General features: G+C 43.6%; 5 protein-coding genes and 1 long non-coding RNA gene across 13 annotated transcripts in view; 4 read left to right on the top strand and 2 right to left on the bottom strand.

The window, feature by feature from the left end:
• Frmpd1 (FERM and PDZ domain containing 1) overlaps window positions 1–38,842 on the top strand; it is a 169,977-nt gene extending 131,135 nt beyond the window's left edge. For all 5 annotated transcript variants that reach the window (XM_021232300.2, XM_021232301.2, XM_005078749.3 and 2 more), the window contains exons 5-16: window positions 2,047–2,092; window positions 11,627–11,734; window positions 15,982–16,077; window positions 20,891–21,016; window positions 22,644–22,763; window positions 23,930–24,066; window positions 25,667–25,793; window positions 25,926–26,021; window positions 28,451–28,633; window positions 29,276–29,423; window positions 31,866–32,672; window positions 36,408–38,842. In XM_021232300.2, the coding sequence (XP_021087959.1) occupies window positions 2,047–2,092; window positions 11,627–11,734; window positions 15,982–16,077; window positions 20,891–21,016; window positions 22,644–22,763; window positions 23,930–24,066; window positions 25,667–25,793; window positions 25,926–26,021; window positions 28,451–28,633; window positions 29,276–29,423; window positions 31,866–32,672; window positions 36,408–38,713 (4,300 nt within the window). In that variant the 3' untranslated portion in view covers window positions 38,714–38,842. The remainder of the gene's footprint in view (window positions 1–2,046; window positions 2,093–11,626; window positions 11,735–15,981; window positions 16,078–20,890; window positions 21,017–22,643; window positions 22,764–23,929; window positions 24,067–25,666; window positions 25,794–25,925; window positions 26,022–28,450; window positions 28,634–29,275; window positions 29,424–31,865; window positions 32,673–36,407) is intronic.
• Window positions 38,843–44,133: 5,291 nt separating this feature from the next.
• Trmt10b (tRNA methyltransferase 10B) lies at window positions 44,134–61,508 on the top strand. 3 transcript variants are annotated; one of them, XM_013119697.3, is made up of 10 exons: window positions 44,179–44,206; window positions 45,385–45,454; window positions 48,009–48,219; window positions 48,836–48,944; window positions 51,565–51,689; window positions 53,290–53,442; window positions 55,129–55,207; window positions 55,768–55,835; window positions 58,544–58,667; window positions 59,208–61,508. In XM_013119697.3, the coding sequence occupies exons 3-10, from the start codon at window positions 48,037–48,039 to the stop codon at window positions 59,312–59,314; spliced, it is 948 nt and encodes a 315-aa protein (XP_012975151.1). In that variant the 5' UTR covers window positions 44,179–44,206; window positions 45,385–45,454; window positions 48,009–48,036; the 3' UTR covers window positions 59,315–61,508. The 3 variants fall into 3 exon arrangements, with proteins under 3 accessions (XP_005078944.1, XP_012975151.1, XP_012975153.1); XM_005078887.3 differs by lacking the exon at window positions 45,385–45,454 and having other exon boundaries at window positions 44,134–44,206; XM_013119699.2 differs by lacking the exons at window positions 44,179–44,206; window positions 45,385–45,454; window positions 48,836–48,944; window positions 51,565–51,689 and having other exon boundaries at window positions 48,122–48,219; window positions 53,301–53,442.
• Window positions 61,267–65,759, bottom strand: Exosc3 (exosome component 3). Its single transcript, XM_005078747.4, has 4 exons — window positions 65,409–65,759; window positions 64,738–64,887; window positions 62,374–62,525; window positions 61,267–61,607 (listed from the first exon to the last, which is right to left on the bottom strand). Exons 1-4 carry the CDS (start codon window positions 65,727–65,729, stop codon window positions 61,406–61,408), a joined length of 825 nt encoding a protein of 274 aa, XP_005078804.1. The 5' UTR covers window positions 65,730–65,759; the 3' UTR covers window positions 61,267–61,405.
• A 3,395-nt stretch (window positions 65,760–69,154) lies between these two features.
• On the top strand, window positions 69,155–96,552 carry LOC101832299. Its single transcript, XM_013119568.3, has 5 exons — window positions 69,155–69,223; window positions 89,101–89,277; window positions 90,574–90,673; window positions 93,050–93,180; window positions 95,674–96,552. The coding sequence occupies exons 1-5, from the start codon at window positions 69,185–69,187 to the stop codon at window positions 95,965–95,967; spliced, it is 741 nt and encodes a 246-aa protein (XP_012975022.2). The 5' UTR covers window positions 69,155–69,184; the 3' UTR covers window positions 95,968–96,552.
• Window positions 90,248–97,843, bottom strand: LOC121137102. Its single transcript, XR_005874328.1, has 3 exons — window positions 97,653–97,843; window positions 91,561–91,639; window positions 90,248–90,656 (listed from the first exon to the last, which is right to left on the bottom strand). It is a non-coding gene; the product is annotated as an uncharacterized LOC121137102 (long non-coding RNA).
• Window positions 97,844–98,064: 221 nt separating this feature from the next.
• Dcaf10 (DDB1 and CUL4 associated factor 10) lies at window positions 98,065–134,040 on the top strand. 2 transcript variants are annotated; one of them, XM_040738945.1, is made up of 7 exons: window positions 98,065–98,749; window positions 102,737–102,850; window positions 114,855–115,052; window positions 126,969–127,171; window positions 128,635–128,745; window positions 130,380–130,525; window positions 131,529–134,040. In XM_040738945.1, exons 1-7 carry the CDS (start codon window positions 98,202–98,204, stop codon window positions 131,895–131,897), a joined length of 1,689 nt encoding a protein of 562 aa, XP_040594879.1. In that variant the 5' UTR covers window positions 98,065–98,201; the 3' UTR covers window positions 131,898–134,040. The 2 variants fall into 2 exon arrangements, with proteins under 2 accessions (XP_040594879.1, XP_040594882.1); XM_040738948.1 differs by lacking the exon at window positions 114,855–115,052.
• The last annotated feature ends 8,229 nt before the right edge of the window (window positions 134,041–142,269 follow it).

The raw sequence follows: 142,269 nt of genomic DNA, 5'->3' as shown, positions 1-142,269 counted from the left end.
AGACAGACAGAGCTCGAGTTAAGATTCACAGCGAATCTATGAAGCCAAACCACAGTATTGCTTCAGGAATGCCAGGGGCTTAATTGAGTCTGTGAAGCAGACGGGAAAGGATTCGATAACTTTAAGTAAATATAGAAACTTCAGAGTTTGCTTTCTAAGTTATTGGGCTGTTTTCCCAAGGAGGACCGCTTCCAAAAGATTTTTCGGTGCCACTAGTACTTCTGTCAGTCTTAAAACTCCAAGGGATCAATAAATGTATTTATAACTTTAAGCCACGGTCTAGAAACTAGGTGTCTGAGTAACAGTTGGCCCCTATCTGCTCACTGAGCATCTAGTCCGGGCAGAGAACCCTGGGAGGCAGAGGCAGTCTGCTCCCCAGACACTTACAAGCCTTTGCGGGTCCCTGTGTGCATTACCACATCCAGTTTATGGGACGCTGAGGATCAAATCCGGGCTTTATGCATGCAAGCCCCGTGCCAGCCTCTGCTGCAGGACCTTTCTTCCTGGGTAGAACTTGGGTGATGGTCTGGGTAAAAAAATTCACTGGCAACAGCATGGGAAATGTTCTGGGAGGTAACACCCAGATTATGGAGGATCCTGAGTACCAACTCAGCAAGATCCAGTATCATTCTCCCTGAGAAGGGTCACCACAGTGACCTCCTGACTGAGGCGTACTGTAACTCTGCTCCCTGTGCCATGGATTGCTGTTGTAACGTGATGTCCTGTGTCTGAAAGCAGTGCACATGTTTTCACTCATTTTAATCATAAGGGTAAGCGAACAAAACTAAAGTAACCGGACAATAATAGCAACAAAATCTCTGTAATTTCCCAAAGACCTTTGAGGCCCAAATACCCTTTGTAGAGCACCAGGACCTTGGATTTCTGTGATTTGCCTCTGAAAAGCCCTGAGTTCACATGAACTGGAGCCGAGGCAACCCCAGACAGTGGGATCCTCAGGCTGAGCCTAACCAAGGGAGAGAATGATGTACCTACTCACCTCTCCACTGGCCTAAATGTCTGCATTGCAAAGAATCAAATGAAAGTTTGCAAACTGCTTCTTTTTGTGGGTTGGCATGGCAAGGCGGGGTGGAGATCTGCCTGTCTCCCTGGTTCTTTGTTAAAGAAAGTGGAGGTGTGACAATTACCTGTTGTTTGCTTTTGAAATCGCCAAGATAAATTTGAGATAAAAATGTCTATTCAGTATCCTGATTATATCTTTGGGCTCACTGCAGTAACTGTGTGTACCCAAATACCACAGAAGAGTTGGCTTTTAGCTGATAGATGTTATCGACAGAGAAATGTTTAGCCTGTGTGTTTTGAAATAGTTAAATTGCCTGTGTTGTCACCATTTAAAAAAATTATCTTTGGACATAAAACTGGCCGGTATCAACTGTGTGAGTTCTCTACCATGTGAGACTGAAGGAAGAGCCTTAAGGTAGTGGCCGTGAAGTGTCCTCATGGCAGAGGTGGGCGTCCAGGCAGCAGGAGCACTCTCAGATCCTCCTCAGCTTTGCTGAGCCCAAGAAGCCTTTTTAAAGAGGCAGCTTTATCACAGTATGACACACACACCACAGCACAAACGACCAACTCCAAGCACACCACACACGTAGCACACACATACCACACAAACACACCACACACACACCACATGCCACACACATACATACTCCACACACTCCACACATACCACACACACACCACACACACATACATACACACACCGCATGCTACACACACACACCATACACACATACACACCACACACACCACATACCACACACATACACACTCCACACATACCACACACACACACATACCACACAAACACACCACACACACGCCACATGCCACACACATACATACTCCACACACTCCACACACACCACACACACACAATACACACATACACACCACATACACATACCACATACCACACACACACACAATACACACACACTCACACACACACCACACACACGCTCACACACACACACTCACACACACACGTGAATGACTGATTGTCTTTTATCCTTTTCTGTTTTTCAGGGAAACTGAAGATGCTCTTTCAATTACAGTTGTTCGCTGCACATCGGTAAATCTCTTTTTTTGTCCTGTACGTTAGTTTTACTTTCCCTGACCCTAAGACTCTGCTGCTCCTTGAAGATATACCTTATAAAGGAGGGCAGAGGGCAGAGGGTGGCAGCTGCCAGGCAGTGGCTGGCTAGTCAGCCAACGTGACCTGAAGACCTCCTGGCCACAGGTGCCGTGGAGGGACCAGATGTGGCCCGGACCTTGGGTACCATAGTTTAGGGGAGGAGACCATGTGTAATACAGAGTGCGCTAATAGAGGGACAACAAACTGAGCTCCACGGCAAGCTTGGATGGGGCGATTTGGACAGGTTCCTCCTTCCAGTTTTCACTGGGTAAAATGGTGGGTGACAGTAACTGCCTTGTCTGTCTACTGGGTCACCCAAAGCACCAAACGAAGTACGGCCTGTGACAGTTTTATCAGCCGAGGCCCAACACAAGGTAGGCTCTGGTTGCAATGAGTCAGAAAATGGCAGCCCAGATCACAAAGGGGCCCTTGATACAGGTACTGGGGAACTCCTGGGATGAGGTCATAAGAGCAAACTGACCAGGGAGGAAACATTGACAAAAGTTCACCCTTTGAGAATTTAGCTACACTTAGATCAAAAAAGGAGGAGGGAATTTTAATAATGTATTTACTAACCTAGCCCAATTAATTATACATTAGATTAACCAAAAATGCAATAACACCCCCTGTTGTGGAATATTAGTTGAAGATGTGTTACATTTGTTTATGCTGTAGAACATTTGTTTAATGATGCAAAGATGTATTGAATGCATTCTTTGTTGCATTTGTCTAACTCTGTGAAGCTGTGTTACTTTGCCTGCCTAAAACACCTGACTGGTCTAACGAAGAGCTGGACAGCCAATAGCTAGGCAGGAGAAATGATACGCAGGGCTGACAGAAAGAGAGAATAAATAGGAGGAGAAATCTGGAAAGAGAAGATTGAAGAATGAGAAAAGAAGGAGAGAGTACACCAGGGGCCAGCCACCCAGCTACCCAGCCAGCCACCCAGCTACACAGCCAGCCACCCAGCTACACAGCCAGCCAGAATAAGAAGTAAAGAAAGGTATATAGAATATAGAAAGGTAAAAGTCCAGAGCCAAAAGGCATACAGGATAATTTAAGAAAAGCTGTCTAGAAATAAGCTAAGCTAAGACTAAATATTCATAAGAAAGAATAAGCCTTTGTGCTTTGCTTTGGAGCTCAGTGGTGGACTCACAAAGAGGCAAAGGAGTAAACAAACCAAAAACAAACAAACAAAAGACCACAGCCCTCCCCAATTAAAAAAAAAAAAGCATATATGTGTGGATGTGGAGGCTTACACTTACAAAACCAGCACTCAGGGGACTGAAGCAAGAGGACCAAATGCTTGAGGCCAACCTGGGCTCCAGAGCAAACTCCAGGCTCTCTTGGGTTATATATGAGACCCTATTGAAAATACACAAAACAAAATTTTAAAGCTATAAAGGTTCCTTTTCATGAATATAATCTAAAATAAAAACTAAGCTGGGTGTGGTGGCACAACATTTAATCCCAGTCCTCAGAAGGAGAGGAAGGGGGGTCTGTGAGTTCAAAGCCAGCCTGGTCTCCATAGTGAGTTCTAGGACAGCCAGGGTTTCATGGAAAAAAAATCAAGTCTCAAAACAACAATAATAAAATTACTATGTGTTGAAACTGTGATCAGAGTAAAATTCATAGTCTTAGCTGTTTTTACTACTTAAAAAGGAAAAACATCAACTAAGCATTTGGTGAAAAGAAGTTGGAGGAAAAAAATAAAACTAGTAAGACAACTAAGTGTGGTGGTGCACGAAAATGTCTCAGGTCATAAGTTCAAGGCTACATACTCAGATGAAGACCAAGCTGGGCTACGCGAGTTCCTGCCTCAATAAACCCACCAACTAAAATGATTAAGGAAAATAATAAAAATCGCTGGGCGTTGGTGGCACACTCCTTTAATCCCAACACTTGGGAGGCAGAGGCAGGTGGATCTCTGTGAGTTCGAGGCCAGCCTGGTCTACAGAGTGAGTGCCGGGATAGGCTCCAAAGCTACAGAGAAACCCTGTCTCAAACAAAAAAGAATAAAAATCAAAGTCTACATCTTGTAGTGAATCCTCCTGCCTCAGCCTCCTGAGTGCTGGTGTTATAAGTGTGTATGACCATGCTTAACATTTTTTAAATAGTTGGGATACAGGCAGCCTTATCACATACCATATAGTGTTATAGAATATATATTGTTGTCATGCCTGATGGCCTGAGTTCAGCGCCTGGGACCTAGATAGTGAAAGGAAAGAGCCATTGTGTGTGCAGACAATAAGTAAATGTAATTTTAAATAAATAAAAATTAGAGGTAAACAACATGGATGGGTTGATGGTCAGACCATGGACTGTTGAAGAATTTCCTGTGTATATGGGAGCAGGAAGAAGCATAGTGGAAGAAATGGCCCTTTAGTTATTTAACTTTTTGTGGTCCAAGCATTCCATAAATGAAGAACCAGTCTCCTCTCCTTGTTCAACAAGTGTTTTCTTATTTCTTGAGAACGGGGGGGGGGAATCACCCAATTAGGATTAAAATGTTTGCTATAAATATGACAAGCTGAATGTTCCATGCATACTAAATGGAGGCTTTTCTGTTCTGACCAGAGTCTGTCTGTGAAATAAGGTAAACCCAATACAAAAATGGAATGGCTAATCAGAGTAAATAACAGTGCAGGTGGTAAGCCATTCTTTTTATTTAGCTTATTATCATCTCAATGGGAAGCATCTTAATCTTAATTAGGTGGGGTTTCCCACAGCAATTCCATGAAATGGGCAAAGTAAAGTACTTGGTTCTATGAGGCAGAGAATGGCACGTGGCTATATTCCTTAAAACCGAAAAGTAGAGAAGGGAAAAAAAGTCTATGTCCTAGTGCCAGACTTTCCAGGTAGAATGTGAGTACCACACTCAGGAGAATCTAATTCTGGCCACCAGGACTCTTGAGAAATGCCCTGACCATACACTGACCTCCCGGGCCTCCATCAGAAGTGATCCAAAGCATTTCACAGACATGGCAACATAAGCAGACATGACTTGCTTCAACAAGGAGGGTTGATATTGCTGTGGACATGGTACATTATTGGGATCCTCAAGTAATTTAAACTAGGAATTATAAAATCCAAAGCTAGGACATTAATTTCTATTTCTCACAGCTAGGGCCCAGAACTTATGGGAAAATATAGTCTGGCTTAAAATTTGCATTTTAAAAAGTTATCATTGTTATTTTTCTTAAGTTGTGTGTCCAGGTATGTGCCTGTATGTGGGTTTGTGTACATGAGTGTGTGCCCAAGGGAGCTGGAAGAGAAGTAATGGTGGCAGTTATGAGCCACCTGATGTGGGTGCTAGGAATTGAACTCCGGCTCTCTGCAGAGTAGCACAAATTCTTTTGTTATTTCTGAGACAGGGTCTCACTATGTGGCTGTGACTGTCCTGGAACTCTATGTAGACCAGGCTGGTCTTTAAGTCAAAGAGATCTGCCTATCTCTCTTCCAATTGTTGGGATTAAAGGTGTGCAACACAGAGACTAATGGTGGCCCAGACTTTTAACCACTGAGCCATCTCCTCAACCCCAAGTCTGAATTCTTATATCAATTACATTAATTATTTTAGTATTAACATGTTACATAATTTTCACCAGAAGGAAATCCAACAAACAACAAAGCAGACTATACTCATTATCCACCACTTTGCCCATTGTGTAACACCCAGAGTTCAACGGGGTTGGGTTTATTTCTAGGAAGTCAGACTCCAGAACCCACACTTACTTACTAAGATGATTCTGTTTGGCCTTCATACACCCTGCTGTTTTCATAAGATAATATTGAGTACTGTTTTGTCACCCTTGGCAAGGGTGCTGCAAAGGTAGGAAATAACTTTTCAGCTAGTCATTTTTAAGATTCTTTTCATAAAGAAAAAGCAGGAGTTCCCTTTTGTAAAGAGAAGCCTTCCTGCCAGCCTGGTTCCAGAGCCGCATCAGTCCCAAATAAACACACAGGAGGCTGTATTAATTATGAAGCGGTTGGCCTTGCTTGTTTTTTTTTTTTTTTCGAGACAGGGTTTCTCTGTGGCTTTGGAGGCTGTCCTGGAACTCACGTTGTAGACTAGGCTGGCCTCAAACTCACAGAGATCCGCCTCCCTCTGCCTCCCAAGTGCTGGGATTACAGGCGTGCACTACCAACGCCCGGCGCCTTGCTAGCTCTGACTTAAGTATTTATCCCATAATTGTTAATCTAAGTATTTCTCTTACCGGAGAACTTTCCGGGCTTCTTACCCCTATGGCAGTTACATCTTGACTCCCTGTGTTTCTCCTACCCAGAATCCTCCTCAACTCCTAGTCCCACCTATCTTGCTTCCCTATTGGCCAACAGTGCTTTATTGACATATACACAGGACTTCCCCAACACCCTTTGGAGTTCTTAGTTTTATTTATAAAAGAATTTAACAATGGATTCTGATGGAAGCACAAGAACGATTTTGTTAGCATTGAAAAGTCCTGGGGCAAGCATGCTGCAAACTCAGCAGCACCTAGAGGAGGAGCATGGAGGAGGGAGGGGGGAAAGCCATACCACTGAAGCTGGCATGGCGTCAAACACAGGGCCGCCAGGCAGATAATGGCAGGGAGGGAGGCTTGGAGAAAGAGTAAGGGAACCTCAACATTGCAAAGTGTTAAAGAAAGCATGCCTAGAAAAGGAAAAGGAAGCAGTGCTCTTCCTGAGGGCAGACTACATCCCTCACAAGCTTGCCTCCAGTGGGCTGTGTCATTAGGGGCAGGGATTCTGGGAGGGAAAAAGAACAGTATCTCATTAAAGAGCTGATTATACTAGCTTGTTAGTGTGGCTTAAGGTGAGCATCCCTTTCCTAGGTGGTCCCTTAGCCAGAGTGATTAAACCAGCCCAACTGGAACTTAGGTCTACACAGCCCAGAGAGTCCATTCTCTTGACCAGCAATTTCTCTCTCTCTCTCTCTCTCTCTCTCTCTCTCTCTCTCTCTCTCTCTCTCTCTCTCTCTCTCTCTCTCTCTCTCTCTCTCTCTCTCTCTCTCTCTCTCTCTCTCTCTCTCTCCCCCTTCCTCCTCCCTCTTTCTTCTTTCTTTCTTTCATTCTGTTTTTTTTTGAGACAGGATTTCTCTGTGTAGCCTTGGCTCCTGAGTGCTGCATTAAAGGAGTGTACCATGCAGGGCAGAGGCAGAGGCAGGCAGATCTCTGTGAGTTCAAAGTCAGCCAGGTCTGCAGAGTGTGTTCCAGGAAAGGTTCCAAAGCTACAGAGAAACCCTGTCTCAAAAAAAAATACACCACCACCACAGTTTTTTTTCTCCTCTAACACTTTTAAACATTAACTCTGTAACAAAAACACACATTTTATCAGTGAACCTAGGAAGAGTTCAGAAGTCCTAGGAAAAATGGTAGTTCACATTCTTCAAATTGTTCCTTTAAAATATCAATGCACGTTATACAGGTGGTTTGCAGAGTATAACTGATGTCAGGTTTGCAGTGCTGACATGCAGATGTGAGAACACAGGAGCCGCCATGTGACCCATGTGGGCTTCTCCATGACAGATGATGGTGCAGTCTTTCTCAATGCAGCTCTGTTTCCTTGTTCCTCCCACTGACTAGTTCAAACAGTCTATTTTGTCTGAGATAACTCATCTGAGATTTGGAAGCATGGCTTTTGTGTCTTCAAGTGGAACCATTACTTCTCACAGGTGTGCTTTTATGACTTTTCACTCTGGCGATGGTTTTCTAGATGGATTACAATTTTGTAGTGATCTTTTCTGTGGTAGCTTGAATGTAATTGGCCCCAATAGGCTCATAGAGAGTAGCACTATTAGGAGATGTGGCTTTGTTGAAGTAGGTGTGGCCTTGATGGAGGAAGTGTGTCACAACGGGGACGAGCTTTGAGGTCTCCTTTGCTCAAGCTTCACTTAATGTGACACTCAGTTCACTTCCTGTTGCCTGCAGATCAAGATGTAGGGCTCTCAGCTCCTTCTCTATCACCACGTCACACCATGATGACACTGAACTAAACCTCTGAGAACAGAAGTCACCCCAATTAAACACTCTTCCTTTATAAGAGTTGCCGTGAGCCGGGCATTGGTGGTGCACGCCTTTAATCCTAGCACACGGGAGGCAGAGAAAGGCGGATCTCTGTGAGTTCGAGGCCAGCCTGGTCTACAGATCGAGTTCCAGGACAGCCTCCAAAACAATACAGAGAAACCCTGTCTCGAAAAACCAAAAAAAAAAAAAAAATGAGTTGCCGTGGCCATGGTGTCTCTCCACAGCAATAGAAGCCATCACTAAGACACTGCAAATGGTGTCACCCAGAAAAGTCCCTGGTTCCACCAACGGCCAAAGAGTGCTCCTGGGAATGAAGGGTCGCTTCTGATGTGCGCCAGGAATGCTACTGGAGCTCGGGAATGGATTAACACTTGGCCAATCACACTGTTGCCTTGGGTGAGGTTTGTGGTCAGCGAAAACACTGAGCTGGTTTTCAAATGAATAGCTTCTCAGCTAAGTCTACCATCCCGTGCTTGTCCAATTGATTTTCCCCCCTCGGAGTCACACTTCCTATTAATCCCTGTCAGGTCATGCTGCCTTCGCTGGTGTTTTGGCTGTGCTTTTACAGTCCTAAGACTAAAAGGCTTATTTGTACAGTTGCCAACTATAATCATCGTTCTTTCTTGTCAAGAAGCCTCCTCCACTTCTGGTTCTCAGGCAGCTAATTTTCTTTAACATATTCCAGCTCTGGGCCTAACTCTTAGGAGGTTGCCCACCCTTGTGTAAGGGACAGTGATTTCCTCATATAGATCCCTGCTCTCTCTCTCCCTCTCTTCTGCTCTGTCCCTGGTTGCGCCATCTTCTCGTCTTTAGTGGTGCCACTTCCCTGATGCTTTGAACACTCACTGTTGACAGCCCTGTCCCTCTATGCCCTGGCTCATGGATTTTCCTGGCCTTTGACTCATCGCTTCTCCTGGTTCTCATAGATCTCATTCAGTTTTTGTTGATGACGTCTTATGATGCTGCAACGATAAATGGCACACTTATTGAAAAGTATAAGTAAGTATTTATTGTAGAAATTACTCACAAGGGAAAAACACGCAACCCAGATGAGTATTTTTCCGCCGCCAAACTGGAAGCCAGAAAGAGGGCCAGAGGTTCTGCTGCTCAGTCTTTTATTCTTTCCTCCGTACACGCCCCTAGCCATGCCCAAAAGTGGGCCTACGTCTGTATACGTCTTTAGTCACGCCGAGTTGCTTAGATAGAAATCAGGACTTATAGCTAAGTTTTATATCCCTTGTCTAACAGGAACAAAGCCCTGGGTTTGATCCCCAACACAGAAAAGAATGGAAAGGAAAGAAAGAACTATTTAGAGTGCAAATAAACCATTGCTGAGTCCACCTAATGGCACTGTGCATCTGGCCTTTTCCTCAGTGGGGTTGTGGGAGTGATTAAATGCTTTGCAAGATGAAGGAATTCTGCCATATCCACAGGACCTTGGCCATCGATCTAGAATGCTCTCTTCTAAAGAGAAATAAACTCAGTTGGCTCTGACTCGTCCTTGGTAACTCCTTAGTTGTCAGTGATCAGTGTCCAAAACTTGTTGCACGTCTCAGATTTTTAGGAAGAATTAACAATAGGCTTTCCAGCATGTGCTTTTCTGAATCTTTGGTGTTTGTTGTAGAGAGCTTGACAATGGCCATCTGTAGTCTTTAAGTATGTCTTCTGTTCTCTGATCTTGAGCACTGCCAACTGTGGCATATTCTGGTTCCATGAGAGCACCTAGATTCACCTGGATATGAGTCTTAAACTTACTCAAGTAGTCTAATCATCTCATCACTAGTTTTGGATTTCAACTTTTTCTTTTCCTGTTTCATTTATTCTTTCAGATTGGAAAACCAAAAATTTCTCCATGCCTTTCCTCCTGGGAACAGAGCATCTTTCTTCTCATGCTAGAGTTCTTGTTACCGTTGTGGTTTGAAAGCAAGCTATGTCTCTGAGATGCCAAATCACAGTTTTATGTCCCGTCACACCAAGTAACATCACAATTGTCGGTTTCAGGGTCATTTGTTCATTTCATGTACTTCATGCATTGATGTGTTGGTATCTAAGGCCATGAACTTTCAGCAAGTTCACCATTGCTGTTACGTATCTCTTCCCTCAGCTACATAGAACATGGCCCAGAGTGCCATCTTGGGATCCTTTTTTTGTTTGTTTGTTTGTTTGTTTGGTTTTTTTTTTGGTTTTTTGAGACAGGGTTTCTCTGTGTAGCTTTGGAGCCTGTCCTGGCACTAGCTCTGTAAACCAGGCTGGCCTCGAACTCACAGAGATCTACCGGCCTCTGCCTCCCGAATGCTGGAATTAAAAGCATGTGCCACCACCGCCCGGCCATCTTGGGATTCTTATACACTACAGACACCCTAAAGGTTGGCCTGAAAGACCATCTACAATGGTGAAGGGAAGGTGGGGTGCTAACTGGGAAATACTCCATTGAGCAGGAATAGCATGTCCTGTTGGTCTGATTCATATAAGACACTGCTAAAGTCTCACAGTTTGACCTGATAAGATCTCTGTAAGGGTCTGTCATTGAATCATATCAACTAATGTGAGTCTTTCTACTTCTGGAGGAGGGGTGTGCCAGTCACATGCCACAGAGGCCAGAGCATCAGGGAACTCTGCGTAGCTCCCGTGTGTGCATGGAAAGAGTGAAATTCAGAGAAAGTTCAAGAAAGCCAAAGTCATCTGCTTAGCATGTGCATGTGTGCACATGGAGACCAAAGGGGCTTGGGTTCAGGCTTTGTTACCTAAGAGCTAGGACCTGAACTCCAGTCCTAATGATTTCATGATTGCACAGCAAGCACTTTTATCGTGGGACATCTACATACATGCGCACACACACACACACACACACACACACACACACACACACACACACGCACATACACGCACACACACCATACTCTTAGGAATTTGTGTTTGATGTGTTCACAACTCCTGAGGTAGCACTCGAGTTGGATTTCAGGTCTACCTGAGTCTTCTTTGTCTTCATTGTGTTACCACTAGTGTGCTGCCATTTGGAATTTCCAACTGTTCAAACACACAAGAACGCTGTCTAGGTTGGATTCCTTAGATTCTAGGAAAAGAAGTCGTTAAACAGGGTACCCTCCTTTTGTGTGGGCTTGAATGAATCTGTAGCAGCCATGAGGCTGTTTTACTTTGTTTTGTATTTTTTTAAGAAATAAGAAGATGAACCAGGCGTTGTTGGCGCACGCCTTTAATCCCAGCATTCGGGAGGCAGAGGCAGGCAGATCTCTGTGAGTTTGAGGCCAGCCTGGTCTACAGAGCCAGTGCCAGGACAGGCTCCAAAGCAATACAGAGAAACCCTGTCTCGAAAAACCAAAAAAAAAAAAAAAAAAAAAAAAAGGAGAAAGAAAGAAAAAGAAATGAGAAGATGAAAACAGTTTTATGAATGTGCTGTTCCAAAGTGTGTCATGTTAACATCTTCCAGGGTGTCCCCAAGTCATCCTTCTTGACTGAAGAGAAGCGGGCCCGGCTGAAGACCAACCCTGTGAAGGTGCACTTTGCTGAGGAAGTGCTGGTCAGTGGGCACAGCCAGGTGAGGTCACTGGTCAGAGATGGGAGTGCTTGCTCAAGTGGACAGCTGTCTTCTAGCATGTTCCTCTCCGAAACTCTGGAATCTTCCAAAAGAATGCAGTTGCTGGAGGCTTAGTGTGCTTCCTCCATGAGGTGCCTGCAGACCCTGAACCAGGAAAGCTGGTGTGGCCTGGGTTGTGGGTGGGATGAGGGACAAGCCCTGAGTGTGGCTGCCTGGTATTCACCAGCTCCGCTCTCCTGCTGTGAAATTCCTACTGATTGCAGTTCTCATTCTGTATGAGCTTATACTTGAATGGAAATATTGGTATATTGCTAATAATTATGATGGTAGCTAGGACTGCTGTTTTGATTTTTTAAGAGCTCAATGTCTGTTGATAAGAGCCCAATATCTTACTGAAACATCTGCTATGAACTGTAAATCTTTCTGTGTCTAATCCTAATCATCACCTTATCCTGCAAAGGAGGAACTGTAACAAAAGAAGAAACAGACTTAGATTAACAGAGTTAACTGTTAAATCACACAGTAAAAAAGACAGGAGCCTGGGTCTATGTGGCTTCACTTTTGCTTTTTCCTAGACATGTTCTCTAGTCCTTTTTGATATAGAAAGATCCAGGGTTGATAGGAAAAGGCTGGGAGTGTGGTGTCAGAAAACGTTTGTTAAGGGAAAGCTGGACCTTCAGACTGATTCAAGATTTATTTTATTCTTATGTATGTGTATGTATCTGTCTGTGTGCAGTGTGTGTGTGTGTCTGTGTCTGTGTGCAGTGTGTGTGTATGTGCATGTGTGCTCGTAGAAGTCAGAAGAGGGCATTGGATCTTCTGAAGCTGAAGTTTCAGTGGTGAGCAACCTGGGGTACTGAGAACTGAACTCAGGTCCTCTGCAAAGAGCAACAAATGTTCTTAACCACAGAACCATTTCCCAGCCTGAGGTTGATGTTTTTAATATGGATTTATTGATTAAAGACACATTTACTCATAATGTGTAAAATGCCTGATAACCTTTGCCATTCTGAATCTAGCAATCAGTATAAGATTTTAACAATGTCAAGTCTAAACTTTTGTCATCCAGAGAAATTGAAGGAATGGGGTCCATGGCCATTTAAACAAAAGATCCAGTTGCCCTGGTCTATGTGTATTCTCTTTATTTTCTCTCTGCCCTGCTATATCTTCAGTTAGACCTGAGAGAAAAGGGTACTCTTGTTCAGGAAGGGACCAATGGAGGCCTACAGCATCAAGCAGTAACCTGGGTAGCTGCCTGCAGGCAATGATTTGTGTCTCAGTGTGTCGACACTTGTGAAAATGGATTGAGCCACTCTGAAGATTAAATTTAGATTCAACATGTGCATTCACTTAATCTTAGCCAAAAGGCCAAAAAGCGACCAACTTGTGCATTGCAGAGTACACTATCTGATGAATAGTGGGCTTAAGAAACAGCCCAGAGCAGAGAGAATGAAGGCACCACAGGTGTGGACCAGGGAACCTAGACTGTCACTTTAAAATGGCCATCGTCCCTAATCCCCTGGTGTCTATCCTAAAAACACAAGAGGACAAGTTTTGAGACCTGGACTGGTTATTGAACTGGTTAAGGCTTTTGTTGGGGGTGAGCAGTTTAGAGGATCAGGGATCCCCTGAAGTGTCTCTGGGAAGCTTGTGGGTTGGGATCCAAGAGCCGTTTATAGCCATCTGCCCAGACGTCCATGGATGAGACCGTGAACCAGTGAGTGCTGTCCTTCCTCACAAGCACGTGTAGAAGCTGATGACACTGGTTCAGCTCCTTTGTAAAGTGAGGAGACAGCTGTAAGGGCACACATCATTCTAAATCAGTGGTTCTCAACCTTCCCAACACTGCAGCCCTTTAATACAGTTCCTCGCGGTGTGGTGACCCCAGCCATAAATTGCCTCGTTGCTCCTCCATAACTAATTTTGTACTGTTATGAATCATAATGTGAATATCTGATCTGCAGGATATCTGATATTTGACTCCTGTGAAAGGCCATTTGACTCCACAGGGGTTGCAACCCACAGGTTGAGAATCGTGTTCTAGATTGCTCTAGAGGAGTAAAACTAAGCCTTGGAGTTGGGTCTGGCTTGGCTCATAGTTAAAAAGATGCAAAGGAAACTGTTACAAAGCGATGGAGGTGGTAAGCTGCCAGCTCATTAGCAAACGAGCACAAATCAGAAAAAAATGTCAGCCTGGATGCTGAGAAAAGAACCACAATCGTACACCCACAGGGGCTTTGTGAAATAGTTCATAAACTTATGGGGGAGGTGGGACAAGACACAACTCAGTGTCTGCCGTGAAATGTGGCCAAGACATCTCACGTCTGTAAATTTAGAATGTAAGGAAATTCAAATGCAGGAAATGCATATACTAAAAGATAGCTGTAGTATCGGTATTTTAAATAGTCAAACCAGAAAGATGTTGTGTGTCTAGAAGAGAGAGATGGTTATTTCAATTCTGATATTTCAGTTCCGTAGAATATTTTAAATCCTTTACAATAATAAATAGAAAGCCTACATAAAATTATATATGAAATGTTGAATAAGAATAAAAGAATGTAGAATTGGGCACAGTCTGTTTTTTCAGCTCTCTAAACTATGTATAAATTTAGATAAAATGGGAGAAGAGCTTTAAAGCAGAACAAATGGCGGGAGCTACATGATGTCAGGGCTGTATTTTTTTTTTGTCAGCCTTGTAAATCTCACATTATAACATACCAAGGCGAAAGGCCCACAGGTGGGAAATCCAAAATGAGATTCCCATACCCAGAGCCAGAATGCAAAATGAGAGCAGAGGGGGCTGCGTGAAGTCCCACAGCTTGGCTGAATGTGATTCGGTGTTGGAGCGTGTCTTAGCTAGGGTTTCTGTTGCTGTGATTAAACACCATGACCAAAAGCAGCTTGGAGAGGCAAGGGTTTACTTCAGTCTACAGCTCTACCACTGAGGGAAGTCAAGGCAGAAACCCAGGGCCTGAACCTGGGGACCGGAGCTGAAGCAGAAGCTGCTTCCTGTCAAGTTCCTTCCCCCGCCCCCCGCCCCCCGCCCCCCACCCCCCACCCCTCACCCTCCACCCCCCACCCCCGCCTGCTGAGCCTGCTTTCTTACACGCCTCAGAACCTCCTGCCCACTGGAGGAATGGGCGGGGCCCTCTCATGTCAATCATTAATGAAGAAAGTGTACTAAGGTCTTGTCTACTGTCAATCTGATGGAGGCGTTTTCTCAGTCGGGGTTCCTCTTCCCAGATAACTCCAGCTTGTGTCAAGTTGACAAAAAAATCAACCGGGGCAGAATATGACGCTATTCCTTACCTCCATAAATAAAAACACTGCATCCAAAAAATAAATAAATAACTGAGCTATGATAGTTCATGCTAGAAGACTCTAGAGTCTCATGGGGGAAATGCTGTCAGGTGTTTTTTGGTTTTTGTTTGTTTGCTTTGTTTTTTGTTTTGTTTGTTTTGGCAGGGGTGGAGTTGAGAAACTTCGTTGCCCAGTTGGGATTTCTCTCCAGAGTCTCCATAGAGATACATAGATAGCCATGGTAGTCCTGGTTCAAATCCTGGGAACTAGAGACTTTCTCACTGGTTCTCACTTAGTTTTATCTCGATTCAGAGGTCATTTAGATTCCCCCCAAATGCTGCCCTGCTCCCCTACTCCCAGGAATCCTGACTGGCATGGAGTTACTAAAGACTAGTCCTAACCCTCCACTCCTAGAGCCCTGTTAGAGGGGCAGGGTCCCTTCGAGAGGTGGTGGTTGGGGTCAGTGGAGGTACAGGGTTTCTCTCTCTGCCCCTGCGGATGCTTCATTGCCCAGCTCCAGCAGTAAAGCGGGGAGGGAGACGCTAAGGAAGCACCCGCTTCTGCTGCCACCCTCATTGCTCACCAGCCTCACATGGAAGGGTCTGAGGATCTCACAAGGCCCTATGTGAAGAGCACAGATGACAAATGTCAGTCGTCACTTTTCACATTGTGCTCCCTAAGGGTGGCAGCCAATAGACACACATCAGTGAATGGTTGTGAACCACTGGCCGGCTCCTGCAGTGCTCTCACAGGGCAAGCCTCACCCCTGCTTCCCCGCTACCCATGAGTCCCTGGACAAAGCAAATCTATCCTCCGTGCAGAAATTCCCAAATGCTAACAAGCAGCAATGGGCTCTCCAAAACTGGCAGTGCCAGGCAACTGGGGATTGGTATGCCAGGAGCCAGAAGAGTGTGTCAGTGACATAACACCACTCTTGTGTTTTCCAGGGGAACTCTCTGCTGTGCATGCCCAATGTGCTCAAGGTGTACCTGGAGAATGGACAGACCAAAGCTTTCAAGTTCGAGGCAAACACAACTGTGAAGGTATTAGCAGTAACCCTGAACCTTTCCTCCTTAGAGAAGTTGCTAGTTTGATGGCCTGACTGCCGGGCGGCTTGCCCTCTGTCTGACTTGGTGGCGTGCCCGCTGCAGTCTGAGTGCCCAGGACAAGGTATGTCCTGTGCTGTCTCACCTGCTCCCGCAGTCACCCACAAAGGAGGTGCTTTTGTCACTTCCCGCAGGGGAGGCTCTCAGGGTTCCGAGAGGCAAAGTAGCTTGTCCAAGGTCATATTACACCTCCTATGACTTCGCCCTTAACCAACGGGCTTCCCTGCCTCTTGTCTCTACCTCCACCTGCTACCCCAATACCAAATTAGCTAAACACCCTGTGAGAACAATCCTAGGCCCTTGCATGCTCTTATACATGATGAACTCTCCACTTGAGATTCTCTGAGAGGGGTGATTGAGCCTGGTAAAGGGCGGCAGGAGCCTTCAGTCAGCTTTACAGAGGGTGGGCGTCCCAGAAACTCCAGTCATTCAGAGCAAGGTAAAGCGAGGCTACAAGAGATGGGACAGGTAAGTCATGCATGCACCACATAGCTTGCCTCTCTCTCCTGCCGGCACATCAGCCCAGGCAAGGAAAAGGAAGTGCAGCCGAGCAGCTCTGAAGGGCAACCAAGATTTCCACAAGGGCAGACGGAGGATGAGGCGCACACCAGGAAAATGGCATTGTCAAGCGGAGCACGCAGGAAGGGGGTGTAGCCACGGAAGCCTCCATTGCCAGACAGCACTGCCCAGAGATAGGAGAAACGGCTCTAGTCGTTCATGAGCACAGAAGGAAGAGGTGTCAGAGGCTGCAGAGAGGAAGCAAACTATTTGAGTTGTTTTTAAAGCATTAAAAGCCATAAGAGCTGAGTGTGGTGAAACCTGCCTTTAATTCCAGCACTCAGGAAACAGAGGCAGAAACATCTTTGTGAGTTCAAGACCAATCTGGTCTATATGCTAAGTTCCAGGACATCCAGGGTTACATAGACATCTTACACAAATAAAAGACCACAACACACACACACACACACACACACACACACACGCACACACACACACACTCACACTATCAAATAAGGGTCCTAGCTCTTCAGGGGCTGAAGAACAGGCAGAGGTAGAATGATATGGTTGTCGTTTATAGACAGCAGCCAAGACACACACACTTGGGCAGGTTCACACATTCACACACACACACACACACGCGCGTGTGCGCGTGCACGCACGCAGGCACTAACTTACCTAGGAACATACCTAATACTTGACTCTGGTACCTTCCTTTGCAATTTCCCAAGGTACTCCAAATTCCCACCTGTCTCTACCTCTGGGAGCCCTCTGGAGCCCACACGCTCTGAGCCATTGGAGGGACAGGAGGGAGAAATGGGTGTCTTCCGTTCATGCCAGCCACTCTGCTGAGAACCTCCTCATGTACTGTCTAGTTTAAGAACCCTGGGAGGTCACTGACTAGCGCCATCCCCACCTTGTAGGTAGGGAAAGAGGCCCCATAGGTTCCCACCTTGTCGTGATCCACTGGCTTATGACTGACATCCAGCCAGCCCTGTTGCTGAGCTCTGGGCTGGGCTGGCCTCTCCCCCATTATTCTGCTTCAGAAGGGAAGTTCTGTGAGGGAATTAGGCGGGGTTCCACTTCTGTCATCTTCAATCAACGCAGTGTGGATGACGGCAAGTAAATCTTCAGTGGCAGCCAGAAACACCTCAAGGGGATTTACAATAAGGTCCCTATCACAGAGGAATTAAGAATATAGAGTTATGACAGTGAACAAAGGCTTAGCCAGTATAACACTGGTTAATCTTATCTGCAGTAGCCAAATTTGATAAAGCAAGTCTTTTAGTGGTGGGCATAGACAAATTCTGCCAGTGGGAAAAAAACCCAGTGAACTCATCGGGGACTTCTGCCCACTCTCACCAAGTGACGAAAATTCTTAATCAAAAGACTTCCTTCTTGGGACCAGAGATACAGCTCAGTTGGTAGAGCTTTTGCCTAAGCCGACATGAATCCTAGCCCAGAGCTCAGCAGCAGAGCCAGCTGAATGTCAATCAAACGATGTCAGTTAGAGCAGCGGTTCCCAGCCTGTGAGCCACTACCCCTTTGGGGGTTGAATCACCCTTTCACAAATATCAGATATCCTGCATATCAGATGTTTATATTATGATTTTCCCCCAAGACAGGTTTCTCTGTAGCTTTGGAAACTATCCTGACACTCGCTCCATAGACCAGGATGGCCTCAAACTCACAGAGATCTGCCTGCCTCTGCCTCCTGAGTATTGGGATTAAAGGCGTGTGCCACCACTGCCCAGGTATATTATGATTTTTAATAATAGCAAAATTACAGTTATGAAGTAGCAATGAAAATATTTTTATGATTAGGACAACTTGAGGAATTGTATTAAAGGGTTGCAGCTTTAGGAGGGTTGAGAACCACTGCCCTAGATCTGCAAGATAAAAGACCAAACAATAAATGTTTTGAGGGCCATTGGGTCACTTACTCAACTTTCCTATCCATGCCATAGTGACTGGCATGGCTTCGTTCTCATGAACTTTACCGACAAAGTTAGCAGTGAGCCAGATTGGTTCGCTGTGGTCTGACACTCTCTGGATGGAAGACTAGGGTGGCAGGTGGGGCCGCTGGACAGCATGTTGTCCAAACAGGAAATATGCATGGGCTTTCAAGGCAAGGGAAAGATGGGAAAGGGGACTGACAGAGTCAAGGGTAAGGCTTGCCAACCAGTTAAAAAGCAATAATACGGACCAGCGAAATGCCTCAGCCAGTAAAAGCGTTTGCCACCAAAACTGACAAGCTGAGTTTGAACCCACAATGGAGGAAGGAGAGAACAGATACCTGTAAATTGTCCTCAGACCTCCACAGGTACACTGTGGCATGTGCAAAACCACAAACACGCACAGAAAATGAGTGAATAAAATGTAGCAAAATAATAAAATTTTCATAAATTGAGCAGTCAGTCTGCAATGCCAAAAGTATGCATGTCCGTATTTCATAACTATAGAATTAAGAAAGAGTGATGGGGCTTTCTGTCATGGTAAGCACAGTGCCTGGCACACAGTAGGTGCTCAATTAATGCTGTGGAATTGCAGATACCCTCCTCAGGACTTAGTCACTGGTTTGGTTGTGGAGGGTAATGGAACTGATAATGAGTGGGCTGGGAGTCAGGAGTCGGGGGGGGGGGAGGTTTGGGGCTTACTAAGTCTGAGGTTCTGGTGGGAGTTCTAGTGCATCCACGGTGGTCACTCAACAGGTGGCACTTTGGTGAGCATCTCCTAGGCCCCAAGCATTGGCATGGAACAGACCCCAACTGTGCTGGCTTTTTATGTCAGCTTGACACAAGCTAGAGTCATCCTAAAGGAGGGATCCTCAGTTGGGAAGATGCCTCCTTAAGAGACAACTGTAGGGCATTTTCTTAATTAGTGATTGGTGGGAAAGGGCCCAGCCCATTGTGAATAGGGCCATCCCTGGGCTGGTGGTCCTGGGTTCTGTAAGAGAGCAGCTGAGCCAGCCTTGAGGAGCAAGCCAGAAAGCAGCGCCCCTCCACGGCCTCTGCATCAGCTCCTGCCTCCGGGCTCCTGCCTGGTTGAGTTCCTGTCCTGACTCCCTTTGATTGTCATCTGTGATGTGGTAGTGTGAACCAAAGAAACCCTTTCCCTCCCAGCTTGCTTTTGGTCATGGTGTCTAATCACAGCAATAGAAACCCTGGCTAGGACTCCAGCATAGGTGAGGTTTACACTGTCAGTGAGCAGTTGTTTATTAGGATAAACGGTACCGAAAAAGAAAACAAATGCGAGAAGTGAGCGTGTGTGGAACCCTGCCCACCAGGGAGTGTCCCAAGTGCCTTCTGTGGGGAAATAGATGTGCGCAGCAGTCCGGTTGGTAGTGTTGTGTTCTACCAATGCTTCTCAGGGCCTTTCTCTAAGGTGCTGAGCCACGGAGAGAACAAGCAGCGTGTGTCTGGACACGGTGAAGTGAGGAAGAGCAGTCTCAATCTGGAGCTCTCTCGTGTACCTGCTATACCGTCTTTTGCAAAAAGAGCATAATTTGTTAAAGAAATGGACATTCAATAATTATGGGGGGTCTAAACATGCCCCAGGAGCTGGGGACCTAGCCCAGTGGGAGAGCTCTTGCCTCTTGTATGAGGACAGAGGTTCAATCCCCATAAAGGAAAGCAAACAAAGATGGCCCTGGAACTGAGAGTAATAGGCAGTGTCATTTAGACACAGTAGCCACACAGTCCCTCTCTGAAGAGGTGATGTGTGAGCTAAAATCTGAAGGGAGAGAAACAGCCCAGTGAACAGCGATGAAAACAGTGTGTAAGCCAGAGGCAACAGCATACGTGAGTGCCTGAGGCATTCGCCATGTTGCGCCCATTGGGGAGAAAGGGTGAGTGTAGGCGGCAGCCATCAAAGCTCAGCACAGCCTTATCTGTTGTTCCATCTGACAGCCTCCCTGGCAGTCTGTAGGCGTCATTTCCTCCCTCTCAGAAGAAACTGAAGCCAATTTCTCATAGTCACATGAGGGACTTGATAGGACCCTGTCCAGAAAGCTGTTGATCTGAGGCAAAGGCTGGTGCCTCCCCTTGGTGACTGCGTCCCCTGCAGAAAAGCAAGATAGATGGGTGCTGTGTGGTACAGGGCGGAAAGGTCCCACGTGGGAACTGGGCCCTGCCTGTGTTAGCGGGGGACACAGCAGCACCAGCTTCTCCCTCCTGGGCATTCTGGGGGAGCTATAAGAAGGCCCCAGAAGTCTTTCTGCTCATCAGGTGACCCTGTTCCCCTCTGCTGCCAGGACATCATCCTCACAGTCAAGGAGAAGCTGTCCATCCGAAGTATCGAGTACTTCGCACTGGCCCTGGAAGAGCAGTACAGCATCTCCCGCCTACACCTACTGCATGAGGAGGAGCTCATCCAGCAGGTAGGAGGACTCCCTGCTCTGGCCAGGCCAAGTAGGAGGACTTGCCCTGCTCTGGCCAGGCCAAGCTCCTCAGCCACATTAGGGTTGGGGCCTACTGCACTCACTTAGCCTGGGGATAGCAGGATAAGACTCAGGCATAGTTTGCATCGCCAGGTAGGAGGACTCGCCCTGCTCTGGCCAGGCCAGGTAGGAGGACTCGCCCTGCTCTGGCCAGGCCAAGTAGGAGGACTCGCCCTGCTCTGGCCAGGCCAGGTAGGAGGACTCGCCCTGCTCTGGCCAGGCCAGGTAGGAGGACTCGCCCTGCTCTGGCCAGGCCAGGTAGGAGGACTCGCCCTGTTCTGGCCAGGACAGGTAGGAGGACTCGCCCTGCTCTGGCCTGGCCAAGCTCCTCAGCCACATTAGGGTTGGGGCCTACTGCACTCACTCAGATAGCAGGGTAAGACTCAGGCATGGTTTGCATCAGCTTTTATGAGGGCATAGTCCAGGACACCCATCTTACAGATGTGGATACAGAGGCTTATATGGGTAAGGTGGCTTTCCCCAGTCACATATCTGACTCTGATGGCCTTTCCTGGCACCTGCTGTCTTGGAATTATTAGGGAACATTGTTTCCTATGTCTAAGACTGTTTGTGACACTTGCCCGTGATAGGACAAGCCAAACAGCCGTGCTACACAATCCTTTGTCCATGCAAAAAAGTCATTGTACTGACTCCTTAAAGTCAAACACAGGCCAGGTCAGCCAATCGTTGTAGGGTGTATACTATGAAAAGCTCAGTAGACACTCTCTGAAGGGCTTCTTCAGCAGGGGAATGGAATGGGAAGCCTTGACCTTGTAAAACACTCAGACTTCCTCATTGCTAGTGAGTTATGATCCAATCACCACACACCACTCACCTGCTGCTGCACAGTGTGTGTGTGTGTGTGTGTGTGTGTTTTCATTTGCATTAAAGAAGAAAATCAAACTAAATCCCAAGAATAGTTTAAGCGCTTGAAGGGAGAGTAAGGTGAGGAATGATAGAAACTGCATCTTTGCTTGTGGAAATTGGCACTCGTGCATTCGTTTTCTCCTGGCTGTGATAAATTCCCAGCAGAAGCAACTTAGGAGGAAAGAGAGGTGTATTGAACCTCGGAGTTTAGGGGTTGCAATACTTCATCCCTGGCAGCGGGAGCAGCGCTTGTCCATGGTGGGAGCTTGTGGCGGCTGGTCACATTGTGGTGACAGATAGGAAACAGAGAGACTGTAGACAGAGCAGACCCAAGATATAACCCTTGCACCCCTGCCTCAGAGACCCACTTTCTCCAACCAGGCCCCACCCCTAAAAGCTCCACAGTCTCCCAAAGGAACCCCTGCTAATGAAGACCAAGTATTTAAGCATGAGCTGGGGGGCGAGGGGCTAGACTGTCTGTAGGAGGGTACTGGAATGGACAGGGGTTCCTCTGACAGAAGAAGTGTCTCTCTTTTGAATCTTACACATTTTATACTATGGGAAAGAAATCATGCTAAGAGAGACGGCCGAGCTGTCTGGGGAAAGGCAAACAGACAGGAGCCTCCCTTCCTCTCCCTTCCCTTGTGAAGTGGGTTTCTTGAGAGCCCTGAGGTCACAGTGTCTCCTTTCCCCTGGGCAGGTGGTGGAAAGGGAGGAGTCGCTAGACTCGCGCTGCCTCTTCAGGGTGTGCTTTGTTCCCAAGGACCCCCTGGACCTGCTGAAAGAAGACCCCGTGGCTTTTGAGTATCTCTACCTGCAGGTGACTGGGCTGAGTGAGCTATGTGCCATGCCAGTGTCCTCAAAGATGCATGTTGGGTTATTCTGGGTTGGTGGCCGCTAAACAACTCTCCCAGAGGGATTGTCTTTTTCTGGAGGAAATTGGCACTCCTCCCAGTATTCCTGCTCCGAGTTGCTGTGATGGGAGATTTGCAGTAGAGTAATCAAATTTAGGTTTAGTCCCCAATGCAGATGATACATTTTTCTAATAGTATTAAGCATTGTTATCGTTTCCATTTTCATTGCGGAATGGGGCTTTAGTGCTTCAGAAACTCATGCTAGAGATGACGTAACTGGGTCTTAGAAGGAGCCTGTATGTGCGGTCCCCACATAGTAATCAAGCCATACCCAGTTTGTTTATTTGTTCCTTCTTTTTTTCTTCCTGCCTGCCTTCCTTCCTTTCTTTGTTTTTCAAGGTAGTGTTTCTTCTGTGTAGCCTTGGCTGTTCTAGAACTCACTCTGTAGACCAGGCTGGCCTCAAACTCATAGATCCACTTGCCTCTGACTCCTGAGTGCTGAGATTAAAGACATGAGCCACCATGCATGGCTAGGAACCTTGTTCCTTGACTCCCAGCCTGGACCTGCCCTCTGTTGCCTGGGGTGAGATTAATTTTATTTTTATTTGGATGGAAAGAGTCATCCAGGAGGTACCACCAGTTTACAGAAGAGGCGGTTCAATGTGGTGGGTTGACTGGCCCAAGTCTTACGGAAATGGTACCAGGAAATAACAGCAACAGCAGCCGTAGCACCGCCAATGTGTTGTTCCATTAGCATTTATATGACACTGTGTGCGCTATGCTTGCATTCCTGCACATTGTCTCTTCTGTCCAGTGTGTGTTGGTGTGAGGGCGTCGGATCTCCTGGAACTGGAGCTACGGACAGTTTGTGAGCTGCTGTGTGGGTGCTGGGAATTGAACCTGGGTCCCCAGGAAGAACACTGAGCCATTTCTCCAGCCCATATTGTCTTTTCTAGACCCCACAGAAATCCAGCAATGTCTATCAGATAGTTAGCATGCATTTAGCAATGGAAGGCACCGCTGAGAAATTCTTATCAGTGTAGCTAAGGTCACAGAGCCAGACCGCGAGGCTGACTGCTGGTCCTGAGAAAACGGTGCGCATTCTCCAGCTGCTCTGTGTACTCTCTTGCAGAGTTGCAGTGATGTACTCCAGGAGCGCTTTGCTGTGGAGATGAAGTGCAACTCTGCCCTCCGGCTTGCAGCCCTGCACATCCAGGAGCGGATTTATGCCTGTGCCCAGCCACAGAAGATCTCACTGAAGTACATAGAGTGAGTGGCGGGGGCGGCAGCTGTGTCACATTTGTGACTGCTGGCTCCTAGCCAGGATGGCCAGACTCCACAGAAAGCTGATACCCCATCTGCCATTGTCTTTCCATCCATTTCCCTTTGCCCAGCCTGGCTCCCCCATCTGGGTAGAAGCCACTTCCTCATGCAATGACACAGGGTCCCTTTGGTAATTGCCGTCAGTTGACAACTCCTAAGGGCAGGGGTGTCCTGGAAATAAATTCTTCCAACAGGTGTGAACCAGTTGCTATTGTATGGTGTCTCCTCCCCCAAATGGGGGAGGTTTTCAAGGATCCTTGTACCTCTTTATTCTTAGTTCTGAGAGCTAACACCCCATAATGCTCTAACTTGTCTAGGCATCAAAATACTATGGAGAAATCAGATTTTAAAAGCAAAACAGACTCCTGGTTCTATTCCTGGTGTACGAGTCGAGGAGCAACTTTAGGTAGAGCCTGAGGCTCCTAGGCTAAAGACACTCTAAAGCTTGACCTTGGGGACTGACAGGTGCACTCTGTTGCAAGTGGGTTTGGGCAAAGAGCTTGTCTAGCATATGAAAGACCCTGGGTTTGTTCCCTAGCAGAGGGTGGGAATGTTCTTATGTATGGATGATCACGCCACACATATTTTGTTATTAAAGGGATTGAGAACAGGCCTGTGGGATAGCTTAGCAGGTAGAGGCACCTGCTGCCAAGCCTGACAACCTGAGTTGGATCCCAGGACCCGTATAGAGGAAGGAGGGAAGCTATCCCCACAAGTTGTCCTCTGATCACTACACATGAACACACTTGCTAAAATAAAACATCTCAGATTCACCCTGGAAGTTTGACTCAGTATAGGCACACAATTAAAAAAATTAAAAAGATTGAGAACTAATGCTTTGATTCGTGAACTCTCTGTTATACAATACCAAGACCAGTCTATTTCCAGGTTGGTCAGAAGGTCCTAAATGTATAATATGTATAACATGTATCATGTGTAACTATGGGAGGGAAAGCCCACTCACACTCTGTTAAGAGAAGCTTTTTCCTTGCTAGCTACTTTGGTTTATCCCCCGCCAGTCACCTGGGCTCTGCCGCTTTGTAGTCCCCAAATAAACACACAAGATGCTGTATTAATTATGAAGCTGTTGGCCTTGCTTGTTTCTTACTGGCTAGCCCTGACTTAAGTAATTACCCCATAATTGTTAATCTAAGTATGTCTCTTACCGGAGAATAGTTCCGGGCTCCTACCCCATGGCGTTACATCTCGAACTCTTGTGTTTCTCCTTCCCAGAATCCTCCTGGACTCCTAGCCCCACCTATCTAAATTCCTATTGGCCAGCAGTAATTTATTGACATATACACAGGACTCCCCCAACAACACTCCTTTATAGATAAATATAGATATAGACAGAGCCCCTCTCTCGTACCTCTATGTCTCTGTATCTGTACCTCTGTCTCTCTGTCTGTCCGTATTCTCCCACTAGAGAGAGCTCATCACTGCTGTGTATTCGGAACTCTAGATCTGATTTACATGTCATTTGCTCTTTGTTAGAATCGAGTGCACTGTAAAAATGGGCCCCCTTGTCTCCAATGTCTCACGGCAGGAAAGACTGGGGAATAGAGAATTTTATATCTCCAACTTTACTCCGAAATATGAAAGGCAAAGACATCAAGAAAGCCATTAGTTTCCACATGAAGAGGAACCAGAATTTGCTAGAACCCCGACAGAAGGTAAGGCAGTCATAGCGTCTGCCAACCCACCCAGTTGTCTGTCATGAAGCCTTGGGGAAAATTCTCAATATTGCCTGGGTTTTAGGCAAGTGAATAACTCTGGTTTCAACACCTTTTTTTTGTCTATTAAAGCAACTTATTTCTGCTGCTCAGCTACGCTTAAATTATCTTCAGATCCTTGGGGAACTCAAGACATATGGCGGGAAAGTCTTCAATGCTACTCTGATGGTATGTATCAGACTGCCATGGACTCCTGCTTGCTAGGGACCTTGAATATTTGCAGATAGCTAGATATTTATCAGGCCCTGGCTTGGTGTTAGTCCCGTAGAAGATTCTAGGGGAGGCAGAGCTGAATTAGTTATGATTTCTTCCATCAAGGATGAAATATGCTACTCTACAAGATAAGACCATGAGACAGGCTATGACCACTGCTGTGGGTGGGAAGATCGATGCCGCCATTGCGAATCATCTGGGTCCAAGAAGGAGAAGGCCTTCAGATGGTTGGACGATGTCTGGCTGGAAAATGGGAGAAAAGCCCTGGGGTGATGTCTGCTGTAAGCAGAACCCTTGGGAGCTTTGATGCATAGAGGCAGCGGGAAAAACGTGGAGCAATAGATAGGAATATTGGACTGGCTGCCAGGTTGGGCCCTGATACGCATGAACTGCGATGTGGACCTGAGACAGCAGGGGGGTAAGAGCCCTCCCTCTCCCTGGGCCCATTCCTCCTGTTTCCTTTGTGGAACCCAGCCTAGCACATGAGCTTCACAGCCATTTGTGCTCATGGTGTGAGTCAAGGACTCTACTCTGTCATGCTACCAGCCCCAGAACCTTCCAGCTCAGAGGCAAGTTTTTTCAAGGATAGTAAGGAGAGAATTGAGAGGTTTTATGTGTTTTATGATTTTCAATGACGTCCCAATCCAGTGAGACTGCTGGCCTCGGCCCAGGCAGAAGGGAGGTGGGCAGTTAGAGGAATGAGGAAAATGGACAGAATATATGGATAAGGACAAGACCCCAAAGGGGAAAGATCCTAGATCTCAGAACAGAGGGATTTGAAGGGACTGGTGTTAGTACTCAGGCAACTGTACTGGCCTGCCCTTGGGGTCCTGATACAATATGTCCTCAGCTGTAGCCACCGAGAGCACTCCCTGGGCACCCTGTGCACAGTCATCTCTCTCTCTCTCTCTCTCTCTCTCTCTCTCTCTCTCTCTCTCTCTCTCTCTCTCTCTCTCTCTCTCTCTTCTCTCTCTCTCTCTCTGTCCTCTCTGTCTCCTACCACTCTTGTCCTCAGAGACCAGTCTCTGCCCCTTCTCTGTCCCGACCCCCTCTCTGTCCCCTCCTCTCTCCTCTTCCAGTAAACCTCCCATGTGAGCCCTGTTGTATGGTGTGACTTCTCTTTGCAGCGTTTTTTAAACTACAGCAACTGGGAGAGCTTCTAGTGTTCCCACAGGCTCTAGCCCCTCTATCCCAAGCCTGTCTCTTCTTTTCCTGTCTCAGGAAAGAATTGGTCCCAGGACTGGCTCAGGGCTTGAGTGCAAACATAGACTAATACAGACTCTGCTGACAGAGGGCTCAGCATGTAATATGAAGTCTGAGTATAAGTAATTGAAATAAATAAGTTACGCCCAGTGTTCTTGGAGGCATACAGAACTGGCATGGGGTCCGTGTGGAGGAAAGGGCTGTTCAGGCTGAGGAGACTGAGGCTTTCCCTAAGTGTATGACATTGTTTATTTTGTTTTGTTGAGACAGGGTCTCATGTAGCCCAAGCTGGCCACAAATTTGCTGTATACCGGAGGACAACCTGGAACACTTCCTCCTGTCTCTGTCTTCTAAGTGCTGGGATTCCACGTGGTGCTGCTAATGCAGGTGGCAGTGGGTTTTGGTGGGGGCATTTAAGGAAGGGTCAGGATTTCCATAAGTAACGGTGACAGGCACGCCTTTAATCCCAGCACTCAGGTGCCAGAGGCACATGGATCTCTGTGAGTTCGAGGCCAGCCTGGTCTACTGAGAGAGTTCCAGGACAGCCTCCAAAGCTACAGAGAAATCCTTGTCTTGAAAATAGGACTTGCAAAGCGGTCTGAAGAGATGGCTTAGGGGTTCAGAGCATGCATTGCTCTTGCAGACAGCCTTGGTTCAGTTCCCAGCACCGATGTCTGGCCACTCACAATTGCCTGTAACTCTAGTTCCAAGGAATTGAACACGGTCTTCTGGCCTCCACATGCACTGAACTCATGTGCACAGAGATACATATATACACATAATTTTAAAATAGTAAAAAATAAATAGAAGACTTTGTAGGAGATGGATTTATTTTTAATTCAGCTGTGGGTGGCCCCATGCTGAGGAGTCATCTCGGGGGATCATGGTGAGGGTCATGGTGAGGGTCATGGTGAGGGTCATGGTGAGGGTCATGGTGAGGGTCATGGTGAGGTGTTAAAGTAGGAAACAGGCTTGGCAGAGAGAGGAGCCAGGCATGGCACACACTGTAATCCCAGCACTCAGGAGACTGGAGCAGGAGGACCATACATTTGAGACCAGCCCTGGCTACACAGCAAAACCATATCCAAAAATAACAAAAAGAATTTGTAGGAAGGGAGACCATGTGCAATGTTTTCACAAGCTCACGAATGGAAACTAATTTGCCTTCTGCTCTTCTGCAGTTACAGGATAGAGAATCCTACATTGCCCTTCTGGTTGGAGCCAAGTATGGCATTAGTCAGATTATCAATAGCAAACTCAACATCATGTCCACACTGGCCGAGTTTGCCAACATCAGCCGCGTGGAGCTGACAGAAGAATCTGAGAAAGTGAGCGTGGTCAAGGTGTATCTTCAGGACGTTAAGGTAACATGGGAAGAGATTCAGAATTTGGTGTGAAATTACTCTAGGGTAGTTTATATGAGTTTGAGTAATAACAAAGTCCACTGTTTACCTGGCTAAAAGGAGCCACCTCAAATGGAGCATGGCAAACAGGCTACATTATCCCAAGAAGCTGCTTTGTTCCATTGGCTGGGCTGCATTTGGGTGGAAGTTAAATTGGATAAGTAGTTCAAGGTATCTCCTGCACCCTTCTGGGAAGTTCTGCATTCACTCTTCCTTTTGATTTCATCCAATGATCTCAAAAGTGGCCCTATGTTTTTCACACCTATTCTTCATTTTCTACTCATTCTTCCTCCTTCTCCTGCGATAGGCCAGCTCCATAAGGGACCAGGCGTATGAATGAGTAGGGCGGGTGGGGCATGGAGGATAGGAAGGAGACAATATTTAGATTAGGGATGAGGGACTCACGGTGTGTCAGGGTATGCATATATGCTTATGTGCACATACATGCTTGGTCATTTAGATTTAGCTCCTAAATAGAAATAGTGAAAATATGGGTCACTTGGGGCCAGTCTGTGCACCATGGTTGAGTATACTTAATATCTCTCTTTGGTCCCGTTGATTCTTGACCCTCTATAAACAGAAAAGTTCCTTTTGCCTTCACAGGTTCTGACTTTGTTGCTGGAATCCAGCAGTGCAAAAGACCTGGCATGCTTGATTGCCGGGTACTACCGGCTGTTTGTGGACCCGGCTAGCTCTGTTTTCCTCTGGTCTGGAAACAGACAGCAGATTCACCGAGTGTCTGCTGAAGAAGGTGAGGTCTTTCCCCAGTAAGGACAGGCCTGTTTATTGCCAACCAAGCAGTTGATCTTTCTTAAATATTAGAGGTGCTTTCTTTGTCTTTGGGATTATCCTAAATGCCCAGGAATGCTAGAAGCTCTCTGATTCCCAGCAGAGTTTCCCAAAATGGTCTGTAAGATTCATTGTATCTTATTTCTCAGCAGAAGGAGATGCCACTCTTTTTTTTTGTTTGTTTTTTTTTGTTTTTGTTTTTACGAGACAGGGTTTCTCTGTATTGTTTTGGAGGCTATCGGTCCAGCCCGGCCTCGAACTCACAGAGATCCGCCTGCCTCTGCCTCCCGAGTGCTGGGATTAAAGGCATGCGCCACCACCGCCCGGCAAGATGCCACTCTTTTAGAACGTGGATGACCTTTGCACTCTTTCTCATTCTCTTGGATTGCGATAGAAATCCACAGCCTTACATGTTTAGAAGGAAGGGGCACCTGGGGGCAAAAGAGACTTGAAATTATACCATGGAAAGAATTAAAAGGGGGTGGATTAAAGGGCAGGGGAGAAACACAGTTTCCCAGGCAGCTTCCCTTCAGATGTTCTATTGATGGGGCTTTTCCAGGGCCATCCTGGTAAATGTTTAATAACTGCCTCTGACCTGCAACAGTCGCCGCCCATTTTGAGCTGCCCCCACGACGTTAGGCAGAGGTAGACAGAAGCACTCAGTGTCAGTATATAATGCTTCCTCACAGGAATAGGTCATCCCAGGAGGACAGCTGGTTAGAAAGTGAGATGCAGCCATCCATATCATCTGCAGCAATCACAAGGATGGATTCCGCGACATGTGGTGCTTACTAAAATTCACACGTGTTCAGTCTTTCTATGAGCTGGCATGTAGTTTATAGATAACCTGCACACATCCTTGCATACACTTTAAATAAAACTCTAAATTACCTATCCTACTGTCAATGCCATGTATGTGTTTCATACAGGGAATGGACCATGGCAGCCATGCTTTCAGTTTTGAATGAGAGAGTTTATTAGTCTATCACAAGCCAAAGTAAAAGAACGAAAGAGCAAGCAACAAATATATAGTTGGACATCAGATTTGGTGCTTACATCATCCAGCAGGAATGACTGGAGACACCGTTCCTTCTGGGACTAGGCGTGGTGGCACACGCCTTCAATCCTTGCACACTAGAGGCAGAGGCAGAAACAGGCAGATCTGTGTGAGTTCGAGGACAACCAGGGCGGTCACACAGAGAAAGCCTGTCTTGAAAAAAATAAACAAAAAGTCAGATGGGGTCCCTGACAAATAAAGAGCGTGCCAGACAGTGTCTTCTTCATGGATAAGCTCCTGGCTTCCAGTTCCCACTGCCCAAGTTTTTTTATGCTGTGGGATAAATAGTAGTGATCTTGATTCGAAACAGTCTGCCTTCTCGATGTCCTCAAGGACACGGTTTTTCTAAGATCCTTGGTGGTTTGCTGTTCTCATTTCTCCCTGTGACTGAGCGTGGGGCCAGCCAGTTTGGTGGGAAATTAGAAATAAACATGTTTGAGTGGGACCATCTCTTGTTTCCTGAGTCAGCACTCAAACACGTGCAAATAAGCATATGACAGTTTCCTGATACAGTTTATAGTACAATCACATATTCTACCACTGAGCTATACCCCCATAATTTATATTTTAGTGTGTCATTATTATCCTGTGTTATTGAAGAAATCATAACAAGAAGAAAAGCTGATACATGTTCAACACAGATGCATTTTACTCTAGATATTATGAGACTATGGATGGATCCATGTATATGAAACCTACAGATTTGGAGGGGTAACTGTAGTTAGGAAGTGATGTGCTGTGTGTACTTTCTAGTAACGAGCCTGCCCACCAGCCAGCTCCCAAATAAGTGCACAGAGACTTCTTATTAATTATGAAAGCTTGGCTAATAGTTTAGACTTGTTCCTAAGTAGCTCTTAAAACTTAGATTAACCCATATTCTTATTAGTGTGTGTTCTACCATGTGGCTTTACCTCTGTCTGTTTTGTGTCTGATTTTTCCCTTGTTTGTTTGGCTTCTCCATCAGCACTCTCTCTGCCCTGAAGATCCTACCTCACTATATTGGCTGTTTGGCTTTTTACTAAACCAATCAAGGATCTATTTTGTGTTTTACATTTTATTCCCTGTATGATTTTGCTGTTCAGACAGAGCAAGGGAGATAATTGGAGAAAAGCTGAGCTCATAAGGGAAACCCAAGTGAATATCCACCACTTTGTCTCCTTAGAAGAAGAGGTAGACTCATCCTGTCTCCTTAGGTGGCTCATACAGATGGGGACAGGTAACCTGATGGTGTGGCATCCTTGGATCTTGTACCAGTCATCCAGTGTGATTTGGGTCACTCACTTTCTGTATTTTCCTCTGTCAGATCTGGATGTTGGTTTGTGACTTTCAGCGTCCCATTTATCCTAGGTTATGAGTCCAGGGCTTGCAGTGACTCAGAGGAGTCCTCTGAACTGGATTGCGTCCTGGAGCCCCTGTCTGACCGACGCCTGGTGAAACTGAGCCTCTGCAGACCATTTGTTAGAGAGGAGCAGCCCCCTGGAGACAGCCCCACACCTGAGGTGACCCGGAGAGGCCCAAGCATCTGCGGGGCCAGCAGCACGACGGACAGCGCTGAATCCGAGGCATCCGACTCAGCCAACACTGAGAGCCGCGGCTGCAGGACCAGCGGCTCCAGCGAGTCCATGGATGCCCTGGAAGAGGATGACTTAGATGCCTGCTCCTCCAGCGGCTCCAGCTTCTTCCACTTCGGCCCACCAGGCTTCTCAAAGGGTCTTGATACCAACAGCCAAGAGGAAAAAATCGGGATCGAGACCAATGGTTTCCTGTGTTTGCTGGACCTGGCCCAGAATGCCAACCCTCAGAAGATAGACTGCCCCCAAGGGCTAGCTTCGGGGGCCTGCAGCTGGGGACCAGAACTGAGCATGGGCAGGCTAGACCCCAGGTTGTATGAGGGCAGCCGGACGGACTACTACAGCTTGTGTTCCAGCGTCTCCCCAGGCAGCCACCTGAGTGATGGCTCAGAGAGTACGGTTTCCCAGCAGGGGGCTGCACCACCACCATGGTACCAGCAGGACTGGGTGGAGGCTCAGCCTGGCTCTGCGCTGGGGACCCTGTCCCTGCGCCCACTGCCACCGCTGGCCTTTGAGGAAGGCAGCTCAGATGAGGAGTACTATGACGCAGCTGACAAACTCACGCCCCCAGACCCTCTCTCAGGTGAGCCTCCATCCCAGGGCCGGCTTGACAGCGAGTACAGAAGGCTTCGTTTACTCTCGAGGAGGCCAGGCTAGACTCCAGGGACCTCTAGTCGTGGCTGCAAGGGAGGTTTGGAGAATTGCGGGCAAGAGGCCATGAGAGGAATTCATCCCTCTGTGGGAACCAGGGAAGGCTTCCCAGAAGAGGTGTCAAGGGCTGGGCCTTGTCAGGTAGCCACGCAAGAAGGGGATGAAGTGGCCAGTAGAGAGAGTAGCTGTGTCACTGTGGATCCTGGGGCCTCAAACAAGCCGTCAGTGGTGTTTGATGGCCTTTGGGAGTCTGAGGGTCCCTGACATCAGAAGGTTGGAGATCTGTTGGCTGGGTTCCTCATGTATCTCCCCAAAAAAGATTGTGAAATGTTTAACCTGTTAATCCATGATATACCATCTCAAACAAAACACCAAGGTAAAGTCTTTCCACACAGAAAGACTTGCCAAGCTAACCAGAAAATCTTGCAAGACACACATATGTACGCACATATGTACACACACTCACACACAGGCTCTTATACTCCCTCTCCCTGCTCTGAGGCTGAAAACCATGGCAGACACAGCAGTCCCAGCCCCAGGCCTCTCCTGTGCCTCTCTGATACTGCCCTCTTGTGGCTCCCATTGCTCGTGACAGAAAAGCCAGTTCAGCTCCTGAGGGCACCCTGTGAGGCTCTGTGTGGGAGCCTCGGCTTGCCCCCCCCCCTGTGTTCCTGCTACTGTCTGCCCAGATCCTCAGCCACTGGTACCCATCAATGGTCTAGTGTCAGGCGAGGGGTCCATTCTGCAGGGAACATTTTCCAGGTTTTGTAGGCATTTTGGACAGATCAGGTGGGACAGGTATTCTGGCACTTGGGAGTCACAGGATACTGAGTGTTACCCAGCTCAGATGGAAAGGTATCCTGGAGCTCGGGAACCAAGGACTAACCACAGGCCACAGTAAGCTTAGCAGCTTACAGCCTTGCCTCAGGGAGGCTTCCCCAGTGTATCGGCTCTGCTCCAGCAGGAGAGGGTCTTCCAGCTGGGGATGTTCACCTAGTGTAGCAGTTTTGCTCCGGCAGGAGGTTTTCTGGGCAAAGTTGCTACAGTTCAGCTCTGCTCCCAGGAGTGGAGAGCTGAATGCCAAAAGTGTTACAGCCCTGCCGGACCTTCTCTGCCCAGGGTCATCTCTGCTCCATCTTCTCCCAAAGCTCATCCAAGGGGTATATTGGGAGGGAAGAATCCAGGAGAGTGGCCAGGTAGCATGAACAGCACAAGCTGAACAGACACAAGGTTTATACGGCTTCCAGGGTGGGGATTGATCAGATTTCAATGCTGAGCTCACATTGGCTAGAGCTCCTGCTCAAGGACTGGTTAGTTTTCTGCACAGGGTTAGAATAGATTTGGCTTTGGTTTTAGGACAAAAGTGTGTTTCTTTCTCTGGTCCTTTTTAGCCTTTTGGCTCTAGTTTTAGGGCCAGGGTGTGTTTCTTTTACTGACTCTGATTCCAGGGACAAAGTGTGTCTCTTTGGCTCTGCTCAGGGTGTGTTTCTTTGGCTCTGCTCAGGTGTGTTTCTTTGGCTCTGCTCGGGGTGTGTTTATTTGACTCTGCTCAGGGTGTGTCTCTTTGGCTCTGCTCAGGAGTGTTTCTTTGGCTGGCCCTTCCCCTACAGGTTTCGCAGATCAGGGCATCTCAGTCGCAGGTTCTGCAGCAGTGGCGGCTTTGCGCCTATGCCTTGGTATTGCCTGCAGTTATGCATTCGCTTGTGCAGTTGTGTGAAGACTCCTTGAATGCACACAGCACCTGGGCGTCATCACCAAATGAATGAGTGAGCTCACCACCATATCTGTGCTGACTGATTTAAGTTTTGTGTTTGTTGGGGGCTAGTTTCTGTTTTCCCTGTTGTTGTCATCTCACTATGTAAACTTGGCTGTTCTGGAACTCACTGTGTAGACCATGGGAAGGGAAGAGCAATGGGTAAGCTGCAGTACAACCCACGAGAACCCGGCTAACATCCTCCTGGGCTCTCCCAACCCAGCTCTGCCCTGCTGAGCCAGCCTGTATACTAGGAACGGGATGAGGGGTGTGGCGCCTTTCCATAGGGAGGGGGTCAGTGTGCTAAGCACAGAGCCTAGAACTGACGCCCTGGTTTCTGTCCTGTTCCTGTCTCATTGTGAGCTCTATCTAGGGCAGCACCTCCCAGTCAGAATCACCCGAGGAACCTTGTTGGGTTTTGTTTGTTTGGTTGGTTTTTGGTTTTTCGAGACAGGGTTTCTTTGTATTGTTTTGGAGCTTGTCCTGGAACTCACTCTGTAGACCAGGCTGGCCTCAAACTCACAGAGATCTGCCTGCTTCTGCCTCCCGAGTGGTGGGATCAAAAGTGTGCACCACCAACGCCCCTGCTAAATCTGTCAGTTCCTCAGGGCTAACCTCAGCAGTTCTGACTTTGGAGGTTTGAGGCGTGGCCTAGAATTCAGTAGGATTTTCAGTACCACGAAAGCAGGTTAGGAATGTTTGGTGTGAGTGTCTAACATGCCTCTGAGTCCCTGCTAATGTGCAATCCCGATTTCCTTCTACCCAAATTCCAAGACCTTTTCACACACTGCTTCTCCTGAGAAAGGTCATCCCAGTGTGTGCAAACCGCTCATGACTGACTGAGGGTCAGAGTCCCTGTTTATCCAAAGAAAGTACCCTCACTCCCTTCACATGCAAAATACAAGTAACAACAGAAGCGGCAGCAGCTACGGAAATGAGTTAACAACATGCAGAAAAGCTTGAAGAGCTAAGAGCCTCGAGATTTCCAGCAAGCCCAAAGAACTGGGCTCAGACATGGCTGGCAGTCAGGCCAGGAGTCTTGGCAACAGAATTCCTCAGCTGTATTGTCAGGTTATTGTGGCTGCAAAAATGACTTCTCATTATTATTATTATTAACATTTATTGAGTTACAGTCTTGATATGTAGACCAGGCTGGCTAGAAGCTCAAATGTATAGCTCAGGCTGGCCTTAAACTTGTCTGGCCTCTTGAATGATGAGATTATAGACATGTACTGTCACACGTTGTTTTATTTTTTTTCTTAATTTTTAAATGAGGGGTGTGTGTGTGTGTGTGTGTGTGTGTGTATGTGTGTGTGTTCCCTGCACACATGTCTGTGCACTGCCCACAGGGGCTAGAAAAGAGTGTCAGATTCCCTGGAACTGGAGTTACAGATGGTTGTGAGTAGTCATGGGAATTCTGGGAATTAAACCTAGGTCCTCTGAAAGAGCAACCAATGCTCTTAACTGCTGAGCCATCTCTCTAACACCCCTTAAAGTGTGTGTGTGTGTGTGTGTGTGTGTGTGTGTTTGAAATTCTGGAGAATTTGTAGCTGACTGCCTGGGTTATGAATTGCATCACTTCAGTGTTGTAGATTAGCATTCTATGGTTTGAGAACATGAGTGTCACAGAACTTGCCCAGCATACATAGGGTCTCGGTTTGATTCCTAGCACCATCAGTCTCTACCAGAGGGCATGAGGAGATGTCATCTCCTGAAAAGAAGCTTGGGTTACAGTTACTAAAGGTAGTAAATAGGTCTTGGACAAGCATCGTAAAAACTGTTGTGTTTACTGCAGTCATTATTCCCATTCCAGACGAGGAGACAGAGTCCAGACAACTCTACATGCTTACCCAAGTGTAAACAACCTCTCTGCTTCTCTGTGCTTAATGTAACTTTCCTTGTCTTGACTTGCAGGGCCCAGAACTGTCGATCTTAGTGCCGAAAAATTGCAGAGTCAGTCTAGAACCCGTAGCTCTGAGGAAAGCCTGCATCTGGGACCAGAGGGAGGAGAGCCAAGCAGGCGGGGCGGGGCCAAGAAGTATGCCAAGAGCCTGCGGAAAAGAAGGTCCTTCCTACAGACAGACCACACCTCCCAGGTCTCCTTCCCCCTGGAGTCATCAGCCTCCCAGGAGAGCATGGAGGATCTGTGCTACTATGACAGAGAGCCCTACCTGACACTCACCGCCCCCTCCCCAACTGTGTCCTCCCTGCGGGACATGCAAGGTGAGCCAGGCCTCCTAGAGACCAAGGCCTTGGGGTTGCTGGCTTCCCTGGGGGAGACAAAGAGCAAAAACCCAGCCTCCAGGATCATGGAGATGGAGCCAGAGACCATGGAAACCAAGTCAGTCATTGACTCCCGAGTGTCTTCTATCTCTGCCGTTCGCCTCCGAGTTGACCCCAGCAATATAGAGAATCTCAAGGCTACCCCCGTGACTGTCACCATTGACAGCTCCTCAACAAGCATCCCTCACAACCCTCACTATTCGAACCCAGGTTCTTCTAGCCCACAGGCTGCTCAGATCAGGCCTTTCCAAATCTTATCTCCATTTGAAGATATAGATGATACTGCCCCCAAAGAGCTTGCCCCAGAGCCTGAGGACAGCACCTTCCCTCTCTCTAGTGCTAACCCTAATCCAGACAGCCCAGGGCCACAGTATGTCCCTCAGAGAGACGCATCAGAGCTGGAAGGGGTCCAGTCAGAAATGGAATCGGGATCTTTTTTAGTAAACCATATACAAGAAGTTACCCCCAGAATCCCAGGGTCTCCTGGAGATGACCCTACACATGGTACATGTGGAGTGAATTCAGAAGGGACTGCCATTGCTTCAGAAGAGAAGCAACCAGGACGGCAGCCTTTGGGAAATGGCAGTGAAGGAACACACAAAAATGGAGCCAACTTATTTCCGGAGGAATTCGGGAAGGGTTCAGATAATGTTCCACAGGCTCTTGATGTTAGGGCTCCAGCAGGTGAAATAACTAGCTGCCTCCCCTCAGAGGCTTCTGGAACATGGACTGGGTCCTACTCCCTCAAAGAATCCCAGGGGAAAGAGAGAGACACTTTAGGCCGGGTCTGCCAGGAACAGGAACTATTGGCAGAATTGGACTTAGGCCCTGATTTCTTACTCGGGGAGCAGACCATTCCATCGACCTTCCCACTGGGGAGGGTCAAGGCAGAGCAGCTTAACCACGTGACAGGGGAAGATACGGCCCCTGTGGACACTCCTCAGCAAGTCTGTGTCCAGACAGCTCCCTTCCTGCCAAAGCTTTCACCGTGTAAAGAGGAGCCCCGCTCAGCGGATTCCGGCCATGGCTCACCGGCAGAAAGCAAAGACGATAATCCTATCATTTGCCTTCCACCTGAGAGGTCTTTCCTGTGCTTTGCCCCAGAGAGCCATGCTGAAGACTCCACCAGTCTCAGCAAGGCCACCTCCTTCGGTTTTGCCGGCATGAACGAAGTGGTGCCTGCCGGGATTGGTATAGAGCATTGCAGATGTCAGCTCTCCTATGCCACATGCTTCCAAGGCCTGGAGCCTGAGACAGAGGAAGAAGACGGGGACCCACAGACACACCCTGCTGCCCCCCTTACCTCGCCACCATCTGTGGGAAGCCAGGTGACCCTGCCCTGGAGGCCAGCCCGTGCCTACAGTTGCACCACACCCCTGCCCAGGAAAAACCACATCTGGCCAGAGTACTGCTCCAGGGCTCTGAGACAGCTGAAAACTGCCCCCGCAAGTGCCCCGGAAGGCTTTGCTCAACTCACTGAGAGCCTGCTGGAGCTACAGGACATTCTAGAAGCTTCCTGGGGGGGTGGAAACAAACACCCCACTGAGAAGTGCACCTGGCATTTTTCAGAAAGCCGGAGCCGCCTATGCATGGGCTCCCAGAAGCTCCTGTCCAGCTGTCAACATGTGATCAGAATGGACCAGTCCCCCGAGGAAATGCAGGGTGCCGTGAGTGTCACCTTCCAGCACCTGGTGCAGCTGGCCGGCCTCTGCTTCCAGTTCACAGACTGCGGCCGCTGCTCCACCCGGCACAAGGAGGTGGCCGGGAACCTGAGGGACGTGGTGTACACCTATCAGCAGTTTGTGGAGGCCGCAAAACTGACCTGTGAGAGAGGCTACCATGACCTCAGTGTGAAGCTCCTGGCTCGCCAGTGCACAGCCCTCACTGCTGCCGTATTCTGTTTGACCCAGAAGTTCCGGGCATCTACTGCTCTGTGAACAGGTCGCCTGCCCAGGGCCCCTCTACCCTGCCTGAAAAGTTCTCCAAGAAGCCTCTTCTGGTTCTCCACCAACCCCCTTCAAATGTTTACTATGTAGAGTATTCAAATAAACTGCTGCTTAACCTTGGCCTGTCTTGTACTGAGTGGTGATAAATTTGAATGAAAAATGTTTACCCAAGACAGGCTGTGGTGGCGCCCGCCTTTAAGCCCAGCACTCAGGAGGCAGAGGCAGGTGGATCTCTGTGAGTTTGAGGCCAGGCTGGTCTGTAGAGTGAGTTCCAGGACAGCAAGGGCTACATAGACCCTGTCTTGAAAACAACATTTTTTTCACTCATTTTCAATCAACAGACATTCTGACCTGTACTAAGAAGTTGAGAAATAACAGGCTGTATGACCCAAGGCTTTTCTTCCCTGATCAGAACGTGCCGTGGTATAGATGAGTAGTTGTCCATCCAACCAGCAGGTATCAGGCAAAAACAAATGTCTCATATTTTGTCCCAAGAACACCGGAATTGCTGAAAAACAGTCTTGCTTCCCCTGTTATATTAATTTAGCTGAAAAACAGTCTTAATTCCCCTGTTATATTAATTTGGCACTAACCTCCACAAGCAGATGTATACACGTGTTACTACTGGTAGATTGGACCCTCCGAATCTGGGGTTTGCAGCACCTGGACCAGAAACCTGATCTTTGTTCTTGGCTGCTTCTTCTCTGCTGCAACACAGATTGCCACTAGGTGGCAGTATATTCCCTAGCTGCTTGGGTGACCCAGATGCAGGGGTAGTCTCTGCTTTATCTGAAACTGTAACCCTGACTCTTGCACCCTGTTTCTGTTTTCAATATAAGGCAAACATTAAGTCCAGGAGTCAAAGTTGCCATTGTTGGACTAATATTAGGGCAGAAGAAGAACAATAATCAGTATTTCTCTCACTGGCCTCTGCTGATCAAGTTAATCCTGCTTAGCCATCATGGACGTTCACAAGCTGCTAAACTCTTCTTGTTTTGGGTTTTCTCTCTTGTACATGAGGAGACTCATATGTCCACTTGATAGAGCAGAAATCTAGGAAACAATATAGTAATAATTTTTTTTTTTTTTGGTTTTTCGAGGCAGGGTTTCTCTGTGGCTTTGGAGGATGTCCTGGAACTAGCTTTTGTAGACCAGGCTGGTCTCAAACTCACAGAGACCCACCTGCCTCTGCCTCCCAAGTGCTGGGATTAAAGGCGTGAGCCACCACTGCCCGGCTACGATATAGTGAATTTTAAGCATTGGTAACAATGCTCTGTGTGTCTCCTAGTCTGAAAGTCCCCCCACATTCATTGTTTTCTCAAGCCAGACAAACCCACTTCAAGATTTGTTTTGAGACACCTTTTGTTCTGGCTTTTCTTGTCCAACGTAGTATGATGGCTCACTCTGGGCCGTCAGAGAACCTCAGAGAGGTCCTGTTTTCCTCCTGTTACTGACACGGGTGAAGCCAATGCTCTATCCTACTGGGCACCCTAATTCCTGGCTTTGCCCAGCAAAAGCAGGATCAGGGATGAGGCAGTCATAGCAAGCTCTCTCCAGGCAGAAGGGAAGTCACACTTGGGCAACGAGAGTCCCTTCCACGCCACTGCCAGCGAGTTGTTGCTCGTAAGTAATCGGTACATGTGTCGGGAGAGGATTCTGTTTCCTTAGAACAGTGTTCCTTATGAAGCTCCAAATATGCTTTAAGCTCCTGAATGCAACTCTGAAGTGATTTCCTGACTGAAAAGTAACAGAGCTAGAAACCAAGTTGCATGGTGTGAAACAGGACTTGGAACCTTTGCTAAGAAGACTAAAATAGCTTGTTTCCATGGACAGGATCCTCTCAATCACCTGTGAGACTTCACTCAGGGCTGGATCCTGACAGACCTGAACCATGCTTGTGTCCAATTAATGAGAACCTACAGTATTCCAGAAACCTTATGCAGATAGTTTGCATACTTTTCGGCATTTTACATTGGTAGACATTTAACAGTTTTGTGAGGAACAGTTACGGAAGGGAGGAAGAAGCTGAGGCCGTCAGTGCCAGGTCTCCGCCTGACTTCGGTTTGTAGTCTTCCCATGAGGAAGAGTAGGGTCCGGAAATGGAGGGAAGCTCTTGGCGCTCATTGAGAAGCTGAAGCTCAGGGAAGGCGTTCTATCTGGTACTTTCTGTGATACGCTCCATACGTGAGGCAGGTGAGGTGAGACTCCTGTGTTCAGGAGTTCTTGATGGAGGTTGGATGGCTCCTAGAGATGGAGGCAGACAAAGCTCTGGGTCACTGGAGAGAAGCAGCCTGAGGCACGTAAAGAGAAAGGAATCGCCGGACATGAGGTGTCATCAGGGAAGGCTTTCCGTAAGAGGCGGCACTGATTAGGATGGGGTGTCACCACATGTCAGGCCATGAGATTCTGTAGGGTTTAGATGTCAAAAGACAAAAAGTAATGGTTAACCAGAGTCTACTACGCAGGGTTAGTAGCTAGAGCACTCATGAGCACAGTGAGCATGGGCCCCTTTTTCTTTTTTCTATTATTACTATTATTATTATTATTATCGATTTTTATTGGCTTCACCATGTAGCTCTGGCTGTCCTAGAACTCACTAGGTAGATAATGTAGACCAGGCTGGTCTCAAATTTATAGAGATCTGCCTGCCTCTGCCTGCCCAAGTGCTGTGATTAAAGACATTTGCCACTACACTCAGCTCTCAAGGGACTTCTAATTAATAGGAAAGAGAAAAATTACTGACTTGGAGGTGACTTTTTAAAAAGATGCCAAGACAGATAAGATGAGCCAGGCTTACCTAATGTGGCCAGAAAAGTCTGTTCTGAACAGAGACTGTTTAAGCTGAAGTTTAAAGAATAAGAACCAGGGATTGGAGAGATTGCTCAGTGGTTAGGAGCACTTGCTGCTCTTGAAGAGGACCAGGGTTCTATTCCCAGCACCCACATCAGGCTCACAACAGCCTGAACTTTCAGTTTCTGGGGATTGGTCACCCTCTTTTAACCTCCATGAGTACTTATGTGCACACAGAATAACAGGCACACATAGTCACATAAATAAAAGCAAGAATTGCTAATGATCATCTTAAAAACCCGGCTGTGAAAAAAATGAGAGGAGAGGACATAGCGTTTGCAAACACCATTGGTGTGTTTAAAGCCTTGGGAGACCAGAGCAGTTAGAATTGATCAGCTATGGGACCAAGTGGTACAAGGCATTGGGTTAGGCTTGGGTTTTTTCTACACCCAGGCACCATTGGAAACTGTTGAGGCATCTTTGGCAAATATGGAAGAGAAAGCAGCAGGAAAAGCAGCAAGACCAGCTAGGAGGTCTTTTTTTATTATTTAAGTTAGAAACAAGCCTGCTTCATATGTCAGTCCCAGCTCCCTCTCCTCCCCCTCCTCCCCTGCCCCCCACCAGACCTCCATCCCATCTTCCCTTGGCTCCCCAGGGAGGGTGAAGCACTCCATGGGGGATCCTCAGAGTCTGTTATATCATCCTGGGCAGGGCCCAGGCCCTCCCCCATGTGTCCAGGCCAACAGTGCATCCCTCCACATAGAGTGGGCTTCCAAAGTCCATTCGTTCGCCAGGGATAAATACTGATCCACTACCAGGGCCCCATAGATTTCCGAGGCCTCCTTACTGACACCCATGTTCCAGGGGTCTGGATCAGTCCCATGCTGGCCTCTCAGCCATCCATCTGGGGTCCATGAGCTCCCCCTTGTTCAGTCAGCTGTCTCTGTGGGTCTCTCCAGCCCAGTCTTGATCCCTTTGCTCATTACTCCTCCCTCTCTGCAGCTGAGTTCCGGGAGTTCAGTATTTAGCTGTGGGTGTCTGCCTCTGTTTCTATAAGCTACTGTATAAAGGCTCGAGGATGACATGTAAGGTAGACATCAATCTCATTATCGGGGAACGGCATTTAAGGTAGCCTCTCCACTATTGCTTAGATTGCCAGTTGGTGCCATCCTTGTAGATCTCTGGAAATCTCACTAGTGCCAGATCTCTAGGAGGTCTCTTTTATTCATGGGAGAAGTGAAGTGACACCAGACCATAAGGAGGGAGAGGTGTTCAGTGTGGCTGACCACGAGGCAGAGGGACTGCTGGTTGTGAGATCTGCTCCAAAGGCACCACTGAAGGCCCTTTGACCCACTTTTCAAGCTGCACCAAAGCAGGCGCACAGGCAGTAGGGAGCCAGGGCCAGCAGTGAACAGAGAAGACTTGGTGGACTTGGGTCACATAGGAGAAAGGGATGTTTGTGTTAGCCTTTAAAGATCTTGGTGGGGCTGGAGAGATGGCTCAGAGGTTAACAGCACTGGCTGCTCTTACAGAGGACCTGAGTTCAATTCCCAGCAACCACATGGTGGTTCACAACCATCTGTAATGAAATTTGTTCTGGCCTGTAGGGATTCAAGCAGGCAGAAGACTGCATACATAATAAACAAACAAACCTTAAAAAAATAATCAAAGTGCTGGGCATGGTGGAACACAACTATATTCCAGCACTTGTAAGACTGAGGCAGGAGGATAGTGAATTTGAGGTCAACTTGGGTTGCATAATAAGACCCTGATTTTTTTGTTTGTGTTTTTGTTTTTAACCAGACTTTGGGTTCATGAGAGGGAGAAAAGTCAGATACACTTGTAGGGTCTCTCTAAAAATGCAACTCCTTAGGTGCCTGGTTAGCGAAGTAGGTAGTGCATCAGTGTCATAAAAAGGCAACTCCTCCGACTGCATGAGTTTGTCAGAAAGTAGCAGATGTCTATATAAACACAAGGCTGGGGTCAGGGCTGGAGAGCTGGCTCAGCAGTTAAGAGCATTGGCTGCTCCTTCAGTAGACCTGGACTTGGTTCCCAACACCCATACGGCTGCTCATAAATCTCTGTAACTCCAGTTCCCAGGGGAGCCAACACCCTCTTCTGGTTTCCCCGAGTAGCAGGCACGCAAGAGGTGAGCAAACCTAGTGAGGTAAAGCACCCATACACAGATACAAAAACAAATCTTAAAAAAGACAAGGCTAGGAAAGATAATTTCGTGTGTCTGAGCCTGTTTCTGGGTTTCTAGGTAAAAGGAGATACACGAAGAATATAGACAGCCGCTAGACTCTTGCCTGCTAAATCTTGCCTGGGTTTTGAACTTGACAGCCTGGCAGCCGAGCGAGTACTGTGTGCTCAGGAAAAGGCTGTGTTAGCTAACTGGTTCTTTTGATTGAAGCTTAGTTTACCTCAGTTTTGCAGTGTCCAGCTAGCCAGAAAGAGACTAGTTACCTGTTTGAGCTGTGTAAGGTCTGCGAGGAGCTGGAATTGCCACCCTCAACTAACTTAACGGGTAACGCAGAGTAGAGAAGCATCTCTAGCCTACTGGCGTCCTCTAGAGCGTTGCGGGTTAAAAACTATAACTCCCAGAATGCCACACGGAAGCTGATCAGGAACCGGAAGTGGTTCGGGGGCGGGGCCAACTGGTTGTGTCTCTTCTGAGCAAGGTGTGAGTGTCAGGTAAGCGGGGCGAAGTGGGGGGAAGGAGGGGAGACGTCGCTGGTTTTGAGGGTTGGCTGGAGACTACTGGGTCCCAACCCTGAGGCCGCGGCACCCACAGCCCTGGGTTTCCGGGTCTAGCCTCCCCTCGTTCTCAGCCCGCAGGCCCGCGGGACCCGCGTTCTCTGCGGCCTGGGGGCTAAGTAGGGCTAGGAAGTGCAGAAGGTGTTAGCTTTGGGCCCACTGCCCAGGATGAGAGCCTGTGGGAGCCCTGTGCAAGCAGAAGAGCGGACACTTAGTGACGGCGTTTGTGCTCCTCCGGTGGGACTTGGGGATGACGGAGTTAATGCAAAAAGTATTTCTTGAGATTCTGAATAAACAGAACATTTACTTGTAAGGGTATGGGGAAATCAGACAGAAAAACAAAGTAGGTAGTGCTGGATAGTGAAAATATTCGTGAGCTGAGGACGAAAGAGATTGAGGAAAGAGCATCGTGGAAAGAAAGAACAGTTTGTGACGAGACTTCGGGGTGTTTAGTGTGTTTGGGGAGTAGTTAGACCGGAGAGCTAAAGAAAATCAATGGAGGCGGGGCTAGCAGGAAAGCCTGCTCTTAAAGAGGACCGGAGTTTGGTTCTCAGCAACCACGTCTGGGTGACACATGACTGCCTGTAACTTCAACTCCAGGGGATCCGGTGCCTCTGACTTCCATGGGCGCCCCTGTACTAACATGCACATAGCCACATACATACATAATCTTTTAAAATAAAATAAAAATGTAGGTTTTTAACCCCAGCACTTGGAAGGGAAGGGCAAGGCGGATCTGTGAGTTGGAAGCCAGCCTGGTCTACATAGCAAGTTTTAGGACAGCCAAGGCTTCGTAGTGAGACCCTGTCAATCAACCAATCAACCAAATGAATAAATAAGTGGAATCGTTTAGAAAAAGGAAAATTGATGGAAGGCTGGACTGCTGTAAGTGAAATAGAAAACACTGCTGATCCTAGGCAGAAGGGTGGTATAATTTTTCAAACATTTAGATACTCTTATTTATATATCTGTTGCTATCTATTTATAAATATATATTTCCTGAATTTACTTATATATTTGAGGCAGGGTCTCAGGTAGTTCAGACTAGCCTCAAACTTTGGATGTGGCCAAGGATGGCCTTGAACCTCTGACCTCCCTGTTTTCTACCTTCCTAGTACTGGAGTTACCTGAGCTGTCACACTGGCTTATGCAACACCAAGGGTTGAGTCCAGGGCTTGGTGCATGGTAAGCAAGCACTCCACTGTGTTACTTGCCATCCTAGGATACTTTTTCCTTTTTGAGACGGTTTCTCTGTGTAGCCTTGGCTGTCCTGGAATTGACTTCTAGACCAGGCTAGCCTCGAACTCAGGGATTACAGGTTTATATCTCCTCCTTGAGAAAAGATTTTTTAGTTAAGAGGTGAAATGCCAAATCTTGGCATAGATAATGTCTTGTGCAGGTTCATCAGATCTGTATGTTTCTTAAGATTTATTTTAAGCGAGAGAGAGAGAGAGAGAGAGAGAGAGAGAGAGAGACAGAGACAGAGACAGAGAGAGACAGAGACAGAGAGAGACAGAGAGAGACTCATATATGCACACACAAGTCTGTGTGGGTGCAACTGCCATCAGAGTCTAGAAGAGAGTATCTGGTCTCCTAGAGAGCAGCTATAGGCAGTTGTGAACCTCCTGATAGGGATGCTGGTACTAGAACTGGGGTCCTCTTTAAAAGCAGCAAATGCTCTGAACCACTGAGCCACCTCTCCAGCTCCCAGATCTATGCGTCTTGATGCTCAGCAACACCTTTGCCTTGTGAGGGCTCTTAGATGATAACCTCTATCCAGCATGTACTGAATTTCCATGTGTGCCAGGATTCATGCTGGCTACCAGAGGTGCAAAGCTCAAGAAAGGTGCTCTCTGCCTTCAGGAGTGTGCAGGCAGATATGATATAGGTTGGTGTTGTCTTTATTTAACTTCTGGTATGAAAAGCATCTTCGGGGACTATAGAATTTAGGAACAAAACCAGAAAGACTTCCAAAGAGACATTATAACTTCAGTCCCCAACAGGGCCTGTCATGTAGAAGGCACTCAGTGCATGCTTATTGTCCAAATAAATAGTCATATACAGATAAGAACACAAAACGCCATGAAATGTGGCTGTTAAAATACACCTTTATTTATTTGGTATTTCTGGGGCTCAAACTCAGAGGTTTGTGAATAGTAGGCAAATGCCAGATGTTAGGCCTGAGAGGTTTTATTAGGAAGAGTTTTTTTTTTTTTTTTTTTTTTGAGGCAGGGTTTCTCCAAGGCTTTTGGAGGCTGTCCTGGAACTAGCTCTTGTAGACCAGGCTGGCCTCGAACTCACAGAGATCCGCCTGCCTCTGCCTCCCGAGTGCTGGGATTAAAGGCGTGCACCACCAACGCCCGGCTAGGAAGAGTATTTTTTATTTGTGTGTGTGTAAGATGTGTCGGTATGTGTGCCAGGACACATGTGTGGAGGTCAGAGGACAACTTTGTGGAGTTAGTTCCTTCCTTCCACATTTACACAAGTTCCAGGGGTTAAACTCAGGTCTCCTATCAAATCAGGTCATGTGACTCCGGTGGATAGAATTGTTCATTGAATTTTGGGTTGGGATTAGGACAGAATTTCCAACAATTCCTGAAATACACATCTCTGCCACTTTGTACCACACATTTATATGAAGTGGTATTCTCAGCTTTGTTAATTATAGAATCAAATTATCAGTCAACTCTAAAAAACACTGAAGCATTCCATCCTACAGTATCAGATATTCAGCCAAGATTCAGTGCTTTATATGAAGAAAATAAAGACATCCATCTCTTTGGGATGCAAACTTGCTCTCATCTTTAGTAAATGATAAAAATATTTGTACACCAAAGAATTGTTTTAGAATGAATTTGTGATTTATTATCAGTTGTTTGATTTTATATATATTATATGTTTTTATGTACTAGACTTGCATAAAAATTCCTTGGGTGAGAGACAGCAAGATGTCCCAGGACAAGCCTGATAACCTAATTCCATGTAAAGGGAAGAGAGAACCGACTCCACTCAGTTTTCCTTTGATATTCAGATACACTCTGTACATGGATACCCCACTACCAAATGCACACATGTCACGGACACACATACAATAATAAATATTTAAGATAATGTAAATGTGCTCTCGGGTAAAAGGGTTATTACAAGAAGACACAGTTTATTAAACCCTGGTCTAGCAGGGCGTGGTAGTGAACACTTCAGTCCCAGAACTCAGGCAGAGACAGGGGGATCTGTGAGTTTGAGGCCAGCTTGTACAAGCATCACTGACTTATGTTTTGGGAATTTGAACACCACAGTTATGATGCGTCTCCGTGTGTTTTCAGCCTCAGTCCCCCAAGGGACATTGCACATTCTCAGTGGTGACTGACTTTCTGCTGTGATGTTACTCAGATACAGGGTGACGTGAGGCTTGACAAAAGTAGTTCTGACCTGTCACCGAACCCCAGGAGTGTACCATACTTTTCTCCTGGCTCGGACCTTGTATGTGGTAGGTGCTTAAGAAGTATCTGCTAAAGGACTGATCTGAAAGTAAACTGAATCGTAATGATGCGGTGCCTTCCAAAGAACACAACAGAAAGTTGGCTCTCTGTGCGTATCCAGTCCTTGTCCTCCAAGAAGTGTGTTGGCTTCTTTACTGCTGGAATACTCTGCAGCAGGCCTCTCTTTGTCAGTCAGTCTGGGCCAGCACTGTCCCCTGCCCCTCACTAACACAGTGACACTCTCTGTCTTTTGGATGCAGGAGTTCCCTGTGTTAGTGACGTGAGTGCATGGACTGTACGTTGGAAGAGAGTGCTCAGAGTGCAGAGTCACTGGTGTTACAGGGACAAGGTTTCCCGGGGGATGGAGGTGAAGATGGACTCTCTGAGATCTTCCAGCTTCTGCAGATGGATGTGGTATATGAGCACCGAGAGGAAGAGGCCTGCCCTGCAAACAGTGCCACGTGGCGCTCGGTATGTACTGTGAGCTTGCCGTGACGAGTGGCCAGAGGCCCCTGCTTTGAGGGCCAATAGGGAGATGAAAGGAGTTGAGAATTAATTTTGTGTGCTCTAAGTTTTGAATCCATTTCTTGCTGGCTTGATTAAGGTTTCATTTGAGTCTTAAGAATGTAAACAAAAATTTAAAAGACAGTTTGATATGTGTCTAAAAAGATTAGGAACTCCATACTCTGTTCTTTACATTCTGTCTCAAATGAATTTTGGATAACCTGGAAAAGTCACTATTGTGATGGTGGGGTTGGGGTGATGTTCTCTCTAATTATGGCCTGGGTAGGGATATTATTCAGTTAGAACTGTTGCCTTGCAGACCCTGAGTCAGATACCAAGCAGTGCATACAATAGTAATACCTCAGCACTGGGTACAGTGTATATTCACCAATGAAAATAAAACAGCAAAGAAATCATAGGAGTAAGGTTAAAAATAAACACAAGCCAGTAGGTTTGATTTTAAGACAAAAATCCTTTTCCCCTCTAATTTTATATGTAAGTGAAGGAAGGTGACTCTGATGTCCATTTTCCTTTCTGACTCTTACGGTGCTCTCAAACAATTTTGTTTTCCGGATAATGTAAGAAAAATGTGCAGAGAAAACAGAGACACTGGGAAAGGATAGTCTCCTCGAAGAAAAGCAAAAGGAAGCAGGAAAAAGAAAGAAGCAAAGCCAAGCATACAGAACACCCAGGTACCATAACTGTGATTGCATAATTTATAATTTATACCATAGATATTGTATTACTATAAAATATAATAAGATAAAACAAACTCTATCCCATTGGAGATGGAGAAGACAAACAAGGAAAGGAGCCCAAGAGAAGGCACAGGAGTGTCACTCGGGAATCCCATAGAAACACTAAACCAGGCCCTGTGCACGCTGCCTCAGTGTCTGTGATTTCATAGGAGCCATGATCGTGCTGAGTTAGAGGACCTTGCTGTCTTTTTCTCTTTTTTTGGTTTTTCGAGACAGGGTTTCTCTGTATTGTTTTGGAGGCTGTCCTGGAACTCGCTCTTGTAGACCAGGCTGGCCTCAAACTCACAGAGATCCGCCTGCCTCCCGAGTGCTGGGATTAAAGGCATACGCCACCAATGCCCATCTGAGGACCTAGTTTTCTTAGTGTCCTCCATCCCCTCTGACTCTTTGCTTTCCCTGCCTTCTCTTCCCAAGGGGAAGAGGTTCCAAGGTCTCTTACTCTGCATTGTGTCTGGCTGTGGGTCTCTGTTCCCATCTGCTTCAGGAAGAAGCTTCTCTGCTGATCTATGAGTATAGCAGAATGTCACTAGGAGTTATTTTATTACTATGTATTCAGGGTTTTGGGGGGTGTTGTTATTGTTCTTTTTTGTTTGTTTTAGCCCAGTAGTACTTGGTTTTACCCTAGGTCCCTGGGATATCTAGTCTCTGTTCTTGGCCATCCAAGCAATGTTGACGTGGGCTCCGTCTCATGGAATGGGCCTTAAGTCAGATATTTGTTAGTCACTCCCGCAAGCTCTGTGCCACCATTGCCCTAGCATGGTGCAGTCAGGACACCGTTGTATATCAAAAGGCTTGTAGGTATTTATATTTATTACGTTTACAAGGTTGGCCATTAGCTTTGTCTTGTCTCAACTAGCTCTTATAACTTAAATTAACCCGTTTATATTTACGTTCTGTCACATGGCTTTACCTCTCTTTTTTTTTTTTTTTTTTTTGGTTTTTATGAGACAGGGTTTCTCTGTATTGTTTCGGAGGCTATCGGTCCAGCCCGGCCTCGAACTCACAGAGATCCGCCTGCCTCTGCCTCCCGAGTGCTGGGATTAAAGGCGTGCGCCACCAACGCCCGGCCAGCTTTACCTCTCTTCCATTTTACACCTTCTATTTTCTCTCCGTCTTGCTGATGACTCCGCCTTTCTTCTTCCCAGAGTCTTCTCTCTACCCAGAAGTCCTGCCTATATCTCCTGCCTAACTATTGGCCATTCAGCTTTTTATTATACCAATCACAGCAACATATCTTCACACAATGTACAAATATTTCACAACAGCCTACGTTGTTTGGGGATTCCTATGGGCCCCGTTAGCCAACATCTCAATTAGATGTAACCTAATCCCAGTACTGGAAGATTCATTTGGTAACAAGAGATAGCCAGTTGGGACTCTGTCTATGTATATATTATAGGAAGCGTCTGCTGTATTAGGTTTCCATACTACCCCTCAAATGGCCCTAATTTTAGCTGTATCTCCCTGTATTCCTCCTTTCATACCCCTTTCCTTCCCCTCCCCACTCGATCCTCCTGTAACAGCCTGTCTGTCCGTCCATCCATCCATCCATCCATCCATCCATCCATCTATCTATCCATCCATGCATAGCTCCCTATTCTATTTCCCTTTCCTAGGGAGATCTGTCTCCCTCTAGTCCCTTACTCTATACCCAATCTCTGTGGTTCTATGAATTGTAGCTTGGTTATCGTTGATTTAACAACTGATACCCACATATAAGTAAATACATAACATATTTGTCTTCCTGGGTCTAGGATACTTCACCCTGGATGACATTTTATAGTTCCATCCATTTACCTGCAAATCATAGATGTCATTTTTAACTGCTGAGTAGTACTCCATTGTGTAAATGTGCCACATGTTCTTTACCCATTCTTGTGTTGAGGGGCATCTAGGTTGTTTCCAGTTTCTAGCTATTATTGAATAAAGTATCAGTGAACATGGTTGAGCAAGTGTCTCTGTGGATGAAAGCATTCTTTGGGTATATGCTCAAGTGGTATAGCTAGATCTTGGGATATATCAATTTTCATATTCCTGAGGAACCACCACACTGATTCCCATAGCGGCAGTACAAGTTTGCACTCCCACCAGAAATGGGTGAGTGTTCCCTTTACTCCCCATCCTTGCTAGCCTGAGTTGTCACTTGTTTGTTTTATTCATGTTAGCCATTCTGATGGTGTAACGTGAAATCTCCAAGTAGTTTTGATTGCATTCCCCTGATGGCTAAGGATGTTAAACATTTCTTTGTTTCTCAGCCATTTGAGCTTCCTCTTTTGAGAATTCTCTGTTTAGATCTGTATCCCATTTTTTAATTGGGTTATTTAGTTTCTTGATACCTAGTTTTTTTAATTCTTTATATACTTTGAATATTAGCTCTCTATCAAATGTATAGTTTATAATAATCTTTTCCCATTCTGTCATTGCTGCTTTGTCCAAATGATGGTGTCCTTTGCCATGCAGAAGTTTCTCAGTTTTATGAGGTCCCATCTATTAATTGTTGATTGTAGCACCTGTGCTATCCCATTTTTAATCCTCTCTGGTATTTCTGTCACAGGCTCCTGCCCCCAGCACAGCAAACGTTTTTTGAAAGCCTTAACCAAAGAGAAACTTTTGGAAGCCAAACATTCAGGACCAAGACTATGTGTTGACTTAAGCATGACCCACCACATGTCAAAGAAGGTAGAATACTCAGATCCCAAGGGAGACATGGAAGGGAGCAGCCTCTGTGAAGTGGGTGACCATCGCCAGCTTCTACGGCACTCTAGTAGTCTGGAAGTGTCTGGTTTTCTATTCTAGGCTGCCGAGCTCCACAGTGACTGTTGGAAAGGAATGTGTTCTCTGGTTATTTGCAGTTTATCTTCTCTTTTGAGCCTACCACTGTGGCCTTGATGTTTTCCCTCTGGGTGGACCTGCTGGTTCAGCTCTCCAGACACTAACTCTTTGTCCTTCTGCTTGGAAGAGTAGCACTAGCTTGGCAGCATTCTGTGGGGAGGTTCCTGGGGAGGGGACCTCCTTGCAGTGTTTTCAATTTAGTTATTTCCTTTAGTGATTGAGGGATTTGCCCCGTAGGGTTCTGCAGATGACTGAACAGTTGCCACACGATCCTGGACAGACAGATGGCTATGGACTCACAGCCTAGGGAGGAGGCTATGACATGCTACTCAAAGCCACAAGGGGTTACACTTAGAAAGCAGTGGGTTGGCTTTGTAGTATCAAGGATGAGAGTCCCCTGGTCCCCCAGGACAATATGGTTGGCTTATTTGGATGACTTCATGGGCTGCTGGAGCCAAATAGGAATAAGCAGGAACTGTGCCTCATTAGCGTGATAAAAAAGGCTTTTTAGCTAGGGGCACTTGTTTCGTCTAGAAGGGCAGAGCTGCAGGGGGAGCCTGAATTTGGCTTTTGAGGTCATCTCAGTTGTGCCCTAAGTCAGACCAGCACATAATACTGGTTCTGAATTTGAGGCCTTACACCATAGTGAATCTTATTTCAGACATCTCTGTTATGTGTGTTAATGTTACATGTTTCTCAGAGAACCTAGGAACACTACATCTCTAAGGTTCTCAACAGACTCTCTAACTGTAGCCTTCTAAAAACTGAACAAGGAGGCAGAATGCAGTGATGTACTCCTTTAATCCCAGCACTGTGGAGGCAGAGGCGGCAACCATACACAAGCATACACAGAGCGAACAATGCAGTTTCCCTTTTTGTTAACTGGGAGAGCAGATTAAATCAGACCCAAAGCCTGTTATGCCTTTTATTCAGTATAGCATAAATCAAGCTAAATTGTAAAACAACTTTCCAGGATTAGGGAGCAAAGTTAAAACTTGCAACACAGTGGCATCTCTTAAAAGTTGGGGTGATGGTGCCATGTGTACTTAATGGAGCACAAAAGTGTTGTGTGTTGCTACTCTAACCTTTTTTAATAATTAAATGCTGAAATCACATAACACAAAGCTGTAGATAAAAGCAGAAGTAATCTTTCCAAATATCATTAAATGCACAGCGGCAGAGACAGCAGGAGGAAGAACTCTGTTTTTGCACTCATGAGTATTTCCAGAATAGCATCATTGTCCTAGCCTTGGTCTGTATGTGAGGTGCCTTAGAGTGTAGCACTTCTTCGTGCGCTAGCTATTTCCTGCAGTCGAGGGGGCCAGGCTAGCTCAGAGAGTCTTGTGCAGCAGCGTTCAGTGAGGGACTGCTGTGTGACCAGAGCTGGCGGGGCTGGCAGGAGTTGTCCTTAAGGTTGTTCTGCTGAGTTGTCCTCATCGCTTTGCAGGAATTGAGTAGGTTGGCGGGACAGATTCGAAGGTTGTATGGTTCAAACAAAAAAGCCAGCAGGCCCTTTTGGATCTGCCTCACTGGATTCTCAACTGACAGTCCCCTCTATGAAGAGTGCTTGAGGATGAATGATGGATTTTCTGCATACTTGGTAAGAATCCTCCGACACATCACCTGAATTATCTAAAAGTGCCGTGTCCTAATGGAAGGCTTTACTCTCTTCAATGTACGGCTTGCTCTCTGCCTATGCCTTCCACATCCATACACTTAACTGCATCTGCATTGCATTCATTTATTCCTTTGTTTAGTGTTTATGTGTGTATACCATGGCATGAATACAGAGGTCAGAGGGCAATGAGAGTTGGTTCTCTCTTTCCGCCATATGGGTCCTGGGATAAGACTCAAGTCAGGCTTGGTGGCTAGTGTCATTTTACCCACCGAGGTGTCTCACCCCTGGCTTAACCATAGTTTCAAAAAAAATATTTGGAAAAAAATTGAATCGGTAGTGAACACATACTGTTTTTACTTGTCATTTATTCCCTCTGCAATACAATATAGCTGGGTGTGGCGGCTCAGGCCTGTAATTCCAGCACCTCAGACGCTGAGGCAGAAGGACTGTCAAGTTTGAGGTTGGCTTGAACTGCATAGTGAGTCCTAGGCCATTGGGAGACCCTCCCTGTCTGCAAAACAAGAGGAAACTAACCCTCCAGCATGAGAACTATCTGTGTGCACTGGGCATTAAAATGGTCTGGAGAGGATTTAAAGTCTTCAGGAGCATGTAACTTAGGTGTAAACCCTGACATTTTATGTAAGAGACTTGAGCAGACTTAGATTTTGGTGTCTGAGACCACCTTGGAACCAATCCCCACGGTTGCTGAGGACAAGTGTAGTGTCTGAATATAGACGGTATTTTCACTGTTGCACTCTAAAAAGTCTCAGAATCTTGCGTTAATGTTTTGTATTACATTCTTTTCTTGTTCTTGCCCTTTTGGCAAACTGATATTCCCAGTGTCTAGGAATGTTTTATAACCTGTCTAGTTCATGCTATTTGGGAAACAGTCATGGAGAACAGGAAACATGGTTGTTAGATGAAGAGAAATGTCATTTAGAAGCAGTGTGGCTTTACAGTGTCTCTTAGGAAGAGCTACAGGAGTTTCCACTCTTTGCTGAGGATCTCATAAAGGTAGCAGCAGACATGCAAGTGAGAACCCAGATCTGTCTCAAGGAATGGCACTGAAAATGCCCTCTGTGATGCTCGCTGTGTAGCTGGGATAAGTTGTGGCAGCCTTCCCTGGGGAAGCCACAGAGGCCGTGGTGTGAGAGGTGTGCTGTGTGGCACTGCACAGCTGGCTGTCTCCTGTCACTGCTTCACCATTCTCCTGTGTCCTTCCTGTGTCCCTGCCTGGACAGACAGGTGGTTTCCTTTGCTTTGACTCTCTCTCTCTCTCTCTTTCTCTCTCTCTCTCTGTCTCTGTCTCTGTCTCTCTCTCTCTCTCCTCTCTCATGTGTCCATCTCACTTCTCTCCAGAAACCTGGCTCCCGTGTTCCTTTCACCAGAAAGCCATCCCCAGTGTAGACTCCCTCATCTGTGGTACTGGTGTGTGCTCCCTGTCCCTCTGGGAGCCCCTGGTCACTTTCTGTCTCCTTTCTGTGGTTTAAACGTCTGTGCTTTTGTGTGTGTGTGTTTGTTTCAACTAAGCACTTTGCAAGAAGCCCTCAGACCTGCCTCTCCTCAGGGCAGCAGAACTGTGCCTGACAGGATCTAGACAGGAAATGGTGTGAGATGTGCACTATGCTGTTTTAACCCTATCTGCTGTGCAATAATCTCTGTTTCCAGCTTGATGTCACAGAAGAGGACTGTTTTAGTTTATTTCCTCTGGAAACCCTTGTGTACCTGACTCCCGACTCTCAACAAGGTAAGTGCCTTTCCTTTCCTTCCAATGATGATTCGTGTGGTACTTGTTCCTCACCTTTTGTTTCATTATTCCCTGTGGCACACTTGTCACTCCATCCAAGAGTGGGGGCATGAACTGATGTATCTTATGGGCACATATCCAATGCTGCAGAGATTAGTTCCATCTTCAGTTGGACTCTGTATGCTGCCTGGCAATCCAGTTTCCTGACCAACTTGGGGGTCAGTGTTTATATCTGTATTTTATATATGTACATATTATATTACACACACAGAATATCCTCTGTTTCACATAATTCTCACACTTACTAGTATTAGGTTGGTCATGGTGCTGTCATATTTATCTCACATTTCTCTGTGGTTTTGTTTCTTTTCTAACATAATGTCCCTTTGAGCATACCATTCATTTTTCAGATCTGCCTGTCTGCTTGTCTTCAGAGGGTTAGCTTTTTGTTGTGTTGTATTAGTTGTTTTAATATTGGTGATATTTCTTTCCTTTTGCTTTCTTTGGATTTAGAAATTATAAAACCAGTTTGATCTCAGTGGCCTTCATTTTTTCATTAGCCCTTGAAGACATTGATCCAAACACGGTTTACATCATTGGTGGACTTGTCGATGAAAGCATTCAGAAGGTAAGTATACGTTTTAGCCCGTTTATAGTGGAGGCAATTGCCCTGTTATCTTACCCAGAAGGCCTAGCAGCTGCATGGCAATAAGAAGAGCTTGTTGTTCCTAGAGCGCCCCTCCTGCCTGGTGATTTAGGCACAGCCGTTTTTCTGCATCCTCTCTCTCTCTCTTTTTTTAATTATTATTATTATTATTTATTTTTAAGTTTAAATTTAGATAAGAAACAAGGTTGCTTCACAAGTCAGTTCCAGGTCCCTCTCCCTTTCCCTCCCTTCCTCCCATGCCCTCCCCGCAACCCCCCCCATTATCCCCTCATTTCCCCAGGGAGGGTGAGGCCCTCCATGGGGGTGTCCATAGTCTGTCATTTCTTTCAGGGCAGGGTCTAGACCCTCCCCCAAGAGTTCAGGGTGAGAGTGCATCTCACATTGTTGGATGGGAGTCCAAAGTCCGTGTGTATATTCGGGATGAGTACTGATCTACTGCCCAAGGCTCAATACATTACCTAGGCCTCCTCACTGACACCCACATTCAGGGGATCTTGATCAGTCCCATGCTGGATTACCAGGCTGATGCCTGGGATTCAAGAGTTAACCTTTGTCAGGTCAGCTGTTTCTGGGGGTTTAACCAACTCTCTTATTTCTGCCAGGATGACTCTGATCTCGGCTCATCATTTTTTCCCACACTTTGTTCTCTGTGAGGGATTAGTTGGCTTCTTCTAGGCTAACTTTTCTGCTGGTGTGAGTCTTATTCCCACAGGGCCTCAAATCAGTTGGATTATCCAGACTTCTTCTTTAGGTTTTTTTTTAATGTATATGACTGTTTTGTTCACATGTATATCTGTGTGTTATGTGCATGCCTGGTCAGAAGAGGGCATCAAATCCTCTGGAACTGTAGGTACTGGGAATCGAACCCAGGTCCTCTGTAAGAACAACAAATGCTCTTAACCGCCGAGCCATCTCTCCAGCCCCTTGTTCAGGCTTCTTATGTTGAATTAGAGTTTCACTGGAATAATTAGGCTGTTACTGAAGTTTTAACTTTTGTTTCTGTTATACAAGTATTAATTTTTTGTTTATTTTTACTAACATACATTGCATAGTTTTTAAGTTGAATAATGATATAATAATTTACAGTTGCAAAAAGGAACATAGTGAGAAATAAGTATCTTTCCCGCTTTGGACCTATCAATCCTCAAGGCACCATGGTTCACTTTTCTTAGGTATATTTGTTGCTTTACTTTACATGTGTTTATCATGTATATAGAAGTATTTTGTGTGAGACATACATATATGAAGCACATGTTTAACACAGATGATACTTAGCTTTAAAACTAAGTATAATAAGTTGGGCAGTGGTGGCGCACGCCTTTAATCCCAGCACTAGGGAGGTAGAGACAGGCAGATTTCTGTGAGTTTGAGGCCAGCCTGGTCTACAGAGCGAGTTCCAGGACAGCCAGGGTACTTACACAGAGAACCACCCCAACGCCCCCACCCACAAAACAAAACAAAACAAAAAAACCCTAAGTACAGCTAACTGTTTAATACTAAGTGTTCTGCCAGACATGGTGGCACATGCGCACATTTAATCCAGCGCTCGGGAGGCAGAGGCAGGCGGATCTCTGTGAGTTCTAGGCCAGCCTGGTCTACAGAGCGAGTTCCAGGACAGTCAGGGATGCACAGAGAAACCCTGTCTTGAAAAAAAACAAAACAAGACAAAAAAACCTAAGTGTTCCATAATGTCATAACAATAATCTAAAAATGGGCAGGGGGTCTCCTAAAGGAAAAACCTGCTAATAGAAATTAGAAAGACATTGTTTTTGTTGCTCCCAATGTGATCACTGATTCAGGCAGCTGATTAAGCTATCTGAGATACATGCTCTCAGAATGTCCCCTGGCAGAGTACCAAGGCAAAATGTCCCATTACAATAAAGCCGTTGTTGGTTATCATCTCCAAATTTGATGAGGAAATACTCTTTCCTGTCAAGTATTCTTGCTCAAATTTCGAAAAATAAAAATTTATGAGAAACCAAGAAGTCTAGGATGAGACATTCTGTAAGACAAAGGCCACTGTAATAGAAACTAAAACAGACAGGATGTTTTAAAGGAATGTAACGGAATAAAGCACATTAAATACAGTGACATATCTGTGGCCCCATATTCCTGGGAGGCTAAGGCAGGAGAGTCACGTGAGCCGTTCTTACGAACAAAAACCTGTCAAGTGTACTGTGGATGATTGGATTACAGATTAGGGGAAAGCTTTAGAAGAGGCATTTGGGGGACTTTAATAATGGTGGATGTTAAATATCTTACAGGGAAAGTGCTGTGTCAAAGGCAGAGAATGCCCTTGTTCTCCAGTGAAAGGTTAAGTATTAAGTGATGGAATGTTAGATGTCTGTAGCTCACTTTCACACAGATATGATAATGTTAGCTGGTGAATGTAGATGACAGGAATGAGAATTAATGATTCAGGTTTCTTAGATTTGAGATTTTGAAGTCAATAGCTGGGAGTAGCAGAGCTTTATTGCAGAGGTAGGGTCACTACTTCCTTCTGCCTTGTCCAAGTCCCCTGAGACAGGTAGATGCCTCTTTAGAGAAGTGAACAGTGTGCTGTTCTACCAACTAAAAGTAGTAATGTGTGGAATCCTCATAGTTGGTGGTGTCTATTACAGTGAATATCTTCACTTGTAATTTTTATAATATGACAATTTAATTTACAGAAGGTGACATTTCAAAAAGCTCGAGAATACTCTGTGAAGACAGCCCGCTTGCCAATCCAGGAATACATGGTCAAGCGTCAGAATGAGAAAAACTACCATTCAGAAATACTGGCCATCAATCAAGGTACTGCTCATATGGTCCAACCCAAATGTTTTTCCTTCCTGTCATTGTTTAGTCCTTTTTCTTGGATGATCACTGTGTTTTCTGTGTACTCAGACTGCTGCTTAGCTTTGAGCCATGCCCCTTGACGCAGTCTCCTGTGACTCATGTACCCAGACTCTCCTTCATGTACTCACTGGCAGGCGTCTGACCACCGAGAGGCACTCCTCATTTTCTTTTTGTTCTTGGCTCCAAGGATCCCTTGCCTAGATTGTCATGCCGTCTGCTTTCCCCGGCTGTATCTCAGGAGCATCTTAGCGGCCCTGCCTCTCACTGTGTTCCTGCTGCAGGGTTAGCTATTCCCAAGTCTCCCCTCCCAGTGTAAGCGAGTCCTTGTGAGTAGGCAGGGCTGTGTCCTTTTCCTCATGATCCTCCACGATCTAGCACGTAACTCAGAGCACATTTGGTCAGTGATGTATTCCCCACCACCCTTTTGTTCCTTAGTCCTTCACCAGTCTTTACTCCTCCCTCAGTGGTCACCAGCTTCTGTTTACCCTCCAACAGTGTTTGACGTCCTGTCCACCTACTTTGAGACTCACAACTGGCCTGAAGCATTGAAGAAAGGAGTTTCTCCAGGGAAAGGCTACATTCTCCGGAATTCCATGGAATGATGGGCAGCCTCCAGCTGTAGTGGGTGGAACGCCAGAGGTGCTTAGACCAAAGGACAGGGCAAAGGGTGGCAGTGGCACACACTTGCCTTTACTTGCTATCATGGATTTTGAAAGCCATTAATGGCAAGGACCACATTTTATGCTTTGTGTCGCCTACATGCCTGGCTCACTGGAAATGCCCGATAAAACAGTACTATGGTTTAAAAAAAAGTTTTCAGGAATTGTCCAAATACATGGATGGCATTTTGGATGTTAATTTGTTTTGTACATTAATCTCTATTTGTGAAAGGCCTACTTTTAGAGGCGTTTTGTCAGAGGTTTTCATTGACCTTGCATAAAATGACTTTTCTCTCCCCTGTAGGTGTGCTGATTCTTCAGCAGATCAGACACACACTGCACGTAAGCTTAGCTGTCTTAGCCCGGCCCGGCCCTCTTTAAGCCTTTAGAGCCCTTTGTTCTTTCCTGTGCTCTCCCCGTCCTCTTTCTGATTACCGTCATGGAGGGCTCCGCTCTTCTGGTCATAGAAATAGCCTTGTGTGGCCTTCAGGGCCTTATACAAACTGTGCTGTGCACACAAACACCCAGATCTAATCAAAACGCCCACATTGTTACTGATAAACTCAGAATAAAGCAGCTAGAAAAGAATGCTGCGTTCTGACACTCAAGCACACTAGTCTACAGACAGACTTCTCACATTCAGATACAGCCATCTCTGTTACTCCCATAAAGGACCTCTCAGCCTACTTCCTTCTCCTTTCCCATTGAATGCCCTGGGAGCTATCACTTGATAAAATCTGATATTGACAAATAGACTAGGCCTCAGGAAACCCCTAAGGTTTTCAGCATACTGGATGGTTCTCACACTGGATGGATGCTTCTCATACTGGATGGGACTAGGCCACATAGGCTTCAGGGGTGTATAACTCATTCTCAGAGAATCACTGAACTTTTATCACTGTCAGTCTACATTTTTATCTCTGGAGGCTTTAACATAAATAGCATAGAATTTTCTTTCTGACTCAAGTCCAAACCTCTCTTTATCTAAAAACTAAGGACATAGTTATTTTAAGACTGTAGGAATAGCCGGGCGTTGGTGGTGCACACTTTTAATCCCAGCACTCGGGAGGCAGAGGCATCGGATCTCTGTGAGTTCGAGGCCAGCCTGGTCTACAGAGTGAGTTCCAGGACAGCCTCCAAAACAATAGAGAAACCCTGTCTCGAAAAACCTAAAAAAAAAAAGATTGTAGGAATTGATGTTAGCTAAGTAACATTTAGCCAGACTAGAATCAGAAATCCTCATCACACTGTTACTTAAGAAAAAAGCTGAAGGCCGGACAGTGGTGGTGCATGCCTTTAATCCCAGCACTCAGGAGGCAGAGGTAAATTCAAAGTCAGCCTGGTCTACAGAGCGAGTGCCAGGATAGGCTCCAAAGCTACACAAAGAAAGCTACACAAAAAAAGATGACATAAAAAAATACCTTGTATTGCCAAGTGAAATACCTGTAATTACTAGTTTTTTTTCTTATAATAGCTATGAAAGAACTATATCCTATAGTTTGAAGTACACAGTATGTTATAATATCCTGCAACTCCAATTTGAAATACAAATACGCAGTAGCTAAAATTAAGCCTTAGGCCCTGTCACACTCTGGTTCAGTACCTTTATGAGGATTAGTGTCATCTGCAGTTACCAGGTGTCAGCTAATGGAACAATACTCTTCAACACAGTAAGCACATGAGTATGAGCTGGATATACTCTTCCACTGGCTTATGGGATGACAGACGGGTCTTCCCTCTGCAAACAAGTCTTACTATTATAACGAGAACAGTTTTAATGTTGAGCTACAGCTCATTATAGAAGCTGTAACATAGCAAAACTTCAAATAACACTATATATAAAATTTATATAAAATTACAATTTTCTTAGCTATGTGTGAGTAAAAACCAGTAACTCTTATAAAAATATTTTATTGGATTCTCTAAGACAATATGCATCTTCTGAAGATCTGGTAGGAAGAGATTCATCTGAGAAAAAGATTTTCCCAGGAAACTCAGTCTTGAATAAAATGAGCCATTAAAGAGGTGTTCATGTCAACTTTCTGCCAATCTGGCAAAGATTTGTTTCCTTTGATCTGTGGTCATGTGTTCACAAGCTTCTAAGACATTCGCCAAAATTAAAGTCTGCTGAATGGTTTTTGCCTTGACCCATATTCTTCCATTCATTCCAAATACAATCTCCAATGGATAGAGTTTTCCCAGTTCTTGCACGATTTCACAATCTGGAGCTAATAGCCTGGTAGGAAAAGCAGGAAAAGAGAAATTTAGTTGTGGCTCTCTCTCCTACGAAGATTCCTTTTCTAGGTAGTTCTCCATGGCTATCCAAAGTCCCCTGAGCAAGCATCGTTCTCAAATCAAGGCACATTATGCCATCTGCTGCCAACTTTTTGTACCAGCTCCTCCCCCGGCCTTTTTTATTCGGAGATGAAGTCTAACTAGGTCACTTAACCAGTCTCAGATTTGCAGATTTGCAAACTCTCCTGCCTCTCCAGGCTGGGACCTCAGGAATGTGCCACTGTACCCAGCTCAGTGCCCCCTTTCTTCCAAGAACCTTCTACTTTCCAGGTCTGCCAGAGCTTACAATCATGTCACCAATGTTGCATAACATAAACCTATAAAGTCCCTTTCCCCTGAACACTTTAATTCTAAGACCACGCCTTTAATACCAGGACTGGGGAGGCAGAGGCAGTTGGATCTCTATGAGTTCGAGGCTGGGCTGGTCCAACAGCCTCCAAAACAATACAGAGAAACCCTGTCTCTTAAAACAAAACAAAACAAAAAATTTAGAAACAAGGTTGCTTCACATGTCAATCCCAGGTCTCTCTCCCTCTCCCTCCCCTCCTCCCACATCCTTCCACCAACCCTCCCAATATCCCCTCATTTCCCCAGGGAGTGTGAGGCCCTCCATGGGGTGTCCATAGTCTGTCATTTCATCCAGGCCAGGGCCTAGACCCTCCCCCAAGAGTCCAGGGTGAGAATGCATCTCTCCTTGTATAACTTACTTTCTAATTAGGCCCAAAGTCACTTTGAAGAGCAGACCGTCCTGTCCAATCACACCCATTCCATTGGCCCGTCCACAGCTGTCAATGCAGACCATTTCTGGTTCCATGTCTTTATTAGCAACCACACACTGGCCATAGATGAGATCTCCAACCTATGAGATGAGAAAAGTTCACTTCCCTTCGTCCAGAAATCCTAACGCTGCTGGTTCTGTTCTGTGGCAGGAATGCCAGCAACCCACAGGTCTCAGGCTAAGGGAGCTGAGTCACCGCTTCACATACCATGAAGACCTCCACCAAGAGCCATTTCAAGGTCTAAGAACACCCTTCAAAATTGCACTGTCCAACTTAATGTGGTTTAATTTAAATTTATATTTAACCTTATACGTAATTAAGACATATAAAGTTCAGTTCCTCATTGAATTAGCTCCTTTTCAGATGCTCAATAGCCACATGTAACTAATGATAGCTCTATCAGTCAGTGCAGATACAAAAAACGAAAACTAACAAAAAAAATCATTGGAGAATGTTCTATCAGTACTTACTTACAAAAAAATGATATACTTGACCACAGGAAGGAAAAACTCATGACATCCATATTCAAATGAAAATGGGACAGTGGTAATGGTAATTCAGATGTTACTTCACAGAAGATTTAAGACGTTACAAAAATGAACTTTGAAACAGAATGAACTTGGTATCTTCAACATTAAAAATTCCCACTGTTGAGAGCTGGAGAGATGGCTCACAGGTTAAAAGTATTTGATGCTAGCCAGGCAGTGGTGGTGCATGCCCCCAGCACTCGGGAGGCAGAGGCAGGCGGATCTCTGTGAGTTCGAGGCTGGGCTGGACCGACAGCCTCCAAAACAATAGAGAGAAACCCTGTCTCGTAAAACCAAAAAAAAAAAAAAAAAAGTATTTGATGCTCTTGCAAGGACCCAGGTTTGGTTCCTAGCACCCCCCCTAGCAACTCACAACCATTCATAGCTCAAGTTTTAGGGGACCTGACCTTCCTGCCTGACCTCTACAAGCAGCAGTCACACAGAGGGCAAATACATACATGGGGACAAAACACTCTCAATATGCATATATTAAAAATATTTAAGTATCCACTACTTTGGGTGACTACAAAACTTTCCACAGGGCAACAAGAATGGATAAACTCGCCGGGCGTTGGTGGCGCACGCCTTTAATCCCAGCACTCGGGAGGCAGAGGCAGGCGGATCTCTGTGAGTTCGAGACCAGCCTGAACTACCAAGCGAGTTCCAGGACAGCCTCCAAAGCCACAGAGAAACCCTGTCTCGAAAAACCAAAAAAAAAAAAAAAAAAAAAAAAAAAAGAATGGATAAACTCATAAGTTCAAGACTAAATCCATCCAGTACCATGAAAAGATACAGGCAAAGTGATGATGATGAATGACTTTACATAGTGATGCTTAGCCTGAACCTCAAAAAGATGGATGTCTCTCTCTTAGGCTAAAGAGAAACTGCAATCCAGACAGGAGCACCATTAGTAAAGACCCAAGGGAACTAAGTTCAGTGGTATTGTGAAGCGTAAGCACAGTTACATGAAATACACTAGTATGAGGGAGACCCCTGGGGATCAAGGCCAATGAATTCTGTATGATTTGAACATTTTTTTTCCTGTTAAGGAAAGGAATATGGGGGCTGGAGAGATGGCTCAGAGGTTAAGAGCACTGGCTGCTCTTCCAGAGGAGCTGGGTTCAATTCCCAGCAACCACATAGTGGCTCAAAACCATCTGTAGTGGGGGATCTGATGCCCTCTTCTGGCATAAAGTCAACAGAGCATTCATATACTTAAATAAATAAAGGGAATGTCAACAGACGGAAGCTGGGGTGTTAATGAGACCACTGCCCAGTGTTGTCAAAAGGGAGCAAATGCTTGAACTCATGGAGACAAAGCGATCGGCCCGCAAAAGATCAAGTGAGACTTGAAAGATGCCATCAGATCTCTGGCTCACATGTTTCCTCAGGAAGGGTACTGCTACACCACCCAGAAAGCCCAACCAGAAATCCTGGGGAAACAAGATCACTTCCTGGTGGGCTCCAAGGATTTAGAGTCGAGATGAACACATGACTGCCAGGACCAGTGTCCCTTAGACGAGGACCACTTTCCTTGTGATATGGATATGAACAGGTAACAAGGGGAAGCAAACATAACCCTCCAGCCGAGGAGAGAAGAACCAAGAACACAGCACGGGTTCTGGACTTGCAGCGCCTAAGGAACTATCTTGGAGAAACAGAAGGATAGTTTATGCTTTGGAGACAATTCAGGAAGCCCTCTCGACAGTTAAATTTCGGAGTAGTTATTTTTCTCATTGTTGAAACCAAAGGCTCCCATCATTACCTGCACATTCGGCCTGTTTCTTTTCGTTGCTCCTTCAAATGCCAGGTAAGACAAAGAAGCTGGCTCACTCCCTCCAACATCAACTTTGAATATATCTCCAGATTTAGCGATCACTATGCCAATCACATGGTCTCCTTTCACCGGTACGTACTACAAAACATAATGACAGAACAACCATAAAAGACACGAATACTACTGTAAACTATATTTAGCAAGTTTTATCATGGATGCTCAGGGTGGGTCTCAAACAATCCTCCCAACTCATATGAACTCAGGTAGCTGGAACTACAAAACCGGTCTACACCAGTCCAACTTTGTAGTCTCTAATGCGGAGTTGACCTGAGTCAGGTTTCATACTTCAGCATCTTTTATACAGTCGGGGGCACAAGAATCCTTACAGGCAAGGAAACGCATCCATTGGACACTTCTATGTGAAAGCTCTTACTCTGCGAGAAATTTAACTCCCTGTTATTTAGACTCCCTGCAGCTGGGACTCCAAATGGCACGCCTGCGGCTTCCTACTTTCTAGCCCTTTCTCGCCCTCCTCAGGATGCGTTTCCTCTAAAGGAGACAAAGAGAGGACCTAGGAGCTACCGCGGCTCTAGGCTTCCACTCGCAGGGGTCTTCCCGGAACTAGGGTTCCACTATCGCTGGCTGCAGCACCCGCTCACCCGCTTCTGTTGCGAATCCACCCAGTAAACGCCACCGCCGCCTCCTCCGGGCTCCTTGTGACGCAGGCGGCCACACTTGGTGACCAGCAGGCGGTCCCCGCAGCGTCGTAAACCCGGGCCACACACGACGCGCAGCCGCGGGCGCGCCCCCGAATTCAGACGCAACGGCTGCTCCCCGGCACCGCCAAGGCCGTCCACGTCCTCGTGCTCCGGCAGCACCAGCTCCTCCCCAGGGAGGACCACCTGATTCAGCACGTTGTGCGCTGCCCGCGCCCGGCAGCCGGCCACCGATCCCGTCGAAACCGACAGTACCTCGGCCATAGCAGGAGTCGTCGCAGCTTCCGGCACTCTGCTTCCGCTTCCGCATCCAAGAGCCCGCCCACCAGGGTTAGCCCTTTCCGGGTTTTGTGGGCTTTCTGAATTAGACTTCAGTCCGCCTTCTCTCTTCCCCACCCCCCAACAGCCGTATCTGTGCCCACGCACCCTGTGGTTTATCCGCGGGTGGGTGAAAGAAACGCGCCCCTCGAGTCCATCTGGAGCCCTCACATCCCGTGTCTGGGTTGAAACCCAGGGCCCCCTGGGAATTAGGTTTGGAGACTTTGCTTTCTATTCGGCCTACAGAAAGGTGGCTGAAATTTGAACTGGGGGGAAAAAAAGGGTTTGCAAAATATAACTCACTCGTTTGGTTGTTGCTACCAGTTTAAATTCTGTAAAATAAAAAAAAAAACAGAAGAAAGAACAACAGTAGGGCTGGAGAGATGGATTAATGGTTTAAGAGCACTGGCTGTTCTTCCAAGGGACCCAGCACCCACAGGACAGCTCACTGTTTGTAACTCCAGTTCCAGGGGATCTAACACCCTCACACAGATACACATGCAGGCAGAATACCAATGCATATAAAATAAAAACCAATTATTAAAAAAAGAACAACGGAAGTCGTGCCCATTTGTCTCCTTTGCTGTGTTTTCAGCTGTAGTTCGGATCATTTGTAGCTCTTGGTACCTAATAGAAGTAACACTTCTGTGTATTACTCCCTAGTCACCCCCACCCCGCCCCGTGCAACACATATCACACCTTTTCACCTGCTTGAGTTATCCCTACATGGCTTAGGAAAATCAGTAACTCAGAAAAATTCTTGCCCCTACTTCTTTTGGAGCACCCTAATTGAAGGAGAGCCCGCATCGGAGGGTAAGGATGGGGTGGCTCCCTCCTGGACCCCATTAGGGACAAATCACACTCCTCAAACACCTATTTCACAAAGAGATCCTTTATTAGTCAGGGAAGAAAATTTAAAGTGGCTCCTTTCTGACTCAGGCAGAAAAACAGCAAATGACTTTGAAGATGCAGTTTTTAAGAAGGGGTAAAAGAGGTCTGTGTCAGAATGAACTAGGATGGGGGGATATATTTAGGTTGGGCATGTTAATTAGGTGAACCAAAGGGGGTCATTGATAGCTGGACTTTGGTAGTCAGCCTCAGAAGGAGAAAGTGACCAAATAAGGGAATAGACCTTGGGGGCTAGCTTTAGGGGTATGATCTAATGGTTTTTAGCAAGGCAGAAGGAATGGGGTGGGGGATAAAGCCAGCCAGAGCATGCTTGCCATACTTGAGCTGGCCAGAGTCCCTTCACTAATAGCTAGATAAGAAACTGTTAAATCCCAAACTACAATGCAGGAACTTAAGAATTTCCAGTTTTCTGGCTTTGGAGTCATTATCTGAAGCAAACATTTCTCTCAGTTGTTGTTTCAATGAGTATTTGATTCAATTCTCCAGCAGTGCAGAGGGCCTTGACCTTGACCTATGTCCGTTACTCTTTGCTGCCAACTTCAATTTTTAGATTTGGGAACAGGACAGTCAACAGACAATGTTTCCTCCAAATTTGTCAAGATGCTGGCAAGCCATTTAATCCCTGGGTGTAGTAGGACCAACTGAAGGACAACTTGTGCTGTCAGTCGGGTTGTCAGACAGACTGTTAGGGAGTGGGCCACCGCTAGGTAACGAAGTGAATTTTCAAAATGTTGACTTCTTCACCCTCCTAACTTGATACAATCCTGGCAGCTTAAAACAAAGGCTACGCAGGCTTTCGTGTAGAGGGCACGAGGGTCACGTGCTCACAGATAGTGCTAGAATAGTTAAACACTCTGACTTTTTTCTTCAACAGAAGAAACGGACACCTGCTCACTGGTGAGGCAGAAGTGGGTGATTCTGCTCTTCTGTGGAGCCAGCTCGCACCCGACCCCCCTTTATCCTGAGCATTCCTTCTCCATCAACAGAACCCACTCTTGTGGAAGAGGTCACAGATGCTTTGCCAAAGCCATATACTTTGGAAGGGAGTTTCAAAGGAGTCATACCTTCAGCTTTGTCCTGACGATTGTCAGAAGGAAACATTTTCAAACGTTTTACAGTTTAAATATGTAATAAACTGCTCAGGGTCAGATTCCAGAAGTTTGGACTGACACTGGCTAAGTCATTTGGAACTGGGTCTCATTCTTAACTCACAGGGATCTTTCTCTGCTGGTAGCAGAGCTTGCAGGGACCCCTGTTACAGGATTCCTGCCTGGGTCCCATCGCCGCTTTAGCCCCCAAAATAACACACGGAGACTCTATTAGTTACAATGCTATCAGCCAACATCCAGGGCTTCTCAATGGCTAGTTGTGTCTTAAGTATTAACCCATAACTACAAATATATATTTCTATAAGGACTCATCTTTCTGAGGACGGCATCCTGAGGTGTCCTCTCTTCTCCAGGATCGCATGGTGACTCTCTCTTATTGACTACATTTCCCAGAATCCTCCTGACTCCTAGTCCCACCTATCTTGCATTCCTATTGGCCAACAGTGCTTTATTCATCAACATGTACACAGAAGGACTTCTCCCATCGGACCCCCACAGTTTTGTCTCCCACCAGCAGATCCCTGGTTCAACAATTTCAAGGCCTGCTCAGGACATGTCATGTAACAGTTCTGGGCCAATCAACCATCCAAGCTTTCTTCAAACTGACCAATCCTCAGTCAGGGGAGTAAGACCCTTAAAGACTTTGAAGTCCCAGCCCTCCTGAAGAGACTGGATTTTTAGGCTCTCTGACCGGCTCTACTTTGCAAGAGGGTCTCTGTGTCTGTTTGCATGTGTGTGTTTCCTCACTCCTAATAAACACCTTTCTACAACTGCTGATTCTGTCTTCCATGTTGAGGTATTTCTGCTACCACCTGTTGAGTTCCAGATTTCTCCTTCCTTTTAATTCTTTAGCTGGCAGACAAAGTGAACCCAATCAGGACCTCCAGACTGTATCACTTGGTTTGTCTCTTACGGGGCAGAGAGTCCCTGGGTAGTGGTAAATTGTTCTTCTTTCTTCCACTGCAACTCACCTCTCCAAAAGGCTTTCGGTAAGTAACTGAGCCCCAATCGGCTCAACACTATGCCTTTTAGGGCATTCAGTGACTTCAGGCCTCTTAAAGGCAGAGAGGTAAAGTGAATAATGTTCCCTCGACTGGCCCTCAGCACCTACCCCCAGGCAGATTGGAGTCTCCCGAGGAAATAAGAGTTCAAAATCTAGCGCAAGAACCATACTGGGTACATACTTTCTGGTGGGGTGGGGGGGAGAGAGGGGGAAACGCAGCGTTCATCATACTCCCGGATGCACTCAAGAAAACCAGGGAGGATGGATGAGCCATGGGAGACCCAAAGCTCAAGACCGGAAAGGGCGGGTCTTTGCAAGGACCGCCCACCGGACATGCCCAGAGGGCCTAGCGCTGGAAAACCTGCGAGGTGTGCACCGCCATGTCTGTGCTTCGACTCCTCGGGGTCCTGCGGCAGCCGGTGAGTGTTGGCTCGCCCGCGTGCAGGGAGGAGCCTGACCCTAAGCCAGCTGGCTCGTACTTCCTGGGGACTTCCGCAGCACGAGGGACAGTCTGGAGTGGGGGCAACAATCCCCTTAATGGTGGTGGACATGGCTCGGGTCATTGGGGAATAAGAGGACACTAGAAAACTGTGCAGGCCACGCGGGTGTCTCGTGCTCGATCTGGCACGAGTGACTCCCCCCCCCCCAATGGCCAGAGTAGACGAGGCTACTTCTGTACTGAGACTGTAGTGGAGGTCATTTTGGTGTTCAGACTGGGCTGGGCCATGTGGAGAGAGGGGAAGGGAAGTGGGGGAGGAACAGATGCAGCTGCCAGAAGGCCCAAGTTCCAAAGGGGCTGGTAACCAAAATGTCTGGATTATATGGGAAAGAGCCTCTTGGGAAGTGTAGTCCCACTGGAGAGTCAGGGTAGACGGCAGGGTATGCCAACCGGGTATGCCAACCATACCCTGTAGCAGACAGGGACTGAGGATACTAGAAGAGCCTGGCAGCCACATCCAGCTTTGATACGTTAAACAGACACTTCAGCTTTTCTCCTGGGTTTGAGACGTAACAACTATACGAAGATTTGTTCTGAGCAGGTTATCTGAGTAAGGCAGGCAAACTGAACGCTGGTCTTTGCCCTTGGAGAATTCATTGACTCCATAGGAAGATCCCAACATTGTGTTTGTCAGAAATAACCTGATACAGGCATCCTCTGTGTCTCCTTTACTAATATAGGGAAGAAGGTGAGGGGCAGGTCACGATATGTGTTCTACAAGAGGTAACTTTTACAGTTGACCTTTGATGATTTTAGTTTACCAGTTTCTAAAAATTAAAAATGCAGTCCACAACAACAGAAAAAAAAGCACACGAAGGAACTATTAATATCTTTATTTCAAGTATAGGTTTTAATCTGTAATTGCCCATAATTATCACACCACAAAAGGGATTAGTTGCTATGTAAGCAGAATTTTTTTCTGTCTTGGCAGTCACTCCCAAATAAGCACACAGAGGTTTACTTTTAATTATAAATACTCGCCCAATAGCTCAGGCTTATTACTAACTAGCTCTTACAACAGACCTAATCCATTTCTATTAAGCTATGTGCTGGCTCATGGCTTTTACCTCTCTTGCATGACCTTACTTTTTGGCTGGCTGGCGACTCCTCTGACTCTGCTCTTTGTCCCAGCATTCTCTCTGCCCCCAATCTGGCTTAGCTATTGAATCAGCTTTTTACTAACAATGAGAGCAGCACATCTTCACAGTATAAAAGATTATTCCACAGCATTTCTCCATTTTTGTCTAATTAAAAGGAAGGTTTTAACATTAACATACTAAAACTATATGTAACAAAAAGAGTTATCAAGTAAGAACTACAGTTACAAGATCTAGCCCATTTATGTTTGTCAAAAGTAGAGAAAATACTCTATTAATTTTATCTTTGTGAGTCTAAAATATTATACCTAATTTACCTTTTATCATAACTAAGGAAAATTATTTAGTCTTTAACTCCAGCAAAGACCCCAGAAGGGTGTAATGTTACCTAATGACAGGGACATCTGGTGACCTAGACAGTCACCCAAAGTTCTTCTGTAACGCTGGGCATCCAGCTTTGACCTATGAACCTAGTGTATCTGTCAAACATTTCTGAGAAACAGGGAATTTTGAAGAACTGTCCTACCTTTTCTTGGCAAAATTTGGTAGTTTTTTGTTTTTGTTTTTTGTTTTTTTTGCATCCTGTTGATCCAGTTTGGACAGTGTTCTGTCAACATTTGAAGCAAGGCAGTTTCCCCAAATGGCTAGCTTTTGCCAGTAAGAAAGAAAACTCCATATGAAGGTTCTTCAATGCCCATCATTCTTTTTTTTTTCACATCATATTCTTTTGAAATAAATTAGTGCTGACAGGAGCAGACATGTCTCACTGTCATGAAAATCCTTAAGTTATTAAACATATAATCTACCCTTTTATCTCATCATTTCTATATTACATCCTTTTTGTTTCAGAAAGAGAGCTTTGAATCTAACTCCTTTGCTTAGTTTTTTTTAACCTTACCATGACCAATAATAATCTGCAATCAACCCCTCCTAAAGAAAGACAAACATCCATAACCCATCTTTTGGGAATGTGGGTGTTTGATGTGGAAGTCCTGTGTATATGTCAATAAAGCACTGTTGGCCAATAGGGAAGCAAGATAGGTGGGACAAGGAGTCGAGGAGGACTCTGAGTAGGAGAAACACAGAGAGTCAAGATGTAACCGCCATAGGGGTAAGAAGAAATACTTAGATTAACAATTATAGGATAAATACTTAAGTCAGAGCTTACCAGAAAGAAACAAGTAAGGCCAACAGCTTCATAATTAATACAGAATCTTGTGTGTTATCTGGGGACTACAACCCGACAGAGCCCAGGCAGACAAGGAAAAGGCTTCTCTCTACAAGTGTTGTTTTCTCTAGACTGCTTCCTGTTGACTGAGGGAGCTGGCATCTTTGAGGGATACTTGAGAAAATCAGGGTAATTGTTAAATCTTGACTGGAGAATTTGGAGAGGCTGGACCATCTTAGCCAGCATCCTTGGAGCTGTTCTAGATGTAGAACTCCAAGGAAACTACAACAGAGGCATTTTGAGATGCTGGATCACCTGGGCTATTTTTCATTGGTGTCTGGTGCCCTTGCTCTGACAATACATAAACTTTAAAGGTAATTTACATTACAAGTATGGAATATGTGGTGTTCACAAATCAGTTAAAGATGACTTTTTTGTTTTATGTTTAAGCAGGTAAAATATACATTACCACTTGTAGGTCATTTTAGTTTTATTTTTTTATGTTTGTAGTCAGGATTTTCAGGGGGGGGGCTTCCTCAATCAAACCCAATCCATATTAACCTGGAACGAATTCACAGTCACTCATCTCTGTAGAAATAAGAGCATAACCTCTTCCCCAAAGTAACATATCTTTTGACTTCCATTTTGAAGTCAAGGCATTTTTAAAATACATAGGTTGATTTAATTTAGCAGTTTTCATAATCCAATATGTAGCTGTCATTCCTTCATTAGAAGTCAGAAAATCTAAAGGATTGTAGAGGAAATATAACAGCACATGGGATATGGATATTGTTGGTTACTTATTGTAGGAAATTACTTATATGAGAAACCAAAAACTCAGGTTAGTCTCTGCAGCCTTTCGAGACCCGACTGGAACCCCAAAAGAAAGCGAGTGCCCCTCTTCTCAGCCCTTTATTTCACACACCCATACACACCTGCGACCACACCCAAAACAGGAGTGGTCAGCACCACAGGTACCTAAATCTCTCCCTACAGACAACACAAAAACATATAGAATCCAGACTCTGTGTATTTCCCATCTTTATGTGGCTTACTTTTTAACTCTATTCCTTTGTTAAGGACTTTATTATTTTTAAACTATTTTTTTAATCTATGACTATTGCTATCCTTTCTCTTTTGTCTCCTAAATCTATGTATATTTTTCAAGCATACTGTAACACATTTGGAGGATTTTTTCCAATCTGGATCTGTCTTTACTGAGCACTGTACTGTCTTTTTGATCACATGAGATGAAATTTAAACTCTATATTAGTCCCCAGCATAGCTCAGCTTAGTGCATGGCATTGGTGGCTGGCTGTTCCTCCCACCTCTTGTTTCCCAGAGAGCTTAGCTTTATGGCAGAGGTACTAACAAGAGCCACATTTACCGCCCCAGCTTGGGGAGTTTGGGGTTCACACTGCCATCAAGTAGCATGCCACCAGCTGCTCAAAAACCCCCTTTAAGTGTTCATTTATAGGTCCTCTTAAAAGAGCTGTGCTCTCTAGCACTGAGCCAAGGAGGCGTGAGCCACCAATGCCCGGCTCTTTCCATTTTCTGATGTCTTCTTTCTTCAAAGACTTAATGTTCTTATCATACAGGTCTTTCACTTGTTTGATTAAAGTTATCCCAAGATATTTTATGTTATTTGTGACTACTGTAAAGGGTGATGTTTCTCTGATTTCTTTCTCAGTCTGTTTATCATCTGTATATAAGAGGGCTACTGATTTTGTTGAGCTAATCTTGTATCCTGAAGGTGTTTATCAGTCGTAGGAGTTCCCTGGTAGAATTTTGAAGTCACTTATGTATACTATCATATTAGCAAATACCAAAAGTTTGGCTTCTTCTTTTGCAGTTTGTATCCCCTTGATCTCCTTTTGTTGTCATATTGCTCTACAAAATCAAGTACTATATTGAAGAGATATGGAGAGAATGGACCTCCTTGTCTTGTTCCTGATTTCAGTGGGATTGCTTTAAGTTTCTCTCCATTTAGTTTGATGTTGGCTGTTAATTTGCTGTATGTTGCCTTTATTATATGTAGGTATGTTTCTTGTATCCCTGCTCTCTCCAAGACTTTTATCATGAAGGGGTGTTGAATTTTATCAAAGGCTTTTAGCATCTAATGAGATGATCATGTGGCTTTTTTTCCTTTAGTTTGTTTATATGGTAGATAACATTGACAGATTTTAGTATGCTGAACCATCTCTGCATCTCTGGGATGAAACCTACTTGATCATGGTGTATCATGGAAATATTAAGCTACACAATGTAGGCATGTCCTGTAATACTTTATTGAGGGAGAAGTCACTTACATGAGAAGCCAAGAAAGTCGAGAGCCAAAGGTCAGCACACTACTCACAACTGGAACCCATAGAGAGTGTCCTTCCCCCCAGCTCTTTTATCCCCCATACGTTCTGTGAACCTGCAACCACACCCAAATGGACGTGGTCAGCGCTATGGGTATGTAAGATCTCTCCCTACAATTTCCCTTCTAGTCTAACTAAAAGATTTAGAATTAAAACAAAACTAAATTGTCTCAGACATATATAAAGCATATATAGATAGAAGATGATAAACAAATTGTAATCTACCTATATACTATCCTAAGCATATCTATCCCATCTAAACACTAAACTTATCTGAAAGAGATGCCCAAGTCTGAACACCTCCTTCCAATCCCAACCCTAAACAATTGAAAACTAACAGGTGTAAATTATCCTGTAATATCAACAGTAGGGAAATGGGGCGTAGTATTCTCAGAATTACTTCCTGCTGAAATGGGATGATGATAATCTCATGGGATCCTGTAGGAAGAAAACATTAGTGTAGTGAAAGTCTCAAGTGGACAGGCTACAACATTTGTACCCAGTCTCTGTTTGGCAAGAGATGCTTGATTGAAATTCTTGACTTAAGTTCTAATCTTTATTGAAGCTCTTGTCTGAGGCTCTGGCCAGAGTGTAGAAGGTGCACCATATCAGTTAATTGGTCTGGAGTTGTGTGGAGCGATGTAATCCCAAACCAGTTTCAGGGTGGTCCATGTCAGTTCAGATGCCTCAAGTCGTATCAGGTGGAATTGATGAAGTGGGGCCCCTTTCTTTTTCCGGAGTGTTTGAAGATTGCTGTTAGGAAATTCTTTGTTCTCTGTTGAAAACTCAGACATTAATGTCAACAAAGAAATTTCAGCTGTTATATGTATGTATTCCAGGAAAGGCAACAAGAAGGAAAATAGTAAATATGAAGGAAATTAGACTTTCAGAGAAAGAATCGAGTATAAAAGCAGATTATAGTCCCTAGATTTTGTTTTCTTCTGTCTTACATCAATTGACTTCTTGATATAATAAAGAAACTCTGAATTTCATTTTAACAACATGCTTAGATTTACAAGAGGAGAGCCGTACCCAGCTCCAAAGCCAGCTTTGGTTTAAATGAATTGGGACCAAAAGAGTGTTAGGAAGTAAAGAGAAACAAAGTTTATAAGGATGTAAGTTAAGAAAATTAGACATCCAAATATCAGAATCTTCTCTGTTTGATGGTTCTTTTGGTATCTACACATTTAGTATCTCCTTGATAGTTGGAGATGGGTTTTCCTGTGAGGACAAGAACAGAACACTTCCCTTTCCTTTGTGAGGTCTCCTTACACCTTGTAGAATATGACTTTGTGGAAGAGCTGTCATCTTTCCTTCTCCCAAGGTTTATCCTAGTCAGATAGAATCTTGATCAATTTTGATGGAATCCAAAGCTTTTCTTCTCCTGTGGAAACAAAGGTGAAACCCCTTCCCCAGCATAATACATATCTTTGTTTCCAAACTGAGGTCAACACATCCTTGAAATACACTGGCTGATTTAGTTCAGAAGTTTTTTCTGTAGTCCAGCATCTTTCTGCAGCTGTTAGTCCTTTCTCATTAGCATTGAGAAAGTTTAATGTTAATAAAGCATTGGGTATAATCTGTATTTGGGAGACTTTGTTCTCCCTGGCTGTTTATGGAGCATTTCTTTTAAAGTGTGATTCGATCTCTCAACCAATGTCTGTCCTGTGGGATTGTATGGTATACCAGCTATGTGTTTGATGTTTCAATATTCGAAAAACTGTTCCAATTTGATGGAGACATATGCTGGAACATTGTCAGTTTTTATTTGTGCAGGTATACCCATAACTGCTGTCACCTCTAAGAGGTGTGTGATAACAATCAGCGTTTTCAGAGCTAAGAATGGTAGCCCATTGGAACCCTGAAAATGTATCTATGGTATGATGCACATATTTTAAACTTCCAAATTCTGGAAAATGAAACACATCTATTTACCAAATTTCATTTTTGCGAAATTATAGAATGAACAGGTGGGACAGTTTCTTATTATTTCCTTGAAATATGATATCCTTATTATATCCTTAAAGAAGGATAGAAAAATAGAAAAATACTTCTTTAAGCCATTGCTATTAACATGGTGGCTTTTTAATGAAATTCTGAAGCTTCTAGCACACTTCCTATTAATAAGTGATCAATTCATCATTACCTTGTATGTATGTGGTCAGTGCTATACATAAGATCTCTCCCTACAATGGTGGATGATTTTTCTGATGTGTTCTTGGATTTGGTCTGCCAATATTTTATTGAGTATTTTAAAATCTATGTTCATTAGGGAAATTGGTCTGTAATTATCTTAATTGTGTCTTCATGTGGTTTGGTGTCAGGATAACTGTAGCCTCATAAAAAGAGTTTTGCAATATTCCTTCTATTTCTGTTGTGTGGAACAATTTGATTGGTATTAGCTCTTCTTTAAAGTTCTAGTAGAAGTCTGCACTGAAACCATCTGGCCCTGGTCTTTTATTGGTTGGGATACTTTTGATTATTATTTCTATCTCCACAGAGGTTATAGATCTATTTAATTTGTTTTTCTGGTCTTGATTTAACTTTGGTATGTGGTACTTCATTTCCTTTAAATTTTTCAATTTTGTGGAGTACAGATATTTGAAGTATGACCTGATGATTTTCTGGATTCCTCCTTGTCTGACAGTCTTTCTTTTCATTTCTGTTTTTGTTAATCTGGATGTTCTCTCTGTATCTTTTGATTAGTTTGGATAAAGATTTGTCTACCTTGTTGATTTTTCTCAAAGAACCAACTCTTTATCATTAATTCTTTGTATTGTGTTCTTTGTTTCTATTTTATTTATTCCAGTCCTCAATTTGGTTATTTCTAGCCATCTACTCCTCCTGAGTGAGTTTGCTTCTTTTTGTTCTAGAGATTTCAGTTGTTCTGTTAATTCGCTAGTGTGGGATTTCTCTAGCTTCTTCATGGAGGCATTTAGTGTTATGAACTTTCCTGTTATCACTGTTTTCATTGTGTCACTGCCCCATAAGTTTGGATATGTTGTGCTGTCATTTTCATAGAATTTTAGGAAGTCTTTAATTTCTTTATTTCTTCCTTGACCCAGTGGTAACTCAGTTGAGTATTGTTCAATTTCCATGAGTTCATGGGATTTCTGCAATTAGTGTTGTTATTGAATTCTACCGGTTAGCCATGCTGATCCCATAAGATACAGGGGGCTATTTCAGGGTGTTTTTTTTTTTTGTATCTGTTGAGGTTTGCTTTGTTGCCGAGTATGTGGTCAATTTTAGAGAAGGTTCATGGGGTGCTGAGAAGAAGGTTTATTCTTTTGTGTTTGGGTGGAATGTTCTATAGATGTGTTAGGCCCACTTGCCTCATAACGTCTGTTAGTTCCTTTATTTCTCTGTTAAGCTTCTGTCTGGGAGACATGTCCAGAAGTGACAGTAGAGTGTTGAAGTCTCCCACTATTAGTGTGTGGGGCTTAATGTGTGATTTAAGCTTTAATAATGTTTCTTTTATAAATGAGGGTACCCTAGTATTTGGGGCATAGATATTCATCAGATTTCATCTTGATAAATTTTTCCTGTGGTGAATATGAAATCACCTTTTTTTATCTCTTTTGACTAATTTTAGTTTGAAGTGTAATCTGTTAGATATTAGGACAACTACACCAGCTTGTTTCTTAGGTCCATTTGATTATAAAATCTTTTCCCAACCCTTTACTCTGAGGTAAAACCTGTCTTTGTAGTTGAGGTTTGTTTCTTGTATGCAGCATAGGGATAGATTCTGTTTTCTTATCCTATTTGTTAGCCTATGTATTTTTAAAAAAATTTTTGAGAGTTTTTCTGTGTAGATTTGTAGACCAGGCTGGCCTGGAACACACAGAGATCTGCCTGCCCCTGCCTCCCAAGTGCTGGGATTAAAGGTGTGCCATCACCGCTCAGTTAGCCTGTGTCTTTTTATAGGGAATTGAGTCCATTGACATTAAAGGTTAATAATGACCAGTGATTGCTAGTTCCCATTGTTTTTGTTTTGTTGGTGGTGGCAGTATTGTGTGTGTGTTTCTCTTAGGGATTTGCTGGTGTGGGATTATCTACTGCCTATGTTTTTGTAGATGTAGCTAACTTCCTCGGGTTGGAGTTTTCTTTGTAGTACTTTCTGTAGGGCTGGATTTATTGATAGGTATTGTTTAAATCTGGCTTTGTCATGGAATATCTTTTTCTCTCCATCTATGGTAATTGAAAACTTTGCAGGATATAATCTTGACTGGCATCCATGGTCTCTTAGTGTCTGCATAATGCCTGACCAGAACCTTCTGGCTTTGTTTCCATTGAGAAGTCAGATGTAATTTTGGTAGATCTGCCTTAATGTTTCTTGGCCATTTTGCTTTGCATCTGTTAATATTTTCTTTATTCTGTATGTTTAGTTGATTATTATGTGGCACAGGGGACTTTTTTTGTCTAGTCTATTTGGTGTATACTGTAAGCTTCTTGTACTTTCATGGGTATGTCCTTCTTTAGGTTGGGAAAGTTTTCTTCTATTATTTTGTTGAATGTATTTTCTGCCTCTTTGAACTGGACTTCTCCTTTTTCTATACCTATTATTCCTAGGTTTGGTCTTTTCATGTTGTCCCAGATTTCCTAGATATTTTGTGTTAAGACTTTGTCGGGCCGGGCGTTGGTGGCACACGCCTTTAATCCCAGCACTCGGGAGGCAGAGGCAGGCGGATCTCTGTGAGTTCGAGGCCAGCCTGGTCTACAAAGTGAGTTCCAGGACAGCCTCCAAAACAATACAGAGAAACCCTGTCTCGAAAAACCAAACAAAAACAAAAACAAAAACAGACTTTGTCGGATTTAACATTTTCTTTTACCAATGAATCTATTTCCTCTTTCATATGTTCAATGCCTGAGATTCTCTCTTCCGTCCCTTGTATTCTGTTGTTTATGCTCACAACTGTAGTTCTTGATCTTTTACCCAGATTTTCCATTTCCAGAGTTCCCTCAGTTTGTGCTTTCTTTATTGCCTCTATTTCAATTTTCAAGTATTGACCCGTTTCCTTCACCTGTTTGATGACTTTTTCTTGGTTTTCTTTAAGTGATTTGTTGATCTCTTCCAATTTTTTGTCCTTTCCTCCATTCCTTTAGGGGAATTTTTTCATTTCCTCTTTAAGGGCCTCAATCATCCTCATAAAGTTATTTTTAATGTGGGTTTCTTCTGCTTCATCTGTGTTGGGATTTTCAGGTCTTGTTGCTGTAGCACCATCAGTTTCTGGTGGTGTTGTATTGGTCTTTGTGTTGTTGTGTGTACTCTTACCCTGTTGTCTACCCTTCTCTTCTTCCAATTGGTCCAGGTGCAGCCTGTGCTACAGGGGTCTCTCTTCCTCCAATTGCTGTAGTTGGGGGCTGTGGCTCCATTGAACGCTCCTTCCAGTGCAGGTAAGCTGAGCCTTGGTGATGGCTCCTCTAGGTGTAGTTGGCCCAAGGCTCAGATGGTCTCTTCTCTCAGTGCAGGTGGTCACATTCTCCAGGGATGAGGATGCGGCTCTGGCTCCAGTGGTCAGATAGTTTCTGGAGGCGCTGATGCTCTACATAAAGCTCTACTGACTCCTCACACCACAGGGGCAGTCTTGTCTCTATGAAACCTCAGACTGAATGCTTAGAATCATTATTTTAAACTTTGTTAGGTCTTAAGTGGAAATTCCAGCCTCACATTGGGTGTCATATGTAGGCAGAATTTTTCTCTATACTGGCAGTTGCTCCCAAATAACCTCACAGAGGCTTATTACTAATTATAAATCCTCAGCCAGTACCTCAGGCTTATTACTAACTAGCTCTTGCAACTTAAATTAACCCTTTTCTATTACTCTATGTGCTGCTCTGAGACTCATGGCTTTACCTCTCCTGCAGGTCCTGCTTCCTTTCTGACTTGCTGGAGACTCCTCTGACTCTACCCTTCTTCCCAGCATTCTTTCTGTCCCAAAAATCTTGCTTAACTATCCACCAATCAGCTTTTTATTAACAATGAAACCAACATATCTTCACAGTGTACCAGATTATTCCACAGCATTGCTGTACAGATTTTTAATTACAAAAAATTATAACTTCTCATATATAAGGCCTACAGAAACAGCTATTAATAGATTCCTATTTAGAATGACATTCAAGTTGGGTCCTCGTATACTACAATACAGAACTAATATTAAATACTCCAATTACTGGTTTCCAACAGTTTTGCTATTTGTTTCTTCTTCTTCTTCTTCTTCTTCTTCTTCTTCTTCTTCTTCTTCTTCTTCTTCTTCTTCTTCTCCTTCTCCTTCTCCTCCTCCTCCTCCTCCTCCTCCTCCTCCTCCTCCTCCTCCTCCTCCTCCTCCTTTTTTCTTTCTTTATTTTGAAAAGGGTTTCTCTGTGCAGCTCTGGCTGTCCTGGAACTCACTCTGTAGACCAGGATGACCTTGAACTCAGAGATCTACCTGCCTCTGCCTGCCGTGTACTATTGTTCAAGATGTGGGCCACCACCACAGGCCTGCCATTTGCATTTCTAATACAAGTATGCATCTTTCTAGTTTATATTCTCATTTTATAGCATATGCATATGTGACATGCTTCCCATTTGTGTACCTTTGTTAGGAAAAAACTCAAGTTTCAAATAGGATATGGAGAAGTAACAAGACTCTAAATCTTGCATGATGGCGGTGGTTTGAGTGAGAGCGGCCCATACGCTCATATATTTGCATGGTTAGTCTTCAACTGGTGAACTGCTTGGAAGGGTTAGGAGGTGTGGCTCTGCTGATCAGTGGTAGTGCACGCCATTACTCATTAATCCCAATACCCGGGAGGCAGAATCAGGCAAATGTCTGTGAGTTCAAGGCCAGTCTGGTTTATACACTGAGTTACTAGGACAGCCAGGGCGGTTAGACAGAGAAACCCGGTCTTAAAACAAACAAGCAAAAAGGTATGGCCTTGTTGGAGGAGGTATGTCAAAGAGGGTATTCTTTGAGGTTTCAGAAGCCCATACCAGATGTAGTGTCTGTCTGTCTGTCTGTCTGTCTGTCTGTCTGTCTGTCTGTCTGTCTGTCTGTCTCTCTCTCTCTCTCTCTCTCTCTCTCTCTCTCTCTCTCTCTCTCTCTCTCTCTCTCTCTCTCTGTCTCTCTCTGTCTCTCTCTCTGTCATGCTCCCTGCCATGATAATCGTGGACTAAACCTCTGAAACTGTATCAAGTCCCCAGTTAAAACCTGACCTTTATGAGTTGCCTTGGTCATGATGTCCCTTTACAGCAGTAGAATAGTAATTAAGACCATGACTAGGCAGAAAGCAAGTTCTTCGGTCACAGCATCATTGGTACCAAAAGTAGATGAGATGTGATGGATCAGACAAGTTTCTGTTTCTCTTCAGACTGAACACAGCAGGAGCCTCAGCACTGGTTCACTTGTCTCTTAGTCCCATGGGAGAAAATGCAGTGAGTGGCCCAGGAGATAGTGGAAATCTTCCAGTACAACTTTCTATGAATCCACCTTCAGGAATTGCTGAGGTGCTGGAGAAAGGTAGTCATTGAGCTGTTCTTTGAAAAGGATTTCCTAGAGAACTAGGGAGCTGCTGACTCTTTCTGGCCACCAAGCAAAGTGGCAGCAAGTGCTGAGGAAGCAGTCAAATTGGCAGGAGTGTGGATGAGCTCACAGGGCCCAGGAAGCAAATCCAGTCCGTCATGCCATGCTTCTTCCGGACTTTCTGTATGCTAAGCTTGTTGTCGTAATAGCAAAGGAAAAATGTTTTCATTGCCCAGATCTGTCTCATCAGACCCGTCGGTACAGGAGAATTGGGAACAAAGCAGCACAGTGATAAATAATAATGTAAGTTCTCATGGGGTAGCAGGATCAGCAATGAAGAGTCTGCCTCAGCCCATGATTTCTCTGATGAAAAATACCAAACATGAAGAATTAAAACACAACTCAGTGGATGTATGTATGCCATTTGACAAAGTCCAAGGAAGTCTGCTCTTGGTGCTCTGTTTAACATTATAATAGAAATTCTGCCAAGGGCAATTATGTAAGAAAAGTTAATAAAAATTATCATTAGAAGCAAGGATGTATGTATTATAAAGGTGGCATGATCTAGCATATAGAAAATCCTAAGAACTCCACAAAATAAAACATAATAAGTTCAATGAGGGAGCAAAATTCAAGAACAAAACAAGGAAATCAATTGCATTTTTGTACACTTGAAATAAACATCTCAACATAATGATTTCAAAGTGAACCTGGGCTATATAAGGTCCTGTCTAGAAAAAAAAGGAAGGAAATGCTCAGAGGTGAAGTTTGGAAATGATTCCGGTAAAAGCAACATCAAAGGGAACAAAATCCTGAAGAACAAATGTAACAGAATAAGCTGCCAGCTGAGCTGCTCCAGGCAAAATGCAGGGGCTGGGGCGTGACAGGACGGGATGGGGCGGGGGACATGACGACAACAGAGGATTCCTGCTGCATGGAGGCACCAGCCACCATGGTTTCCCTTCCATGATGACTATGAACTGCATAGGCACTGAGCTGCACTCCTGGAATCCAGTTGTAGAGAGGGAGGAGTGATGAGCAAAGGGGTCAAGACCATGCTGGGGAACCAGCATAAGACTGAACCAGACCCCCTGAAAGTGGGTGTCAGTTAGGGGGCTTGGGCAGTCTTTGGGGCCACTGGCAGTGGAACTAATATTTATCCCTAGTGCATGAATGAACTTTGGGAGCCCATTCCCTATGGAGGGATACTCTCTCAGACTAGACACACTACACAGGGGTGAGCCTAGGTCCTGCCCAAATGATGTGACAGACTTTGATGATTCCCCATGGGAGGCCTCACCCTCCCTGAGGAGTGGATGGGAGGAGGGATGGGGAGATGGTGCAGGGAGTGAGAAGATGGGAGGGAGAAGGAACTGGGATTAGTATGTAAAATAGATTGTTTTTAATTTAAATTTAAAAATTTTTAAAGGAAAAAAAACAACAAAAAGAAAGAGAAAAAAGAATGAACGAATGAATATGAGAAAACCAGACACAGTATCTATCATGTGTGCAGTCATAGCATTCAGAAATTGAGGCAGGAGGATCGTGAGTTCGAGATTAGCCTGGGCTACATAGACCATGGTCAAAAAAAGAAAAGAAACCCTTATGTTTAGGATCAACTGGTTTTATGCATTTATTTGTTTGTTCATTTATTTGAGATAGGGTCTTGCTGTGTAGCCCTGGATTGCCTGGAACTCACTATGTAGATAAAGTAGCTTGAAACTCTGAGATCTGCCCACCTGTGCCTCCTGGGTACTAGGATTAATAGCTGTACAACTGCACCTGGCCCAAGGTTATCTGATTTTTGACAAAGATGCCAAAAGAAAATGATCTTTTCCAGCAAATGTTAGAACAGCTGATACATGCAAACGAATGAAGTTGAGTCCCTGTTTCAAATGACATGCAAAAACTCTGTCAGTAGAGCAGAGACCTTAATATCAAAGGAACTCATTAAACTCTTAGTAGACATAATAATAATCTGACAGTAGATTCCTAGATAGGAAGTCACCAAAACCACAAACACTCAAAAGAATAAAAGGAGAAAAGGGGGTCTTTAGTAGGAGAAAATATTTTAAAAATTGAGTACCTGGGAAAACATGATGAAATCCATTATTTTGCATAAGCAGTATATATTAATAAAAATGCTAAATCATCTGATAGAGAAAAATCTTTCTCAAAGTTGCCATTTCAATAAAAAGCTAATTTTCCCAACTAAAAAGTGGGCAAGAGGACTTGCGAGATGGCTCAGGTAGAGATGGCCCTTGTGACCAAGCCTGACGACAGGAATTCGACCACTAGGACCACACTGTGCAGAAGAAAAGCCGTCCAGTGAATAGTGTCCTCTGTCCTCCACATGTGCACTGTGAATAGTGTCCTCTACATGTGCACTGTGAATAGTGTCCTCTACATGTGCACTGTGAATAGTGTCCTCTGTCATCCACACGTGCACTGTGAATAGTGTCCTCTACATGTGCACTGTGAATAGTGTCCTCTACATGTGCACTGTGAATAGTGTCCTCTACATGTGCACTGTGAATAGTGTCCTCTGTCATCCACACGTGCACTGTGAATAGTGTCCTCTGTCATCCACACGTGCACTGTGGCGTGCCCACCTCTCAGCCCCATTACACAGATAACTGCAGAGGTGGCTCAGTGGTTAGACCATGTGCTGGTTTTGCAGAGAACCAGGGATCCGATTCTAGCACCCATGTCGAGTGGCTCACACCTGCCTGTAACTCCAGCTCTGGGGGATCCAGCATTCCCTTCTGACCTCTCCATGGGTGCATGTGCGCGTGGGTGCGTGGGAGCACACACACACACACGCACACGCACACGCACACGCGCACACTCATATGTGACACACACACATGCACATAAAAAATCTTTTAAAAATATGTAAGTGGGCATGGGATCCAAATAATCATCTTTTTCAAAGGACATATATAGATGACCGCGTGGATAAATGCTTAGTGCTGTAAGTCATCTGCTCTTAAGGGCACACCTTCAGCGTCCTAACTTGTTTCTCCCCAGGCTATGTCTCTTAAGGTTCCACCATATTCCAGTCACACCAGAGGCTAGCCATTAGTCAAATCCTTTAACACTGTCTTTTGAAGACATTCCAGATCCCAGCTGTAGCAGCAATATCACCTGCTAGGTTTGGGCACCTACCAGTAAGTCTGGTGAAGTACTTAACAAATGAAAGTTGTCCTTTTTCATAATGTTACACATTTAGAATTGAGTTGCTTGAATGTGTTTGGGGAGAGTAAGAACAGACTTCAGGTTTATAGATGGGATTACATTTAAAGGTAAGGAGACCAGAGAGGTTACACTGGTTAAAAGCATGTGCTGTTGCTGAGGGCTAGAATTTGGTCCTCACATTAGGCAGCTCAGCCAACTCTGACCTCAGCTGTAAGGGATCTGATACTTGGGTCTCCACAGGTGCCTACAGTCCCATGCATATAATTCTTCCATACACATAATTTTTCAAATGATAAGAAATCTTTAAAAGTTTTGTTGGTTTTCTTATCGAGACAGTCCCCCCATCCTACCCACCCCCCACACCCTGGCAGTCTTGGAGCTTGCTATGTAGAGAAGGCTGGCCCTGAACTCACAGAGATCTGTCTGCCTCTGCCTCCCAAGTGCTGGGATTAAAGGCGTGTGCCACCAATGCCCAGCTAAGGGTGTTTTTTTTTACTTTTATATGAAGACTATCATAGGAGTGCTTTACTCCTGATACATTGTATTGAGACTTAGAAGTCTCCATAGTTGAAAGGACAATTTCTTGGTTTTTAACTCTGATTTTTTTACTGCATGAGCCCTGTTTCAGGTGGTGTTAAGCCCAATGATGATCTCATATGAAATGAAAACTGATTAAGTCATTCTGGGCCTTCAAGAGACCTCTGCAGCAGGGCCCAGGGACTCCCCCCAAGAGAAGACCCACCAGCTCCTAGTTCTCTCATCTGCCTGCATCTCTCCTTCCCTGAAACTTTCTTCTCCCTACTGTATGAGTCTTCTCTTCCACATAGCCCCTGCCTTCCTTTTGCATGCTCCTGGCCCACCCTGACTCTCATAGACTTGCTATACCTTGTGACTTTTAACCTGACATCACTGCCATCTGCCTCGGCATCTCACTGCCCATGTAACCCTCCAAGTGTATGAGTTATAAAGACAGTGCTTTGGGGCCTGGAAACCTCATAGACCGGTGGCTGTTTACCCCATCCTGGCTACTGGGTAGGAGAGCTGAGTGATGTCTGCAAGACCTCACAGCCTGGACCTTCATTTTCAGTAGGATACATGTGTACATAGAAATATGGGTGTGAAATGTGTATGTCAGCAATAGGCTGGGACCCAGGAGGAGCATTCTTCACAGAAGTAGAACCAATAGAAGACTATAATTGACAATGGCATTATTTCATGATGGGCCCAGCATCCTTTTCAGGATAGGTATGACATCTGAGGCTTGTTCAGATGAGTATAGAAGTCCCACTGTCTGTGACTAGTAAACCCACTGGAGAGCCAGAAGTGAATGGATTCAATGCAAGGCTCCAGACTGAGAACTGGCAGCTTCAGTGCCTCAGGGCAGGAGGAGACAAATGTTCTCTTGTAAGAAGAGAGCTTGAGACAGGCATGGTGTCGCACGCCTTTAATCCCAGTACCAGGGAGGCAGAGGCAGGTGATCTCTGTAGCCTTCTTTTTCTATTGGTTCCTTGTCAACTAGGATTCCTCCAACAAGAGCAGAGGTGGATCACCTTTACTCTACCTGCCTATTAGGATAACCTCTTCTAAAACACTAACAGATGTTGACTACGGTGGTTTGAGTAGATGTTCCTGAGTCTTGAGCATTTGAACACCTGATCCCCAGTTGGTGGCTTTGTTTGTGGCAGCTTAGCACGTGTGGCCTTGTTGGAGAAGGTACATCACAGAGAACAGACTTTGAGGGAAAGGCCTCATCTACAACTAGTTTGTTCGTCATGTTTGTAGTGCAAGATGCCAAGATGTGAGCTCTCAGCTCTGCCCCGGCTGCCATGCCTGCCTCTGCTCCACCATCATGGACTCTAACCCTTGGAGCCGTAAGCCCAAGTAAGCTCTTGTTCCTATAAGTTGCCTTGGTCCTAGTATTTTATCACGGCAACCAAAAAGTAACTAATACAACAGTTATCTGGGAATCACTTACTTGCCCAGTCAAGTCGACTGAGCTACATTAAAGTAGCCATCACAAGTATAAAGGTGGGTGTCTTAGTCCCTATTCTATTGCTATGAAGAGGCACTGTGACAAGACAACTCTTATAAAAGAAAACATTTTATTGGAGGCTTGTTTACAGTTCCAGAGGTTTAGTGCATGTCCATCATGGCAAGGAGCATAGTGGCATACACAGTGCTGTAGCAGTAGCTGAGAGCTACATCATGATCTGCAGGCAGAGACAGACTCTGGGCTTGGCATGGGCTTTTGAAACCTTAAAGCTTTCCCCAGGGACACACTTCCTCCAACACAGTCACACCTCCTAATCTTTTTTTTCCTTTTGTTTTTCTTTTTTGTTTTTGTTTTTGTTTTTTCCTTTTGTTTTTCTGAGACAGGGTTTCTCTGTGTAGTCCTGGCTGTCCTGGAACTCAGAGATCTTCTGCCTCTACCTCCCAAGTGCCTCCGATTAAAGGAGTGCCCAACCACTGCAGGGCTCCTCCTAATCCTTCTAAGTAGTGCCACTCCCTGGTGACTAAGCATTCAAATATATGAACCCATGGGGGCCATGCTTACCCAAACACCACAGTGGGGAGCTGGAGAGATGAGTCAGCAGTTAACCGTGCTCGCTTCTCTTCTAGGTATTTGAGCTCAGTTCCCAGCAGTGGAGTCAGGCAGCTCAGGACTACCTGTTTCTCCAGCTTCAGGGATCTGACGCCCTCTTCTGGCCTCGGTGGGCAGCTGCACTGAAGTCCATATAGCCACAAATAGACACATACACATCCACATAATTAAAAAAATCTCTGCCTGGTGGTGCAAGCCTTTAATCCCAGCACTCAGGAGGCAGAGGCAGGCGGATCTCTGTGAGTTTGAGGCCAGCCTGGTCTATAAAGCGAGTTCCAGAACAGCCAGGGCTACACAGAGAAACCCTGTCTCAGGAAAAAGAAAAGTGTGTGTGTTTGTCTTGGTGGTGGTGGGGTGGATATAAAAGGAGCAAGCCCAGATCTATTCTGTGGTCTAGCACTTAAACATGTAGGGAAAAATCAATTGATACAGTGTCCTATAATAATAGACTTAAAACACATCCTCGTTATAAACCTGGAATCTTATTAATTATACTCTAGGAGGCATAGCTATACACCTAAATGCAAAGTTGTGTCTAAAGGAAATTAAGTCATTCAGTCCTTATGATAGCACCATTGATGCTTTTATTATCATACTTCACACATGAGGAGATTGAAGGGCAGGGAGGTAGCCTACCCTGGGTCACACAGTGGATAAACTGCCGTGGGGCTGACCAGGCAGCCTGGTTCAGACAGCCCCGCATTACGTTTCACAGCTTCTGCTTGCCCAAGCAGAATCATGGCTTTCTGCAGCCTTCGTCTAACATTCCTTGGTAAGAGAAATGAGCAGGAGGCACATTCAGACTTTTGGTTGCTTTCCTCTTTTCAGTTAATAACATATTGTTAAAATTGTTGCCTTTTTGTTGGCTAACTTTAAAATTTTTTAACTTATGTTCACCTTGATTTTTACTTTATGTCTCCGGATTTTGCCTGCATTGTGTTTGTGCACTACATGTGTGCAATGTCCGTGGAGGCCAGAAGAGGGCACCAGAGATCCTGGGATTGGAGTTACATATTACTGTAAACTGCCATATAGGTGCCAGGGATCAAACCCCAGTTAAGAGCAGCCAGTCTCTTAAGCCCCGAGCCATCTCTCCAGCTCCTGCAGACTCATTTTTTTTAAAGACACAAGAGTGTATAGTGGGAAGAATATAGACTCTAGAGTCTGACAGTTCTAGATTCCAATGCAGATTCAAGCCGTTATCTCTGTGTGACCACTATAGCCTTTCTGATCCTTGATCTGTCATATTGGTAAAATGAAACATTTTAGGAGTACTAGAAAGTGTGTGTAAAGCCTGGTGCTTGTTTGGTAGCAAGACTGTTATTAGGGTTCTCCTGGCAATCACTTACTACCCTTAATTTTCTTTACTGCTATTGAGTGGTACCTCACATGGACTTTCCTCTTTTGGTTTTCTTTTATCCCCCACTCAGGGCCTTGCAAATGCTAAATACAAGCTTTATCACCTGTCCTTACTTCAAGTCAGGTGTTGCAAATACTTTTTTTTTTTGAGACAGGGTTTCTCTGTATTGTTTTGGAGGCTATCCTGGAACTCGGCTCTGTAGACCAGGCTGGCCTTGAACTCACAGAGATCCGACAGCCTCTGCTTCCCAAGTGCTGGGATTAAAGGTGTGCGCCACCAACACCCAGCTCAGGTGTTGCAAATATAAATTCCATATTTCCTCTCTACATCAAGCATTACTGATTACTTAAGTATTGTTGCATGTTGGGCCCAGAATCCTTGTCACATTACTCAGAGCAGTGACTTATAACCAGTGGGAACTGACACAAGAGATGGGTCTGTGTGTTATCTCTCCTTTAGGACCAGATACAGAGTGGCTCACCTAAACTTGTCTTTATTTCCTTTCAGTCTCTTCATCTTTTGACAAGTAAGGTTTGGAACAAGTTGCCTGTGATGACCCTGAATTCTTTCCTTTTTGAGGATGAGAAAGAAGAAAATTCCAAGCCTATTGGTCGTTACCCTGTTCCCTATAAGAAGGACCTGCCCTTTGACATTGTGGAGCTCATGGAGGAGATGGAAAAAACGGTGAGCTACAGCCTGCTTCAGGGCTCAGGGCCAGTGACGCCTGTGTTGGCCGCAGTGTGGCCACCAGCACTGCTGGCCACAGTCCGCCCAAGCTCACCACTGCGTGGCCCCTTCCTGGGTCCAGGTGCCCTACTCCATGTGCTCTTATTCTTGGCTTCTGTGTCTTTACTCTGTTCCTTAGCGACTGAAGCACACTCTGTAGTTCTGTATAGCACTGTAGTGTAGTGCGTATACATAACCAATATACCTCATGCTAGCTGCTAACGTGCGTATACATAACCAGTATACCTCATGCTAGCTGCTAACGTGCGTATACATAACCAGTATACCTCAGCGAGGATGCATGCTAGCTGCTAACGTGATAGGTAGCTTGCCTTTTCCTCTAAAATCAAGCAGAAAAGTGAAAACAAACAACAATCTGAGTCTATTACACGGTTAACCATTATTAATATGTTGATGTTTTCTACTTCCCTGTAAATTTCTTTAATGGAGTTTTGTTATCTTGCATATGTTTCTAGATAAAAACATCATTATTTTTAGTGGTGCTTTTTATGAGGCCAACTGTATAAAGATACTCTATTCATCTCAGCAAGCTTCCACAACTGGACTTGAGCTTGTAACAGACTGCTCATATGTGTATCTATACACGTGTATATATGTTTATCCATAGATCTCCTCGTATATCCATGAATTTCTCTTTGATTGTAGTTTAGTTTTTGTTATATTCCTTTTTCTACCTTAAATAATTTATTTTCCCATTTGTAGAGTAACATTATAAAATCCACAGTATCAAATCAACCTCATTGCTTAAACTAATTCCTTAAAAATTTTGTGAAAACATATTTTAATAAAACTGAACCAAAATAATGTATCTCTGTAATAGCTTCTGTATAAATCAATAATAATTACATGATCTGATTTTTATCTTTGAAGCTTTTGACCCTAATATCCAAGATAAATTCAGTGCTTTAATGTTCTAGGAGCAAGGAACAGCAAAATATGCATGGCAGGAGTCTGGCAGCTCTGCAGCATCTGTGTAGTGAGCTCTGATAAGCAGATTTCAGTAGCTGGGGATTTATTTGACCTAAGTCAGAGAACCTAAATGATAGGTCGACCCAGGTGTCCCAGTCTCTGAGTTTCAGAATGTTAATTACTAAAACCATCATATGCACTGTAGAAGTAACAGTTACACCCTGAAGTGAGGGATGCCTAGGGAGCCAATAACTGTCCCAAAACTGCATCCAACACAGGCATGCCTCGTTGTTGTTGCTCACTCTGTCTCTTCCTTTTCTGCAGACAGGATTTTTACCCAATGTCTTTAAAGTGTTGGCTTACCGGCCCTTGGAATTCAGAGCTTATTTTGCTTATTTCAACGCCATCTATAATAAAGAAACAGGTAAATGAAAAAGCAGTACTAACACGTTCTTGGATAAAGCCTAAATGCTTGCCTTCTGCCTCTAGCCATTCTAACCCAGCCCTAGGTTACTACATCTGGGAGTAGCTCAGCCTCTGGGATATCTCTGGATTCTTGTTTTCTTGTTTGTTTTATTATTAGTGGCAGTCGGTGGGGGAGGGATGACAGAATGAGAATGAATATGTGAGCCTTATTATATATCCTAGCTGACCTAGGACTCATTGTGTAGCCTTGGCTGGTTCTGAACTCACAGCATTCCTCCTACCTCAGCTTGTCAAGTGCTGGGATTATAAGCATACACCACCACATCCAGTAGCAACTCTGGATTTTGAAGCCAATATCTGAATACAGTTTAATGACTATAGTTCTAGAATTTAAATAAATTAAGTAATAATAATCTTTCTTAGGGAATAAAAGTCATCTGTGGTTCTTTATAGCCTCTGAATAAAGTCATGAAATCAAGGACTTATTTCTTAGGATTCAGCTTGGGTTACTACTACCTAGAGTGAAAGTATACATTGGTTTTAATAAGATTTTTTTTCTCTATCTCTCATCTAATAGTTTCCATATGATCTGCTAAGGATTGATAATAATGATTTCCTTCTTTTTGAGGGGGGTAGTTCAAGACAGGGTTCCTCTGTGTAGATCAGGCTGGCCTTGAACTTAAAGAGATCCACCTACCTCTGCTTCCTGAGTGCTGGGATTAAAGTTGTGCAGCACCACTGCCTGTCAATATACTGTTTTCTTCATTTTAGGAACTGCCCTTACTTACAGGCTTATGCTGGCTCATGAATGTCACCAGCAAAAAGAAGTAGCCATTGTTGTCATAGGGTCAGGACATAGGAGTTGCACACAGTACACCCACTTACATCTCACAGGCTGAATTTTGTCCATCACGTTTAGATACAAAGGAGGGTGCGCCCTTATGCTCAGCTGCATTAGGAGATCCTGATTATTAAAAGAAAGGGGGAGTAAAAGATATGGATTGTTTGGTTTTGTTTGTTTGTTGAGATGGTCTCACTCTGAGTCATGTCTGGCCTGGAGCTCACTATGTAGACCAGACTGGTCTTGTAGAGCTCCCCATGCCTCTGTCTCCCTAGTACTACGATTAAACACATACACCATGGTGCCTGGCAAGTGACCAGGGAACAACATATTGGGAGATAGCAAGTCTGTCATGGTGACTCTTCCTGCCTGCCAAGTGCTGGGATTAAAGGCTGCTGCCTGGCCTCTGTGGCTAACTAGTGTGGCTGCTGGGATTAAAGGTGTGTGCCACCACTGCCTGACTTCTTTGGCTAACTAACGTGGCTAGCTTTGTACTCTGATCTTCAGTCAAGCTGTATTGGTTAGCTCATAAACAAAATGTCACCACACTTGGTGTCTTGCATCTCTACTGAGCCTTAACATCTTTCTGCCTTCCCTTCCACACAGCTCCCTGATCCCTGAGGGAAGGGATTTGACAAATATATCCCATTTATGTTTGAGAATTACAGAGTTTCTCACTGTCGGCACACTGTCCAGTTGTGGGCCTCTGAATTAGTTCCCATCTGCTGTAGGAGGAAGCTTCTGATTACGGCTGAGTGAGACCCTGATCCTCGAGCATAGCAGAAATGTCCCTTAGGAGTCACTTTATTATTACATTGCTTTAGCAGAACAGTAGTATGAGGTTTTCTTCTTGGTTAGTGCTGTATCTAGTGTTAGGTTCTTGGCTGCCCGAGCAGTGCCAGGCATGGGTCCATCTCATAGAGTGGGTGGTTACTCCCTCAGTTTCTGTACCACTATTGCACCTGGGTGTTGTACAGACAGGTCAGCATTGTAGCCTTAAGGGTTTGTAGCTGGCTTGGTTACCTTTCCCCTCTGCTAGTATGAGAGGTGCCTTCCAGTACCATGAACACTGGACAGTAGGGGTGGAAGCTTTAGCTAGGCATTACCACAACTTCTTCATGTTCAATAAGATATGTAGGCGTTGTCTTCAGCAATAGGGCCTTACCAGCAGTTTCACATATACTCTTTTTGTTTTGTTTTGTTTTTTGAGATAGGGTTTCTCTGTGTAGCCTATGCTGAAACTCACTCTGTAGACCAGGCTGGCCTGGAACTCTGCCTCCTGAGTGATGGGATTAAAGACATGTGTTACTACCACCGGGCTCACATATGCTCTTGAGAGGAGAAACACTATAAAAAAAGAACAAGTTGATTTTAGGAAGAGTCGAGTGATATGAAGACAACAAGGAAGGAGAATGAATGTATAAATAAGGATAGGCAAGTCGATAGATGGGCAGAGTTTTGATAAAACATGCCCAGGCCATATAGGTTCTGTTTGGGGTTTCTAGCTGGGTCTCCTTTTCTTTTCCTCTCCAGGTCGGCTCAGCAAAGCTGACAAGGAACTCATCATTATAGTGATCAGCCTGGATGTGAGGTGTCTATACAGTGTTGTTGTCCACAGTGCCCTATACAGGCTCTACTCCAAGAACCCAGTACTCTCTGAGCAGGTGGGTGCCCACCTCTCCTGTGTCAGTTTTAGGGCCTCTTTGTACCTGGAAAGGGGGCAAAACCCATGTCATTATATGGTGCGGGGCATAATCATACACTTAAAATTCTTCCCACTGTGTGAGTTTGTTTCTAGATCCCATCACTTCCCTGCTGGATACATGTGATTTGGAGGTAGCAAGCAACTGAACCTCCCAGCTTTATGCCAGATGTACTGGTTACTTGACCTATATTCTCTTTTCTCTGAAGTGAGTCTTACTTTAACCATTTTATACTATTCCATTGTAAGATGACTTATTTCAAAATTTTTGTTTGTTTGTTTTTTGTTTTTCCAAGATAGGGTTTCTCTGTGGGACTGTCCTGGCTGTCTTTGAACTCACTTTGTAGACCAGGCTGGTCTTGAACTCACTGAGATCCACCTGCCTCTCCCTCCCAAGTCTAGGATTAAAAGCTTGTACCACCACCACCTGGGAAAAGCTGTTCTTTTTTTGCCATGCTGTACTGCTTGCAGTTTCCAGTGTTAAATGATACACCCACTGATTACTCTAAGAGGAACAAAGTCAGTTTATTAGCTTTTCTTTTATTTTTTTAGTGCTGGTGTCAGGCTTTTTAGGCCAGTCAGTTTTATCTTTCTGGAATGGCCTCTGCTCTTTCTTGTCACCAAATTTATTGTTAAGTTGGTCCTGTTTCCCCAGTCAGTGACTTAGTTTTGTCCTTAATTCATCTCAAATCAGGCTTTGGCCATCAGAGGTTATCATAATTATTCAGAGTATGAGCAAAAGATAGAAACAGCCAATGAGGATTTGCCACCAAGCTCCCCCAGTTCTAATTTCTACCCCTACAGTCTTCTCTCCTGACCTACCTGGGTGCAGATTGTGTTGCTAGCCTTCTGGTAACTTCCACATCAGCCCCTTTGTCCTGCACAGTGCCTCCTCCAGTCAGCTGCTCCTTGTTCATTTAGGCTTTGTCAGGCCTCGCCTTCTGGTTACCGTTAAGCATGTAGTCATACTGTGGTTGCTAAGTTGGTCTAATATCTTTAGTGTTTAGTGGTTTCCAGTATTTTATGCAGCAGAAAAAAATGATTATTAGTGCAATCTGTGGGACCTCATGTACTTGGGTCCTGACCCCAGCTCTGCCATGATGTACGAATGTGACCTTAGGGAAATTCTTTGCTTCTTTGAACTGCAGTTTCCTCTTAATAATACAAATACTGCTGCTCAGAGAATACGATAATAAATATGAAATGCCAAACACATTCTTAAGGCATCCATGGATAAATGTGAGGGTCTTCTTTTTGTTTGCTTTGGGATTTAGCTTTGTGAGACAGTCTCTTGTGCTGTAGCCCAGGGTGGCTTGGGATTCACTGTGTAGCCTAGGTAGACTCATACTCTCAGGAAGCCTCCTGCTGCAGCATGCGCCACCATACTTGGGTAAATAGAAACTATTAATTTCACAAATACTGTGTTTTGGTTGGGCATCACTAGGGATAGATTAAGTCATGGATATTTAGAGGGAAAGGGAGGATTTGTTTGTTTATTTTTAAGAGACACAGTCTTACTTTTTTGCCCAGACTTTTACTAAACTGAATTAAGCAATCCTCCTGTCTAGCTTTGGGTAGAAGAGATTGCCACTGTGTCTAGGTAGAAAAAAAAGAGTTGTTTCCTTTTTTAAAGTTAGGGCATGCATGCAAGTCCACACGAGTATGTGTGCACCAACCACATGCACGCAGGGATCCTCAGAGGCTGGAAGAGGGCGTTGGATCCCCTGGAACTGGGGTTACTGCAAGTGTGAGCCCACATGTGGGTGCTGGACCCTGAATCTGGGTCCTGGGAAAGAGCAGTGAATGCTCTTAACTGTTGAGTCATAGTTCAAGCCTGAAAATAAAGAGGGTTTTGAAGCTAGAACAAGCAAGAAGACTTTTAAAAAACTTCTATTTAGGTTTGTGTGTGCTTTGCCTACATGTATGTGTACCATATGTGTGCTTGGTGCCCTCGGAGGATGGAAGAGGCTCAGATCTCCTGAAATTGGAGTTACAGAACTAAATCTAGATCCTCTTCAAGAGCAAGTACTCCTAACCGATGAGGCATCTTTCTGGTCCTGCAAAAACACTAAACATGGCTTTGAACTAGATTTCCAGGTTTATTATATTGCATTAGGCTTGACCAAGATATTTATCTTTTTGGCCTGACTTTGCTTTATTCTAGAATAATCTTGAGAGCCTTTGCCCATTGATTTCATTAGACCTTGGATTATATTCGCTGTATTGTTTTTTTTTAATATTTTATTTATTTATTGTGTATACACCCTTCTGCCTGCATGCCAGCAGAGGGCACCAGATCTCATTCAAGGTGGTTGTGAGCCACCATGTGGTTGCCGGGAATTGAACTCAGGACCTTTGGAAGAACGGTCAGTGTTCTTAACCGCTGATCCATCTCTCCAGCCCCATATTAGCTGTATTGTAATGGACTAAGCTTCGATTTTGTGTTTCATTACAGGTCTGTATAAACTGGAGAAAGTCTGACCTCCCCCCTCGAGAAAAAGCAATGGTAGAGTTTGCACTTGCTATTTCCCAAGCTGATGACATAACAGATGACCATTTCAAAAAGCTTGAAATGCATGGCTTCAATAGAGACGATGCCTGGGACATAGCTACCATTACAGCTTTCTATGCTATGGCCAACCGCCTTATTCATTTTATTGACATCACTCCTAACAAGGGGTACTATTCACTGGGCAGAAACAATGATAATAAACAGACAGAGAATGAATTCACTGCTCCAAAAGTATAAAAGCCTGACAGGAAAGGCCAGTACTGATTATTTCAGTTATGTTGTATTAGAAGACAGCAGTTGGATAGCAATTACAAATAAATACAAAAACATCTAGTTATTGGCTAGGGAAAAAATTTTGGTTCCCACCTACCTGATGAAGTCCTTGCATGTCTAGGGACATGTTATACTTGGGGCTTGGGAACATAGTTCAGAAAAATCTTTGTTGATTATTTACTCCCATTGTGATCCAAAAGGACTAAGGCAAAGGAGTTCTGATGATGCTTTAAATGTGAGTAGACATCTAATTAAATTTTGGCTACTAAAGTTGAAAACGTTTAGTTTTCTACACAGTATTACCTAGATATTGGCCAATATAGACTGATTTGTGTCAATTCCTTATTAATATGGCTGTATGTATAGATTCTCAAAGGTAGGGACAACAGGAACAGTCACAGCTAAATTTTAGTTCTATTTTTAGTGCCTTCTCAATTTTTTTTACTGATTTTATGGAATTTTAGTCTTACATAATATTCTCTTTTTTGTTTTGTTTTGTTTTTTTGTTTTTCGAGACAGGGTTTCTCTGTATTGTTTTGGAGGCTGTCCTGGAACTAGCTCTGTAGACCAGGCTGGCCTCAAACTCACAGAGATCTGCCTGCCTCTGCCTCCCAAGTGCTGGGATTAAAGGTGTGCGCCACCAACACCCGGCTCATAATATGCTCTTATTTTAGGTTTTATTAAAATGTTTGGAATAAACGAGTATTCACATATTAAATACAAATGTTTTAAAAACCAGGCATTACTATATTACTTATTCTCTCTGTTACCACTACTGCCTTAATTTGTGTCAGTGTTTTGTCTTGTCTTCTCCAGGGGTTACAGTCAGGGCTACACACATGCTAGGCAAGTGTACCACTGAACCACCGCCCGGCAAGAACAGCTCTTTTTATTATTATTATTATTATTACTATTTTTTTTTTGGTTTTACGAGACAGGGTTTCTCTGTATTGTTTTGGAGGCTGTCGGTCCACCCTGGCCTCGAACTCACAGAGATCCGCCTGCCTCTGCCTCCCGAGTGCTGGGATTAAAGGTGTGCGCCACCACCACCCGGCGAGAACAGCTCTTAAATGGCTTTGGGACCTTGGTATGTTTTTCATGTTGAACTCCTGAAGTGTGAAATCTGGTTATCTGGAGCCAATACAAACTAAATGAAGACTTACTGATTTTCTGCTGAAAGTTTAACCATTGACTATCCAATAACCATCCTCCAGATGTCCTGCAGGTCTATCTTCACAGGCTAATATCGCCCTCCCGGTTTACCATCACAGCCACCAGATGTGAACCTCCTACAACTCTGCCCTCAATAAGACCTAGACAGTTTTTCAGATCCTATGTCTGTCTGCTGTTCCTCTTACCTCAAGCTCTCCTCTTTGAGGACTAAGATTCCCTACACTGAAAACTTGCATTCCCGGTTAATGCTTTCCCTGAAAACAGGTTTATTTGCACTCAGAAGCAGCCGTGAGAAAGACCTATCCTTGGGGGTCCTTAGTGCAGTGCTCAGCAGATGTAGTATGAGCAAGACTCACAGTAGACCTTGCTTTGTGGGGTTGAATTGATTCAGCTCTCCAGCTCCGCTCAGTTCCTTACTCCTAGCTGCATATACGTTCTTTTTGCGGGGAAGAGAAGGCTCTAACATTGATTCTTACCTGACTGTGCAGTAGCCGAGATTTGGGCAGAGATTTATGACACCAATAGGTTCCTTTATTCTAGGCACCGTACAGCCCATTGATTTTCACGTGCCAATGTTCTTGACTCTTTAGACTTCTAGGTTGAGTAGGCAGTGCGCCATGAGATTTACGATGTGACCTACATATAATACAGTAATACACCCAGCCCCTTCACCCCGCCCAGTCTCTGTGTAAAGACAACAGTACGTAAGGCTGGTCGGGCGCACAGCCAGTCAGTGCTCACTGACAGCTGCGAGCGGACGCTCCGCTGCCTGTAGCTGGTCATGTGCTGGTCATTGCTCACAGAGGGCTACTCGCTCCTGACCTCACAGTCCTCCTGGGCTGGGGCGCTCCCGACTCGGCGGTGTCCCTGATTTTAGGTCCCCGACGGAGGGCAGCCTAGCGGTGACCCGGGTTTCCCAGCCGGCGGGTTTAGGACGCGGCACCCGGAAGTGGCGACTGGAGCGGGAGCGCTGAGTTGTCGGGCGGCGGGACAGCGGCCCGGAATAGGGGGCGGGGGCGTTGGTCATGTTTCCCTTCGGGCCCCACAGCCCGGGCGGGGACGGGGCGGCTGGAGCCGAGGAGCCGCCGCCTCTCGGAGGGCCGGCGGCAGCTTCCAGACCGCCCTCTCCAGCTCCGCGGCCGGCGCCTCCGCAGCAGGGAGCTGACGCGGCCCCTCCCCCGCCGGCAGCCCGGAGCCCTCGCCTCCCGGGCGGCCCCGCACTGTCCCCGGCCGAGTGCGCCGGGGAGCTCGTGGCCGCCGGAGCTCTGGAGTTGTCCGCCGCCGCGCACACGGAGCTGTCACCGTCCTCCTCGCCGCGCAGGCGCTCGAGGCCGGACTGCAGGGCGGGCAACCGGAGCCGGCAGGGCCTCAGCGCGGGCCCGAGCGGCCCCGGCGCCAGACTGTTCGGGTGGCTGAGAGAGCGAAGCCTCGGCCGCGGGCTGTTCGTGGACCCCGCGCGGGACAATTTCCGCACGATGACGAACCTGTACGGTTCCATCCACCCCGCAGACTCCGTGTACCTCAGCACCCGCACCCACGGTGCCGTCTTCAACCTCGAGTATTCGCCCGACGGGTAAGCGCCTGCGCCTCGGCCGCCCCTCGCTTGCTCGCTCGCTCGCTCGGCTCAGGTCGGCTGGCGGCTGTGCCCCGGGTACCTCCTGAGGCGTTGGTCTGTCGCCCGGAGCTCGCGCTGCCTGCCGAGGTCGGCAGACCCAGTGCTGCTCTTCGGGTCCTGGAGGCTCGGTGAAAGAAATGCCTTAAGCCGCCGCGGCGCGTCTTTCAGAGCCGGTCCACAAGTAGGACTCTGGTCACAGTAGGTGCTCAGTGAATATCCTTTAAATAAACGCCCACCGTTTCGCTGCTTTCCTCGGTTGGCCTTTCTCTGAGCTGAGCGTGTGTTAAAGCGTTCAGCGCAGGAAGCTTGCAGAATCTTTGGACCTTGTGCCAGACCCTGCCATGAGCAGACAATCGGAAGCTCTAGAAAGATGCTAAGACACCGCAGAATACGTTTCTCGGTATTTGGGCCATTTGCGTGGTAGACTAATGCTTTGGTTAAGGATATCCAGCTTTTTTTTTTTTTGACTGACATTTGTTTGCTCTTGGTTTACTTCAGGCTATACGAAGATTTCAAAACTAACCGGGTCTATTTAATACTTTATCTTGTGAGTGCGCACGTTCAACGACAAGCAGAGGAAAAACACTGCTCAAGATTTTACCTCAAATGACATAATTAATAGCATCTCGTCGTTAATGCATTCATTCATTCAATCCCTCATTAACCAGATGCTCCTGGAACACTTGATAGGTTGCAAATGCATGGGTAACAGTGGTTGGTAAAACTAGCTAATGACATTCCTTTCACCGAACCTGGGCTCTATTAGTTCAATTGGATATGAGATTCCAAGTACTGCACAGGGGACACCTACGAACTGACATAAAGAGTGACACCTAGGTCAAGATCAGAAAAAAAATGCAGGAGATAAATGAATCAAGGCTGCTGGGTAAAGAATGGAAGTATTTCATAAGACTATGAACTTACCCAGAAGGCCATATTAGCATATAGTGTTAGAGGAAATGGAAATAATGAAACAAAAAAATTTCAAGAAAGACCTGGAATATGCTGAAAGGGAAGCATGGGAACACAGTTGCTGAGCGAGTAAAAACTGTTGTAGCTCATTGACTGAAATGCTGTTTTCTAACTATACCTGGTACTAGACTCTCTCTAGGGCTGGAGTTTTATCAGTGGGTGCATACCTGAATTCAGAAGAAAACTTTAATTAGCTGAAGCTTATTCATGGAAACTTCTTAAAGCGTCCTCTCCCCCAAATACTGTCAGTGCTTCTCTTTTCTGTAGCTCAACCCCTCTTTTACCCAACCCTGTACTTTCAAGATTTAAGAAGTAGTTGTGTTACTGGGCGAGGTGGCACACCTGTAATCCCAGCGCTCAGGAGGCACAGGCAGGTGAATCTCTGATTCTGAGGACAGCCAGGGCTACACAGAGAAACCCTGTCTCAAAAAAACAAAAAACAAAACAAAAACACAAAAACAAACAACAAAAGTAGTAGTTGTGCAAATTATCTGGAGGTAGAATTTTTAAATAGGAAAGAGAGAGGATGATTCCTGAGCTCACTGGCCATTCATTGTAGCCCAAACTGAACTCCATGTTCAGTGAGAAACTCTGCCTCAAAAAAGTAGAGAGACTCAAGAGATGGCTCAGTAGTTAAGTGCTGGGAACTGAACGCAGGACCTCTAGAACTGCCAGTGTTCTTAGCCACTGAGCAATTTCTCCAGCCCCCCAAAAAACTTTTATTTATATATGTGTGAGGGTTCTGGTGTTGTTATTGTTTTAAGATAGATGTTTACTATTTGGCTGAGGCTATCCCTGAACTTACTATGTATTCCAGACTGGACTTGAACTTGGGGTAATCCACTTGCTTCAACTTCCTGAGTGCTGGAATTACAAGCATGTACCACCATGCTCAGCTTCCAGAATGTATTTAAATGAAAAAAGTTGTAAACAAATGTATATGAGAAAACTCAGGGTAGGGGAGGAGATAAAAACCAAATTATGCATTTCTTCATCAGTTTGTATAAAATGTGCTGAAAGGGGACTGTCTTACACATTGTCAGGCTAATTAGATAAAATCAGACATACAACTCTTTCTTTTATGGCTTTTTAGGTTTGTCTCATCTTTCATGCAAAACCAACCTTTCATGACCTGACACTCCACAGACACTCCGAGCACCTTGTAGCCCAGCTTGTGGAAGTCTTCAGCATGGTTCCTAAAAGTGATGATCTCCATGGGTCACATGACAGTGAAGTTCAGTGGGTAGAAAAAGAGGACCTGTACTTCCTTCCCTCTGTAGTCCAAAAGCTTAGCTTTATTGAAGGTGCAGTCCGACATCATAGGTCTGTGAAGTCAGGTCGGCTTCCCTATATGTGATGTGTTCCTAGAGACCATGACTGCATGAGCTGGACATGCAGACTACCAGACACACACGACAGGATACGGAGAACAGAGATCTCAGATGACAACTCTTATAAAAGAAAGCATTTAATTTGGGTTTGCTTCAGTTTCAGAGGTTTAGCCAGGCGGTGGTGGCGCACGCCTTTAGTCCCAGGACTTGGGAGGCAGAGGCAGGCGAATCTCTGTGAGTTCAAGACCAGCCTGGTCTACAAGAGCTAGTTCCAGGACAGCCAATACTACACAGGGAAACTCTGCCTTGAAAAAGAAAAAACAAACAAAAAACAGTTTGAGAGGTTCAGTCCTTTATTATCATGGCAGGAAGCATGGCAGCAGGCAGGCAGACATGGTGCTGGAGAAGGAGCTGAGAGTCCTGCATCTGGATTCACAGGCAGCAGGAGGAGAGAGTCGCTGGACTTGACTTAGACTTTTGAAACCTCAAAGCCCACCCCGAGTGACATATATCCTCTAACAAGGCCACACCTACTCCAACAAGGCCACACCTCCTAAGTGTGCTAACTCCCTATGAACCTAGGAGCCTGGGGAGGGGAGCAGATAGTCTTTTTTCCTCCTTCCTTCCTTCCTTCCTTCCTTCCTTCCTTCCTTCCTTCCTTCCTTTTTTCCTATTTTGGTTTTTAAGACAGGATTTCTCCTGAAACTCACTCTAGACCAGACTGGGGCCTTGAATTCAGAGATCTGCCTACCTTCGCCTCCCAAGTGCTGGGATTAAAGGTGTGCACCACCACTGCCCATCACAGCTATTCTTAATTCAAACCACCACACTGCCCTTTTGTTAACATCTGAAAAATAATTTCCCATTATTCATGACCTCTAATCAACCATAGTACACAAAGGGCATATGAAAAATTCCAGAAATAACTCATATGTTTTATATTTAATGCCATTCTTCATAGTTTGATGAAATCTTTTATCATGCTACTCTGTCCCAGCTGGGACATAAGTCATGCCCTTTTACTGTATCCACACTGTGCGATAACACATTGCTAGTCACCTGGTAGCTCTCCATTACCAAATCAAGTCAGGTTCATGGCGCTTGTGTGTAACTTATTTTCTGTAGTAAGACCTACAAAGCACAAAAGTATGGTACTGACAGTTGGAGTGTGCCAGAGAGCAGCATACAGTTCATCCTGCAGTTGAAAAGATTGGAAGTTCTCCACTTGACAGTGAAAAACAAAGTAACTACAACAAACAAAAAACCATGTAAGACTACGATGGGCGGGATAATATGCTTTGAGAGCAAGCACATTTGTGTAACTTGCACCACAGTGTAGTTATAACTGTTATGCTTGTTATCTTTTAGAGTTTCAGATATCCACTTGGGGTTTGAGAAATTTCCCTCATGAATAGGAGGACAGTTATGATGTTCCATGGCTTGTAAAATATTCATTCTCATGCGTATTTAGGTTGCTATCAATTTCTCCTTTTACAGTGAAGCACATCTTTATATGTTTCTCTGTATTTATTAATAATTACTCACTAAATTCCCAGAGAAGAATTTATCTAATTATGTATAATTATAAGTGAGCCAGAAAGTATTAAAAAGTAAACAAGAGAACTGTGTTCTTTCCTGTCAGGTCAGTGCTGACAGTTGCTTGTGAACAGACTGAAGTTCTGCTTTTTGACCCTATTTCTTCAAAGCACATAAAAACCCTTTCTGAAGCGCATGAAGACTGTGTGAATAATATCAGGTGAGTGTGTTGACAAATAGTGAGCATTCAGTGTGACTCACAATCTGGGTCGCAAGTTAGTGAAAATACGTCATGCATTACCCAGTTGCAAAGCTTACCTTATAATTACAAATTTTACTATTAAGGATTTTTGGATTGGAACTTTTCTGCAATATATTGTTTGCTTCCATGCAATTTTTTCTTTCCTCTTTGTGTGTCAAGGTCATCACTATGAACCTTTCTATGTACTATACTACTGCATTGGTTTATCATCTCTCACAGTCATACCACACCCGTATCCAGAGTATTGAGAGAAAAAATACACGCAGGGAAAACATCCTTGGATACTAACTCCTTCCCTACTCAAGGATTTGGGAAATAAATTACAGGTGAACAGTTTGGTGGATTAATATGCATCCTTAAATGATGATTGTAAAGACTATATAACACTGTAGACAAGTGTTTGGAATTATGTAAGTTAAAGCTATACAAATTATACAAGTATGAAATGACATAGAAAATTAAAAGATTGTTCTTAACTTCTAGCAGTAGTTTAAATTGGGTAATTTACCATTAATTTTCTGTTTTCTAAACTATATGAAATGAAATTGTGTTTCGTTATTATTACTTTCAATGTTATTTAAAAAAGAAACGTGAGAATTACTTGCAGTTTAGGTAGCATACTGTGTTTGCATGGAACTCCACTGTGGCATACACGCAGAACCAGAGAATCGGCAGTACAAAGTTGCAGTTAGGTCTCAGAACAGATGTCAGCATCTCTGACCAGAGAGGACAGACCTGAAATTTGCAGAGGGGAAGCTAAGGGTCCTCAGCTTTCCCTGCAGCACGGATAACTGGTAGCTATGATCCTGTCAGTTAAGACTACAAGCACTGAGGAGTTTCGTGTAAAGAAGGACCCAGAGCCACAATCACCTCATGGAGCCAGTAGCTGAAATGTCTGTCTCAGTTATGAAAGGATGAGGAAAAGACAAAGCTGTTTTGCTCGTGGGGCTGTAGGTTTTAGCTGATAAAGACACAGCCTCATGACAGAAATTGAGTCAAGATACTTGCCAGGTTAGTGACTGAATATGTGTGTGTGTTGTTTCCAATATTACTATGAAACTGGAGCCCTGAAATATCATAAAACCTGGTGATAGACTAGGGGCCCAGGCAATTCTAAACCCTTAAATAGGAAGGGAGAGAAGAAAGTTAGCTTCTTTCACTCAAGCCTATAACTAAAATTTCAACATTCATGAAGACATCTAATATTAATACAACAAATTCAAACCATCAGAACAGGGATTTCTCTGGATGACATTAACTTTATGGAGTAAGTAGTCCAACAAAGACTTTATTTTTAAAAATAAATTTTATTTTTTTTTTGACTAGGTAATACATGCACGTGGTACAAAATTCAAAGGTACAAAAGGGTAAACAGTGAAAAGTAAGTCTGTTTCCACCTCTGTCGCCTAGCCACCCAGTTTTCCTCCCCAGAGGCAACCACTATTACTAATTTGCTTTCTTTTCTGAGATAGTTTATGCATGTGCAAGCATATAAATACATACATACACATACCCCACATATACTTTTATATAAATGGTAACATTCTACACACACTACTATATGTCTGGCCTTTTTCACGGAACATATTTAGAGATCATATTAGTATCCATGGGATGATAGTCTTTTTAACAGCTGCATAGTATTCCATTGATGGGGGAGGGGACTTTAAAACATTTTTAGGGTGCTTAAAGAGGTAAAGAATACTCTTCATTACAGAGAATGAGGAGTATAAGAGAGGCGAAAGCAGCGGGTTTATATCTTAAAGAACTGACTGGAGCACATGGAAATTAAAAATGTTGCTGTATAATTGTATTTTGATGGGGAAGGGTGTAGCTAGGGCTTCAGCTCATTGATAGGGTACTTGCTTAGCATGTGCAAGGTCCTGGGTTGGATCCCAGCAACACAAAAAGGCTTGACACTTGAAGGGGCATAGTTTCAGTTTGGGACTAGGAATGTAGCTCAGAAGTGAAGTGTGTGAGGCCCTCAGTTCAATCTCTAGCACCAAAATTAAAAATAAAAATTTGGGGCTGGTGAAGTAGCTGAATTGTGAGAGTTTGCGGTTAGCATATGTGAAGCCCTTGAATTTGATGCTACACAGAATTGGATGTAGTTGGTAGTTCAGACCCGTGATCCTAGCAGTTGAGAGGGAAGCAGGAAGACTTGGAGTGATTCAAGGTAATCTTTGGCTGTATGTTAAGTTGGAGGCCAGCCTGGGCTAAATGAGACCCTTTCTCAAATATAAAATAAATAATAACACATTTTAAAAATAGATTTAAAAACTTGGTTTAATTGATAAGATTAACTTTTTAATTGTTGATGAGTGAATTGGAAGTTGAAAAATAATTCACCCAGTACATACATAAAAAAGGATTCAAAGGAGCCTGGCGTTGGTGGCACACGCTTTTAATCCCAGCACTGGGGGTGAAGGGGGGCAGAGGCAGGTGAATCTCTGTGAGTTCGAGATCAGCCTGGTCTACCGAGAGAGTTCCAAGACAGGCTCCAAAACAATACAGAGTAACCCTGTCTCAAAACAAAACAAAAACCCCAAAAGGATTCAGAGGTATTAAAAGTTATGAGTATATAGGTAAAATACAGGATTAATTCAGAAACTACAATATCTATAAAGAATTGCAAATTCTTTATGGACATGGTGGTGCACACCTGTAGTTCCAGCATTTGGAAAACTAGAAGATCCCAAATTTGAGGCCAGTTTGTGCCTCAAGTGGCAGCCTATTTCAAAATTAGTTAATTAATAACTAATTAATTGTAAATAATAAGTTGCAGAGATTTCTGGGAAATTAACTTGATAATTTTCAGACTATTTAGTAATGAGGGAGAGCCAGTTTCTTTAGACTATGAAACGGGTTCAAGGTAAATCTGTATTTGGACAGGTTATGGTGAAAGTCTTAAATTAAATCTTAATTTAATTAGTGGGTGGGCTAGAGACATGGCTCACAGGTTAAGTGTAGAGGCTGCTCTTCCAGAGGTCCTGAGTTCAATTCCCAGCAACCACATGGTGACTCACAACCATCTAGAATGAAATTTGGTACCCTTAGCAGGCAAAACATTGTATACATAATAAACAAACAAATAAATAGATCTTTAAAAAGATCTTAAGATGTGGGAGCGGAGAGATGGCTGAGTGGTTAAGAGCACTGGCTGCTCTTCCAGAAGGCTTTCAATTCCCAGTGCCCACATCGGGGCTCATGACCCCATATAACTACAGTTTCATTGATCCCATACCCCTTTCCAGCCTCTGTGGGCTCCAGGCACACATGTGGTGTGCATACACACATGCAGGCAAACACCACACACATAAAGTTAAGTATTAAAGTATAAAAAGCTGTAAAGTTAGAAGCCAACTGCATGTGGAAGTATGATAAGTAAACTGACAAAGGGTTTCTTCTCAGCTGATAGGAGAAGAAAATGGAATTTATTTGGTAAGGCAAGGCTATGTACCACATTATGTCAGGTTAATATAATCCCTACTGAAGAATTTTAATTAGGTGAAATGTTCACTGTAACTATTAATAGTGCAGGAAATATAATTCTGAGGGTTTTTCTTTACTTTTGCATGTGATACGTTTAAAACTAAAACTAAAGCAGTAAGCTAGGTACAGTGGCAGGTGCTGGCAGTCCCCACTGTGTATGAAGCTGCAATAGAAAGATCACTTGCAGCCCAGAGTTTTGAGCACAGAAACCCTCATCTACAAACAGATAAGCAGTGCTAGAGATATAGCCCAGTGCCAGTGCTCACCTAGTACCTCTCATGGGGAAGGCCCTGGGTTTGATTCTCAGCATTGCATTGCAAAACGACAAAAGAACAAAACAGTTAAGACCTGTAGATAAGCACTGTCCAGTAGAAATGTAATGCTGACCACATGTGTAATTTTTTTAGTGAGTATATTACTAAATAAAGAAGCAATATTAATTTTAACATATTTACCCCAATATTTCCCAAATACTATAATTTCAGCATATAATCAGTACAAAATTCTTGAGATATTTTACTTTCAGTTTCTAATGTTGTTTTCAAAATCCAGTGTGTATCTTATACTTAGAACATGTCTCAGTTCACACTGTTCGTATAGCAAGTGTTTGAAAGCAAATGGGGCTTTTATAGGTACTACATTTGACAATGTGGCTTTATACAGTGGCAACAATAGGTTAATGTGGGAAAGTTTTGTAGTGTGGGATGGTACAATATAAGACCTACATCATGTTTAGGAAGAAGACAGATATTAAGCAATTTCAGACATTTTTAGATTAGTGCATAATTAATATGTGCATTAAAAACACTTAAAGATTAATATTTAAAACATTAAAATACAATTTATAGCTTTTAGACCACCAGAAAGGGAGGACATGTGGCCAGTTCAGTCAAAGTAGGAAAGCTTAAATTTTTCTTAAATTTAAAGCAAAGGAAGGATAAGAAATAGAAGTTCAAAATATAGATCATTCACAGAAAACATACATAGGTCACTGTTAATTAAAAGACAGCCTGGAGCTGGGTCTGGTGCACGCCTTTAATCCCAGCACTTGGAAGGTAGAGGCAGGAGGACCTCTGTGAGAGCTAGGACAGCCTGGTCTATATGATGAGTTCCAGGATAGCCAGGGCTACACAGTGAGACTGCCTCAAAAACACATAACAATAACAACAACAAAAATCCAAATGAACAATCTGCAATTTGATAGCAAAATGACTAATGTATATGATTTATATATGTATGAGATCTGGTGCCCTCTTCTGGCCTACAGGGAGACATGCAGACATAACATTGTATACATAATAAATAAATCTTAAAAAATAATACAGGGTTTAATGAATAGGAAAAAAGGGAACTCTTGGACCACATAAGAAGTAGAAGCAGGAACACTGAGAAGTAAACAGGCTTCAGCTTCTACCCTGTAAGACCTGCCAAGTGCTAGTGACCCTGAGCTTTTGTTTTGGTAGAAATGAGTACAGGGGACAGAAGACTTGATTCTTGAAGACTGTAAAATGTGGAACTCAAAAGATCTCACTTTCAGCATAAACCACTCTAAAGCTAGACTAGCTTCAAGGAAAGGGGTTAACCACAAGCCAGTGCTCATACACGCTGACCCTGATGTACAATCCAACACCTCCAGCCAACATCAGAATCAAGATTGGAAGGACTTTCCAAGGATACCTTTAAAACAAAAACATGTAAGTCAGTCAGGTGTGATGGCCCATAGCTTTTAATCCCAGTACTCCAGAGGCAGAGTTGGATGGATCTCTCTGAGTTGGAGGCCAATCTGTTCTGCATAGTGAGTTCCAGGCTGACTGGGCTTAAAAGACAAATGCTGGTTGTGGTGGCACATGCTGGTGGGATTTGCTGAAGGAGGTAGAGGCAGAAAGATCAGAAGTTTGAGGCCAGCCTAGGTTATACATCAAAACAAAACAATTAGTTGTAGTACACACCTTTAGTCCCTACACTTGGGATGCAGTGGTAAGAGCAATTCCTGAGTTCAAGGCCACCCTGGCCTACAAAGCAAGTTCCAGGCCAGCCAGGGCTATATAGAGAAACACTGTTTGGGAAAACAAACAACAACAAAAAACCCCACAAACATGTAAATCCTCCCTGAAGTAAACACAGTACTATAAAAAAGTCAGCTTTCCCCAAATTAGTCTATTAATGCAGTAAACTTTTGACTAAGATGCATACTATCAGAAGTTTTCATAAAACTAAATTGAAACCTTTTTGTTGAGTAGTGTGCCATGAACACTGAAGTTGTTTTGGAGAAGACTAAAGTGTGGAAATAGCAACACTTCCTCATATGTAGTGTAGCCTTGGGACAGAGCTAGAGCAAGTGACAGTGGAATGAAATAGGTCACCTAGAAGCGGACATGTGAAACCCGAACACTTTACATACGAACAGAAGCACTGCAAATTGATGGGAAAGAGGACACTGATTATATGCATGAAAAGTAAAGCAAAATCAGATTCTCACACGTCACTGAAAATAACTTCCAGTTAAAGACCTGACTATGACAGCAAACTTTTAAAGTTTCAGGAAAATAGAGAATATGCTTATGCCTCAGTGTGAGAATGTATTTTTTTCTAATGTATTTGATTTTATTTTATGTGTATTGATATGAGGGTGTGAATCCCCTGGATCTGGAGTTACAAACATTTGTGAGCTGCCATGTGGGTGCTGGTATTTGAACCTGGGACCTCTAGAAGAACAGCCAGTGTTCTTAACTGCTGAGCCATCTCTCCAACCCAAGAAAGTATTTTTAAGGCACTAAAAGCATAAACCATTAAAGATTTATGAGTTCAGTGGAGTGAAATAAGCTGTCATTGTAGTTTTGTTACAGAAACCTTAACAAAGCCAGGCAGTAGTGGCACACGCCTTTAATCCTAGCACTTGGGAGACAGAGGCTTGTCTTGAAAAAAAAAAAAAAGGCAAGAATCACAGTGAGCAATTCATTGGAAAGGTTTTCAAGCACATCAGCTGTCAGTGAAGAAATGCAAGTGTAGGCAGTGATGAGCAGTAACCCTTAGGTATATTGACAGTCTAAATGGGTAACAGTATTGAGGCAGTTCAGCAATACCTGGCAAAATTTGAGATCATTATACTTTTAAGAAATTATTGCATACCTAACCATGTGAATCAGGTGCATGAAAGAAGGAGGACTCATTACAGCATTAGAATAAAAAGAAGGTGGAAATGACTTGAGTGTTAAGAGGAAAGCAGATAAAACTTAGTGTACAATGGAATACTATACATCAGTTAAATGAACCAAAAACATCCCAGAAGTGTAAGGATGAGACAGAAAAGCAAATTGTAGAGTGAGTTGTGTGGTGTGATACCATTTATATAAAATACTAAAGCTTCACAAACGTAAGCGTGATAAAGGCATGCATTTGTTCTCTTTTATCCTAGCACTAGAACTGTGCCTTGTGCACAGTGGATGCTCACCAAATATCTCCAGAGTAAACTGGATATAAAAAGTATGGAAAGTGATGGATACATACATATTAATCCATGGTATTAAACATGTGCATGGGGAATGACAAATTTTGGATAGTGGTTCCCTCTGGAGAGGCAAGGAGGGGAATGGGCTTGGGGAGGGACTCACAATGTACTTCAAATATGTTTGTATTTTCAGACAATTCTGAAAGATAACGGAATGTTAAAATTTGATGAAGCTGGGTGGTGGGTATCACAGGTGTTTGTTATATTCGTTTTAATTGTCTCTATTTCTAGTATTTTACAATTGAAATTTTTTGTATCTCAAAAAGAATAGACTTGTACCAAGTTGTTTGCCCCTACTCAAAGTAAAATATTTGACTAACCTGTTTGAATTCTTTATCAGTGCCAGCTCTCATGTGTTATTGTCAGCATGCTGCTACAGCATATGTGTCTACAAATTTGAATATAGGAAAATGGATTTTGAAGTTTGTTTAGAAGCACAAGCAACCTAAGAGGTTAAGGATCTGAAAGGTCGCATGAACTTAAGTGTGCACTAGTTAATAATACTAATTTCCATTTCCTGATTACTTACTGTGTGCCAAACCAATACATTTTAATATGCTACATTGTTGAAGATTTTTAAAAATTTGACAGAGTGGGGGACAACAAGTGCTTTACTGTCAAACCTGACAACCTGAAGTTCAGTCCCTGCAACCCACGTGGTAGAAGGAGAGAACAGACTCCACATGCTGTCTCTGACCTTCATACGTGCAACGCACGCACACGCACACACACACACACACACACACACACACAACGTTTGGTTTTTGAGGTAAGGTCTTGCCATGTATAGGGCAGGCTGGCCTGGCAGGTCTTTTCCTGTGGTACTTCTGCCTCAGCCAGTTTGATGTTTATTATGTCTTCATGGGAGACAGATGTCATACTTGTTTTAAGCAATAAGGAAATCCTGACTCTTATGAGATTTCTCTAAGGCTTTGTATACAGGGAGTAGCAGAAATGGAAGCATACATGGTTCCTGAGACTACCTCATTGTAACTGTCAGAGGTATGGGCATACATACATTTTCCAGTTTCACTCTGGGTTGTCATTTTGCACATTCTTGGTAATGTCTTCTAGTTTATTTTTTAGATTTGGTGATTGTTAATATTGTAAAATGACAGTGATAGTTGAGAATATTTCCTGTTTATGTTTTAAGAAAAATGTTTATGATTTGAATATATTGTATAGATATACTTCTTATTCCTGAGAACTTTATATTTAGATGAAAGAGTCCATATAGCAATCCAGATCCCTGTAATTATGAGGTTGTAAGGGAAAGCCCCAAGGTAAAACTATAAGACTATTCACTGATAATGTGACAAAAAAAAAAAAAACAACAATGTAGCACCTACTTACTAAACCAGAGTCTTTGTTGGTCTTGGGCTATTTTGTATATTTTATACACTATAAGACAAATACAGTATTTGTCAGTTGAGGGGAAATATATTTTATGCATGTATAATTCCATAAAACCCTGAAAATGATATTGGAGAAGTGGTCGAGATACACATAAAATCATTGGCAATAGCAGATCTGACAGAGAAAATATCAGAAAAAACAAAAGTGATGGAAATAATGGCACAAGAGACACCTAGAATTTCATGAATATCTCATTGACTCTCGGGATAGCTGATAAAATCTGAGGATTTATGAAAAAGTGATCTTCATTATAGTTCAAACTCAAATATAAAGAAAAATATAATATTCTATTATTTCATTGCAGAAATTATACAAAAAAACTACCCAAGATTTAGAGCGTTGAGATTGTTTTTGTTTATTTTTTTTAAATATTCAACAATATTTTGACTTGGACAATGAGTCACTTTCAGTTGCCTTTGTCCTTTCCCCGTGTTCCTCAAATAGAGAGCTTAGCTCCTCCAGACAAAGGTCTACTCAGAACTTTTATAGCCAACTTAGTTGTGTGGGCACAGTTGAAAGGTTCTGATTCAGACAGATTTCAGTGTTAGCACAAAAGGAGCTCCTGCTTGTCAAAGAATGTAGAGTTAGAAACATCTCATAGCTTTTGTTTTTCTAAGACAGCATCTCATGTAACCCTGGCTGGTCTTGAACTCACTCATAGCCACTTCTGCCACCCAAGTGCATGCTGGGATTGCAAACCCAGGCAAGCACTCTACCAACTGAACTACATCCCAGCCTAACAGTTACAGCTTTCTAGGCTATTCTGAGCTTTAACTGGAGAGGCATGGGACACATGCACAAGGGCTTATCTAATACTTGACACTCTGTACATGTATGTTGTTTGGGATAAAAATTGTCATAGGTGATGTCTTCATCTACACACTTCTCTTATTACTGTATGATTTATTCTCTTTACCAATATAAAAATTTATGGGTTGATGCTCTGGGGGGAAAATGAATAAACTAAAATCAAAGTATCGAATTTTCATTAAGGTAAACTTAATTCAAAAATATTAGTTTTACTCCAAGATTCTTTGTACATTTTGAGATTAGAATATCCGCTATACAAGTTACTTTTTAGTCATTTTATTAACAATACTGAAAAGCTGATTTCTCCACCTTATTTAACTTCTAAAATAAAAACCCAAGGGGGCTTGAAAGCTGGCTCAGCAGTTAAGAGGAGTGGCTGTTCTTCTAAAGGTCCTGAGTTCACTTCCCAGCAACTACGTGGTGGCTCACAACCATCTGTAATGAGATCTGGAGCTCTCTTCTGGCCATGCAGACAGAACACTACATAATAAACAAATCTTTAAAAATATAAAAACTCAAAAGTTTGGGGACCTGGTTATCTAAATGATCTTAAAATTGCTATAAAATCATCTTACTCTCTTCCTTAAAACCCTTGAAGTGGCTGGACATGGAGGTGTACACCTTTAATCCCAATACTTGGAAGAAAGAGACAGGAGGATCTCTGTAAGTTTGAGGCTAGCATGGTCTGCATAGTGAATTCCAGGTCAACCAGGCCTACATAGTGAGATCCTGTTTAGAGGAGGCAGGGATGGAGGGAGAGTGGGAGAAAAGCCATTGGGAATCACTGGAATAATTAAGTTCCCCATTTGTCTCCTTGACCACAAATGACAGTCCTTTATATATGTTTCTTACCTCTGGGAGTTCCTATTCATTTTCAGTCAGTTCTCATTGTACTCCTTCCTAACACATCTCTTTACTTTGCTTATTTCCCATAATTATTTTATGTAACTGTGTTTTTGTCTTCTGGGTAATGAACTTCTTTAATTCATTATTTAATAAGCATTTACAGGTAGAACTGGAGGTGTATCTTAGTTGGTAAAGGGCTTGCTTTTCATGCACGAAGCCCTGGGTTTGATCTTAAGCACCACATAACCTGGGCATGGTGGCCCACTCCTGTAGTGAGACAGTCCTAAGTTCAGTGTTGTTTGAGGCCAGCCGTGCTATACGGTACCCTGTCTCCTAACTAAGTAAATTAAATAGATAAGCATATGTGCTTGGCACTGCAGCTCTAATCGTGTGGTAGGTACTTCCCCGTCTTCAAAGAGTTTATAGCTTTGTAAAGTTGCTCCTTATACTACAGTGTTAAATATTACGATAGAAGTTCAGAGGCCAGCCTAGTCTATAGAGCAAGTTCTGGGACAGCCAGGGCTCCACAGAGAAACCCTGTCTAGAAGAGTAGAGCTCTGGAGTGGGAAAATAGCTCAGTGGATAAAGTGCATGCATGTGTAGGAATCTCAGCTCAGCATCCACGAAAAGCTGGCCTCAGTGGCACTCGTGTGACTCCATTCTAGCAGAAGCACAAGCTGCAGCTTTAGTCAGGAGACCCTACCTCAAAAAAAAAAAAAAAGTGAAGAACAATAGAGGAAGACAACGACATAAGTGAACACCACACACACACCCCAAAATAGAGTGATTAGGGAGCTTTAGCATATTTATAAACTACCCTAGACTAAACAAGGAAGGCTGTATTTAATGAATAAAAGGGGGTGCTGGCTTCCTGGAGGCGACAGCTAAATATGAAAAAGAAAACAAAATTGAGGAAGAGGAAGAAGGTGCGCCTAAAATTAAAGCCATAATAAGTCTATGGCTTACCGCCTGGGACGTGCTAGGCAAGTTTACATGCAAACCTGAGCAGAGGTTAGACCTGCTTAGGTACTTGGATGGGAGACAGCCTGGGAATAGGCTGTCGTCTTATAAACAAGAAAAAGACATAGAGCCATGATAAATTGCAGTGAGGTTGTGATGTTGTTTGTAGATATTGATGTTTATTTTAGACAGAATTATATATATTTTTATATTGGGAGAAGCTCCAGAATTCATTTGTTCTACCAGAGACTATGAAGTTATATGTAACAGTATTTGCTAGAGTCCCTATACTTCTACTATTAAATTAGACAAACAAAAGTGCATGTTGTTGCTAAGGATTGGAAAGTTAGTAAAAAAAATTATAAAAAGTCTACATTATAGCCTAAATCCATCTTACAGTCTTGACTAATAAAATGTTGCCTTGGGAGATTATTTGGGGAATGCTTTTGAATTAATAGATTTAAGTGATGGCACTTTGAATTGCAAGTTTTGTATGTAAACCTGTTGTAAGTAGGAAGAGATATGACTTGTAGCAAATCTTTATTATTACAATCTTTTGTCTAATACAATGTCCCCTGAGCAGTCAAGTCCTTAAAATCTGTTTTCTATTAAACTTTTCTTTCATCATTTCCTGGGCAGATTCTGGAGTTCTTCCCTTTCTTTCTTTCTACCAACTGTGCTGCAGACTCCTTTTCACAATTTCTACTTTCAAATAAAAACAACAGTGACATAGGCCAGCTACAGTACGTCTCCATTAGTTAGTAGTCTGGCTGTGTGAACAGAGGCGCTGTCTATTGTGTCAGAATTGCTGGCTTCTACAGGGAGGTTGCAGACCTTTGGTTCCTATTGGCAATATAGAAATTGTTTCTAAAGTCATATTTTCTTTAAGTAGAGATTAAATGAACCAGTTTTTCTTTTCTGCTTTTGTAGATTTCTTGATAACCGGCTATTTGCTACCTGCTCTGATGATACTACAATAGCACTATGGGATCTGAGAAAACTGAACACCAAAGTATGCACTTTACATGGTCACACTAGCTGGGTGAAGAACATCGAATATGATACTAATACAAGACTCTTAGTAACATCAGGATTTGATGGAAATGTCATTATTTGGGACACTAACAGGTTTGTAAATAGGAGACCCATGTTAGGAATGTAATACTGTAAAACTTCTTTTCTCTTTACAAGATGGTAAACAAGTTCAGTGTTCTGATCTAGAGTCTGGGAATGGGGTGCCAAAAGTTAACTTTATGGGGGGAGAAAAACAAGGGACCGGGGACATGGTTCATTTGATTGATTGCTTACTTACTATGCATGAAGCCTGGCGTTTGCCCCTCATCACCACATAAAACCAGACACGTGATGTAAGCATGTTATCCCAGCACTACAGAGGTAGACACAGAAAGATCAAAAGTTCATGGTCATCCTTGATTACATAGTAGCTTGGAGGATCGCCTGGGCTGTATGAGATGCTTCTGGGGGTAGGGGCAGGTGTGGTGGTGCAGACCTTTAATCCGGGCACTCAGCGAGGGCAGAGGCAGGTGGATCTTTGTGAGTTTGAGGCTAACCTGGTCTACATAGAAGAGCCAGGGCAATGTAGAGACCCACTGTAAGGGGGAAAAAAAGAGGAGGAGGAAACAAACAAACGAAAACAAGCATGGTTCCTTTTTTATTACACTTAGTCATGTGTTAAAAACGGAAGATTCTGGAACTAAAGGTGTATATGTCAGTGGCAGAGTGCTTTTCTAGCCTACATGGGCCCACCACTGCAAAAATAAAGAAGAAAATGGAGAAATTACTTGGGCAGGAGACCAAGGCATGTATCTAATGAAGAAAATTGGTTTATAAAACAAATTTACTAAATATAAGGAGAAGTATTTTTATTTCCTATGTGAAGCAAAAATATTCCTCATTCTTTGTTCCTTTGATTCTGAACATATTTATTTTGTAGTTTTTAAATTGTATCTTCATGCATTAAAAAGCAGTTCTCATTTGGAATGACTGTGATGTAGACAGTGTTTAGAAACAGTGCACGCGATGCTTTGAGTTGTCTGTGGAGAAAAACGGTACTGATGGTACCAACTTGGCAGGGACCATAGTGTCTCAGGGTCCTGAGGTACACAGCAGTTTATATAATTCCCTCAGCTGTGAACACTGCAGCAAAGTATTTCCTTACAGCGATGGTTTGCAGAGTAGAAGCTTGGGGTGTTGTTAACTGTGGTATGGTGAATTGTTAATATAGTAGTCATACTAGAGTCTTCAATTGGTATGTTAAAAAAGGACATATTCTTAGTAAAAAAAAATCCTAGTACACCCAATGTTTGAGTGAGGGACAGAGTCATTGTTTTTCAGCAAATACAAACACATCTTTTAAAATGCAAATGTAAATGTGAGGGGTAATTTAGGAAGAAAATTTGAATAGGAATATAAGTAATAATTTACAAATTAGAAGAGTGAAAATCTAATAAAACAATTAGTCCTACAGAAGCATAAAAGTGGGTGGATAGAGTCATTTAAAAAGCAAACAGGCCACAGTGATGGCACATTTCTTTGATCCCAGTGCTTGGGAATCTGGGATTGAAGGCCAGCCTGGGTTACATAGAAACATTTTGTTTCAGAAACAAAAACAAACTCGATCTGTAATCCCAGATACTGGAACTATTGAGGCAAAAAAGCTGTAAATTCAAGGCTAAACAAGGCAATTTAGTAAGACCTCACCTCAAAATAATGTAATAAAAGGGCCAATGCTCAATAGCAGATACCTGCTTAGCATGTGTGAAGTCCTGGGTTCGATCCCTAGTACTAAAGTAGCCAATGGTGGTAGATTAAACAGTAAAATCGAACTATGTGTTCTCTAGATGAGCTACATAAAGCATACAAAACCAGAAAACAGAAATCAGAAGAAAACAGTTGTGGCCACATTAATGGCAGACAAAATGGTATTTAAGGCAAGAAGCATTATAACCAATAAAAAAGTACTATATTAAAAGGCTAGTTTTACTAGAATAGAAATGAATTCTTATATGTACATAAAAATAAAACTTATTAGAAGCAAAACTTGACTGAATTATAAGAAAAATAAGCAAGAAATCACTAGAAAATATTAGGTCTATTTTCTCATTTTTCTAATAGACAAAGATAGACCTTTCAAAAGGCCAGGGGTATGGATTAACAGATAAGGCATTTGCTCTGCACATCTGACGATGTGAGTTCCACCCCAGAACCCACATAAACGTAGAAGGAGAGAATGGACCTCTGACCTGCACACACATTGCCATGATACACTCCCCCCATACACACACCATACTTTTTAAAAAGGACTTAAAAATTGAGTAAGACTTAGAAAATTTAAATATTAGTAAGCATGACATACATTTTTCTTAGAATTCTACTCCCCCAAAACAGTAAATATATCCCTTCAAACAGACCTAGAGCAAAACAACAACAACAACAAAAAAAACTTGAATGAAACTGTACAGTAGCTATCAAAGAAATGCTGTCACACAGACCATTTTCTCTGAACTCAGTAAGATTAAGTTAACACAGTTATTAGAAGTTCCCACATTAGCTAGCATGGCAGGCAGTTCACACTGTAGTTCCAGCATTTGAGCACTCAGGAGGCTGGGACAGGAGGAGGATGAGGTTGATTCTGTCTGTGAGAGAGAAAGAGGAAGACAGAAAAGGTCCAGATGCAGTGAAATTAGAGGACTGAAAGCTGATGAACTTATCCAAAGAAATTGGGGAAAAGTGGGGTAAACTCAATAAAAGATGTATGGAAATAATAAAAACTAGAAGTGTAAAATCAGTCTTGAAAATGAAAGTGTAAGACTGGAGAGATGGCTCCGTATTAAGAGCTGCTCTTCTAGAGAACGCAGGTTCAATTCCCAGCACCAACATGGTGCTTCACAACTGTCTAACTCCAGCTCAAGGGGATCTGACACTTTCACACAGACATACATGCAAGTAAAACACCAATGCACTTTTCTTTTTTAAAGAAGAAAATGAAAATGCAGCCAGGCACAATAGTTCACACCTTTAATCTCAGCACTTGAGAGGCAGATCTCTGTAAGTTCCAGGACAGCCAGAGCTATATAGTGAGAGTCTGTCTGAAAGAAAAACAGACAAACAAAAAGAAAATACAATTAAGATTTTTTTAAAAAGTCTGTTCTGTAAAAAGCTAATCAGATTTGAGGGGGGCAAGATTCATCAAAAGGCAAAATTAAACACCAAAGTATAAGCTAGATGTGGTGACATATCCCTGTTATCCCAACACAGAGCCTGAGTCAGGAGGATCATAGGTTTAGGGACAGGTGGGACCACATGATAGGACCCTGTCTCAAAACAGCAGCACTGTGTGTGTGGCCTGTGAAATGACTCAGTAGATGAAGCCTCTTCCCACCAAACTGACAGCCTAAGTCAGTCCCCCTGCTCCCAGGCTACAGAGTGGGAAGAGACACCTGCTTTTGAAAGCTGTTCTCTGTCTTCCACATGTGCACGTGTGCCACCCACATTAAATAAGTAATAAAATAAAGGTTAAAGATCAGCAGCAACACTTTTATACCAATATACTTTAAAACTTTGATGACATGTGACCCCCCCACATTAAATAAGTAATAAAATAATTTAAAGGTTAAAGATCAGCAGCAACACTTTTATACCAATATACTTTTAAAACTTTGATGACCTAGATATCTCATTTAACTCACATTAGAAGCTAGGTCTAATGACACATTTGTATAGTCCTAGGATTTGGAAGACTGAAGCAGGAGGGTTACAGGGTTTCAGGCCTGCCTGGGCTACATAGTGAGACCCTGTCTCAAACAAATCAAATCAAATCAGAACAAAAAACAGCACCTTAGTAAAACTGATCAACGAGAATTGACTTCTTACCAAGACTGATACTTAACCAACATTCATTGGTTCAGCAGAAGCCGCTGTTACAAGATTGAACTTGCTGGGACCTCAGATACTTAGCTGCACTAGTTCCAGGTTTGATTCCCCAACACACACACATAGTAAACTTCTGCCATACTAATTATACATATTCGTGCTCTAAGTCATACCCTGCACCTTCTGGTACCCACTCTTCATCCCATGATCTAGTAGCTGAAGTCCCCTTATACAGTAATATCATTCAAAGACCCTGCTCCACTCACATTTATTCTAACTACCCAGTGTTTATACAGGACTGAATATTATTTTTGCTGTGACCATTACAAGATGACAAAACTTGGGGCCTGGAGAGATGGCTCAGTGGTTAAGATATCTCTTCCTCCCTCCTTCCCTCTCTTTTATCTCTCTCTCTTTTTTTTCGAGACAGGGTTTCTCTGTGTAATAGCTCTGACTGTCCTGGAACTCACTCTGTAGACCAGGCTGGCCTAAAACTCATAGAAATCCACCTACCTCTGCTTCCCAAGTGCTGGGATTAAAGGCGTGCACCACCAAGGACCAGCATGTTACTCTTTTAAAGGATACAGTTTGGCTTCCAGCACCTACAGCGGGCAGCTTAAGGTATGCAACTCCTGCTTCAGAGGCTCTAATGCGAATCTTTTCTCACCTGCATGGATACCTGCACTCACATGAATATACCCATACAAGACATAGTATATATATTCATAATTTTTAAAAAGAAATCTTAAAACAATTAAATGATAAAAACTAAAATGTATCTACTAAAAATTAACTAAAAATAAGCAGCACAGATAGTTTTATAGGTGAGTTATACCAAATATTATAAATAACATTCTAACTAAACTAGTCAGGTTCTAGCTATTATAGTATGAGTTGGGTAGCCAAACATAGCAAAGATAATGTTAGAAGGAAAAAAGAAAATCCAGTATGTAATACGAATACTGATAAAAATGTTCTAAATGAGAAGAAATTAAATCCTAGAAGATATTACTCAAAATACCAAAACCAAGTTGAATTTATTCTAAAAATGAATAGATATTCTATTAGTTTAATTACAGTAACAGATAAACTAGATACATTTATGTGATTCTTTGTTTTATAAAATTCAACAGTCATAATTAAAAAAACAAAAGAGTATAGCACCACTAACTTAACAGAAATTGAAATGTGGCGCCCTCATGTCAGCTGAAGCAGAAGGATCATGAGTTTGAGTCCAGCCTGTACTACACTTAGCAAGACCTTGTCTTAAAAGCAAACAAAAGCCGGTGTTGGTGGCACTTGGGAGGCAGAAGCAGGCGGATCTCTGTAAGTTCAAGGCCAGCCTGGTCTACAAGAGCTAGTTCCAGGACAGCTTCCAAAACAATACAGAGAAACCCTGTCTTGGGAAAAAAAAAAGCAAACAAAAAATTGTTAAATAAAAGATACTTAGAAACTAAAGGATTATAAGGGAGTAGTATGAACATCTTTTGGCAGCAAACTAGACAATTTAAGCAAATACCCAAGACACAAATTACTAGAATTGACTTGACAATAATTTTTTTTTTAATTTAGACATACAGACAGACTTGCAGGAGCTAAAGAAATTGAATTGAAGCCGGATGTTAGTATCACACATCTTTAATCTCAGCACTCGAGGGCAGAGGCAGGCAGATCTCCTTGAGCTCAAGGGCAGCCTGGTCTACAAAGTGAGTTCCAGGACAGCCAGGTTGGTTACACAGAGAAATCCTGTGTCAAAAAACAAACAAAATTGAATTGATGATTTAAAAATCTTCCCATAACTAAAAGACCAGGCCAAATGAGTTTACTAATGAATTTTACTAACCAGAAAATATAACATTTCCTAACACAAACCTTGAAGAGTTGGGGGAGGGGAAATATATGAAGCTCTCAAAAATTAAAAACATACCCTTTTAGAATAGCCATCACTGTCTAGTATTATCCAACTCCAAAATCAGATAAGCATCTGATAATCTGATAAGTTGTGATGTGAATAATCAGAATGCATTATAGACATGTATGAAACTGTCAGAAAAGTTCATTTAAAAGTCTTTAAAAAGGAAATCAAATTTAGTAGCATATATGAAGGATTATATGCTACAATCAAATATAATTTATTCTGTGAATGCAAATTGGCTTAATATCCAAAAATCAATTAATATTTAAAGTTCATCCTAATGAAGATAGAAAAGCACTTTTTAAACAAGACTAACAACTTTTTGTGATACAGTTAAAAATAAAAGGAACTTCCTTAACATGACAACTCTCATGAAAACTCTGTGGCTTAAGTCATAAATACTTAATATTGAACGCCTCGAAGCCCCACAAGACTGAGGACAGAGCTAGCACCATTCTGACCAACGTAGTGTGTTAATCATCTGGGCGTGGCGGTGCACGCTCTTCACCCAGCACTTGGGAGGCCATGGCCAACCTGATCTGCATAGTGAGCTCAGGACAGCAAGCCCCAAAAGCAAAACGCAAAACAAACAAGAAAGTAGTATATCTAATTTTAAAAAATACCATTTAGCAATGAAAAAGAACCAAATAGTGGTGTGTGCTACAGCAGGGATAAACCCCCTAAATATTATAGGTAAAAAAGAAGCAGAATTTTTTTAAAAAGTACTTATTGTAAGACTATGTATATAAACTAGGCAAATAATAGGGATGGAAAGTAGATTAGTGGTTGCCTAGGTCTGGGAGTTGGAACAAGGAATGATTGCTAATGATGGTCAGAAAGACTATGATGCTGAAAATGTTGAAATGCTATATTGTATTGATTGTGCAATTCTAAATTTACTAAGTCACTTAACTGTACACTTAAAATGAGAGAATTTTATGGTGTGTTAATTATTCCTCAATAAAACTTTTTAAATTTATTTAATTCTATTTTTTATGTGTATTGGTGTGAAGGTGTCAGATTCCCTGGAACTGAGTTAGAGACAGTTGTGAGCTGCCATGTGGGTGCTGGGAATTGAGCCCGAGTCCTCTGAAAGGGTAGCCAGTACTCTTAACCACTGAGCCATCTCTCCAGCCCCCTCCTCAATAAAACTTTATGAAAACCAAATGATTAAACAGAAGTGGAAGTTCACCAAAGTATACAAGTATTCAGCACTTTTTTTTTTTTTGAGACAAGTATTTCTAGCTCAGGCTGGCCTGAGACTCTGATGTAGCTGAAGATGACCTTGAACATCTTTCTTAACCTCCTGCTCCATTTCTGAGTCCTGGGATTACAAATGTGTGCATCCATTTAGCCAGTTTATGTGCTGCTGGGGATCAAACACAAAGCTTTGTGCATGCTAGACAAGCACTCTGCCAACCAACTGCCGTCTCAGTACCTCAGGACAGTTTTTAATGGTAAAACCTCCAGAAGTTTCTCTATAAAATCGGGAAAGAGACTATGCCCACCATTACTACCTTCATTAATTCATGTCATGGGTAGGATGGTACAAAAAAAATCATGTAGGTAGATAGATTGAAAATTTAATATTATTCACAGATTATGTGACTCACAAGTATTGACACACTTTCTGTGAAAGACCAAGGAAATAAATATTTTAGCTTTTGGTAGTGTGTGGTTTCCGAGCAGCCACATGGGAACAATACAAGAATTGGTGGCTGTGTTCATGCATATTGTATAAAAACAACCAGTGGACCAGGGTTGGGCCACAGCTTTCCAACCCCTTATCTATACAAAAAACACTAGAAAGTCTTTAGAGAAATAATCAAATTAGTAAGCATTAACCAAAATTGTTAGATATAAATTATGGGAGAATATGTAACTTCCTAAAAAAGAAAGAAAGAACTCCCATAATAACCAAGCAGTCTCTCCACTAGGTACATGTCCAGAGGAGCTTAAGTCAGCTGCTGAAGGTCTATACTCATTGTACAGCATCCAACAGATGAGTGGGTTTTTAAAATGTGGTACATACATACATAATAGTATTCAGCTCCTTAAAATAAGGAAATCTTTTTCAGCAACATAGATGAAGCTAGTGGACACATCTTAAGTGAAATGAGCCAAACATGCAATGACAGGTTAGAAAAGTAGACTTGGAGAAGCAATGGTTGGAATAATGGTAAGTTATATAAGGAGCTGAAAACTGGTGCACAGGGGAAAGGGTGTCAGCAGATACAAAATTTCAATTAGGGACAGCAAATAGTAGCCACAGTTAATAACAGTGTGTAATACTTGAAAATCCCTGAGAGAGGGCCTTGGTGGCGCTTGCCTTGAATCCCAGCACTTAAGAGGCAGAGGCAGGCATAGCTATGCGAGTTCAAGGCCAGCCTAGTCTATATAGTGAGTTCCAGAACAACTTGAGCTATGTAGAAAGATACTGTCTCAAATCATGTTGCATACCATTACAATTTTATTTATTTATTTGGCAATTTATTTTTACTTTGTGTTCATTGGTGTTTTGCCTGCATGTATGTCTGAGGGTGTCAGAAGTCCTAGAACTGGAGTCACAGACAGGTGTGAGCTGCCATGTGGGTTCTGGGAATTGAACCCAGGTCCTCTGGAACAGCAGCCAGTGCTCTTAACCGATGAGCCATCTCTCTAGTCCCTCATATACAATTTTTTTCCTTATATACAGTTTTATGTACCATGTTAAAAATAACTAAAGACTGGGTGTTGGTGGCCCACACCTTTAATCCTAGCATTCAGGAGGTAGAGGCCGGTAGATCTCTGAGTTCAAGGACAGCCTGGTCTACGGAGCAAGTTCTAGGACAGCCAGGGATACACAGAGAAACCCTGTATTGAAAAAAAAGCAAAACAAACAAAAACAATTAAAGATTACTAGGTATAAGATAATGTACAAATCATGTTCCTATTTTCTTTTGTGAATGTATCGTTAAAAGTAGTTTAAAAAGTTTTCTTTTTTGTTGTTTTATTTTGAGACAGATCTCACTTTGTAGCCCAATTTATCCTTGAGCTTGCTGTCTTCCTACCAGAGTTAGTATATAGGCATGTATGCTTGTACTTTGGAAATATAGTGTGTATGTGTGTTTCATATATAGACTTATATGTATTCACAAATATAAATACATAAGTTTTAGTTGGTTTATTTGTTTGATTGGCAGATGGGTTTTGTTTTTGAGATAGTGTCTCTTACAACTCACAGTGACCTCCTATTTATGAGGTAACTGAGATGACCTTGAACTCCTGATCCCCCTGCCTTACCTTTCTAAGAGCTGTGATTATAAGCATGTGCAATCCACACCCAGATTGTTATGTATAACTTGAGATGGGGTTTCACTGAGTCACTAAGACTGTCCTGGAACTCATTATGTAGACCAAGCTAGTCTCTAACTCTAGGTCCTCTTGTCTTAGCCTCCTAAGTGCTGGAACTACAGATAATGTCTTTATAATATGTAAATAAAACCTATAGATAAGAAGAGTCAAAAACTATGATAATCCCAGAAGCAATAGTCTCTCAGCAAGTTTATTTCCAATTTGATCTATATAATAAGTTCCAGGTCCAGCTGGGTGGTGGTGGTGCACGCCTTTAATTCCAGCACTTGGGAGGCAGAGGCAAGCAGATCTCTGTGAGTTCAAGGCCAGCCTGGTCTACAAGAGGGAGTTCCAGGACAAACTCCAAAGCCACAGAGAAACCCTGTCTTGAAAAACCAAAAAAAAAAAAAAAAAAAAAAAAGTTCCAGGTCAGTCAAGGCTACACAGTGAGATCCTGTTTCAAAAGCAGGTGGGGCAGGAAGTCAGACATAATCTTAACGATAGGAAAATAGAAGAATTTAGACAATAGAATTTTAGAAGCTGAAAGGCAGGTAGATGAATAGCAATTGATTTATCAATGGCAGTTTCACTCAAGAAGTTCAAGAAAACTAAATCCTAGGGCTGGAGAGATGGCTCAGAGTTTAAGAGTACCTACTGCTGCTCTTCCAGAGGATCTGAGTTCTGGTCCCAGCACCATGCCAGGTGGTTCACAGCTGCTGTAACTACAGCTTCAGGGGATTCAACACCCATCTTTTGGTTTCCCCAGGCACCTGCACACATGTGGCAGGCACACACACACACACACACGTAAATAGAAAACTAAATCTTAAGTTGCAGAGGGTAAAGTTTAAAACTTTAGTTTACCAAGAATTCTCAAAAACCATAGGAATTGGCAACTTTGGGTATCCTGTACTGAAAGGGGTAGCTAAAGTGGAGACTTGCGTGAGAAACATTTAAGAACTCACAGTTCTACTCTCCACCCCTTCTAATGGGCAGTGTGCATCATTTTTTCTGGAAAGTTTCTATTTCTGCAAAGAGGGCAATATAGAAAACATCACCATATTGAAAGATGCCAGAAACAGTTGAAGGCTTCAGTGCCTTGCCAAAACCAATGTGACTGAGTGGTAATGCCCACTGAACGTTGATCTCAGACATGTTTAGTTTCTTTCAGCTATTGCGCCCAAAGATCTAAGCACTAAGAGCTTCCTCAGAAATGGCTTCACCCTACCCTGTACTCAGAGTTCCTGGTGGCTTGAATTACTTGCTCTTAAACTATGAGCAGGCATCCCGTGACAATCAGATGATTGAGAAAAACTTGTAATAAAGGAAACATAAATAGGAAGTTATTTGGAGGATAGAGAGACAACATAGGGAGAATAAAATATAATAACTAGTTACCTATATTCTCTTATATATAATACTTGAGTGCTTTAAGCAAAAATAAGATACAGTAGAAAGAGAAACTTTTTAATGGACTAATACTGTTCAGCCTCTGGGTAATGAGTCACAACTCTTCATTTAAAAATTCTCACTGGGCATTGGTGGCGCACGTCTTTAATCCCAGCACTCAGGAGGCATAGGCCAGCTGGTCTACAAAGTGAGTTCCAGGACAGCCTCCAAAGCCACAGAGAAACCCTGTCTTGAAAAACAACAACAACAACAAATCTCAATGTAGCTGGGCGTGGTGGCGCACGCCTTTAATCCCAGCATTCTGGAGGCAGAGGCAGGAGGATCTCTGTGAGTTTGAGACCAGCCTGGTCTACAAAGTGCTAGTTCCAGACAGCCTCCAAAGCCACAGAGAAACTCTGTCCCAAATCCCCCCCCCCCAAAAAAAAATTCTCAATGTGTTTTCTCGGCTGGCAAGGTGATTATTCATTAGGTAAAGGCACCTGCTACCAGATTTTAATCCTTGGGACCCACATGGTAAAAGGAGAGAACCAATTCCTGCAGGTTGTCCTCCACATGTGTGGTTATTATATGCTTCATGACTTTTACAATAACCAAAAAAGAAAATTTAAAAAGGAATCAAAATCTATCAAGGAGATTAGGCAAACAGAGCCTAAAAAAGAACCAAACATTAAGAAAGCAAAAAAGGTTGGGTTGTGTCTCATTGGTAGAGTGCATGCTTAGCCTGCTAGAGGTGCTGGGGATTTCCTCCCCCAAAAAACAATTTAAAAGAATAAATTAAATAGATGGGTAGATAATTAAAAAGTTACCTAGAACACAACATAAAGAAATGGAGAGATAAGAAAGATGAAAGAACAGAGTCATCAAATGTGAATGTTCCAAACATCTAGATCTGCAAAAGAATAGAAGAAATGGGTGAGAGACAATGTTGATAATGACTAAAATTTTCAAATGTTTGAATGATACAGATAGAAAGATCTAGAAACTTATGAATCTCCATAAAGATAAATAAAAATCTAAATTCTTATGTGTCAAAGTAAAATTGCAGGATTCTAAAGACAAAAAGATCAACCAAAGGAAGTGAAGAAAAAAATATCCTGGGCTGGAGAAATGGCTCAGAGGTTAAGGAAAAATATCCTAAGTAACAGTCGGATAGCAGACTGACAAATAGCAGCTGTGAAATAGTTTCCTCACATTCATAGAGGAGCCATGGTCATCCTTATATTGTATACTCAGTGAAACCTTCATTCAAAAGAATGCAAGGCATGAGAGTTTACTTCAGTAAAGTTTTGCTTTAAAATTGTGAAGTTATACTCAGAAAATTATCTCAAAAGGAGGGTCAGAGATTAAGATGGGGTGGTAAGTAACAGCATAAAGTATGTGTGTGAAGTTTTCAGCGGTTCTCCATTCTGCCTTAAGAGTAAAGCAGCTGGACTAGTACTCAGAGCCATTATTCCTGTGGTGACACTAGGTGTGTTGGTCTGATTTCTTCTTAGGTGCACAGAAGATGGGTGTCCACATAAGAAATTCTTTCATACACGTTTTCTCATGCGAATGAGATTAACACCGGATTGTTCCAAAATGTTGATCTCGACATCCTCTGGATATCTCTTGATTTTGCATGATCTGGACTTAACTAAGTCTTTAGAAGTAGGCAGCTATCCCATTTTGAGAGCAAGAAGAACTACTTCAAGTTCAGGTAAGATTTTCTGATTGAAACATTTCTGAAGAGCTTAAAGCTATTCCTCAGGAACCTTACTCATAGCTTTCCAAAGACATGCAATGATCTGTGCATAACTCCTACAACATTAACTTATACCTCTAGAAAGAGTCTTAGCTCTAAAAGCTCTTTGATTTCCACTAGCCAGATCATCATGGCTCAGTGGATTAAGACGCTGGCCACCAAGCCTGACAACCTGAGTGAGTCCCATCCCTGGAACCCACATAGTTGAGAGAGTCAAATTTTACAAGTTATCCTCTAATCTCCCCATTCATGCTGTGGCATACATGATAAATAAATAAATAGCTGTAAGGTTTTTAATTTTTTTAATCCCTTGGGGAAATGCAGGTATAATTGTATTAAATTTCTAATTTGGAACTTTAACTTTTACCAACTTACAAATTTCAATAGTTATTTAGTCTAATGCTTTTTAGGTTCTAACTTGCCCTTTTAAAAAAAAGAAATTAAACATTGATAATCAACTTAACCAACCTTCCTTCCTTCCTTCCTTTCTTCCTTCCTGAGACCAGGCTTTTCTGTAGCTTTGTCTTGGAACTTGCTCAGTAGATCAGACTGGCCCCGAACTCACAGAGATCCCGCCTGTCTTTGCGTGCTGGGATTAAAAGTGTGTGCCACCACTGCCTGGCAACAATCAACTTAAACTTAATGAAAAAGTGATTTATAAGATGTAGTTAGCCACTTTTTTTAAGGTTTGAGACAGGGTTTCTCTATGTGACCCTGGGTGTCCTGGAACTCAGTAGGTAGACCAGGCTGGTCTCAAACTCAGAGATCTTCCTGCTTCTGCTTCCCAAATACTAGGACTAGAGGTGTGTGAATAATGCCCCTCAAGTTTTCCATTCTTGACTGAAAAACCAAAAAACTGTTCAGTTTCCTAAGGGTGATTCTAGTTGCAAATGTCACAGGGAGTCACCGAGCGTTTGGTGGTGCCTGCATGTCTTTAATCCCAGCACTTGGGAGGCAGAGGCAGTTGGATCTCAATGAGTTCAAAGCTAGCCTGTTCTACAAAGTAAGTTCCAGGACAGCCAGGGCTGTTACACAGAGAAACTGCCCCAATAAATAAAAAAAAAGTCAGAGGGAATGCAAAGTGAAGTAACATAACATATTCAGGTACTTGATATTCATTGTCCCACACATTTTGGTTTTTCTTCTATTTTAGAAATGTTAGAAAAGCGAAGATGTTTGCTTGCTTATTTGGCTTTTTATCTTAGTTCACACAGGTCTTTACTATGAAAGGTTTTAAAAAGAATGTAGACCCAAAACAGAACCAAGAGCTCTTCTGTCTTCATCTTAGTTATAGTTCAGTTTTCATGAGTTTTTGTTGGCACATTTTAGGTGTATTTTAAAAGTTCAAGTAGATAATTAAAAAATTAAAAGATACTACAGGAGCTATGCTAGGTTGATTGTTTGGTTTTCTCTTCAAGATTTGACCACTTCATCAAGTTCTTCTGGTTCTAGAGTTTCTGGTTCCCCTTGTCATCACAGTGATTCTAACTCATCTGAGAAACACATGTCACGAGCCTCTCAACGAGAAGGTACGTTAGAAGCTGGGTTTATAATCTTACAGCAATAGATCCTATCAGATAGCTTTCTTTGGTTTAGTTTTAGTCCATAAAAACAAAAACCAAGAATCAGTCATCATTTGAGAAGGCCAACCATCTTGTGCTTTTAATGCTTGTGCTTGTGCTCTGATGGAAGTGTTGGTTTTACTGCCCTGGCCCAACCTTAATTTGGTCTAGTTTGAAGATGAAGTAATTGGGAACTGTGTTTAAGAAAAGGATATTCTAGGGGGCTGGAGAGATGGCTCAGAGGTTAAGAGCACTGGCTGCTTTTACAGAGGACCCGAGTTCAATTTCTAGAAATCACATGGTGGCTCACAACCATCTATATAATGAGATCTGGTGCCTTCTTCTGGTATGTGGGACACATGTAGGTAGAATACTGTATATATAAAATAAATAAATAAATCTTAAAAAAATAAAAGAAATGGCGATTCTAAACAAGGATGCCATGAAAATTAAATCAGTGTATTCGGAGCTAGGCCTGGTGGCACAGCCTATATAATCCAGCACTTGGGAGAAGCAGGGATATCAAGAGTTCAAGGTCATCCTTATCTACAGGGCCTTCTAACCCAGCCTGGGCTACATGAGATACAGAGAAACCCTGTCTCGTAAAAAAACAAACAAACAAACAAACCCCCCCCCCAAAAAAAAGAGACCCTGTCTCAAAAAGCAGCAGCAACAACAACAAAGTTGTTTCTTTTGATACTAAATTTCTAGGCTGCTTTCTTATGACATCTGTGAAAATGGTTCCTCACATATTCTGATGAGCAGCAGTGGCGTATTAGGAACTAGGCTGAAGGAAATGGTGCGGCTTATGGTAGAGTCGCCAGGAAGATTTCTCTCACCCTTGTTTTATATCTACTTATAGTATGGGTAAAGGTTTGCAGTTGTTTAACTTATAATTTTTCCAGTTTCATAGTGGTATAAAGTAGCATACATTCAACAGAAATCAAACTTCACATTTTGAATTTTGATCTTTTCCCCAGAGAGCTGTATGCATAATTTTTTCTCATGGTTCTGGAAAGTAACAGGGCATCTTCCAATCAGTCACACCATTGCAAGAGTAAACAGCTAACACTGTACAGCAAGCTGTCTCAGAGCTGTGGTGTCCAGTGGGTTGAGGGTATTGAATGCATTACAACCTAAATATTTCAACTTTGGATGAGTGTGTTAATCCCAGTGTAAAAGAACATCTGTACTGTCCTTAGGGGCTATAAGTCATGATCTTTTTCCAAAAGGCAGTCCTGGATTCCAAGTATTTTCTTCTTTGGTCTATAGACCAGAAAGTGCTCTGAGTTGAGAATTGTGACCTTAATTTTGTAGATTGCTCCTATGCACATGACTTCAGTTCTTAAATAAAGAGCCTTTTGAGATACAGATCCAATGAAAAAAGACCCCACTCAGCTTTCATGCCTCAGATCACTTGTTACTCCTGCTGCAAAATTTACAAAAATTGGGGTTAGGGGAGCCAACCATGTTTTTATGTGTGGTATAGTGTAAGGAGAAAACTAAGGGATGGAGGCAAGAAGGTGGTTGCCAGGAATCAGGGTTCTGCCTTAGTCTTGGGATAACAAAAATCCAAAATCTTTCATTTTTTTGTATCTCAGGAGTTTCACCACGAAATAGTCTTGAAGTCTTAACCCCTGAAGTTCCTGGCGAGCGAGACCGTGGAAACTGCATCACATCCTTACAGCTGCACCCCAAAGGCTGGGCCACCCTTCTTCGGTGCTCAAGCAACACTGATGATCAGGAGGTATAGGCTGCAGCGCTTCCCATTCAGCAGGGCTCATGGGACAAATTGCCCTTGCCCTGTGTGCAGACCTCAGGCTGCTAACCAGGCCCAGCCCCTGCCCACAGGGCATACTACCAAAACCCTGCTTCTCAACCCCACTACCTCCCCCTCTGATGCTTTATGCTTACAGTCTCTTCTTCCTCTCCTGCCCTGGTGTAGTGAGCTGAGAAGTGCCCTAAAGACCATCATCAACTGATATTATGCCCAACTTCTTCATTCTTACCTCCATCATGGGACAAAAAAAAAAACAACAAGGAAAACCTTATATTACATGTTACACCAAGCTGTTCAGCTAAGCTGACTAAATGTGAGGTTTAGGCTTTAGTAAGACAGTTATCATCACTATATCTTTAAAAATCCAGGGGAAACTGAGAAAGAAAGGGGCTAAACTGGTGCCTGGAGGAAGAGTTAAAAGACCTTAGGATTATACCAGCACTCAGGAGGCAGAGGCAGGTGGAGCTCTGTGAGTTTGAGGCCAGCCTGGTCTACAGAGTGAGTTCCAGGACAGCCAGGGATACACAGAGAAACCCTGTCTCAAAAAAACAAAACAAACAAAAAAGACCTTAGCATCTCACCACTGTGGTAGCCATAGGAGTCTACAAGGAGTTACTGGCTCTACAGACCAAACTGAAGGAAGGCAGAAAGGCCTTTGAAGTATGCAGAGGACAGACATACTCTGGTCCCTGGATTGTTGCTGCCCTCAAAAAAGGAGATGTATTACTCCCAAAGTCATAGCCAGCCTCAGGAACAAGAGATCTTAAGCATTATAGTTCACAGTAACTTTAGCTTATGAAGGTAAAGAAGGGTGAAGTACACATTAGGTGAGAGGGTGATACTCATCTAACTGATTTCTAGCAGCACTCCTGTGGTTTGGGCTCTCTGTTGAGCTTCTCAGAAATCAAGAGTATCTCTGCAGGATGACTTGGGGGATCTATAACCTTGGTTTGTTTCCTTTCTCCTCCAGTGGACTTGTGTCTATGAATTCCAAGAAGGAGCTCCAGTACGACCTGTCTCACCTCGCTGTTCCCTGCGGCTGACTCATTACATCGAAGAAGCCAATGTAGGCAGGGGCTACATCAAAGAACTTTGCTTCAGCCCTGATGGACGAATGATTTCTTCCCCACACGGCTATGGGATTCGCTTGTTGGGATTTGACAAACAGTGCAGTGAGCTTGTTGACTGTCTACCCAAAGAAGCTAGTCCTCTACGGGTGATTCGATCTCTGTACTCTCATAATGATGTGGTCCTGACAACAAAGTTCTCTCCAACACATTGCCAGATTGCCTCAGGGTGCCTTAGTGGGCGGGTCTCTTTGTATCAGCCAAAGTTTTAGGCACAACTTACATCAAATAAGGAACTCTTCTGGTGTTTGGCTTATGAATTACTTCAATTTAAGTGAAGTATTTTCTTTTTTAGAAGATCTTATAAGTTTGGGTCAAGATCTTGTTCTTATAGGTTGGTGGACACACATATGACCCAAGTCCTTGCCATCCATCCAGCGTCATCTGGGCATCTCCATTTCAACCATGCAGCACCGTTGTTTCGGCATTCCTTTGCTCCTGCCGTCTGTGCCGCTGAGCGTGGGTATCCTGGTCATTTCGCATGTGCCTCTTGTTCTCTCTCCCACCCCTGTTTCCACCACTCCTCCCTGCTTCCCTTCTGCTCTTTGATTTTGGTATGAATTTTGTGGACATTGACAAGAGTCGTGGTTGGGATGAGGAAAAACCCGTAGCACTAGTACTAAATAAAACCTAGAAGCTGGATGTTGGCACACCAGTTGTTGAAAAAAAGAAAGTTTATCTTCATTTATCAGTACACTTGGCCTTTAAAGTTGCTGTCAAATATTGAGCACAGATAATGGCATTATTCTCATAACCGATACTCTTGCAACAAAATATCTTTTTTTAATTTCCTGTTAAAATTACACAAGTTATCTCATGTGAGATTTTTGTTGTGAAATTCTAGAAAAATACTACAACTTCTTTGTAATTTATTTTACTTGTATGAATTTAAAATCTCCAGCATGTGTCTTTGTTATTTTGTTCCTGTCTCCAGCATTGGAAAGGAAAGGAAAAAGCTTGGTCACTTCTGTTGTCAGAAGAGTTATTCATTAGGGTGGTGCAGTATCTGGTCATAGAGTGAGAAGATTAATGTGGCTTAGATTGACTTTGATTCTTTGAATCCCACAGATGAGCTGTTCCTAGTAATGGGGTGGAGGGATGGCAGAGATTTATTTTATTGTCATTGTTCTTCAGCCAGAGATCATAAGCTCACCATTAGTAAGAAGGGAACTGTAGTCCTTTTTAAGCCGTTGTCATAAAAGTGATGGTCTGACTTGAGTAGCAGTGTCTTAGATTGGTTATGGAAAGTATCAGACAAGGTGACTCCTGTCTTGAATGGGCACTATCCTTCCGGTCTCTGCTACATTGATTGGCACTGTGTTGACATATGCTAGAAGCTGAACAATTTAAGCCATGCAGTAGCCTTGCTCTCTTTGGTCACATGCCCTTTAAGCCAGTGTTTCTCAAATATTAGGATGCAGTATAATCCTTGAAGGATTTGTGAAAAATGCAGGAATTTAGGCCTGACCTCAGAAGACTGATTTAGGTAGGTCAAGGACAGGACTCTTTACAGAACCATAATCATCTGTATCCAGGTGGTCTCTAGGTCATAGCTTGAAAACAACCTGAAATTGCAGTAGGTATTACTGTATCTATTTGGTGCTTAACGCAATTCCCACAAGATGTTTCAACTGTTTAAACAGTAAGAATAGTAAATTGACAATAGTAATCTTAGGGCAGCAAATAACTTGAAGTAGTATTTATTTCATTGTTGGACAAATGAAAGAAAGTTAAATGATTTGCCTAAGATCATATAAAGTTAGTGGTAAAGTCAGGGCTTCAATTCAAGTCTCTTAATTCCTTGCTCAGGGCAGTTTCTACTGTATTATGCTGGCTGTTAAAAACATCAGTGACTATGAGCATTTGTTGTTGTGAATAAAATAATCAGATTAAAAAAGGCAAGTATAGCAGTAGATGCTGAGAGTTTTATCCATAGCAAAAAGAAAATATTTTAATACTTACAGAAATGTTTAAACAACCCAAATACATGAATAAATACACAGTTCTTCATAGTGTCCATTAGCCACTCCAGGAAAGTCTTTAAAAATTAGATCTTCTTGCTGGGTGTTGGTGGTGCACGCCTTTAATCCCAGCACTTGGGAGGCAGAGGCAAATGGATCTCTGTGAGATTGAGGCCAGCCTGATCTACAAGTTCCAGGACAGCCTCCAAAGCAATACAAAGAAACCCTGTCTCGAAAGACAACAACAAAATTAGGTCTTATCATAGATGTTGAAAAAGCTGGAAATTTTGTAGTCGTTGAAAAAACAAAAAAGCATACTGAAAATCACAGGCTTGCTTCCATGGCTTTGAAAAAAATTTCCCCAAAGGCTATAGTTTAGGAGGAAATATTACAATTAAAACTATCACAATGAAAAACTATTAAGTATAAAGATTAAATTGACATTCAAAAGGAGATTCCATAACTGTTAACAGTTTGGAAAGAGTTCTGTGTCAGAACTCTTTGTTCTAGAGAATCGTTTAAGTAGTCTATGTCACCTGACTCAAGCCAGGGGTTCTTGGATCATTGTTTTTGAATACCTACTATATGTTAAAGAATGTGTCTGCTTTGCTACTGGCCCCTACAAAGACCCCTTACAGGTAGGTGGAATGAGCCTCAGATCACGTGGGAGGTAGCAATGGGTCAGAATAATGAAGCGGCTTGCCTGAAGCCACAGAATTGGCAGTGGGTAGTCTGCCTGTTTATTCCATCGCTGAGTCTGTACTTACTCTACCGTTTTGCCCCTTAGTTCCTGAAGGATGAGCTACACTGGTCTGCTAATGTATGTGCTCAGTACCTTCTGCAGATTTTTATTACAAGGCTGGCCTTGATCCCTTTACAACTGCATAAAATAACATTTCAAAACATGGATGTTTCCATGAGACTAGAGGTCTTAACCCCAGGGAATACATGTGAAAAATTAAGTAGGACAAGCACCTGTGATTTTGAGAAAATGTAGAAGATAATCAGCCTTGTGTGAAAGCAAAGCCACATAGATGAGAACTGAAAAGAGCCAGCAAACAGAGCAGGGAACCTTTGCCCTCTCTGAGGTGTAGTCAAGGTCAAGACAAAAACCAGACAGTATTAACCAAGAATTGAAAGGCCTCAGAAAACCTGTATTATTGGAAAACGTTACATATAACCATCTTAAGGTTCCATTTTAACAATCTAAAATCTGGTATTTTTTTACTGTTTTATTAAATCATCTTTATTAGAGTTGGTAGAAATATATTATGATTGTTAATGAAGTTATTACTGTTGGAAAATCTTGCTAAGTAAGTCATTCTGGCTTAACACTTCCTTCAGAACATTTTTAATGGAAATACTATGTTGAATGACTTAGATGCATCAAATATACACAGTAGTTGCTTTTTCCAATCAGGAAATGAAGGGCTAAAATAAGAGATGTTTGTTTTCAAAAATGTGTGATCATGGGGCTGGAGAGATGGGTCAGCAGTTAAGAGCACTGGTTGCTCTTTCAGAGGACCCGGGTTCAATTCCCAGCACCCACATGGCAGCTCACAACTCTGTAACTCCAATTCCAGGGCTTGACACCTCACACAGACATACATGCAGGCAAAACAACAGTGAACATAAAAATTATTTTTTAAAAAGTGTGATCACATTTGGGGGTGGTGGCACACACCTTTAATCCCAGCACTGGGGAGGCAGAGGCAGGCAGTTACTCAATGAGCTTGAGGCCAGCCTAGTCTACATACTAAGGTTCCAAACTAGCCTGTGCGACCCTGTTTATTTTTTTTAAGTGTTGTCTTTTCTCAAAGCCCAAATCATGTGTATGTTTTGTTATTTCTCCCTGTTGTATCCTAAGAAGAAGCCACAACAAAAACTTTCAGGAAACAACGAAAGGAAAAGATAAATGTCATATTCCCTACTTCTGTACCTAGGACCAAATCACCTCATATAATCTTGAAGGTTGTCGTTCTAGAAGGTGAGTACAGGGGAAACATCCCAAGAGTCTCTTAGAAGACTGGTATGTCTCACTTGGCGTATGCAACATTGTGTCTATAAGTGTCTGTTACAGTTTGCTCTTAGTTTATTTTTTGTTTTTTCAAGGCAAGGTTTTTCTGTGTAGACCTGGCTTATCCTGGAATTCACTTTGTAGACCAGGCTGGCCCCCAACTCAGAGTTCCCTCTGCCTTTGCCTCCTTAGTGCTGGGATTAAAGGCGTGCATCACCATGCCAGGCTTTTGTTAGGCTTTTATAAAAGCAGGAGATATGGCCTGGTAACTTCCTGATGAGTCACCCTCATTCAGTGGCCAGTGGTCCTTGGGTGCTGTATAGGTCCACTTACTAACACCTGTTGGACATGAAGGAATCCATGTATATGAGTTCTGTTTGGATAAGTGCCAAAATTTTTAATTTGTAGTTATTTTTGATGCTAGTCTCTTAGGTATGGTAGTCTACCTTCCCTGCCTTCTTAAACAGCATGCTCAGTCTAATTCACTTTATCACGATGAAGTTACATTCATGATGTGTTATTGCAAATACCCAATAAGCTCTGTTACATGTAGAACATTTCATAGAACACAAAGGGCTATAAGAAATGTGAGGAATATCTCTTAGCAAGTGATTGCCTCAACTATGTAATTATTTGCCTCATTGTTAGCCTTTTTAAAAAAATGTATTGAGAAGTAATGTATTCTATCAACATGCCTGTTTCTAACAGGCTTCTACTTTGTTCTGTGTCGTCTTCAAGTTATGGGCTGTGACATGAGTTAACCAGTCCTGGTTGCTGCCTACAAAAATAATTGGGCAAACTCTAGGCACATAGTGAGGTAGCTTTGGCTCTGTTCTACTCATCATCTGAATAATGAAGCTTCCAAGTAAGAGATGTATAAACTAGCGCTGCTGCTGGCTTAAAAACTAGCACTGAACTGAAGCAGAGTATGGCGGCAACAACAGCTCTGCATCTGCAAGGGGTCCTTCCTGCTTCTAAGAGCAGGAGAGTGCAGAAGAGGAAGGAAGGAAAAGGAAACTCCAGGTAGGCTTAAGACTATAGAGACGCCATTGAAACCATCGAAATGTATGCTTGCTTATCACCTTAAAAGACCCCGTAGAGTAAGAGCGCACTAACATCTACATCCTAGAGATAACTTTCGACGATGTCTTGAGAACTGCTCCCATTCAAACGATGGAAATTATTGACAACAGGAAAATCTCCAGTTTGCCTTTATGCTGCTGTCTTGAGTTATAAATGACCTGATAGAGGTTTAATCAAAAGCCCCAAGGAGCACATCCTTCGCACACATCTTTTGAATGTATGTATATATAAATGTTACTATAAGTGACACCCCCAGGAGTGATAAAATAATGTTCAGGATTTAAATCTAGTCACAGTCTTTAAGATAGACCAAATCTGTAGCTTTCCCAAGGCTCTGGCTCATAGACTTCATGGCTTTTACTCTCTCTCTCTCTCTCTCTCTCTCTCTCTCTCTCTCTCTCTCTCTCTCTCTCTCTCTCTCTCTCTCTTCCTTCTTAAATGTTAGGTTTGTATTTTTGGCAAACTTGGAATATTCTAATTAATTTGCTGTCAATCAGAGCACTTTCTCACAGGGTCTAAGGTGCTATTGGTCCTCTGCTAGACTGTGCGCTCCTTGAGGGCAGGGCTATCTTCTTTATTCTTGTATCCACGGTGCCTGGGAGAGGATCTGACAGAGTAGTTGTTCAATAAATATCTGTTGAATGAATCAAATGAACCTTCACTATGTGTGGCCTCAAATTCTCATGAAGCCAGAATGTGATGGAAGAGTTATGGAGCCCCAGAGGCAGTATTGGGGGGTAGTTGTTGGGGTTTGGGGGTCTTTTTTTTTTTTGGTTGGTTTTGTTTTGTTTTTAAATAGCAGGCTGTCTTCATCTGGGTATTTGTTGATTTTGAAAACTAAATTATGGCTCTATTTTTCATTGAACATGAATTTGAAACCCCATATGCCTAGTCTAGTAGTGGGTACCCAGGGCACAGAGATACAGCTAAGATCTTTCTGTAGAAGCATATGGAACCGACGTGGATCCAGGGCTGCCATTACAGGGCTGTGGAGTTACAAAGGCTCCAAACTTGTTTTATACCCGATTGTAAACTTGGGAACAGCAGCACTATATTTTCATGTGGCTCTTAGCTCACACATTGACAAGTTCTTACTTAGATGGCCATTGTAGGAACTATAAATTACACATCTTCCATCTACCTTTAAGTAAAGACATTCCAAGATAGCTACAAAGTGCATGATTCCATACCTTAATTTGTAATCTATAATTCAATCTTCCAGAAGGTTTTTGGTATTTGAAATGTCCATTTCAGAATAGAGAAGCTTTCTAAGACTATGACTTTACCTTTCCCAGTGAATTATTTTCAGCCTTTGAGTGGATAGACAGACTTACAGATGACCTCTACATACCTTCATACAATCTCCAGGTTTTATTAAACCTTTCTATGTGCACTGAATATTCTGGTACATGTCTACCTCATTACGTGACTTTTAAGAAATAAATGTTACTTGCAAACATTTGACATACTTTTGTTTGTGATTAACAAGGCGCACGCCTTTAATCCCAGCACTCCGGAGGCAGAGGCAAGCGGATCTCTGTGAGTTCGAGGCCAGGCTAGACCGACAGCCTCCAAAACTATACAGAGAAACCCTGTCTCGTAAAACCAAAAAAAAAAAAAAAAAAATTCAGGTGTTGCTGGTGAATCCCAAGGCTGGGAGACAGAGACCAACAGATCCCTGGGCTCACTGGCATCCAGTTTAGACGAAGCATGGAGTTCCCAGGTCCCAGTGAGAGACCATGTCTCAAAAAATAAGATTGATGGCTTGAGGACAGATACCCAAGATTGGCTTCTGGTTCCCACCCATATTAATGAGTGTACACTCTCTCAAGAGATTTTTAGGTTTTATTTGAGATGATCTCCTTATGTAGCCCAGGTTGGTTTCAACCTTGTAATCCTTCTGCCTCAGCCTCCTGAGAACTGAAATTATAACTGCACTATCACACCTAGTTCCAAGTTCTCATCCCTGTCTCCCCAGTCCCAGCTCTTTTATAAATACATTAATATATTCATTGTATTTATCCACCCACCCCACTCCCAAGACAGGGTTTCTCTGTGTAACAGCCCTAGCTGTCCTGGAACTCACTCTGTAGACCAGGCTGGACTGGAACTCACAGAGATCTGCCCCCCCCCACCTCTGCCTCCTGAGTGCTGGGATTAAAGGCATGCACCACCACCGCCTGGTCATTGTATTTTATTCTTAAGGCATTTTTTTTTTTTTTTTGGTTTTTCGAGACAGGGTTTCTCTGTGGCTTTGGAGGCTGTCCTGGAACTCACTTGGTAGTCCAGGCTGGTCTCGAACTCACAGAGATCCGCCTGCCTCTGCCTCCCGAGTGCTGGGATTAAAGGCGTGGGCCACCAACGCCCGGCTCTTAAGGCATTATTACCTAAATTGTTTTTTGAGTGGGTTGTTTTTGTTTCTATGAGACAGGACTCACTGGCCTTAACTGGCTACCACTAAATTGTGGTCTTCAACTTGTAGCCAGCTTCCAGTCTCTGCCCCCTATAATGCTGAAATTATAGCCATGAACTGTAGGAGGAAGTCTGATGCCGCCATTAAACATGTGACTTACTAGAGGCGCATACAGATGAGGTAATAAAAGGGCGGTTTACCACACCGCTAACCACACCCACTTTAGGCAGGACTAAAGACGTATACGGCTGGACGTAAAGACGTATACGTATGTAGGCGGAACTACGTCACTAGCCAAGCCCACTTTTGGGCATGGCTAGGGGCGTTACGGGGGGGAAGGCATAAAAGACAGCGCACAGGAAGTCTCGCTCTCTTTTCCTGGAGTTCGGTTTCCGGTCCAGTCGCTAGCTGAGATCTGCTGGGCTTCTCGGGGTTTGGTATCTTGTGAGTAATTTTCTATATAAAATACTTAGCCTTATTTTCAGTAATTGTGTGTCGCGTATCGTTACAGCGTCCGTAAAGCCAACAATGAACTAATACCTCAACCCCAAATCATATTTGTTACATAACATTGAGGGGCTGGAGAGATGGCTCAGCAGTTAAGAATGCTGGCTGCTTTCCCAGAGGACCAGAATCCAATTCCCAGCACCACATGGAGGCTCACAACTGTCTGTAGGACTCCCGTTCCAGATGGGGTCTGACTCCCTCTTCCAGCCTCTGCAGGCACTGCAGGCACACACAGCCACAACAGCCACACACATAAGTTCAAAACCAAACAAATGGGTCTGACTGAGGGAGTCCCTATCATTTCTTAAGAATTATAGTTCCTGACAGGAAAGTCACAGCTCTTACTCCAGTGCTTTCTGGTCAGAAGTGGGCAGACCTTCATATTGTGAAAGTTTTAGGAAAGAATAAATTGGTCAGGCAGTGGTGGCAAACACCTTTAATCCCAGCACTGGGGAGGCAGAGGCAGGCAGATAGATCTCTGTGTGTTCCAGGCCAGCCTGGTCTACAGAGTGAGTTCCAGTCCAGCCTGGTCTACAGAGTGAGTTCCAGGACAGCCAGTACTGTCATACAGAGAAACCCTGTCTTGAAGGAAAAAAAGTCTGCAAGAATAAATTGAAAGCACCCATGAGGAGCTGATGGTGGAGCCCTGCCTGAGTCCTGAATTTGATCCCAACACCAAACACTACGTGAGCAGTCACAATCTAAGTGGAGCACTCGGGGCCTTTGCTGGGGGCGGGATGCATCCTGGCTTATCACTACTGGAAAAGAAGTTCCTAAGCTAGCTGCCTCCTTCCTGCTAGCATTTCCGCAGCCCTATAACTTCATGGATGCCTTGCCAGCCAGCAAGAACAGTACTGTCTCCCTACCTACTACTGTTTTCACAACTTTGAAATAAACAGCATATCCTAACATTTTATTATTCAAATGCTCACAAACAGAAAATATTCTACAGTGACTATCCATTAACCAAGATTCTCTGCCAAGGGGCTGGAGAGATGGCTCAGTGGTTAAGAGAACTGACTGTTCTTTCAGAGGACCTGAGTTCAATTTGCAGCATGGCAGCTCACAACTGTCTGTGACTCCAATTCCAGAGGACCCGAAACCCATGGCAAAAATGCCAATGTATATAAACTAAAAATAAATAAATTTTAAAAAGATTCTCGGTCAACATTTAACTGCTTCTATCACCCAATATTCATCAATCCATTTAATTTAGACACGTTTGAATTGCTTAATCTGTACCGGTCCTTCACCCAATATAGTGCAATTGTAAAATAAAATTTAGATACAAAACACAAGTATTAACTATACATTAGCTAAATTCAGATAAATGTATGTGCCTATGAGCTCCAATACCCTATACAGAATACTCCAGTCCCTTCCCTGTCCCTGCCGCCTCTCCCAGAGCAAACAGTTCCTCCCAATATAGATTGGGGGTGTAGGTAGCTTTCCATGTGTTTCCTCTTTTCATTATTCATCATGGATAGTCATAAAACTTTGCTTGTACTTTTGATTTATGTGACTGTGAGTTTCGGTAAATCTGTTTTAAATATTTAACTTTTTCTTTTTTTAAACAGGGTTTCTCTGTGTAGCCCTATCTGTCCTGGAACTCACTTTGTAGGCCAGGCTGTCTTTAAACACAACAGAGATCCATCTGCCTCTGCCTCCCAAGGGCTAGTATTAAAAGCATGTGTCACCATGCCCAGCTTAAATATTTAACTTTTGAGGAGAGTAACTGAAACAAAATTTAAATCTAATCTTGTATTAGTGTGACCATACATTATGTAGCGCTGATTTTTAGAAGCAATTAAGAGCACCACTGAAGCCGGGCGTTGGTGGCCCACGCCTTTAATCCCAGCACTTGGGAGGCAGAGGCAGGCAGATTTCTGTGAGTTCGAGACCAGCCTGGACTACCAAGCAAGTTCCAGGACAGCCTCCAAAGCCAGAGAAACCCTGTCTCGAAAAACCAAAAAAAAAAAAAAAAAAAAAAAGAGCACCACTGAGATGGACATACAATAAGGACAAAATCTGGGCTGAGACTGCTTCTCCTATGGGCTATGAACCTTAGTGGGTTCCAAGATCTATGACACAGACCCTGTCCCCACGCTCCTGCTCAGGGACATAGCTCAAGCACTACAGACTGAACCGAGTGTGCAGCAGTTTACTTGACCACTTTGCTGAGTCACATGTCAGCTTGAGAATAGAAAAAGTGGCTGCCATTTCCCTGCGGTGCACAAGTGATTTTTATGTTCCTAACTACATTTCCCTGTCCTTTGAATTCCTCATTGTCGGGTGTTTCAGGGAGGTACAATCTTTCCTGCTGTATAGCCTGGCTCCACTCCAAACACCTCATCCTCTGGAGGCTGGAGAGCTCTTTTTTTTTCTGACACACGTGTTTAGTCCCATAGCAAATTACAGCTTTTCAGCCCTATGGGAAACTAACAAGCACACAGGCATCCAATCCAGCAGGTGCCGCCTGTCAGCCAGGAAGATGGGCTTGATGTCGCATGTTTATATGTGATTCACTGATGAGTTCTACATGAATGTGGATGACTCTGATTTCTTACAATGCCCCTGCCCCCACCCCAGGGGTGCACATGACC

The sequence above is a fragment of the Mesocricetus auratus genome, unplaced genomic scaffold (genome assembly GCF_017639785.1).
Source record: "Mesocricetus auratus isolate SY011 unplaced genomic scaffold, BCM_Maur_2.0 Super-Scaffold_6730, whole genome shotgun sequence".
Lineage (NCBI taxonomy): Eukaryota > Metazoa > Chordata > Mammalia > Rodentia > Cricetidae > Mesocricetus > Mesocricetus auratus.
The sequence above is the reverse complement of the archived record's forward strand: the minus strand, read 5'-3'. Positions and strand labels throughout refer to the sequence as shown.

What these genes read in the sequence shown, in the direction of transcription:
- Exosc3 (XM_005078747.4), bottom strand. Translation starts at nt 65,729, where the DNA reads ATGGCCGAGGTACTGTCGGTTTCGACGGGATCGGTGGCCGGCTGCCGG. An exon ending in TGGATTCGCAACAGAAGCGG is followed by an intron (nt 64,888 to 65,408) that starts GTGAGCGGGTGC and finishes TATGTTTTGTAG; the next exon opens with TACGTACCGGTGAAAGGAGA. An exon ending in ACTTTGGGCCTAATTAGAAA is followed by an intron (nt 61,608 to 62,373) that starts GTAAGTTATACA and finishes TTTTCCTACCAG; the next exon opens with GCTATTAGCTCCAGATTGTG.
- Dcaf10 (XM_040738945.1), top strand. Translation starts at nt 98,202, where the DNA reads ATGTTTCCCTTCGGGCCCCACAGCCCGGGCGGGGACGGGGCGGCTGGA. An exon ending in CTCGAGTATTCGCCCGACGG is followed by an intron (nt 98,750 to 102,736) that starts GTAAGCGCCTGC and finishes CTTTCCTGTCAG; the next exon opens with GTCAGTGCTGACAGTTGCTT. An exon ending in ACGAGCCTCTCAACGAGAAG is followed by an intron (nt 128,746 to 130,379) that starts GTACGTTAGAAG and finishes TTTGTATCTCAG; the next exon opens with GAGTTTCACCACGAAATAGT.
- Trmt10b (XM_005078887.3), top strand. Translation starts at nt 48,037, where the DNA reads ATGGACTGTACGTTGGAAGAGAGTGCTCAGAGTGCAGAGTCACTGGTG. An exon ending in CCCACCACATGTCAAAGAAG is followed by an intron (nt 51,690 to 53,289) that starts GTAGAATACTCA and finishes ATCGCTTTGCAG; the next exon opens with GAATTGAGTAGGTTGGCGGG. An exon ending in TCGATGAAAGCATTCAGAAG is followed by an intron (nt 55,836 to 58,543) that starts GTAAGTATACGT and finishes TTTAATTTACAG; the next exon opens with AAGGTGACATTTCAAAAAGC.
- LOC101832299 (XM_013119568.3), top strand. Translation starts at nt 69,185, where the DNA reads ATGTCTGTGCTTCGACTCCTCGGGGTCCTGCGGCAGCCG. An exon ending in CATCTATAATAAAGAAACAG is followed by an intron (nt 90,674 to 93,049) that starts GTAAATGAAAAA and finishes TTTCCTCTCCAG; the next exon opens with GTCGGCTCAGCAAAGCTGAC. An exon ending in ACCCAGTACTCTCTGAGCAG is followed by an intron (nt 93,181 to 95,673) that starts GTGGGTGCCCAC and finishes GTTTCATTACAG; the next exon opens with GTCTGTATAAACTGGAGAAA.